Source organism: Takifugu flavidus, chromosome 5 (genome assembly GCF_003711565.1).
Source record: "Takifugu flavidus isolate HTHZ2018 chromosome 5, ASM371156v2, whole genome shotgun sequence".
In the NCBI taxonomy this organism is placed as follows: Eukaryota; Metazoa; Chordata; class Actinopteri; order Tetraodontiformes; family Tetraodontidae; genus Takifugu; species Takifugu flavidus.
Window position 1 is genome coordinate 2,829,345 of NC_079524.1, and position 138,916 is coordinate 2,968,260.

At 45.1% G+C, this 138,916-nt stretch overlaps 11 protein-coding genes across 23 annotated transcripts; 6 read left to right on the forward strand and 5 right to left on the reverse strand.

Annotated features, from left to right (window-relative positions):
• Positions 1-14,673: 14,673 nt before the first annotated feature.
• Positions 14,674-29,149, reverse strand: hic2 (hypermethylated in cancer 2). 2 transcript variants are annotated; one of them, XM_057032928.1, is made up of 3 exons: positions 28,863-29,149; positions 21,801-22,234; positions 14,674-21,692 (listed from the first exon to the last, which is right to left on the reverse strand). In XM_057032928.1, the coding sequence occupies exons 2-3, from the start codon at positions 22,180-22,182 to the stop codon at positions 20,425-20,427; spliced, it is 1,650 nt and encodes a 549-aa protein (XP_056888908.1). In that variant the 5' UTR covers positions 22,183-22,234; positions 28,863-29,149; the 3' UTR covers positions 14,674-20,424. The 2 variants fall into 2 exon arrangements, with proteins under 2 accessions (XP_056888908.1, XP_056888907.1); XM_057032927.1 differs by having other exon boundaries at positions 14,674-22,234.
• Positions 29,150-38,457: 9,308 nt separating this feature from the next.
• Positions 38,458-39,692, forward strand: LOC130526030 (G-protein coupled receptor 15-like). The gene is made up of 2 exons (XM_057033380.1): positions 38,458-39,458; positions 39,554-39,692. The coding sequence occupies exons 1-2, from the start codon at positions 38,593-38,595 to the stop codon at positions 39,588-39,590; spliced, it is 903 nt and encodes a 300-aa protein (XP_056889360.1). The 5' UTR covers positions 38,458-38,592; the 3' UTR covers positions 39,591-39,692.
• A 691-nt stretch (positions 39,693-40,383) lies between these two features.
• Positions 40,384-41,640, forward strand: LOC130526029 (kappa-type opioid receptor-like). Its single transcript, XM_057033378.1, has one exon. The coding sequence runs from the start codon at positions 40,384-40,386 to the stop codon at positions 41,302-41,304; it is 921 nt and encodes a 306-aa protein (XP_056889358.1). The 3' UTR covers positions 41,305-41,640.
• A 2,330-nt stretch (positions 41,641-43,970) lies between these two features.
• il12b2 (interleukin 12B 2) lies at positions 43,971-46,519 on the reverse strand. Its single transcript, XM_057033201.1, has 7 exons — positions 46,081-46,519; positions 45,833-45,914; positions 45,493-45,735; positions 45,188-45,299; positions 44,906-45,096; positions 44,555-44,703; positions 43,971-44,470 (listed from the first exon to the last, which is right to left on the reverse strand). Exons 1-7 carry the CDS (start codon positions 46,081-46,083, stop codon positions 44,348-44,350), a joined length of 903 nt encoding a protein of 300 aa, XP_056889181.1. The 5' UTR covers positions 46,084-46,519; the 3' UTR covers positions 43,971-44,347.
• Positions 46,520-47,882: 1,363 nt separating this feature from the next.
• On the reverse strand, positions 47,883-50,653 carry LOC130526257 (transcription factor BTF3-like). Of its 3 annotated transcripts, none has more exons than XM_057033757.1 (6): positions 50,531-50,653; positions 49,263-49,331; positions 49,063-49,176; positions 48,711-48,912; positions 48,569-48,622; positions 47,883-48,220 (listed from the first exon to the last, which is right to left on the reverse strand). In XM_057033757.1, exons 1-6 carry the CDS (start codon positions 50,636-50,638, stop codon positions 48,174-48,176), a joined length of 594 nt encoding a protein of 197 aa, XP_056889737.1. In that variant the 5' UTR covers positions 50,639-50,653; the 3' UTR covers positions 47,883-48,173. The 3 variants fall into 3 exon arrangements, with proteins under 3 accessions (XP_056889737.1, XP_056889740.1, XP_056889739.1); XM_057033760.1 differs by having other exon boundaries at positions 50,440-50,563; XM_057033759.1 differs by lacking the exon at positions 50,531-50,653 and adding an exon at positions 50,302-50,325.
• A 931-nt stretch (positions 50,654-51,584) lies between these two features.
• On the forward strand, positions 51,585-55,552 carry utp15 (UTP15 small subunit processome component). Its single transcript, XM_057033820.1, has 12 exons — positions 51,585-51,742; positions 52,094-52,208; positions 52,306-52,398; positions 52,486-52,670; positions 53,173-53,351; positions 53,550-53,675; positions 53,791-53,926; positions 54,028-54,112; positions 54,267-54,422; positions 54,569-54,670; positions 54,763-54,896; positions 54,984-55,552. Exons 2-12 carry the CDS (start codon positions 52,119-52,121, stop codon positions 55,240-55,242), a joined length of 1,545 nt encoding a protein of 514 aa, XP_056889800.1. The 5' UTR covers positions 51,585-51,742; positions 52,094-52,118; the 3' UTR covers positions 55,243-55,552.
• A 567-nt stretch (positions 55,553-56,119) lies between these two features.
• LOC130525345 (rho guanine nucleotide exchange factor 28-like) lies at positions 56,120-85,275 on the forward strand. Of its 6 annotated transcripts, XM_057032024.1 has the most exons (41): positions 56,120-56,374; positions 56,704-56,839; positions 57,037-57,078; positions 58,994-59,135; positions 59,688-59,797; positions 60,007-60,193; positions 61,354-61,537; positions 61,605-61,806; positions 62,019-62,094; positions 62,567-62,613; positions 63,188-63,260; positions 69,791-69,912; positions 69,989-70,371; positions 70,844-71,009; positions 71,474-71,585; positions 71,826-71,906; positions 72,582-72,624; positions 73,537-73,626; positions 74,206-74,329; positions 75,089-75,233; positions 75,496-75,551; positions 76,489-76,546; positions 79,180-79,309; positions 79,439-79,569; positions 79,659-79,799; positions 79,904-80,154; positions 80,223-80,348; positions 80,434-80,551; positions 80,772-81,026; positions 81,100-81,176; positions 81,262-81,440; positions 81,564-81,661; positions 81,744-81,935; positions 82,366-82,497; positions 82,601-82,734; positions 82,819-82,866; positions 82,983-83,087; positions 83,204-83,371; positions 83,478-83,729; positions 83,797-84,133; positions 84,238-85,275. In XM_057032024.1, the coding sequence occupies exons 3-41, from the start codon at positions 57,046-57,048 to the stop codon at positions 84,423-84,425; spliced, it is 5,496 nt and encodes a 1,831-aa protein (XP_056888004.1). In that variant the 5' UTR covers positions 56,120-56,374; positions 56,704-56,839; positions 57,037-57,045; the 3' UTR covers positions 84,426-85,275. The 6 variants fall into 6 exon arrangements, with proteins under 6 accessions (XP_056888004.1, XP_056888003.1, XP_056888006.1 ...); XM_057032023.1 differs by lacking the exon at positions 56,704-56,839; XM_057032026.1 differs by lacking the exons at positions 56,704-56,839; positions 73,537-73,626.
• A 30-nt stretch (positions 85,276-85,305) lies between these two features.
• Positions 85,306-89,933, forward strand: osmr (oncostatin M receptor). 4 transcript variants are annotated; one of them, XM_057032029.1, is made up of 17 exons: positions 85,306-85,461; positions 85,542-85,696; positions 85,799-85,946; positions 86,112-86,384; positions 86,479-86,608; positions 86,770-86,918; positions 87,038-87,171; positions 87,253-87,394; positions 87,532-87,617; positions 87,695-87,908; positions 87,998-88,183; positions 88,252-88,353; positions 88,437-88,592; positions 88,675-88,827; positions 88,915-88,996; positions 89,080-89,164; positions 89,419-89,933. In XM_057032029.1, the coding sequence occupies exons 1-17, from the start codon at positions 85,398-85,400 to the stop codon at positions 89,653-89,655; spliced, it is 2,496 nt and encodes an 831-aa protein (XP_056888009.1). In that variant the 5' UTR covers positions 85,306-85,397; the 3' UTR covers positions 89,656-89,933. The 4 variants fall into 4 exon arrangements, with proteins under 4 accessions (XP_056888009.1, XP_056888011.1, XP_056888012.1 ...); XM_057032031.1 differs by having other exon boundaries at positions 88,437-88,589; XM_057032032.1 differs by having other exon boundaries at positions 87,532-87,611.
• Positions 89,934-92,914: 2,981 nt separating this feature from the next.
• On the reverse strand, positions 92,915-97,141 carry ykt6 (YKT6 v-SNARE homolog (S. cerevisiae)). The gene is made up of 8 exons (XM_057032037.1): positions 96,934-97,141; positions 96,110-96,263; positions 95,927-96,009; positions 95,212-95,312; positions 94,970-95,074; positions 94,470-94,535; positions 94,264-94,365; positions 92,915-94,183 (listed from the first exon to the last, which is right to left on the reverse strand). Exons 2-8 carry the CDS (start codon positions 96,211-96,213, stop codon positions 94,148-94,150), a joined length of 597 nt encoding a protein of 198 aa, XP_056888017.1. The 5' UTR covers positions 96,214-96,263; positions 96,934-97,141; the 3' UTR covers positions 92,915-94,147.
• A 1,152-nt stretch (positions 97,142-98,293) lies between these two features.
• On the forward strand, positions 98,294-105,512 carry LOC130525348 (LHFPL tetraspan subfamily member 2a protein-like). 2 transcript variants are annotated; one of them, XM_057032036.1, is made up of 4 exons: positions 98,360-98,509; positions 102,846-102,956; positions 103,170-103,821; positions 104,533-105,512. In XM_057032036.1, the coding sequence occupies exons 3-4, from the start codon at positions 103,410-103,412 to the stop codon at positions 104,787-104,789; spliced, it is 669 nt and encodes a 222-aa protein (XP_056888016.1). In that variant the 5' UTR covers positions 98,360-98,509; positions 102,846-102,956; positions 103,170-103,409; the 3' UTR covers positions 104,790-105,512. The 2 variants fall into 2 exon arrangements, with proteins under 2 accessions (XP_056888015.1, XP_056888016.1); XM_057032035.1 differs by lacking the exon at positions 102,846-102,956 and having other exon boundaries at positions 98,294-98,509.
• A 135-nt stretch (positions 105,513-105,647) lies between these two features.
• Positions 105,648-110,214, reverse strand: scamp1 (secretory carrier membrane protein 1). Its single transcript, XM_057032034.1, has 9 exons — positions 109,971-110,214; positions 109,376-109,456; positions 109,120-109,230; positions 108,643-108,751; positions 108,409-108,537; positions 108,167-108,326; positions 107,991-108,092; positions 107,783-107,900; positions 105,648-107,710 (listed from the first exon to the last, which is right to left on the reverse strand). The coding sequence occupies exons 1-9, from the start codon at positions 110,025-110,027 to the stop codon at positions 107,555-107,557; spliced, it is 1,023 nt and encodes a 340-aa protein (XP_056888014.1). The 5' UTR covers positions 110,028-110,214; the 3' UTR covers positions 105,648-107,554.
• Positions 110,215-138,916: the final 28,702 nt, after the last annotated feature.

The window sequence follows — 138,916 nt, forward strand, 5'->3', positions numbered from 1 at the left end:
TGTTTTCCTCCCTTATGGCCTGTGCATAGTGACAATATCAGGATTCATCAGTCTCAAATTGATAAAGAGTGGTTCAGGGAGCATGAGACGTCATTTTCACCCATGGATTGGCCACCGCACAGTCCAGACTTTAACCCCAACGAGGTTTTTGGGATCAGCACAGGGGTCCAGCTCTTCCGTCATCGGTACGAGATCTTTGAGAGAATTTAATGAAACACTGGACAGAAATAAATCTTGTGACATTGCAGAAGCTTATGACAATGTGAATGTGTCCCGTAATCTAAGGTAAAGGGGGTGCAATGAAATGTTAGGACAGCTCTGCCGGATAAAATACTAAATAAGTGAAGTTTCAGCCACTGACAGGAGTTTTCAGCGAGGGTCAGAGCGCTCGGGCCTTCTCTGACCCTTCGTTATTTTTCAAGAAACAGCAGCTTAGAGCTGGTTTAGGAAATTGACCAAGCAGATTAAGATACCTACTGCATGCTTGCAGGGGATTGGGCACAAGCACCGAGTCCCACTGCACAGCCATAAGACAGATTACGGATCCGCTGTGGCACACGAAGACTTATTAGCCCAGTGCTGGTTGGTAAAACCACTCATGCATCTATAAACACACACTAGATCAGTTATATAACCCCCGCGCACAAAAGAAGGTGCACGTGCGCGCCCGCCGACATGAACATGCACGCATGCGAGCACATGCCAGCACACAGGACCGGATCATCTGACGGTAATCTTTCCATAGAGGGAAGATTAACACCGCTCTTTACATTACAAACATTGTAAAGGCGACCGCATCAAACACGGTTCACGGAAATGTCAACCTCATGCTTGCTCATTTCATTCTTAGATAAAACAGAATAAGGTGAGGTAAACCGGTATAACTGTTGGTAGGACTGGTGGTTGTAGACTGTTGTTGCTATTTTGATGATGTGTGCGTCCATATAGAGCAGGCCTGACTCATTCTGTGTGCGGAGGCTCCCAGAGGGCCGTTGAGGCTCTCAGGGCCCCAGTTGTTGAGAACAGCGAGGTGATCTATATTCATTGGCCAGGTTTGGAGTGGCCTGCTGTCATGGCCTTTCTACCCCCCATGGCAGACCAGACCAGGGAAGTGTGTGTGTGGTGTGTGTGTGTGCATGCTCCTTGTGGCACTAATGCAGTCTGACAGAGATGAATGGAGCTGGATCGCAATGTTTCAGCAGCAACATGGGATCCAGTGAGCGAGTGGAGGCAGCTATCTGCATAGAAAACCCAAGGAGAGACAAGATGGAGACCAGGTAGGTAAGGAAGGAAAAGGGAGCGGAGGGGGAGGCAGGAGCGAGAGGATGGAAGGAGAGAGAGATAATGTGAGGGGAGAGCCAGAGAGGGGAGGAGTGGATGCAGGTGTTGAAATGGGTAGGGAGGAGGGGAGGTATCCCCCAATTTTCATTGCAAATGCATCTGTATGGAGGTGACAGTGGGGGGATTACAAAGACAAGACATTTATAGCACAAAACCTGCAGCCTTTGTTGGGCGCTCGTTTTATTCATAGATGTTTGTTTGTTTGGCCATTTTCTATTTCAACATGTTTGACAGAAACTCTGACATAATAATACTAATAATAAGGGCAAGAGATTGGCTGGTATAACAAGGGCAATAAAATGAGACAGGAAAGAATAAATAAATAGGAAAAGGTGAACAAGGCTCCCATCAATGGTGATCAAAGAGCCCTCACATGAGGGGCCTAAGAGGGGAATTTGTGCCATCTCAAACCTGAACAAGAGCTAAATCCTCCTGAAGAGCGGGTGACGCCCTGTCAGGTCACCTCCGTGCATGAGTGTAAATGGCTGCAGGCACGTAAAATAAAAGGTCAAAGATGAAGCAGCGACCTTTTTGGTGGCCTCACCCTAAACACGAAGAAAAACAAACACAAAATATACATAATGTGCATAAAAACACAATGTGTTCTAATGAATAATATATTAAATAATGAAGCATACATCTGCTTACATCCCTCGCTTTAAAATGGAGGGAGACTAAAACAAGGTCACTTCTGCTGATTATGTATGGAGCTGCAGATTATTTCAGTAAATATCTATATTGCCCAGAACAAATATCTCTGCAGGCAGATCTCAGTCGTGTGCGTACGTGCTACCGGCAACAATAATGGTTGTTTTGCAGGAGATACTCTCTTTGTTCCAGTCTTCTGCAGACAGACAGCATTGATGTGTTTATTTACCTTATACACCATGCTGGTTGCCATAATGGACTTTGAGCCATCGCTCTCCTCCACTCCCCACGATTAACAACACTCTTTCAGGCTAATGAACTTGCCAGAGAGCAGATAAAGAAAGAGCACAAGAGAAAAAAGAGTGTTTATGAAAAGATGCAGCATCAGAGATTGCAAGATGTGCGAGAGGATATTAACAAGGGGAACAAGTGAAGCAGAGGTGACAGAAAGGGACCAGAGCTGAAGTAATCAGCCATCAGATCAATACGATGAGGTATATGAGCAGAGCGCTGAGCTCATCTTGGCCCTGTGGCGGAGAAAACGTGATAAAGTCCATTCCACTCTGGCCTCTCAGGACAGGAGGAAAAGATGTGTCTGTGATTAAATGCTGCTGGATTCTTGGAGCATAATCAACATTTTATCAATAATCGTGCATTATTTTCAGCCTTGTTTTTGCCTTATCCGAGGCAATGAAACACATTTTTGGAGGCAAGATGACCACTGCTGAGTCTTTTAATGGTCGTCAGATGGCGTGAGGCATCACTGTGTGACAGCAGAGAATAAGTCTGTCTTTGCATTATAGGTGTGGACAGACAGTGAGACACACTGACACGGTAGCCTGGGCGTGAAAAGCAGCACAAGTCCTTGAAGCAATAAGTTAATTAGGTGGAAATCAAATAAATGATAATGAAATACATTATTTTAGTACCGGTACATGTTTGTTCAGTCTATGCTTTAGCTGGGATCAGCACGCACTGTTGAGATGATAAAGCCTGCAGATTCAATAGTGTTGCAGACGCCGTGCTCCTGTATTCTCTCCTAAATTAAAAGAACCGTGGTGAGAGTGTAATTATGGCCTCTGTGATCATCCAACCAGTAAACGTCTATTTGTGCAGCAAGCGGGTGGATGTTCAATGTCACATTTGAGCACTTTGAGAATTAATATCCATGAAGGATGATTAGGAATAATTCCATCACCTTATTAATAAATCATTGACTGCAGCTTCCTCCTATCTGGGCTAGATTACTGAGGGAAATTCATAAAGGAGTGGGGGTGATGGAGGTTGCTATGGCAGCGCTAATGACACCCAGCACCCAGCTCCAGTACTAGCAACACCTTTACTGGCCATTTCATTTACACTAGTAGCTCAAATCCTTTTCAAAAAAGATTTGATCCAATGTTCAGGTTATGTGCAGTGATGTTTGGTGACTCAAAAAAAAAATCCAGCGGAGACTTTAATTTCTCCTCAAGGATTTGTATTCTTAGTCTGCAGCCAAACAAATCACAGGACAAGATCTCGCTGTTTTTTTAGTTAAGCTTGAGTAAAAACAATCCAAGTGACTCATTACCACTAAGCCTGTTCTTATTATTTGATTTACTGCAGTCCAACTATAGAAGCAAACAGTGTGTATGACCCTGATGAGATGTGTCAAAAGTTAAATTCCTCCCTCTTATTTCAAGTTGTTGCAAATATAAAGGTAATTTAAAAGGCTTTTCTGCATTGATTATGTTCATTTCTATCACGACACTGGATTTAAAAGCTTTGAACACTGATGATCTGAACCTGAATAACGCTGCCAATTATAGAAAGTAAACAGATATGTCTGATTGTCTACATTACAGACCAATATAAGTTCAAAAATTCTGCTTTTAGGTCACGGTTTTGGTCGCACTGCGCTTGTTTACTCAATGTTTCGGGCGTCTGTCTGGAGTAAATGCATGAGAGCCTATAGAATGTAAATGATGTATGTAAAACAAACACAACTCAGAGAGCTCCAGATGAACAAAGCAACATTTCTGTCTCTTTCCCAGGCAGACTGATGCCTGCGCCTCCCTTACCGGGCTGAGATGAGGAGGAGCGCAGGCCGCTGGTGGGGAGAGAGGCTTACACATATAGGCTGATTACTGATTACCGCAGTACTGCTGAGCATGCTAAAGCACATCGGCTCAAGGTGGGCTGGGTCACTATGATTAAGTGAAAGGGAAGGTGGGTGTTGTGGACGGGAGAGTGAAGGTGAGAGGGCCACTGAGACCCCCAACTGCTGAGGTGGACCCAGGAAAAGCATTCCCCACGAAAACGCCTGCTTCCTCGGCTCAGAGTCGTGCCTGCGTTCCCACATGGAAAACCTCATTAAAGCACTTTTATGTCAGAGGAAGGACTTGCTAATGAGACGTCAGTCAATGATACAGAGTATGAGTTCTTTTGAAGGCTGGGGAGACGACACTTAGACACTTAGGTATGCTGCCGCTGTGTGCGTGTTCAGGGTCACAGAGTCAAGTCTTGAGGGGAAGACGCTCAACAGAATGCAGGAGAAACAATAGCAGAATATGCTTTAGTAGAGGAAACACTGGAAAGATGCTGATCTCACCTGAGGGCTGACATGCGTTTCCATGATGCTGGGATTAATAAAATCCATTTATGTGCATCTGTGTGTGTACTCTTCTTTCCCCTTGAGGTATCTTTTGACTTTATTTCTTGTCGGCTAATTGTCGTGGTGTAGTTGTCCAACTGCTGCAGGATAGACTTTTATTGGGCTGACAACCCATTGCAGGCACAGATCCGTGTGTGTTGTTGTATAAAAGCATGCGGGTCCAGAAGGAAAACTTTGCGAGTGCAAACCATATAAATATGAGCAAATCCTGTTTGTGCTGGTAATGAAACAACAAGCAGCAGGGTTACACTTAAGGCATTTCACTGGTGGAATTAACACTGTCACTTCACAGCAAGAAGGGCCTGGGTTCCAGCCCCCCTGGGGCCAGGGAGTGTGGACTGTGCACATTCTCCCTGTGTCTGCCTGAGCTCTCTCCAGGTCCTCTGGCTTCCTCCCACACTCCATTACTTTTGGTGAATAGGCAATCTGCCCAATGTAAATTGGCCTTAGGTGTGAATGTGAGTGTGAACGGTTTTGTTTCTGTAGGTGCGTTTCCACTGCAGGAGTTCCTGCTGAATATTGGAGGGCAGTATTCTGGGATGTGGTTGTCTCCACTGCGGGGTAGGACCCATCTAGGGTGTTAATAAATATTAAACAGCGTGTGTTGTGTTGCGATGCTTTTAAAATACAAAACCGGACTGACGGTTGCTGAGTTTCTGGTTTGTGTACATGGTGGTGGCTGCTGTAAATGAGAGGAGAAGTGATGGCTGTTAGGCTAATGCTCATGTTCTGCTGGGTTCCAAGTCACATCCTGCTCTTGGTTGAGCCAATCGGTGCCGAGTAAATTTCAAGCCCCACCCAGGAGTTTTTTTGGGTTGATTTAAGTACTTGGGAGTTGGTTAGGTCCCATAAACGTTCCTGTAAATTACCGTTCGGGGGAGGTTCCTGCAGTGGAGACGCACCAATGGCCCCGGCCCCGTAAAAGTTCCAGCAGTGGTAATGCGCCTTACAGGCTATGAGCTGGGCCCAATCCCCAACTTCTCACCCAAAGGCTCCAGCCCTCCCGTATCCTCCCGTATAAAGCAGTAGATGATGGACGGGTGGTGTCATGTGAATTCTCTGCTGACAATTATACACAGGAGGCATCTGATAACAAAAGCAGACAATGTTAATTCTCTTGCAGCAAGGAGACAACTCACACGTGCACACTGGCACAGCCGGTGCTGAGCTTTTTAACTGTACTCTACGCTGGAACTCACCTTTTCCAGGAACTAGCAGATGAGTTTGCACTACTTTATCGCAGTGTTTTATCTCAGCATTCAGGAACATCCCATAGTCATTCAACAAAGGATACATGTATCTCTTCAGCTGTCCTGCAGAGCCTGTTATCTTCCACCAAACAAGCGTTCAACATGAACCACTCCAGTTTTCTGCAGAACACTTTTACACGTGAAAAAGCTTAAGCATTTCATTTTTTCCCAACAGGAGGACAGATGGATAATGTTTTCATCACAAAATATTGTTATTTTGTAGCTCATTTACAACTTTTGGTTTAAGCCTCAGGTGTTTCAACTCAGAGGAGAACATTGACACCGTTTACAGTAGAAATGTGGAATGAAACCCTGTCAGACACCAGCTGTGAACTGTCATACTGAATGTTTCAGAGACAAAAGGGCTCTTTCATGGAGAATTAACCAATGACGTGACGTGATGAAATACCACAGTAGAAGATCTCATGACTGATACCCTCCCTGCCACACCAAATCAATAATCATTAACACGAATAGCTCTGTAACATTTTACACACAACAGTTCAAAGTCTTCCTCTCAAAAAGAAGGGGAACGTTTTGTTTGGTTGGATTACCCCACGGACACCTTTAGGTTGTAATTGCTCAGCTGGATGTGGCTTATCCACACTTTGTTCATCCACATCTGGGTAAAATCGAGATGTCCGCAGAACAAAGAAAAGAAAGCGATAAGATTGTGCTCTGTCACTTGTGTCAAATCTGGAGAACACTTACAGATTGCAAGCCTTAACATATTTACCCTTCCTGCCTGGCTGCAATGCACACACACACACACACACACACACACACACACACACGCACACACACACACACACACACGCCCACACTCAAAGACAGACAGAGATGGAAAGAAAGAGAGAGAGAATCGCTGCCAGGCAGGGAGTTATTACCAAAGATGTGCTTCAACTTGCCCAACGACATTCCCCAGAAACCATGGCAACCCCGGAATAGCAAGAGTGGGTGGTGTGTTATAGTTGCTTTTAAAGATCCCCAGTGCCCATCAGTGCACTGGTCCTCACTGGAGCCACTCCACATCTTTCAGAAGATGAATAGGGTCAAGCCTGCATGGCAACAATCTCGCCTTCCTTTGTGGCTCACTGGGATCCTTAAAAGAAACCAGGAGGGCATAAAACTCATTCACTGGCTCGCACACTCAAACACACATACACACATGCACTCACGTGCAGCGGTGGAACGCGGTGGTCTCATGGGAGAGCGAGGGTAAGTGCAATTCAACCTTAAACTCATCCTTCATTGAGTTAAGGTGCATGAATTCTCACACACACGCACACGTTTCCGCTTGGCTCGAGCTCTGCATTGCGAACAATCACCCGTCTCTATTTATATCTTAACTTGGTGTATCTTGATGCCCTGATGCGCGGTGTTAAACGTGGAGTCTTCAACGAGGCTCCGGGTGAAGAGAGAAGGGTCAGTTTACACATCTCTCTCCCTCTTTCTTTCTCTACTTCTCAATTATTCATACAGTATAACATCTTCCCAGCTCAGCCAATCCCCATAAGCTGTCAATGAGGGCAAGAGACTGGATGGGGGAAAAGGGGGGGGGGGCATTGAGAAACTCAGGAGCGAAGAAAGAAGTGATGAGTCTGTGGGTCACAAGAAGCTGCCACTCATTCAGACACTGTGGGCTCCATTAGCTCCTGCAAGGCAGCCCCGGAAGTATCTGATTCCACAAGGCACTGAGAGCTGATGGTACACACGGGCATGTCCACATGTCCTCATTACATATATGTAACATGCACATGTAACACACACATGCTATGGGAAGTCGCTTCAACTGCTGCGTCAGCATTAGTGTAGCAGTGGCATCTTGAACATTGGGCGAGGCTCTTAAGCTTTTAGAGCCTCTGTAGGTGCCGTCAGCTTCAGGATTATCCACAGTACAACACCCGTAACTGGAATTCATCAGGTAAGCAATTACATGTAGATCAGCACCGCTGTGGTGCTGCAAAGTGGCAATGTTTAATGTAAGCAGAGACAATTTCAGATTTGCGGCTGTGTGAAAAAGGCAACATAAGGGACGCAGACAGGAGCCTGCAGCTCCGCCAGCTTGATTCCCAGTGGTTGAAATGATTGCTTGGTTAACAATGTGACAATGAAAGAAATGTGTTTGTTGGAGAAGCCTCTGCAGCAAGAACACACCATCTCACATAAAAGCAGCATTTGTTCATTGCTATTCTAAAGAGAATTTCCTCCTCGAGGCCAATATTTCAACAAACTGCAGTAACTGCACTGTTGAAGTGATGAACTCGCATTCTTGCTTCCTCTCATGTCCCAAAGACATCATCATAAGCCTTACTGGAGACTCTGAGCTGCCCTTAAGTGTGAGTGTTTACCTGCCTCTTGTCCAATCACAGATGGGGTAGCTTCAGCTGCTGGCACCACCCACCCACCCCGATGAGCAACAACCACATGCTAATAAAGAAGAACAAACAGAACAGGCTTCCTGCCAGTCGAGAACGGCAAATCCTTTTATTTCCAACTACTTGATAATAATAGTGGACAGACAGATAAAGAAGATCAGGAGTGGGACAGATGCATAGTCTGCACAATGATTATCCATTTAAAGGAAAAATTCAAAGAAATGCATGGCTGCATGAGTGTTCCTGCTCTGGAGACAATAGTCTATAATAGCAGGTGGTCCCTGGGGTAAGCCTGTAACTGGTGTGCTTCCCACAATGCATTTTGGTGGCTTCAGGGCAAAGGGTGCAGCTCTCTGCCACGAGGGAGGTTTATCCCCACCACCTAACAGGCCACACCTTTATTTTTGCTCACCACAGGGCCATTGTCTTCCTCTATATATGGACACAACGTAATTGGACCCGAAGTGAACGTCGCAAGAGACAAACAGGGACAATGACTAATAAAGAGATAAGACACTGATCCATTTTAGAGGTTTTCATTCATGTCCATATTGGTGTTGACAGGCTTCCAAAGTGGCTCGATTATAAATTCAGTTGAATTCCCCCAGTCATTTCTCGTTAAACACAACATCAGTTGTCATTTGTGCGGTTCTGCTTAGTCACGCCCGTGTTTACGTCTCGTGTCAAATGGCTGCTTTTCCCTTCTCTGGTGTCTGTGCCTCCTCCTTCCAATGCTCTCAGAATCATTACCTTGAGCTCTTTTTGCCCCTATCGTAGTTTGAGCTGTATGTGGGGTCAGAAACAGTAATTGGAGACACAGAGAGGCATTTTACCATGATGGGGAGTAATCTGTTACTCATCATAGACGTGTTGTGGAGGGACGTATTGACATTTGAGTAATGCGTGTCACGCTGCTGCTAAAGGGACATTCCGCTGCGCGTGCACAGGCCCACACTTTAATCGCCGTATTATCTGTGCAACTGTGTTTGTGAATGTCTGAGATGAAACGCCGCCAATATCGTAATGAGTAACCCTCAAAGTCAGTCGAATGATAAATTACAACAGTTTTACTTCGCCCACCGCCAAAAATGAGTTACAGCTGCAAAGTAAACACACACACACACACACACACACACACACGCACACACACACACACACACACACACAGAGTATGTAAACAAATTAGTCCAAAGCAGAAGAGATGAAACACTGCTTAATCTCTCACATATATCTTTCCTCTCATGATACATTAGCCTGTTTATGATTGGACTATGTTGCGATATTTATCCTGTATAATTCCCAGGTCCGTACATTTATCAGTATATGCTAATGAAGGCATTATGAGGAGAGCGGAAGGCATTATGAGGAGAGCGCTCGGTGGTAGAGCAGGTCCTGCTCTCTGGCTGAGTCTGTGCTTCATCAGCTCTGGGTGGATTAGAGCACGTTGGTCCTTGAAATCTCTCCTCCATCCCTATCTGTAATAAAGTCAAATGTTCCCCTGCTTTCAATCATGAAATCTTGCTGAAAATTCACTACAATAACCGTCTAAACCAAATAACAGCTGATGTTTGGAGTGAAAGAGTAGAAATGACATCGGCCTTGAGCCCAGCAGCTGTCAGAAAAAGGGATGACGATTAATGGAGACAAACGTGTCATGTTTCCATATAAGTAAAGGAGAGTGAGGGAGGGTCCTTTAGACAGTCTCAGGGGATTACCCCTTGATGGAAAAATGGGTCTGAATTTATAGTGAAGAACTTTTGGGCTTGTGAACTGTCCTTGGATCAAGTCATACAGCATGCCAAGTGCTTTACAGATGACAGAAAGGTTTGGATACAGCAACTTTGACTTCACCTTTAAAAAAATAGTTTCAACTGCCATCCTAGCCCAACAAAGAAACCGAAAACAAGAGAAGCATATTGGCCTCTCAAACTCTTTTTGAGCTACCAAATTGGGATAATGATGCTAATGAGCATTATTAGTGGAAATGGATGTGCTGGAGCACAATAATCTAAACTGTCCATCACAAGAGGAATAAAAGAAGCGGTTGCATTTTCTGTGAGGGCCTATGTGTTAGAGCTTACAGTACCACTTTGTAAATGGACGGACATTAGCATGCTCTGAAAGGAGCAGAGCCTTCGCTGAAGGGAGCAGGTGAAAATCGCACTTTGAATCATTTCCCCTCCCGATCCCTGCCATTGTTGCTGTCCTTACACATGGCAGAGGCAGAAAGAAATGATCCTATTATTCCAGCCCAAGCCTGTTCTCCTCGTTTATGGTTTAAAGAGGGGCAAAGAGAGGGGGAATATTCTGATGGAAAGCAGGGCCTCTGTGGCAGCAGAGCAGTTGTGTGCCAGCTGAAAAGGCTCCGTGGCCCGAAGCTGTTGCAGTGCCCACCACCTGCCGAGTTCTTTCTCCCGCTCCCTCGTCTCCCTTTCTCTGCCTTTCACCGTACGCCGCTCTGTGAGTCAGCAGCCCAGGTTCAGTTGAGGCTGAGTCCTCATGAAATAAAGAATACAGAAGAACACAAAAGAGACAGAACAGATGAATTTCTTGAGCGGGAGGGTAAGAAAAGGGCTGAAAGGAGGAGGCACACACAGGTATTGTATCATTTTAAGCCGAAAGAAGAGCCTAAACTGCACCTGGATCTGTTTATTAAGGCAGTTTGCGTTGGTAAAGGGCAAGTTTGTCCAACTCATGAGATCAAGATTGTATATTGAATGGATTTTATGTCCATATGTGTCCATTTTGGCCTTGGAGCCCCCACTCAGAGCTCCATGAGCAAATCCACTGAATTTCAGATCAGATATCGATGGCCAGAGTGCGCTCAGCCACCATCAATATTGATGGGTTATTGATGAAGTGAGTGAATCCTTGTACTGCGCCATCACGAGACCGCTGCTGTCAGGGAAACATCTGTATGTTGGCGTGCCGAAATAATGAATAAAAAAGGGTAAAGCAAGATCTTGTATATACTGCATACTCACAAAAATCAATGAAAGCTTACACAAATGGATGTGTGGATATACATTGCCTGCAGCATTACACCTTTGTGCCAGTGCATCTCTGCCTGGTGGGATGGAATCCTCTGCAGCCCTTCCAAAGGAAGGGGGAGGAGAAGACGCTTTACCACATGGAGAGAGGGAACGGCCCCCACGGGCAGAGGTAGAGGGAGGAAATAATGCAAATAAAAAGAAAGTACAAACTGTTTGAACCAGGGATGGACGGGGTGCTGGCAGAAAGCAGCTGAGAAGCAGCATTTCCTGGCATCTACAAGAGCAGCATCTTCAGGGCTGCACAGGCAGGCTGGGTCTCCGAGGAATGAATTTCGACACATTGTTAATAATTGATGCGCATCAAAACATCGGCGTTATGCGCACACATGATCAGAATACATAAATTCCTCTCATGGATGGTTCATTCTCTGGAGGACAGCCTTCATCTGCTGGTAACTTTGGACCAACTGAATATTAACTTTGTCTTTTTGGTGATTTCTGCTGTTAAACTCAAGCTGATCGCTGTGCAGGTTGGGGGGGGAAGCAGATACAGAAACGCTCCAGGTAATGAAAATGCATATGTCTCAATCCTCTAGTGTCTTCATAAGCAACGCGCTGCCAAGCATCGCTCATACCCACAGGAGATGAATATTTCACTCAATGAGACCTACAATGAAGTGCTGAAACAAGCGCAAACACGTCATGTTCAGGAATACAAATTTTACATGAAAGGTTTGCACAGAAGTGGAGGGGGCAGGTCTATCTTATGCAGTAGCTTAAATACAAATGTAGGTAAAGCTACTAAACCAATAAAACCAACCTGCTGAACCATCTTACGCTTTACGAGCTCATATGCAGGAATTGTTAATATTGCTCAATATATCTGGTTTCATTCAACATGTGCTAATATAAGGAGGGTTATTATCCTACCCTCATTAATGCTTTGATGCCTGTCGTAACCTGCTAAACTTTCAAATTAATTTAGACTTCTGTCAAAGCACACGACATCAGGAAATTGGTGTTTATTTCCATAATCTTAAGATATTGTGTTGTATCATTAAATACTGAAGAAGGGATCTTTTTCCACATGAGAGCTTTGTATTATTCTTATTACCTCTTATACTAATAATAAGATTTTTAAAAGCCTTTGAAGCCACAAAACTGCTGGGGGCCATAAACCTGATTTTATTTTTTACCATTTTGCACTACTGTTACTGGTACTTAACAGTAATGGTTCTGGGTAATTTGGATCTGAAATAAAATAACCCAAAAGTTGGCAAATTGCAGATTGTGTCCTTTTTAATTCCTTTGAGTTGAATGTGGCTACAGCAAAGAGCTAAAAAAAAACACCTTCAATGAGGAATTTAAATTTAAAATGTCACAGAAATGTTACTGTTTTTGCTCCCTGCAGTTACTGAAAATGATTTGATTTTGAGTGCAAATAAAATGGTTTATTGCTAAATGTAATAGTTGTAAAACCTCATAAATTCCAGGGGAAACCGACATTTTGTTTGGTTTTTCTCATAAACAATGAGCAATTGAGTCAAATTAGCACATAACTGGATCATTGTCCAAACACCCCCAGACTCAACCGTGTGGTTGTAAACTTTGAACTACTCAGACTAAAAATAAAATGCGTGGGGTTTCCCCCCAACAGCTTCTAGACTTCTTTTGATAAAGTCATCCAATGCTTTTGCACAGATGGTTTGAACTCATTCATCAAAAAAAGATATCAGAGAAAAAAAACAGTCCCATTTCTCACACACACGTTCAAACAGAGCCAGTAAATGAGACAAGACAAGAGACCCTCTGCTTAACATCACAGAGACAAGAGGGTCATCTGGCAATGGAGATAAAGGGGGGTGTGGGTCCCCTGTGTGTGTGTGTGTGTGTGTACATGCTACTTATAACAGACACTGTCCATCTCTCTTGCCCATCATGGGCAGGCCAGGCTTCCACATTCCTCAGATTATAGAGGGCTATCTCAGACGAGCAGAGGCAAGCCTGGACCCACCTGGGCAGATCTTGGTAAATTCCACTCATGCTCAAAAGCCCACTGGAATAAGAAAGCATGTTTAAATGGAGATTGCTCCTCTCTCTTCAGCTGATAGAGTCAGAAACAACATCTGAATCTGACAGTGTGTCGCTGATCTTGGCTCCAGGATCAACACAAGTGACCCCACGCAGCTCAAGCGGCACTCGCGGCCTTTGCCGTGGGCAATGTCCACCCTGTGCCGACCCACCCACCTACCCACCCCCAACACACCCTCACCATTATGTTTACTTGGCGCTGATGTTAAAAGAAGCAGGGCCTGGAGTGGGGGATGGCAGGGCAGGGCAATCGTCACCAGGGCCATTGTTTCCTAGCGACCTCCCATTCAGGGTCATTTAACTTGTCACACCTCTCAGGGCACAGTGCACCAGTAATGGCACAGGAGAGCAATAAATGTGCCAGCTCGCTCCACTTTGGCCTCAGACACACTGATGAGAAATAACGCAGAGGAGATAAGTGGAATGGACAGGATGACGGGGTTGAAACGCTAAATAGCCGAGAAGGAACTAGGATGGCAGTGACGCAAACGTAGGAGAGGCGGGGAGGGCGATGGAACACATCCACCTGAGGACTTTGTCAACATGGAACATGCAAATATTTTACATAAACACAATTATAGCCGCAGGCGTTTGAACAGGGCATCTAAAGCGATGTGAGGAACTGAAAGTGGGGGGGGGCAGGGCACCGAAAAGGCTGGAAAAGGCCCCGTCTCACAGCTGGGTCTGTGCTCATCGAAGGAGGTAGAGACAACACCGGAAATCCATGCCAATAAGGCAAGGTGCCATTCTTAGCTGCATTTAAATATTAATGCATTTAATGATATGTTTTTGCCCGAATAATCAGTCCAGTAGGTGAAATTTACATCTTTGATCGGGTGATCCGATGGTGACAGGGAAAATGGCTTTATTCAGGTCTTGGGCTGTCACAGTGCTCAGTGATTGTGCCTCCTCTCACTGCTTCATAGTTCCACTTGCCTGAGATATAAAACTACACCCTTTTTATTATAATAGTAATAATAATAATAGCTCCAAGGAGCAAATGGATCTGGAAAACCCAACTTTGGCCAGCAATAGCATTTGTTAATGGGGCTTTTTCATGAGGAATTCTGCAGTCGTGAGAGATTAACCATCATTCTGATGGTTTGCTGGAAGTGTGCATGCTGGATGTGCATGTGTGCATATACCTCGTTAGTCAAAATGTACACAAATTAATGCAAAAGCAAACTGCACAAAGCTGTTATACCAGATCCGTGATGAGAAACGAGACATTAACCATCATTTAGGGAGCAGGATCCGTGACGCCGGGGCACATTTATCTTCCAGGACCAAGACGTGAAGACAGAGTCGGAACACAAAAATTTTCAATCAAGCTTTTAATGAAAAGATCATAAAATAACAGTTTATTTTTCGTCACTGCTGTACATTAAGACTGCAAGGTTGTGAGTGCTGAGGTCAGCCGTATTACACTTTTATGACACTTTGAGTTACACGAGCCCCTTCGCTGTGCACAGCGGCGGCTCTGACCTGAATACAAGTTCTCAGAGGAGTGGAGATAAGAGAGAAAGCCCAGCCTGGGTGCTGCCAAAAGCCACGTAAAAGGGTCGCACCTTCAACACTGGTGCAGGGTAGGTTTTGTTCCAAGACTAGACGGCGGCATTGGTGTTTGCATGAGGGGAGGCGCTCGCACGCGCCTGTCAGCAGAGATGCACCTGGGTGTGTAGCCCTATGCATATGTAGTGTGTTTACCAAAGGGGAAGGGTTGTAACCTTTAATTATTCAACAGTCAAAGACCCTACATGTCTATTCCAGAGCCTCTCCCTCCACAGATCCTGACACATTATTAAGAGGCTCCTTCTCCTCCAAGGAGGAACCTGGGTGCGACCACTCCGTGGGCAGCGCCGCCAAGTACTACTTTTAGCAGCTAATCTTTCCATTCTTGCAAAACACTCCATGCTGACAGTTTGCAATTAAAGGGAGGAGTATTAAATGCATGCATTTATCGTTAAAACAGTTTGGGAAAGCATATGTTGGTTATGGACGGCAAAAAAGTCTAAATGTTGAGAAGTGATGGCAAGATAGCATAAAGCTGTAAACACTGAGTTGAGGTAATTTTGGTGTTTGTGGCGTCAGACCAACATTACTAGGAGAAACAGTAAATACTGATATGAGATGTCAAATGCAGGATGTTCACGTGTGCAATCGAACAAAGGGGCACAGGCCTAAAGCGTGAGGGGGGTCTGGTGTAACTGGGGGTTGGTAATGCTTTAATAGCCCCGGAGGCCATTTTAAAACTGGCTTTGGTTTCAGTCTGCCAAAGCATACTCAAACAGAAAGGAGCATCTTCATAATAACTGGACAGACCAGCCCTTCTGCTGTACAAAAAGTGTCTGGCAATAGCAACAACTGCACAGTGTTTAAGCATAATACCACCAAACTCGAATGCGTGAGAGTTCAATCGGCTGTCTCTCAGTTGCACGATCTGTTTTAAAGCTTTTCTAACACTGCATAATGATATGAATCTTCAACAGAAACACAGAAACAATGATGAGGTAAGAAGAGAAAGAGTAAACCATCAGTCAGGTACTGATATGAGAAGGGGTCTTTAGAAGCTTTGAAAAACATACAAAGTGCACTTAGTAAAGCCATCTTACCCAAAAATCTAAAATCCTTTAAGACCTATCCAACACAGAAGATCACAGGGGAGAAATGTAAGAAGTGGCGAGTGGTTTAAGACAAAGAGAGGAGGAGAGGTGATGATTACGTGCATGTTTCTGATGCTGATGTCCTACATAACAATGGCAGCAGTGTGGCAACACCCAGGATGAGCAAACTTGAGAAGATACAGTAGCCTCCTGTCTGCGCAGGCAGGTCCACAGCGTCCTGCCTGCGTCCACAGACACACACACGGGCGCAGAGTTCAACTTCCCTGGTGTGCAGTCATTCAGCGGAAAAATGAAAATAAAAACAGGAGAAAAGAAAATTCAGTGGAACAAAAACCCTACAGACCATCAGGTGTAACTGAGAAGATATTAAATGCCAGAGGCCTTTTATTGAGTTACAAAACAAATCTGGTTTCCCACAAAAAAAAGACAACTTCACAGATCATGGTTAATGGATATGTTTGTGTCTTTTTGATTCTCAGCTTTAAATCCGCTTTAAAAAAAAAAAAAAAAAAAAAAACAGGGTCCTGCCTCCACCAGTCTCACACATTGAGCATTAATTCTCTGCAGGTGAGGGCGGAACCAGAAATAAATACATTCATCACTGACAACAGACATTTGATTTTAAAAAGAGAGAGAGAGAAAGAGAAAAGAACACTGTTAATAAGTGTTTGCACCAACTTTTGTATGAGACCCGGCCAGGCAGAGGTTTGTGCTGCTTTGACCCACAGAACACAGGCAGCTAAAAAAAAAAAGGTTCTGACCCACTGGAAAAATCAGACGTATGACAATAACATTCACAGTTAAGACTACCAGATATGCCTGTTTTCATGCGGGGGGGTGGGGGGGGGGGGGGGGGGGCTACATTCTTGGGTAGGTTAGACAGTCGCCAGTATTTAGGATGTACCACCATGCAAAACAGGACCGTTCCAGCCCCACCCACACACCCAACCAGCAAAAGCTCGTCCTCAAGTGCATTTTGGGTAAACTGAGACAACATTGAGCTAAGGACCCTCGCTAACAATGGTAATACATCAAGGACACGCTGCCCACCCCCCATTGCTGCTGTCCCATCTGAGCACAGGCCAGAGGGCAGAGGGACTGGGGCGCAGGGTCACCCCAAAGCCAGCTGGCAGAGAGGGGGGTGGCCCCCCAAACCTCGCACCCCACCTCTTTGTTGAATATGTAGAAGTGGCCTCTCTGCCCATGTTGACGTTACGCTTTTGTTTTGGCAGCACCCTCTGTGGAAAAGCTTTTTTTTTTTAAAAAAAAAAGGAAAAACACACGCCACCTCTGACTGGCCGAGCCTTAACTGAGGTCTGTAAAACTGTAAAAGTTCATGTAAACAATGAGATAAATACATATGTTTTTTTTTCTTTAGAGCCACATATGGTTCCATTATCATTCAAATGTGCTTTGGTTTAAAAAATAGTTTGTGAATTTGGGTATGAGCTTTTTTTTTTCTCGTATTTCTTTGTACAACTTTGCAACTATTTCTGAACATATTGTGTTACTAAATAAAATGTAGACTTGTTTTTGAGCTGCCTCGCCTTTGTCAAGACTCTTTGTTAGTTGAAAAAAGTACCCCCCTTTTATCTTAAATATGAAACTAGTGATTTGCTTTTCCCATGATTCAAAATACAGAGAAATTGATACAATACCATGTCTTACAAATGTAGCTGAGAGCCCGCATTCACAGATGCAGAACAATCCCTGAAGTAATTGAATAGTAGTAGTACTAGTAGTAATAAGTAGTAGTATGGTCACAGTTTGGAGTTCGAAGTTTTTTTTTTCTTCTTCTTTCATTATGTCAAACAAGCAAGCATTCAAATGTGGCTGCAAAAGTTATTTGCAGAGATGGCTAAAGGTCTTGCTGTACAAACAAAACACCTCCGACATGACAGACATTACGCTGTACTGCAGTTAAGTGCCGACATGTACAGGAACGTTTGAAGGCAATGCATTGTGGACTCCCTCGTAAGCTTGAAGAGGTCCCAATGGAACAGGCGGGAGACAACATGTCTAGTTTGGGGATGGGGAGAGCGAGGATGTCGTCGATGTACCACGCAACCACTCAGCTGTGACTGCTCAACAGCAAGACGACGACACCCACCAGAACCAAGAAACGCCCCTCGGGGAGTCCAGGACGCAGGTACCTTAAAACGGCGGTGATATTTGTGTAACTGTAGCTGCATCCCTAACACGACAAACAATTCACAGACCGTAACATGAGGAAGAGAGAGGAATAAAAATCAAGAGACAGTTAAACATAATAAAGGAATGCCTATAGCGAAAACTTGTAGTGAAGGTTCATGCACCACAGCGTAACTGAAGATACACTGGACAGGTTTCAGTGAAGCCTCACCAGAGGGGCCGTTGTCAAAAATACGACTACTTGCGATGAGGTAAAACTTGAGGTTTAAAATAACTTAAAATAGTTCTGCCATATAACCCAACACGATCAGGAAAGTAAAGGATGCTGCAGGAGACCAGTGAGAAGTCCAACTGTCCAGTGCATCTCTGCTTCTCCCTTCTTTCTTTTTTTTTTTTTAAACAAGTTTTTCACAAGTCTGGCTCAATAAACTAACAAGCAACTTCACATTAAAAATTCTGATTAGAAATTTCTAGTTTTTTTCCTTTTTCTTTTTTGGTCTTAACAGAACAGGTCAAAGGTCAGCTTGTCCTGTTTGTAAAGTCAGGGGAATATAAAATGGGACTCTGGGTAAAAAGAAATTGACGGGGGGGGGGGGAAATAAAAACACATGTCAGGGGAGAATGTCTTAAAACCTTTAAAACCTATTATACCGGCCCACCAATCAGCACAAGCTTTCCTTGCAAACCACAAGAACCTTCCTCAGTATCAAGAGTCTTTGACCAAAACTCCATCAAAAAGAGTGGATTGCTTTTGGACATAGAATATAAGTCATCTTTTGTTTTATACAGCAAAAAAAGAACTCAAAAATGAAATAATTTAGTATGCTATATATCTTAAGTACATCTTTTTTTTTAAAAGCTTTGGTTATGAACTTGTCTAGCAAAGTTTGTTAGTTAGCTCTGTTCTCAACATTCATAAGATCTTTGGAACACTATACATCTAGACTAACTAACCACTATTTGCTCCGGGCAGGAAGCTACAGTACACTTTGAGGTGGGGCCACACTGTCCAGGGCACCAAAAAAAGCTATATTGGACAAATAAAAACAACAGCTAAAACAAACATTAATATGTAAAATCTTTGAGCATTAAAAACCTGTGTTGAGAGATGGGCAGGTTAAAGCATTAGGTGAAAAGTTACCATAATCTACACACTTTGTACAGTTAATTACATAGGATCTTTCAACTAATCGACAAGAATTCATAAGTTTTCAGAGGTAGCAAGGTTAGGAGCCTATATAAATAGACTTCTAGTTTTTTTCTGAGGGGAGGAAAGCTTTACAGACAAAAAAACGTACCCACTGAACGTGATGTTCAGCCTAAAACACCCTTTTCTTAACCCCTCATCAAAATACACAACTCAAATCCTTCCCCTCAAAAAGACCCCCCCCCATCCCGCCCCAAGACTTCCAGTTTAAACATTCACTGAAGCGTTACAAGTTCTTTAAGGAAAACAAGTACCTCCAGGGGTTCATCTTTCCGACCGGGACTCACTCCCGGCAGCGCCAGCAGGAAAACCCCAAAACAAGGAGAATCCGCTCCAGATTCCTCGGCACAGCTGAAGAGAGGCCTTTGGGAGTTTGTTAACGTAAAACATAATCCATGTCATCTCCGCATGAATCGCCAGGATTTTTGAGTTAAAGCACAATCCCAAACCCAGATCCCCTCCTCTTTACATAGAAATCCCAATCACCAATATTTTTAAAAAAAAAAGAAAATAAAGCTGTCAGGGTAGAATTCATCTTTTTGCTGAATTATTGCCAGTTTTGCTTGCACAGGTTTTTTGGTTATAGTAGCGGTGTGAATACAGAGGGGAGCCTCGGCTTTATCAGGGGCCATCTGAAAAAGTTGAAAGACTCGATGCTGAAAGGTAGAAGAACAAAAGGCTGCTGAGGGGCATCGTGCGAGGGAGCCTGACGTTTCACGAGTACCCACATTCACATTGGACAGATTCGCAGCTCTAACCAGTAGCCACGCCATTCCAGCATGCCTTTGTGACTTTGGAGAGAGACAGGAGTCATTTTCCCCTCAAGAACTCCTGAGAGGGGCCGCATGCATTGCTTGAAAGAAATGATGACGTGATCCTTGCAACGCTCAGACTTCCACAGACACCGAGAGCCCGCTGTGGCCGCTAGCTACATCATTCACTTAGCAAAGGTGTCGTAAACAGGAATCGCATTGAAGTGTGCATGTCTGCGCGATAATGTGTGCGATAGTTTGTCAAAAAGGTATTGGGGGTGGGGTATTGGGGGGTGAATTTTGTTAATTCCCAGAGTTCTTTGGCTTGATGCGTTTCTAAGAGGGTGAGGTGTGCATTCTCAGGTGACTGATGAGGTTGCGCTGCTGGGTAAACTTGCCTCCGCAAAGCTGGCATTCGTAGGGCTTCTCCCCCGAGTGGACGCGCATGTGCTCTGTCAGACGGTACTGGCGGGTGAAGCGCATGCCGCACTCTTCACACGCGAATGGCTTAAGGCCGAGATGGCTGCGCATGTGACGCGTCATGGTTCCCCTCTGGGTGAACATTTTGCCGCAGATGTTGCAGGGGAACGGCCTGGTCAGCCAGTGGCTCTTCTCGTGCTGTCTCAGCGTCGCTGGATCCTTGTAGCTCTTACTGCAGACGGTGCACTTGAACGGACGCGTTTCAGAAGCAAAGTTGGAGGGACCCATCGGGGCGGACAGGTCCTCGGCCTCCTCCTCATCCTCTTCCTTCACAAAAGTCCCCCCCTCTTCTTTGATGTACAGCTCGTCCTCGGTGTGAGTCTCAACGTGAGCGTTGAGCTGCTCGGAACTGGGGAAACCTTTACCACATGGGATGCACACGTAGAGGTTGTCTCCGAATGCTGGTTCAAAACCCTCCTGGCGGTACACATAGTTGGCGCCATGTCCCCCTCCTCTTCCTCCTCCATTGCCATTACCACCACCACCACCACCACCTGCACTCTCTCCATCACTTTGCCCGCTCTCATCAGTGTGCTCCTGTCCGTTCTCTCCTTCCTCTTCATCTTTACATTGATCGGAGGCCAAGTTGCCGCTGCTTCCCCCTTTTACCCCGGAGGAGCGGCCATCTTTGGGGCCCACGATCACTCCGTTAACCAGGGGCCTGTCGTGATCTTCAGACTTTAACCCAGACACCTCTCTCTTCGGCCATTCGTTCTTACGAGCTCCCTGTCGGGATTTTTTCTGGGGTGGAGGGCCATCGTGGTTTTGAGCTTCCTCTGAGGCCTTAGAGGAGTTCAATTCTGTGTTCTCTGAGCCACAAGTGTCGACACCTTGTAGGTTTGCAGAGTCATCCAGTGAGGCACTGTTGGTTGTGGATACTGAGGCAGATTGTGGGGATTCCTGGGAGTTACTATGGGGGCTAAGGGCATCAGTGGCTGCGCCCGCTGATGGGGGGCTCTTCTTGGACAGGTCAAGACCAAGGTCTGGCTCGCCAGCACTTCCCCCACTGCTGAGGTTACCGTTACTGCTTCCATTCCCCCCATTTCTCCCAGAGCTGCCAACAAACATCTCATCATCTGAGAGCTTGTCCCGAAGGCCTTCATCTGGCTGTGGTTGGTCAGCATCTGAAGGAGTAGGAGGATAGTGGTTGTTAGGTCCAGAAGGGGTAGAGGAGGAAAGGCGCTGGTTAGTGAGGCGTAAGCGACTGAGGGGACCCGGGGTGGAGGGTTTACCTGGCAGAGGTTTCCCACCATTGCGCTTGAGCTTTTTCCTGCAAAGTGCAGCAAGGTCATGAAGCTGGAGGTAGCTGGCTGCGGTTAAGAGGGCACTAAAATTCTGTTCGCTGCTCTGGTCTGAGGAGGACAGGAGCTTCCCAGTGTAGATGAAGTCCAGGACTTGTCTGAATATGGAGGGGTTGACCATCTCCGTGTCAAGGTTAATGAGGTTGTCGTGAAGGACCAGCGATTTAAAGTAGATGCTGCTTGCCGCCAGGATGTTCTTGTGGGCGCGGAAGAGAGCATTCTCCACCACGATAATAACGTCACACAGGAAGCCCTTGGCTCTCTGCTGATTGAGTTGCAGCAGCAGTTGTTTGGCATGATTTGGCAGTTCCATTTCCACCTTCCTTCGTTCCGTCTCTCTCTTCCTACACGAGCACCACCTAAAGCTGCATAAGGAAAAAAAAAAAGGAAAGAAAAATCAAAAGGTGGCCAGGTTAACAGTGGCATACATCGGGTATTGATCAGCCAATCAGCCTGTCAGTTATGTGTCATTCTAGCACAAGTGGGAAACTAATAAACCAAAGAGCTCTAACAGACCTAAGCAGAATTTCAAATGAAAAGAAAAACATATATTCACTTTGAAGTTAAATGAGCTAATTAGCACACTGTGGCTCAATCATTTGGAAGCTCTGACACCGAAACTCTTCTTCCCTCTCATCTTCCTTTTGTCTCAAAGACACTGCAACCCTACATGGGTCGCATTGTGATTGTGCACTTTTGTGCCGCAAAAGCCAGAGGGTGGAGGAAAGAGGAGGGTAAAGTAACACGTTTTTAACAGTTTGTCTTCCACGTCTCGGTGCAGTAACTCCAGTTTCAGCGGGTGCCCTCTTTGGAAACCCGGCTCATTCTAGTATCCATTAGGTCATGGTAATGTCAGCCCTGCCCTATTGTCTGGAGATGGGGGTTGATGGCACATCGGGACTGGGGAGGCGGAATTAGGTGACACCTGAGCAGGTAAAACTACACAGAAGCCAGGGCAGGAAAAAAAAGGTGGGAGGAGGGTGCGGTGCAAAGACAAGGACAGCAACACCTGACGGGCCCTCATCTATTGAAGTGGGACAGACGAAGCTCATTTACATTTCAACATATAGTATTGCCCTGTTCAGTCTTTTCAACACGAGTGTCATTGTGGATGTTGAATTTAACCTTCAAATAGTGGAAGGCTAGTGTCGGACGCTTTGCTGCGTACCCCAGACTACTGATCACGTGTGGGGCAGAATGATGATTTCACTGAATCAGCACAAATTCCGGCTCACGTGAACCAGCCACCAGCAGTAGCCGCACCGATCTGAATGACTCGGAAAAAGACCAGATGGCCCATCGTTGTGGGCTGTATACACCTTTTCTCTCACGTCCAGCCCCGGGCTTGCTTCCTCTGCTACGACACTTTCTTTTCCCCTCCCCCATCTTTGCTTTGCTCTTTCCCTTTTGCTCCATTTTCCTGCTCTCACCAGCCTCTCAATGGGCACGCAGACACTTCTCAGAAATAGTACGGCATCGCCGGTGCGAATTATGAGTGTTTTCGAATACACAACCAACGCTGCTTAATCCCGCGACGTGCTGGGGGGAGGGGGGGGGGGGGGTGCCACTCAGGGGGGGTGCCACTCAACCCTGCAGGCAGCCACGGAGAGAGGGGCTGTTAGTGAAAGAAGGGCCTCCGCTGCGATGCCAGTCAGGAAGCCATATATCAGTCAAGCCTCTCTCTTAACGTACACAGACACCTCTGCAGGCTTTATGGGAGGATTCAAGAGGCTTTTCCAGCAGACTGACATAAAAAGGGGGCTGGGTTCACAGTACAGAAGCCAGCAAAAAAAAATAAAAAAAAGACTGCTCCCCCACCCCTCCACTTCTCATCCCTCATTCCGACTCCCTCTCCTCCCCCATCATCCACTCAGCTACCCTCTTCCACTAGCCCCTCCAGTGCTGTGCTGTCCCGGCTGGATTTCAGGGAGCTGCTAATGGATTATGGCTGATCTATATGCAGCCAGGGTGGGACACGTGTAGGCCCGGCTCCCCTTCCAATGGTGCTGCCCAAGAAGGCCAGCCTAATGCCACAGAGCAGACAGATGGGCAACCACCATTATACGATAACTAATGGTAATATTTTCACTTCCTGATCATGCTTGTGTTGTTTTGCAGCATCACAAGAGTCCCAGATCTAGTCAGGAGAGACTCTCTTTTTTAAGAGTGCTGCAGAAGCTGGCAGCGAGGTTAGAAGACGGCAGCTTGATTGATCATGACAGTCATGGGAAACAATACTTGTTCTGACCAAATATGGCACCACATACCTTCCAAAGACAGCTCCAGGCTTGGAGAGCAGACCGCAGTAGATGCCCTTCGAGTACAGGCACAGTATCAGCTTACCTTGCCTGCAGTGTTAACCTTTGGAAAACTGACTGTGGCTTAATGACAGAGAGGGCAAACCTCATTTTAAAAGCACGGCACTCCAGCGCTTAACCTCTAGATCTTTCAAGAACTGAAGATGCACAGACCGGGATGTTTATGCAGATCTGCGAGACACTGACAGATATCCGTGTGTCAAAAATAAGCTAGTTTCAGGGCCCGAGGAGTTAAATTAATGTCAGCCTGCACTCAATTACACTGGTTATGCCAGAGATCTGGACTATCTGGTCTAACTTCATTTACCCTTTCCTGTTAATGCATCCGTTTCCCTCCTCCCAAGGGGATTTGGATTAAACTTTGAGCTAGTAAACCTTTCAGAATCCGTCTTCCTGTAGTGAAGGTGGGAGATTGGTGAGTGGAGGGTAGAGAGCCAGGCAAGAGGGCAGAGGTGAAGCAAAGTCCTGTGGCGCAATAACAAAACACACCCTGCTACTGTTAAAGGTCATTGGCTAAACAACCAATAAAAAGCAAGGCTGTACAAGGCTTTTAAAAAAAACAAAAAACATCCAGCCTTGGAACGTTATTACCAGTGGCTCTCCTCAATATTTTGTATATGGAGCATATGGAGGTGGCAATCAACAGGTCAGAGCAGACTAATGTGTATATAAAGGCTGAAGCAGGCGGTGAAAGAAAACCTGAACTGCACACAAGGGAAAAAGCCTCCCTGTGTGCATGTACATACAGAGACAGTGCACTTAAACATGCACGTAGCACACACTTAAATTCACACACCCAGAGAGTATGCCGGTGGGCAAAGGGAGTGGGGGAAGGGTTAGGGGGATGGTACAAAGCCAGTTCGGAATACACTGAGCAACCACCTCTCAGCCGTTTCAACATGGCTGACGCTGCCTCATGGGTAGGGTTGATGCATGCAGGAAGCAAAATGATCCAAGACTCAAGTCTCGTACGGCGGTTTTTCTGACAGCGCATTATGGTATAAACGCATAGGCAGTTAATACGAAAACTGGAGCGACATGAAAATGGTCTCCACACTGGAGGCTTTCACAAACGCCGCCGTAGTCGTTATTGTATAAAGGCAAAGCGGAGCTTGCATGAGTAGCCATAGACCACACGCAAGCGTACAAGAACATTGGGACGAGAGGAAAGCTGGCACGACTCCTAATCAATGTTTTTTTTGTTTTATAGGAGAAACAACTCTACGTCGTCATCCCTCCAATGGAACACTTCAGTGTTCACCCTTAAAATCGCTGTTTAGAAAAACTTCACTGGTGTGATCACGCACCTCTTTATTTGCGCATACTGGCCCATTACCGCCAACTACTGTCCCGATATGTGTACTGCAGCATTGAAGTGGTCTTTCTGCAGGGTGGTAGTCTTCCCATACATGGTCATCGACATGAGGAACTGTTTTACAACCAATTCTGAAACCTTGTTGTGTAAATGGGGCCTTTATCTACCATCTTGGAAATGCAGACGCAAGTAGAAACCACTTTTTACAAGCCAAGCTGAAACATTTGGTTTCAGCAGCGTGTAGGATTCCCCTACATTTAATGCTGCTTTCAGTTTTCAAAAGTCTAATCGGTATGAACACCGCACAAACAATTCAATTTTTTTTTTAATTTTTTTCAAAAAGGGCAAATGCTAGTGTCTGCAGCTGAAACGTCGGGGGCGTGCCTACTCCACTCGGGGCCGAGCCGTTTCAATTAAGACTCATTTTTATGTCATGTGGCTCAGCCAATGCTGCAGACAAACAAGTCCTGCCGAGGGGGCAGTGGATTGAAAAGAGCCGCGTCCATTTCATCCCAGGAGGGGGGACAATGGTCACCATGTACCTCATATGTGCCAATCAGGGCAGCCAAGGAGGAAAAAGGCAAGACTCTGACCCACACCTCCTGCTGCTGCTGCATACACGCACAAGTCAAACTAATTACCCGCCACACCTCTCTACACTTATTAGACTGACTATACACACTAACACACATGCAGAAGGAAAGAGACTGTAAAACATAAATAGTTTGAACTTTAAAAAGGCACAAACCAAGATGTCACAGTTAATTGCAAAGCTGTGGCTGTTTCAAAGGCTGACACCGCAGCAGCACATCTCGGATCGGGTGTTCGATCGGCACATTTAAAGGAAGTTTGGAAAAAATATATTGATAAAATGAAATGAGTGAGAATGTGTCTATCAGGCCAGCAAATGACACGTGTCAGAAGTAACCGCCATGTCAAGTAATCAGCCAGTTGACCAACAAGTCAACATTGAGACTGATTAGTACAAGAGTGGCCTCTGTCTGAAGAGAACATAGCTTGATGAAATAAACAGCCAGCCACTGAAATAAAAACAGTGGGACCACATGACCAAGAGTTTAAGGCTTAGGCTAAAACCAAAAGATGGCATGTTAAGTTAATAGTGGTGCTACGGACCATGGTTTTACACACCACCACCGCCCGTGCTTCCTCCTCCTCCTTACTTTAAATGCTACATAACCTTCTGGCTATCAGCACCACATTCCACAGTCCGTTTCTTCTTCTTAAAGAACAACAACCCTGCCCTGAGGTGCTTCAGCCACTCCGCAAACCAAGCTGCACTCTGCCGGGCAGCCCGGGACAGATGGGTCCATACAGATACCACCTCCTCGCACAATCTAAGTCCTTGTATAACGTGTCAGCAGATCATATAGCCTAAGTAGCTACCCACACATGCATTGGTAAGCCGTGATCACAAATGTACACACTGTACGTGTGTGTTGAGAATTGAGGAAGGCACCCATTCATAACAGTCGCACGCACACAGGCCTCACATTACACCCCCCAGCACCAATTTTAACGCAAAATAATCAATACAAGTGGTCACACGGAGGGACTCAGCTGACTCAACTTGTTTACTTCTAAATGATTTTGTTCCATACCCGTCATTAGATACACCTACGTGTGACACGCGTGTAAATAGCGTGGCTTGCCAAGACCTGAAAGCTCGAGGGTGGTCTGGCGTCATCACACCATAAAAAGGAGGGGTCGATTAAAAGGAAGCGTGTCGTCCGTACATAGCACAAACTTTAAGAATTGAATTAACCTGGATTGATTACATCGAGTATATTTATATTCTGTATATTCTAATACGATTGTTGTTACAGATGTTGTATTAGCGTCATCACGATCATTTCTAATTCAAATGCTTTCACAGTCTTGTCAGAATACGGATGTATTACACTGAAAAAGGCACAGTTTGGCCCTTAGTTTGTCTGAATAATAGTCTCAGGTAGAAAAACTGCTCATTTGAATGTTGTAGTTGGTGAAAGTAGCCCAAATAGAAGGAAAATCCAATTTTAACACTTAAAAATAGCACACAAAAGTTACTCATGCTAAAGATAAGGCCTTGAAAATGATAGTGGCTGCCACTTAAATGACATAATCTGTGCCTAATCATCGGTGGACCTTTGGTTTATGGGCAGACTGTATAGTTACTGGTCATGTGAGACCCAGTGGCTTCTGATGGAACATTCCGACTTCAGCAACAAAAAATTCAATTCACCATCCAGACAGGTATTTTTCCACACGTGAACGTACAGGCGTACAAACAAAATAAAGGAAACAGGAGTAAACATCGTGGGTTGTTGTGGGATTTGCATGTTAGCAGCAAAAACAGCTGCAGGGCAGAAATTCCTAATCACCTGGACGGCAATGATCCCTCCACACCTGAGCACAATGGTCAGTGGTTTGCACTCTTTCTGACATTAAAGAAGAAAAAATGTAATATGCAGCTACTTCTGGAGCTTCTGTGAAATCAATTTCATGGAACGCTGTCTCAACCCAAACCAGCAGCTTGTGGTCCCATTGTCGTTCCACCCACACGGTGGGCGACCACAAAGATGGTCGATGTACAGCAGGAGCCCACCTATACTGGAGTCCTGAATGCACATACGTTTCCCTTTGAAATACCTTTCGTTTAACAAAAATGGCGTTTGAAACCACACAGCGTGTATATGATTTCCTCCCCCCGCATTGAGGGGAAAATCCAGGTAAGTGTTTTTAACTGCCAACCTAATGGAAATACTCTATACAAACAATGCAGATCACAATATAGGCAAGACCTAAACATCTCGATGATTGTCACGATAGTCGATCGTCATGGCGATCCAAGGAAGACCCCGGTGTGATCATTACGCACGACCATTAATCGAATTAATACGCACATTTTGTCTTTGGATCGATCGAACGTATTTGGATATAGGCGAAGCGGAAAACGGCTGGGAGTGCGTGGAAACGTTCGTGAGAAACGTTGCGGGGAGCGGATCTTTTCTGTGGTTTGGGCAGCCTGGTAGTAATGTGGTATACGCTGAGGGGGCATCTGCTGCAACCCTGCTACGCAAAAAAGGGGTTAAATGCGTAAAAGCGCAATATTTTCAACGTGGATTTGGAGAAATCGTCGCTGTATGCTCGCGCAAAAACACACGATCTGTCGGCTAAGCGTGGTGGTTGCTTGGTAAATCAAGAATAGGCACCAATGGAGCCCCTTTTTTGTTGGCACGCCGTGGAAAAAAACACACAAGCGAAGTCGCGGAAAAAATCGCAGCCGCTGCGAATCGAACCAAACCAGCCTTGATACACCTCCACACCCACCGCAAATCAGAAACAAACTGGTTTAAATACCTTATTACATCGGTAGGATCGTTCTCATGCGTTCTTTACCATCCTCTTGCTCATCTCACAGCCTTCGGGACGCCATGTTGCAAGCTTATGACGTTAGGCTTCCTCACCCCTGACCCACATTTGAATAGAAACCAGCCCAGAGTGCTGCAGAGAAAACATCCCACTGTGGGAGGGTTTGGCCACGTTCTCAGCCCCTGGCAACTTTACCTGCAAAGATGGCAAAGAGAGAGAGAGAGACAGAGAAAGGGAGAGAGAGAGTGGCTCAGGCCTCCCCCAGCAGCTCTATACTGCAGACCTACACTGCACAAAATATAGTAACTAGTTTAAAGAGTATTTTTTTAAAAAATACTTGTGATGTAACAGAGTATATAAATAATCCAATATTATGTAAAATGACTTCTGTAGCCCTCGCGATGTTGCTCGAAAATTTAATATGCAACAGCGAATAAGAAAACAGTAAAGTGGAAAAGTGACGCTCAGTAGCATCTTCTGGAAAAGAATAATAGAAAATAAAAGCCTCGTTGGGCAGATGCAGGTTGGGCATCATCACAAGGAGTATTTTATTGGGAGGCCACGTTTCATTAGAAAAGACGCAACAACTCAGATTGTTTATTCATTGTTTATTAGTTATTTATTTATTTATTCGACTCAAATTGACACCATGCCATTTGTGACCAATCTGACCACGGGGCCCGGACATATAGTGGAGCGTGGAGGGGATCATTTGGTGATGTTGGTGGTGCAGGTACGAGGTAAATAAATGTGCGGAAGTGAAGCGCACCGTTTGCTCCTCCTCAGCACACAGGATCCAGGAGGCCTTCAGCCAGTCGGTGACCTCTCGGCGCGGTGAAACAAAAATATTTATTTCATTGTCCATGTTGTCTACTTTATCAATTACATTGATTGGGAGGCGCAGGTTGATGCTAGGATGGTGTCACTTTAAACTGTCTTTTGCTTGCGGTTTAGACGTCATCAGTTTCGACGCTATGACGCGGTGCCAAAGCGCTCTGCTGCCTCCATGTGGTTATTATGGGAAATGCAGTTTCTACCGAAGCGCTAATCTTGACTAAACATTAATTTAATCAACAGGATTAGATAATTCTGCACCCATTAACTCAATGTTTTCACAAGGTTTCAACACAGAGAATGTTTATTGAAGATTCCCATGGATTTCCCAGCTATACTGTCATTTGAGGACTTAAACCAAATATAGCGGCCCTTGCTGTGTTCTTTAAAAGAAATACACTAGTTAAATTATTTTAGAAGTCTGAAGTTGTCTGCGATGTCTGAGTCAACGTGGTTCCCCAATTGCATAAATCCAAAATTTCCCCTCACATTTCTGATCAAAAGATACCGGTCAACTGTTAAAATTGTTGTTTTATAAAAGATGTAAAAGAAAAAACACAGCAAGAGCCCAAAAAATCTGCGCCCTCTGAAACCTTAAGCGAAGGTGGCATCCTCTCTCACCTCCTCCTCCTCGTCCCTCTCCTGCAGCATCCTCTCCTCACCTGGGTGAGCAGCATCTCTCTGAGCCCTTTGCACCCTCTGATGTACATGGCGGGGGTCAGGGAAGCGTTTACCCGGGGCAAAATGCGAAAAGGGTTAGTGCCTTCGTTTTTAAAGCTGTAACAGACTGTGAAACTACACGACAAAGTGTGACATAATAAAGGAAGCCAGCCTCCCAAGAAGAGCGCCGCCACCACCAGGACGAGATGCACCGAGGAGCGCTTGTTTTCCCTCTCCTCGGACGGCGGCTCCTTCTCCAGCTGGAACTTGGCTATAATGAAGAGTCTGATATTCAACCCAATCATAATAATGACAGCGAATATGTTCCCAATAAAAGACCCATAGCCGGCGATCAGTCTGGCGGTGTTACTTCTCACCATGTTGGTCACAGCCACAATAAAGAAAGCGTACACCCAGTAGGCAGCTATGACCCCCAGGGTTCTGTTTCTGGTCATGCGCTGCGCGTATTTTAAAGGTGACACCACTGCGTGGTACCGGTCTGCCTGTGCAGCGAGGATGGCCATGAAGGACAGTCCCAGGAATGTGGGAACGATGTGAAAGGTTCTAGTGGGAGAGTCGAAGCTGTCCGTCACATCAAAGACGCCCACGTAGAAATAGGAGACCCCGGTGCAGACGTCGCTAAGGCAGGAGCTCAGCATGTACATGAAGCGGTTCTCCCTGCGCAGCGCCCGGTTCAGCAGGATGCACAAGCACACCGAGGTGTTGAGGCAAACGATGGCCATGGCGAGCAGAACGTTCAGCAGCAGAATCAACACATTGCCGAAGCTGTTGGGGGGCACCAGCAGAGACAGAGCCTGGCTGTTGTTACTCATCCGTTCGGTCTGTGCGCCAGTGCAACCGGAGGCGGGTGCGCGTCTGCTCTGGTTTATGTAGGGAGAGGCAGGCCTGCTGACGGGCCCACCTGAGCAACTCTAATTCCCCCAGACAAGCAGTCAACAGACGCTCGGCAAAAACAAGCAGACGTCAACAACAGGAAAATCCCACAATGGACCTGTGGAGGGAACCTGAAACTGGACTGGGACAGACTCTTTCAGCACAGAAAAGATCAAATGGGCCTGGTTGTAGCAGATCAGCTACATTCCTTTTAGTTGAATATTTCATTTAATAATGTGGGTTTGTGAAATTAGGTGACCTTAGTGAGATCTTTCAGGGTCCCACACAAAATCAATGATCTAAACATGTAAGCAGTGTTGTTGTTGGGGGGGCTAAAGTGTGGGGGGGATTATACCAGTCTGTACCATTACACAGCTGCTTATACCTGTTAGCAGAAACTCTTTCACTTCTGTGTTATTGTTTGATAGGATAATATATGATAAGGATGGTGTTGTGTTGCATTTTCCTTTGATCAAATGGTTAAAAATACAATCTGAAAGATTTCGCAGTGGAGTTAAGATGGGAGAGTTCAAGATACAGTTTAATTAGATGAAAAATGTCTTTTCTTGTTACATTTGAACTGAGCATTCTCACAGTTCCAACTCGAAATCCAGTTGACAACCTGATATAAACACAGATAATAACCAAGATTAGCAGAATGTGAATGATCTTTATCATATAAAAGCTTCCCAGCCTGACTGCACACATACAGGGGTCAGATGTCATATAGCTTAACCACTCAGGTTTAATTCACTGCATCATCTTTACATTGTATCATTTAAAAACATTGAGTGGTGGATTTTGTTCAGACAGACAATAGACATTATAGGATCAAGACACATGTCCAATGGTGTTTTGAGGACCTTCTGCATTTCTATTTTGCAGATAATTTCAATCTGGGTTTAGATTTAATAGTTTATTCCTGTTTTCTTACATGTTGTAGAGATTCTGAACTAAAGCGCATTTCAAGCATCAAATACAAATTACAATTGCTCTATTATATACTGGACCTATGTAAAGCTAATTTATAATAGTAATTTGTTATTTAGTTTTAAAAACATGCGGTTATTATGGGAAATGCAGTTTCTACCGAAGCGCTAATCTTGACTAAACATTAATTTAATCAACAGGATTAGATAATCCTGCACCCATTAACTCAATGTTTTCACAAGGTTTCAACACAGAGAATGTTTATTGAAGATTCCCATGGATTTTCCAGCTATACTGTCATTTGAGGACTTAAATCAAATATAGAGGCGATTGCTGTGTTCTTTAAAAGAAATACACTAGTTAAATTATTTTAGACAAAACAAGAAGTCTGAAGTTGTCTGCGATGTCCGACTCAACGTGGTTCCCCAATTGCATAAATCCAATTAGTTAACATGGATTTAAAAGTTTTAGAATTTAAAAGCTGTTCACTTTGAAATGTTTCCAGCTTTAGTGGGATTGGGTGACTGCATCCTCAGCGCCAGGTTTGTCCAGAATGACGCATTAAGGAAGAGAGAATAAGTTATTTCCCCTCACATTTCTGATCAAAAGATACCGGTCAACTGTTTAAAATTGTTGTTTTATAAAAGATGTAAAAGAAAAAACACAGCAAGAGCCCAAAAAATCTGCGCCCTCTGAAATCTTAAGCGAAGGTGGCATCCTCTTCACCTCCTCCTCCTCGTCCCTCTCCTGCAGCATCCTCTCCTCACCTGGGTGAGCAGCATCTCTCTGAGCCCTTTGCACCCTCTGATGTACATGGCGGGGGTCAGGGAAGCGTTTACCCGGGGCAAAATGCGAAAAGGGTTAGTGCCTTCGTTTTTAAAGCTGTAACAGACTGTGAAACTGCACGACAAAATGAGAAATAATAAAGGAAGCCAGCCTCCCAAGAAGAGCGCCGCCACCACCAGGACGAGATGCACCGAGGAGCGCTTGTTTTCCTCTCCTCGGACGGCGGCTCCTTCTCCAGCTGGAACTTGGCTATAATGAAGAGTCTGATATTCAACCCAATCATAATAATGACAGCGAATATGTTCCCAATAAAAGACCCATAGCCAGTGATCAATTTGGCGGTGTTACTTCTCACCACGTTGCTCACAGCCACAATAAAGAAAGCATACACCCAGTAGGCAGCTATGACCCCCAGGGTTCTGTTTCTGGTCATGCGCTGCGCGTATTTTAAAGGTGACACCACTGCGTGGTACCGGTCTGCCTGTGCAGCGAGGATGGCCATGAAGGACAGTCCCAGGAATGTGGGAACGATGTGAAAGGTTCTAGTGGGAGAGTCGAAGCTTTCCGTCACATCAAAGACGCCCACGTAGAAATAGGAGACCCCGGTGCAGACGTCGCTAAGGCAGGAGCTCAGCATGTTGAAGCGGTTCTCCCTGCGCAGCGCCCGGTTCAGCAGGATGCACAAGCACACCGAGGTGTTGAGGCAAACGATGGCCATGGCCAGCAGAACGTTCAGCAGCAGAATCAACACATTGCCGAAGCTGTTGGGGGCACCAGCAGAGACAGAGCCTGGCTGTTGTTACTCATCCGTTCGGTCTGTGCGCCAGTGCAACCGGAGGCGGGTGCGCGTCTGCTCTGCCTTTATGTAGGGAGAGGCAGGCCTGCTGACGGGCCCACCTGAGCAACTCTAATCCCCCAGACAGCAGTCAACAGACGCTCGGCAAAAACAAGCAGACGTCAACAACAAGAAAATCCCACAATGGACCTGTGGAGGGAACCTGAAACTGGACTGGGACAGACTCTTTCAGCACAGAAAAGATCAAATCAAATCAAATCAAATCAAATCAAATCAAATCAAATCAAATCAAATCAAATCAAATCAAATCAAATCAAATCAAATCAAATCAAATCAAATCAAATCAAATCAAATCAAATCAAATCAATCAAATCAAATCAATCTTTATTTATATAGCGTCTTATACAATCAAAATTGTTTCAAGGCGCTTTCCAGAATCTCGGCCTATAACAGCATAACTAAGATGTGACCTAACGATTAGACGACCCCCTAAGTATGATAATTTTTCTATCTATGATAGGAACTGGAACTACAAAATTAACAACAATAAGCTTTTTCAAAGAGGTAGGTTTTAAGTCTGATCTTAAAACTAGCAATGGAGTCAGCCTCCCGTACCTGGACAGGGAGCTGGTTCCACAGCAGGGGGGCCTGGTAGCTAAATGCTCGGCCCCCCATTCTACTCCTGGAAACTCTGGGAACCACAAGTAGACCAGCATTCTGAGAGCGGAGCGGTCTATTGAGCTGGTAAGGCATCACTAGCTCCTCCAGGTAGGATGGAGCTGGGCCTCTGAGGACCTTGTAGGTCAAAAGAAGGGTTTTAAAAATTATTCTAAATTTAACAGGCAGCCAATGAAGAGAGCCAGTACAGGAGTCATGTGATCTCTTTTGTCAATACCTGTCAGAACTCTGGCTGCAGCATTTTGGATCAACTGGAGGCTTCTTAAAGAGTTGTTTGGACACCCTGATAATAAAGAGTTACAATAGTCCAGCCTGGAAGTAACAAATGCATGAATTAAGTTTTCAGCATCAGGCCGCGTCAGTAGCTTCCTGATCTTTGTGATGTTCCTCAGGTGAAAAAAGGCACTTCTAGAGACTAATTTAATGTGTGAGTTGAAGGAGAGATTGTGATCAAAAGTTACTCCTAGATTCCTCACAGAGAGACTAGATGTTAATGAGATACCAGTGATCATTTGATCTAATCTATCCCAGAGAGGTTCAGGACCAAACACTGTGACCTCAGTTTTTCCTGGGTTAAGGAGGAGGAAATCTGAAGACATCCAGGACTTTATGTCTTTAAGACAGGTCTGGAGCTTCACTAACTTCTCTGTCTCCTCGGGTTTCATGGATAAATAAAGCTGAGTGTCATCAGCATAACAATGAAAATTTATCCCATGCTGCCGAATAATGTTCCCTAAGGGAAGCATGTACAAGGTGAAGAGGATTGGTCCGAGTACAGAACCTTGAGGAACCCCATGGCTAACCCTACTGTATGAGGAGGGAACACCATGGACATGAGCAAACTGGTATCTATCAGATAAATATGATCTAAACCAGTCTAGTGCTGTCCCTTTAATCCCAATCACATGTTCCAGTCTCTGTAACAGGATGCTGTGATCAACTGTATCAAAAGCAGCACTGAGGTCCAGCAGAACCAGCATAGAGACCAGTCCATGATCGGAAGCTATGAGAAGATCATTAGTAACTTTAAGAAGTGCTGTTTCTGTGCTGTGGTGAGCTCTAAAGCCTGACTGAAACATCTCAAACAGGCTGTTCCTCTGCAGGTGCTCCAGTAACTGAGTCACCACCACCTTCTCAAGAACTTTAGAGATAAAAGGAAGGTTGGATATCGGCCTATAATTTACTAATACGTCAGGATGGGCCTGGTTGTAGCAGATCAGCTACATTCCTGTGACAAACACCGCAGATCAGAAATTTTTAGTTGAATATTTCATTTAATAATGTGGGTTTGTGAAATTAGGTGACCTTAGTGAGATCTTTCAGGGTCCCACACAAAATCAATGATCCAAACATGTAAGCAGTGTTGTTGGGGGGGGCTAAAGTGTGGGGATTATACCAGTCTGTACCATTACACAGCTGCTTATACCTGTTAGCAGAAACTCTTTCACTTCACCATCTGGTCAAATTTTATGTGATGCATAGATTCTGGCCTTAATGTCACCACATATGCTTTATGTCCATTTTCTAACAGTGTGTATTATTACTGTTCAGGCTCCTGTGTTATTGTTTGATAGGATCACATCACACCAGTTTTAGAATCGCTGCATTGGCTACCCGTGCGTTTCAGGATCGATTTTAAGGTTCTTTTATTAGTTTTTAAATGTCTTAATGGTCTTGGCCCGACTTATTTATCTGACCTGCTTTTATTCTATCATCCCTCGCGGACTCTGAGGTCCTCCGACACCGGCCTTTTAACCATTCCACATGTAAGCACTAAAACGCACGGGGAAGCGGCCTTCAGTTATTATGGTCCCCGACTGTGGAACAGCCTGCCGGAGAACCTCAGGGCCGCAGAGACTGTTGAGATTTTTAAAAAGAGGCTCAAGACACACCTTTTTAATCAAGCCTTTAATTGATTTTCTGATTATTTTAAATTTATGTCTTATCCTTATTTTACTTGACACTTTTACTGTTTTACTCCCTCAGTTCTTAGTCTCTCAGTTTTTATTCTTTACACCTTTCATCTCATTTACTGTTTTAGTCTGTTGTAGTCTTAGTACTGTTTTACTACTCCAATTTTTAGTTCCTCAGCTTTTAGCTTTTATACCTTTTATCCCATTTACTGTTTCAGTCCTTCGGTCTTTAGCTCCAGTGTCTCCTCATGGTGTTTCCTCATGGGGGCCTGCCAGGCTGGGAGATGTTTCCGGTCTACCGCTGGGGGTGCTGTCCCATTGTCGACCCTGGACTGGGTGGTTAGGGGGCTCTGTGCTTTGGTGTGGAGCCTCCGGACTGTCCGGGTTGGGGTGGTCTTTGTGGCGGTACCACCTGTGGTCGCGGACCGTGACCTCCCTCGGCCTGGTGGGCCTCCAAAGGTGGCGTCTCCTTCGCCTCAGGTCTCGGTGCCCAGCCATGTCTCAGCTTGCCTCAGCTTGCTTATGTGTGTGGGTGTGTGTGTGTAAGTGTGTTGTATGCATGTGTGTGTGTCTGTCCTTTTCTTAATTATGTTGTTCTCTTTGCTGTTTTTATCCTTTGTGAGGCACTTTGTGCTACCTAGCGTATGAAAAGTGCCATATAAATAAATAAAGATTGAGATTGAGATTGAGGATAATATATGATAAGGATGGTGTTGTGTTTCCTTTGATCAAATGGTTAAAAATACAATCTGAAAGATTTCGCAGTCGAGTTAAGATGGCAGAGTTCAAGATACAGTTTAATTAGATGAAAAATGTCTTTTCTTGTTACATTTGAACTGAGCATTCTCACAGTACCAACTCGAAATCCAGTTGACAACGTGATATAAACACAGATAATAACCAAGATTAGCAGAATGTGAATGATCTTTATCATATAAAAGCTTCCCAGCCTGACTGCACACATACAGGGGTCAGATGTCATATAGCTTAACCACTCAGGTTTAATTCACTGCATCATCTTTACATTGTATCATTTAAAAACATTGAGTGGTGGATTTTGTTCAAACAGACAATAGACATTATAGGATCAAGACACATGTCCAATGGTGTTTTGAGGACCTTCTGCATTTCTATTTTGCAGATAATTTCAATCTGGGTTTAGATTTAATAGTTTATTCCTGTTTTCTTACATGTTGTAGAGATTCTGAACTAAAGCGCATTTCAAGCATCAAATACAAATTACAATTGCTCTATTATATACTGTTATTTAGTTTTAAAAACATGAAGAAGTGACACAGACTATCAGTAGCTCATATTCACAGCTTTGGTATTAATGAATGTTCATCGACGCTTGTGACCTTATGAACAGGAAGGGTAAACAGCGCCCCTCTTGTTAGTAACGCTGTCGTTCAGTTACTATCATAGACAGACAAATGATCATACTGAGAGGGTCGTCTAATCATTAGGTCACATCTTAGCTATGCTGTTATAGGCCGAGGCTGAGGTGAGTTTTTCCTGCCACTGTTGCTTGTTGGGGGTCAGGCCCTGGGATTCTGGAAACAAACGCCTAGAAACAATTTTGATTGTAACAGCTGCTATATAAATAAAGATTGATTATAGTGGCTGTTCGGGGAAGCAGAATTTAGAACTTTGTTCGATCTAAAAAGACCATTAATGACACGTTAATTCTGTTGAGGACTGGCCTGAGAAGCGGAGGGTTCTCAGTTCAAAGTCTGGCACAGACAAAATATGGAAGGTGTTCTAGTAGGGGAAGTTGCCAGAACACCTTCCAACCAATGCCGAGGTACCCATGAGCAAGGGCTCAAACCCACAATTGCTCACATATATGGCCCTGCGAGCAGCTGGCCACTCACCCAGGGCTGGACCCCGCCTTTGCCCATATGCAATGTTATAGTTAAATACTGTTTTCGTGCATTAAAACTAGGGGATTCATTTGGAGAAGAACTGGTTTGAATGATTTCGATAATTCAAAAGAGCACAAATTCTGTAACTATGATGCTTTCCGTTGTTTTAGATCATTTTAATGTGTATAAAATGAAGACTGAAAGGACACAAATGGTAAAGTTCCTCTTTAACTTCGCCTCCAGACAGTTCAGCGCCGTGTTTGCGCTCTCTGCCCTCCAGAGACCAGTTTGCGTAAATCCTGACAGGAATTGGCCCATAAATATGCCGCAGCCGCCGCTCCTCGTCTTGGCGGCGCGTCACGATGCTCCACAACGCCACCGTCCCCCTGTCAGTAGACTTCGACACTGCGGGAGACTTCTTCATCTTCATCTTTCACATCCTGTTCGCCACGAGCGCCGTGCTGGTGGCCGGCTCGGTGGTCATCGGGATATCCTCGACCCGCTCCCTGCGCCGCCAGAACCGCTTCATATTCATGCTGAACACGAGCATCAGCGACACCTTGACCGGCTTCTCGGTCTACTACCTGGGCCTTTTCGATGTCCAGGAGGGGTATCCCTCTCGGAACGGGACCTATTATATATTGCCTTCATTTCTAGGTGTCAACGTGTTGACCTTCCTCTTCGCTCAGTTTGATCGCTACTTTGCCGTGTGCCATCCTTTCTTCTACAACCGCTACGTTGCGCGCTCCGTGGTCATCGGGATCTGTGCGTTTTGTTGGATTTACACGTACACGATCCTCATAGTGCAGAACATGGTGCCCATCTCAAAGGCGGCCCAAATAAACGCGTTTGGTGTGATGACTTTGCAGATCATAGTCTTTGTGAAAGTGCTGATGACCATCCAGTTGTACATCATCGCCAGGAACCACCTGGGCAGAGAGCCTCCCAGCGCCGAGAGAGACAATAAAAAAGAGTCGCTGCGCATCATTGTGTTCGTGGTGATCTGTTTCTTGGCGCTTTGGTGTCCCTCGTTTGTTAATATAATAGTCAGGCAGTTGACCAGGGGCGGCCTGAGATTCAGGAACGAAGCCACCAACTTGTTCGCCATCATGGCGCGCCTGAACGCGCTGGTCACACCCGCGCTGTACGTGTGGGGCAGCCCGGCGCTGCGGGGAGCCGTGTGGAGCACCGTGTGGCGGCGGATCTGCCCCTGCAGGCGCAGGCCAAGGTGACGCTCGGGCCGGCTGCCGTCGCGCACAATTTCTACGCAAATAATGAATCGAAAACTTAAAAAAAAAAAATGTTTGTGTGTGTGTGTTTCAGGATTGAGTGTTTCTTCGGAGGACCAGCAAATAAATGATCCCCTCCAGCAATAGCTGCATCATAGCTTATCAGACTGGACCGATGATGATGATGATGATGGTGGTGGTGGTGGTAAGAACCCAGTAAATGGACCTTCCAGTGTTGAATTTGTTTAATAACCTTTTTTTTAGGACATAATGTGATTTTATATGAGATCAACTTTTTTTTCTGTCTCGCACGTCATAAATGTGGTTCGAATTGAAAATTATACGTATTTATTTGCTCAATAACAAACTGACAAAAGTACCAAAACTATAAAGACATGTGCTAATACATATTAAATGTTTTGTTTTGAACTCTAAAGTCTATAAATGTGTTTTTAACAGCTTTTTCTGACACTTCTTCCATGTCTTCGTTCGCTATTCTGTCTTTCGCCTCCAGAGGGCGCTGAAGGCGCCGTTGCGCTCGGTGCTCGCGCCATCTGGTGTTCTCTTTGCCTCATTCAGGGAGGCCGAGAAAAGAATCTGCTGCTCCAAGCAGCGGCGATTAAAACCCGCTTCACTCTGTGTGTAACATGTATGTAAAGATTCTGAGTATAGTTTTCTACTCTGTAAATCTTTAAATTAAGCACCACACTGCCAGACTGAGCCTGCAAAATCTGACCAATAAAGCTGCAATTTGTCCAACAAATTCATTCTCAGCTATTCTTTAGGTGTTTTTCCAAGCCTACAGAACACAAATCCAAAATATTTACCGAAACATCAGCCCTCAGCTGTTGACATTAGGCGACGCTGCACGTCAGGACCTTGGGAAAAGGCCGCTCCCATGGAGGTGGCGTCCGCTATAAAGACATGAAATCAAAGCTGTGTGCAGATGCAACAATGCCTCTCTCCAACACCTCCGGCTCCGGAGACACAGGGATCCCGCTCTCTGTCACCTTTGAGAGCCCTGTGGATTATCTCATATTCATTTTCCAGATATTATTTGCTACGACCACTGTCCTTGTAGCCGGGACTGTGGTCGTCACTATCTTGGCTACCAGAGCCTTACATATGCAAAACAGGTTCATTTTTATGTTGAACACCAGCATTTGCGACACACTGGTGGGGCTCTCTGTGTATTATCAGGGTTTGTTCGATGTTCAGGAGGGATTTCCTTCGAGAAATGGAACCTATAACCTTCTGCCTTCTCTTCTAGGGGTGAATATAATGGCCTTTCTGTTTGCACAGTTTGACAGGTATTTTGCCGTCTGCCATCCCTTCATTTACACACGCTTTATAAGCCGCTCAGTGATTATCTGTGTAAACGTCTACTGCTGGCTTCAGGTCTACGTCCAGACAATAGTTTTAATTTTCTTGCCCATTTCCAAATCCATACAGGTGTATGTTTTTGGCATCGTGAGCTTACAAGTCATTGTGTTCACCAACCTGGTGATGACCGTAAAACTGTTTATTATTGTCAGGTACCAGATTGAGAGGGATCCTCCCAGCGTGGACAAAGAAAACAAGAAGGAGTCACTGAGAATTATCATTCTTGTTGTGCTGATCTTTCTTCTGCTGTGGGGCCCCTCTTTTGTTAACCTTTGCCTCAGACTACTGATGAGACGGGGTTTGACGTTTCGGAACGAAGCCACCAACCCCTTCGCTATCTTGGCCCGCTTGAACGCAGTGTCCACATCGCTGGTGTACTTGTGGGGGAGCCAGGGTCTGAGGGAGGCCTCGGTGAGAAGAGTCTGGGCGTGCCTGAAATGGAAGAAAAGGCTAAAAGTGTGAGCGACCTATGCTGCTGTATCAGTGGCCTTTTATTTTTAATGTTATCAGGGTCAATGAAAAGGTGGCGACCAGAGAAAATGATTAGTTTTGTTCCACATGAGTCTTGTTGAACTGTTCTTTTCACCAAAAAGTGTTTGATAATTTATATTGCAACCCCAAAACAGCTTTCTATAGAGAATTCAAGCAGATGACTTCCCCTGAAAACCTTGTTTTGCAACATTTTTATGAGAATGTGACGCATCAGTGTTTCCCCCTGATGTGTCGTAAGTGCAATAGAAACGGAGAAAAGCTGAACGTGCAGATCAGACTGCAAAAATATGAAATCATTTATTCCAATGTAAAATAAATACTTTTGGCTAAATTGTGTTGTTTTGCGTATTTTGTTACTTGAATGCTAAATTGCAACGCACGTGACAACTGCAAAATGGGACAGCACAAAGACGTACTTTGTCTATTATGAATGTATTTATGAGAATAATGTATTTAGCAGTCTTGCAAAATTCTGTTGAGAACAGTCCATCTCTAACCATGTAAATATGGAATCTATACGGTAGAGCCTACAACTTGACATATAATATTAATGATTATTAGCAAAGATAGTAAGAACTGCACTCAGTTATTTAAAAGATACGAGCTTGAAGACGAGCCAGATAACAAAATGCCTCTTTTACAATATTTGGCAGAATTGTAACTTTGTAAAAATAAACTATCTATTGTTAACAGGTGTCGACAGTACTGTTGCAAACCTAACAATGTATATTATGACATTTTTAAACACCAGGCCTCTAATTATGTGTGTTTAAGAAAATGGAAATATGAAAATTTTCACTCAGAAAAAAAATAACTATAGTTTGCTCATTTTTGTACTTTTATTAGAATATATAGAGGTAAACAATTTTTTTATTTGAATGGAAGTTAAATAGTTTAAACCACCACAGTGTCCACTGAAGAGATGCTCTGAGCATCAGAATAAAGAAGAATAAAGGTGCAAGTGACTCTCTGAAGATGAACGATGGTGCCTTGGCATCACATCCCAACAGGAGCAGAACAGGGGTGCGACACAGCTTCCATCCGTGACCTTATCAAGGTCGTCACTAATCAACACCAGTGGGGAGAGGCAGAGAGAAATTACAGGAGCAATTTTCATTTCCACCATTTACATAAAGCTAATGGAAACCTAATGGATGCCACTTTCTGCAGCTCAGCACCTGGACTGCTCGGATCTCGGATCAGGAAACGTTTTCATTTATTCTCATACACATCTGGAAAGACCTGTAATTCTTATGAGACTACTTTAGCAAAAAAGACATCTGAGAACTGTGTCAGCTAAATGTTTTCCCCCAAGACCAACCAAAATACAACCATCAGTTTATGCCAGTACCGAAACTTTGATGTAAACGCAAACCTTTTTGGGAAAAGGCTTGTTGGTTCTGCGCATGCGTGCTCAGGTTATGTCCGCTAGAGGGCGCATTAGCACTCTCACGATGCAGAAGTAAAACTATATTTAGAATGTTTATTTGTGATTATGCAAACGAATATTCTGTAAGAATTTGCATACTTTGCATACAGTGGATATGATGACATCTGGAATTATGATAAACAAATAAATAAAGAAAAGAAGACTCAAAATAGCATCAAAATATCGGATTTATTTAGATGATTTTTGCTTTCAGATGTGAGTGCTTGGATAGCAAATCATTGCTTAATCCTTTTGCTGTTCGGTGTTATTATTTCATCCCAATACTGAAGCACGTTTTACTGAGCAAATGTCCTATTTTTACTTTGTTTCTTGTTTTCTTTCTTTCATTTTCATTTTCCTCTTGCAAGAGTCCACATTCTTGCAGTTTTCCAGTGTTTTTTGCGTTTACATAAGTTGCATTTCCCTCTTCTCACCTGCAATGAGTTAGGGACAGTTTAGAACATGGACTTAGGAATCAACAACTCCAAATAAATAATAAATAATTCTGTAAGAAATAGTTTCTTAAAAAATGTTTTTTGTGAAAGTGTAAAGAAGTTACTCCAATTATAAATAACATTACTATGGCATTTTAACCATCCTTATTCTTTGTGCTTCTTTAGCATTCTGAAGCTCAGGAAAGTCCCTCATAGTGATTCTTGTTTTTTGAGCAATTCAGACTAAATGTTTCAGACTAAGTAAGAGGATTTTATTCACCAGATTTAATTTTTTACAAACGCAGTCTGTTATTTAAAGAAATGGCTCAGTGACTGTGAAAAGCAGTTCCTCTGATTTTTACAGACAAGTGTTACAAATCTAGATCTAGACATTTCTGCCTTTTGATAAGGAAATTCTATCATAGTTTATCATATAGACAACAACAAGTGCCTGGCTACTTCAAAAGAATACTGGGAAGTTAATGGTCAGCAGGAGCGTGGAGCTTGGATCAGGCTGGGAATGTCACCTGTTGGAGGGCTCACTGTTTATGCTGTTGGAATTTTCCCCTTCAGAGAGACACTTTTCTGATCTACACCTGTACTGGAGTTCTGCTGCCGCCATACTGTGCGGTTTAAATTTACTTCCCGATAGTGTTTTGGTCTTTACAATCATATAACAGGTTATATGACTCTGTCAAACTTCTATTGTTTTTCTGCAAACATGTAGGTGCAGGTACTTTGGTAACTGAGAGTAAATCCATTCATTCATGAAATATATGCAGCTTTTTTAATTAATCTCCAAGTAATAAGCAAGAAAATCAAATAGTAACACAACATGTGTATTATCTGAAAGCATACTTTTTTAAAGTAGAGCGCTTATCTTGGTTATAGGTGCTTAAGTCTTAAGTCCCAAAGTTACAGTTGTGACTTTATCTACGAATAAGCGTACAGCGTACAGTTTGGATGTGTGCTGTAAAATAAATATTAAATATATGTCAAAATAAATAGTTCCATTCGAGTCAGAAATTAAATTGGACAGCAAAAGTGTGCAGTTACTCCTTTCATAAACGTGGTGACAGAGATCAGGACAGGAGGTGAGCGTGGACACGTATGAACATTAGGAGCACAGTAGCGCTGGTCTCAATGAAAATCACTGGGTTAGATTTTTCCAGGGACTCCACTGGCTCCAGGTGGACAGTACGAGGGGGTCTCTGGAGCGAACCCTCAGGCTGCTGGCCGTCTTCGGTATCAGAGTGGAAGAAGAAAATCTATCCTGTAGTCACACGGATCACAGAAGAAACCCCGATTTAAAAAAAAAGATCCTTAGGATTATATTTTGGTGTAAAAATGCATCTACCTGGTTGTTGTCGAGCAAACGGTAATGAATTTGATGTTCCAGGGTGAAGAAGCTGTGAGGAGTCGACCAATTGGACGGCGGCTCGATGGTCACCATCAGGTTCTCGCCCACATCTTCACATTTGGCAATCTTGGGACTGTTGGGCTGAACTGTAGAGAAGAAAGAAGCCAGTTTTGGATCCCTGCAAATTCTATATTTTGATGTTTTTGTGTTTGTTTGTAAATGTAACGTTATCCCAGTTTTTTCACATCACCAAATGTATCAAAGATCCAAGTAAAGAAGTGAAGGTTATGTGCTTTTTAACCAAAATCGTCTTGAGAAAAGCATTACCACTCAAATATATTCACTCACTGATCTCTCTAAGAAAGAATTTTTTGGTTTTCCTGTCGAAGATCAAGTCATCGATGGCCTCAACTGTGACCTCCAGCATGGTGTTTTCCTCAGCGTAGGGTGAGAGGGAGTGGGAAAGCTGAAACTGGAATCCCCCACCGTGCACCGGACCGTCGCTAGTGACCCACTGACATGATTTTAGTCTTTTAGCGCTACAGGAGAAAAAACAAAATGAACTCTTACATTGTAAACCATCGTGAGATATGGCCTGATTCTTTAAGAAGGTCTATTCTATTTTCTTACCAGTCTTCACCCAGACCTGCTCGCGCTGCTGAATATGTTTCCTTGTTCCAGTTACAGTTGAAGATACAGTCATACGATCTTGCCCAGCAGTGCAACTCAGAATCTGTGAGGACTACAATGATAAGACAGCAAAATAAATAATAAACCATAATAAATCACTCAAAGTGGCCCATATTAACGAACAATTAAATCCTCAGCCAATATCATTAAAGTAATCATAGAATTTATAAAACTAATAAAACTATCTGAAGACATGTGACATGAACAGTGATGGAAGGAAAGAAAAATGAGGAGGAACGTCTCACCCGGTTCCTCGATTTCGAGGAGATAGACTGATGACAACATACGTCCCTCACTCCAGCAGCTATAGTGTCCGAACATCGTGAAGTCCACCTGGGACAGATTCAGGTCTGGACCATTCTGCGTGGTGTATTGCCTAAACGCCTCGTCCTCCACGGGGTCACCGTTGAATTTCCACGTGATGGCTGTGTCTGGGGTTGAGTTGCAGGTGAGGATGGCTGAACCATTGCGTTCCTTAGCCAGCACAACTATAAACACAGACAGTCATGTCCCACACAGCTATGTACAGCCTGATCAACATTTCTGTTATAAATTAAACTATATGATTATAGCAATGAGGCATACAGTTTTCTGGAATGCTGCTGAGGCCATGCACTTCTGAGCTGCTGATGAACAGGAGGCCAAATATCCACAATGACAAGATGTTCTTTGAGAATAGAAGAGTGCAAACGATTAAACAATATTCTATTGTTGTTGGGTGGTTGTTTTTTTTAATTTCATTTCAAAATGAAAATAAAAAGCATTTAGTCAGTTGTAATTGCAGATTACCAATTTATTCCCCATTCCGTCCCTTTGTTTTGTCTAATTCTTACCATGTTGGTGATGTTACACTGAAAAGCCGTTCAGCTGTAGCAGTAGCAGAGATCCTTTGCTGTGTCTGCCCATTGCTCATTTGTATTTATATCCTCATCAGCAGGGGCAGCATCATCATTATCACCACCATCATCATCATCACCATCATCATCATCATGGCACCTTTGGAGTGAGAGAGGAAAAACTGTTGACAGGGCGCAGCGCATTTCCCCAAAGTTGCTTTGCATCTCAAATTTCACAGATAATGTGTGGAAGTTTCAAGTAAGGGCCACAGAGATGGAGATAAGTAAGTGTGGGTGTGTAGTGGGGTGGGGGGTTGCCCTCAGGAAGTGTGAAATACAGCAACGTCTGAGACATTCGGTGTCTCGGGAGTAAAAAAAGACATATATAAAAATAACTGAGTAGAAAACTAATTTTCTTTCTATCTATGTGTCAATCTATCTGTCTGCTGTGCCCTCCCCTCCCACACACACACACACACACACACATGCACACACGCACACACACACGTACACACACGTACACACGTTTTAGTTATTTACTACTATTAAATAGACTATAGGCTCAGACTGGGGCAGTCACCAATTACTGTTTAAATAAACTGATAAGGGATCATGTGAGGAAGCAGCACTGTGTTCTATTGAAGTAAGTTGTTCTTTCAATGTTTAACTGTTGCATTCAATGTTTGCCAGTTTTTGCTCCAAACTGACTGAGATGAAACAGTTAATCCTCCAAGACCTCTAGAAGGCATTCAAGAGTGGCCAGATACAAGTTCAAAGTTCAACCAACGCAACGCAACACTACCACCATTGTACATTTATTATTTCTCTTTGGTCATTATTAGAAGTACCGATAATAACCCCTGCCATTGGGACCTGTCATAGCAGAACAAAAGGTTAAACAGGTTCATTTATTTGCAGCCATATGAAACGGAATTCTGTGTATCACACTTGCATTTATATTTAAATAACAAATTTGCCCATGGTGGACACCCCAATGACAAGTACGAGTTAAGTGAAATAGAGCCCTCTTTCATCGGTTCTTTCCCACAATGTGGTTAATTTTCCCTATGCGTTGCTTGATTCAGGTACGGGGCAGTCCGATTTAAATCCTTCTAAAGGTCAGTCATATGAAACACAGACATCTCTTTCGATCTCAAACCACACATCACTCATGTGCGTCTGACGCAACGTTGCTGATGTGTTTCCTAGGTAAAGCTGGCCCTTACACTTGAAACACTCCACTTTGTTGTCAAACCAATACTCTGTAGTCACACCAACATGACATTCTTCGAAATTTGTTGGGTCATTTAACTAGAATGGTTTCACTTCCTTAACAGATCAAAAGTAGAAATTTGTGTAACTACTGATGGAACACATCATGTGCTACTGGCTGTGGTGGAGGTCTACAAATAATCGGCCAGAATGAGGTCTGTGTTTCGTTCCCATTATTAGTATTCATTTTCATCCTCCCTGTTATTAGAAGATGCATGAATGTCACTAAAGTTCAAAACAAACCTGTTCCTAATTCAAACATATCCCCATCAGATGAGGCAAAAATACACCCTGGACAGGTCAGAGGTCAGACGCTTGCATCTAGGAGCAATGTGGGTCCAATCAGCCTAATCTAACCTGCAGCACTGACCTACATTTTATTCTCTTTATACTAAATGCGAGTTTCTCTTGACACCAAAAATAGACGCGTTAGCATTTTCACATGCTTTATGTCGAGTTGGTTTTCAAATAACTTTTTCCCTCCCAATGTCACAACCATTTTAATCCCAATATAAAAACCAGAGAAGTTATATGGCAACGTTTATTACAAGTTATTTGCACCAATACATTATGATGAGCATATCACAACAGAGAAGCAGCGTGAGACAGGAAATGAGCATTTCATTTGCCTTGTAGATCACAGCCCGTCCAGAAAAAGGTAGCAGCGAGGTTGGAAAGGCTGCCTTGGCATTGCCTGTGTTTTAGCCCAATCATTCGGGTAACGATTGAACAGTTGAGGGAGTGGGAGCCTCAGCGCAATGACAGATCAATAGCTATAAAACCTGGTTGTGTCCAAGCAGAGTAGTGACTCTACATAGTTAGTTTGCCTCGTTCTTTGAAGCCTCATCAAAGTTTTCCACAAGGTCTGAAAAGAAAATGGTTACATCTATTAGGGTCACATACAGTTAGAGTTGTAGTGATTTGGACAGTGACATTTTATATTCAGTTTCAAAAATAGAGAGCAAAATAAACATTCTATAAACATGGTTGACAATCATTTACACTAAAATAACTGGCTGAAGCCAGGTCCATTTTCTAGACTGTTATTTAAGAAAAGAGAACTTTTAAAGCAGAAAATCCTATTATTTGTAGTTACACACTAAAGAAGGCACTCACTTGTATATTCTGTGGGTTTCACTATCAATAATGTGTCTGTTTTACTATTATTGCACATTTACTCCTGCATTAAGACTTAAATAAACAGGATCCTTACCGGGAACTTCGTCATCTTCCTCTTCGGCAGCAACCAAGGGAACTTTGTCTCCAGCTCCAAGGAAAAAACCCAATAGAAATATGAGAAGGAGGACACAAAATGGCAGAAACAGTTCATGAGGAGCGCCGACTCCCGACTGTACCTGGTTTGGGCATGGCCTCTGCTAATCTTCTGAGGCTAGTGAGACTGTCGGCTCCCAACTGGTTTAAGATTCCTGGGAGCATCTCTGTGAGCTGCTTGGTTTCAGCATGCCCGGTAATTGTAAAGGTGTTGGCAGCCAAGGAGGCCTGAACCTTTGGGTTATTGAAGTGGATCACCGTCCCTTGGTTTGTGAACATATTTACCTACAGTAAAAAAAACAAAGCACAATGAGTTAGGGAGGAAGTAGATTTGCCAGCTATACCAATTCGTAAACAATGCAGTTTTAATCGTCCAACATTTTTTTTGCAACCTTTGCATAGTTTGACATTTTAGCCGGAAAGTTGCTGCTATACCTCCTCAATGCCAGAGATATTGTTGACTCCCAGTTTCTTGAGAGACAATTGGAGTTTCTTGTCATCTCCTGTTGCTGTTCGGTGTACCACCTTCTTCTTTCTGCGGGCTGACCCCTAAAGAGCACACAAATAACTACCATTCAATAACCAACACCTAGGATTGAGATTCATTTTAATTAGCTACATGTACGGCAGCTCACCTTTCCACCAATGCGGACCTGCTCCTGCAGCTTGGCGAGCTTCTCCTGGTTCATTATAAATTCCTTCATCTGAAATGTGAACAATGTTTAATATTTACTCATGTTTAATGAAGATGTTTTTACACTGCACTAACTAGTCTATTAAATAACTATGATTGACCCAAGCATGACAGATAATTATCCACAAATGCAAGCAGATACATAACAAGCAGGTGCCAAAAGTAAGCTAGATCCGTTTCCAATGCTTGTTGGACTCTGGCAGAGCTGCCCTTTCTCACCAGATCTGTTCCTCATTTTTATGAATAGAATTTTTACTCTCTATGAACTTTGGGTAATAACAAAAAGGATGAGATCTTGATACAAGTGAAGCGTTTTTCCTCCGCAGGACGGCTGGGCACTCTTTTAGGGAAGTGTTTCAGACATGTCCCACTGAGACCTGAGAAGACCCAAGATACACTGGAGAGGCTATGTCTCTACTCTGGTCAGGGAGCAGCTCAGAATCCTCCCAGAAGAGCTGGGGCAAGAAAAGTCTGGGCGTCTCTGCTTAGACTGCTGCCTCCGCAACCTGGTCCAGGATAAAGCAGCTGAAGACGAGACAAAGGTAATTTTCCCACATAATGTGATTTACATCCGTGGTTGTGCACAAAAATCCCAGTAGACCAACCTAGATATGCGTCTTCGCCTATTATCAACTCCATTTATGACCTTTATCGTTTGTTTGTTTAGACAGATAAAGGCCTTTTGTCATAGAACTTCCATGTCAGAGGTAAATATTTTGCCCAACTAGTTCTTGCAAAAAATTATATGCCGGCTTATATATGCACTTTCAGTCAAGTGTCACACTAAAACCTTTGAATTCTGTCTTTATTTTGGCACATTGAAAAAGAATGCACAGCTGCCAGAAGCCCAAAAATAGCAGCACAATTCCCCCCTAGACGTTTAGATCACAAAGATGAAGTCAGCACTCAGTAGTAAGAATGAATATTCGCCTTTGCCTACGAAGAGAAGTATGATGTTATCATGTTGACATTTCACGCACCTAAACTTGGGGAGTTTCTTACTTGAGCGTGGCTCGGACAGATCCTGTCAAATGAAGTTCCGGCTAATTAGCAAGATAAGCTAAAAAGCTTTTCCAAACGACACTACCCCTTTAGAACACTTTGTATTTTGCTTGTAACTTAACGCATGATGTGAACTGATCAGTCAGATCACTGCAAAGCCGATATCCAAACCGTGTCGCCTAAAATATTGTGAAAACACAAACTGACCTGGGAGTGTGTACACACGCGGGCCACAGGCGATTGAGGCACGGAGAAAAAGAGAGACCTCCGGAAATGACGTACAAAGCTCAACGATTTCCCGGAAGTTCTCTGCATTTTAACCCAACAATCCTGACAATTTCTCTCAGAACTTATTTTTTTTTGGAGTGCGAAAAAATCATCAAGTTAAAAAAAAACAACATTTGGCTTCGGATAATATATATTTTTTAAAAACCTTGAAATATAAAGTGAAAAAGAAAGAATGATGGTTGGTTGGTTTTCGTTACAGCGGTTTGGCTCAGATTCTTCTGGAGAGTCTGACCGAAATTATCTATTGAATGGTCAAAATAGTAATATGCACATGTGTTCATAAAATAATAGCGACTGGATCGATTTAGACTTGACGGAGTAGCAGTTAATTCAGACTACTGTAGAATAGAACCCAAAAGACTCCAAGTAAACTGCAAAGTATTGGAAGGCTTTAAAGGCCTAAATGTTTATTTTTTAAAGGGAGTTGATAACTAAGCTTGATGCATGGTTTGGTGAGTTTAATCTTTTAAAAAAAAACTTAATCCAACTCCCGAAATTTTCTTCTTTCTTTTTCCTTCTAAGGGAGAAGAAAACATTATCAAATGTAGCTACAACAAGCAGAATGTAACTCAAGGACCTTAATTATATGTCATAAATTCATTGTACCTTTATATTGTGTTTTTGTTCAGGGCTCAGTTTCCTCAACATTTATGTTTCACTTCACAGAACAATATCTTAAGTTTTTATTCAATTAAATTTATGAACTATCTTGACTTTTGTTCTTCCTTTATCATTTATCTCGTTTGATCTTCCAATAATTTTGTGTAATTACCATCACAATAACATCTTCTTTCGTATAATAGAGTTCTCTCTTATTAATTTTGAACCTGTAAAAAAAATAAAAATCTAAACTAAAAATTACAGGTTTTAAAGCAGGTGACGGGGAAATAACTTGATTTGCACTGGCGTTAATACCCTGTTGGGGGCAGCAGTGCGCGAATCTGCGTTGACGCCTCCGAAAAAGAAAGAAGAAGAAGTCAGATTTTAGTCACGTTTATAATCATGGCGTCCTCCGGAGCACCGGGATACAACGTGATAGGTTTTTAAAAACTGTTTTAAAAAAAAACAACTGGGTTGTAAACTTTGTCTATCGGACAAATTGTCGACGCTATAGAATACCTTCTTTCTAAGGTGGGGGATTCTACCATATATGATAAGTTAGAAAGTGTTTCTCCACTTGTGCGCAATGTTGCGAGCGATCTGCAATTTCTGTTCACCACGTTGTCTCAGATATGTTTAAAATGAGTTCTTTTTTATTGTAAATCTAGCATCATCTAGGGTGATTTAAGCCCCCAGACGAGTGGCTGTAAATGTGAAGTCTTTTTTATCGTTTTGGACGATCTTTTTGTCGTATTGCTCTTTGACTTAAAGTGAAGTAATTGAAATGATAAACTGCATTTAGTGGGTTCATAATGTCTTGCGCGGTTATAATTGATTTTAAATGAGCATCAAAATATGACCGTATCTGTTTGTCTTATCAAGTGTCAGAGGTTTTCCCATATTACCCATGGCTTCATATAAACCAACAAAAATCCAAGTATATCCTAAACTTGGAGAAAAAGTCACACAAGACACCCTGTACTGGAAAAACTACAAGGTGAATATTTTCTATTTATGATGTGAACTACAGGGCTACATTTTTGCTTTACAGTTGTTTTACAGTTTTCTTTGGCTCTTTGTTGCATTTTTCACAGGCTCCCATCCAGATCAAAGAATTTGGAGCGATTACGAACATAGATTTCTCGCCAGTGGCCCCACATAACTTTGCAGTCACAGCTTTTACCAGAGTATGTTGATTTCTATTTCTAAACTCTTTTTTTTGTCCTTAATTCATTTTATAGTCAAGTGTTATGAGACTTCTTTTTTTCCTTCAGGTTCACATATATGGGCCATTCTCCCAGGAACCTGTCAAGACATTTACACGATTTAAGGACACGGCGTACAGTGGCAGGTTCAGGTCCGATGGACAGCTGCTTGTAGCCGGTTGTGAGGACTCTGTGGTTCGGCTGTTTGATGTCAGTGGCAGGGTGGCTCTCAGAATGTTCAAAGGACACACAAAGTAGGTATCCAATGTCGAACAATCAAATCCAACTATTTTAAAACAGTTTTGTAAATGCACTTGCCTCTGTGGCCCCTAAATACTGACTTTGTTAGAGGGGTTGATTCCAACAAAGTGATACAGTTAACATCTTCGTGTGTAGGCAGTCATGGCAGAGCTTAAAATGAAAGGCACTGGTCCAGTTTTTAGGCAGGAACTGTTAGAAATCCAGTGTTTACTCCTAAGGAGCAGGGAAATATTGCTTTATGAGAAGATCCAAGTTTTGTACTTTGTTTAAATTAAGATTTGTGTTTAAATAATGTGTAGATAAAATGTAGTTTCTATGAAAAACGCTTAACTGTGAACCAACTGTTGAATGATGATGACTTGAGTGATCCATCGACTGAATTTAATGATGATCTCAAGAATTCTGACAACCATTAGGAACTATCTCAGTTATGACATTGCCATTTTCCATGAATCCTTTTATTTACTAATGGGATTATTTCTTTTCTTTTCTTAGGGCTGTCCACTTCACGGATTTTACTTCAGATCATTACCAGATTATGACGGCATCGGATGATTACACCTGTCGAGTTTGGGACATACCGAATGCAACAGCAGTCACCACGTACAAAGAACATACAGATTACACCCGCTGCGGTGTCACAAGCAAACTTAACAGGGATCTCTTTATCACTGGTGAGATGGTAGTTTTTCTTTTGGCTTCATTGAGCCACATGTAGAATGTATATGACACTTCTTGGAGCCAATAGTATGTGTATTTGTTAAAGCGGAAACTTTGATTTATTGCACTTGAGGTGCTGTTTTGTTGTTAGTGTCACTGAAGCGGAAGGAGGGAAAAGACTTAATTTGTTATATGCTTTGTTTTTCTTTTAGGCTCTTATGACCACAAAATGAAACTGTTTGATGCCAGAATGGATAAGAGTGTGTTGACCATGGACCACGGCCAGCCAGTTGAGAGACTTCTTCTCTATCCTTCTGAGGCGCTCCTCGTCTCTGCAGGTAGGAATGTGTCCGCAGCAGAGTTTACATTGTTACATTTCTGTAAATACCACACCTCTTCGGGCACAAACGTATAGCTCTGCAGGCCAGTAAAGACTCTTGTTGTTATTTTAAGGTGGGCGTTACGTGAAGGTTTGGGATCTGCTAAAGGGGGGTCAGCCTCTGGTGTCTCTGAAAAACCATCATAAGACTGTCACGTGTTTGCATCTTGGCAGTAACGGACAGAGGCTGCTCTCAGCTTCCCTTGACAGGTACAGTCTGACAGCCGCCACCTCTTCCAACCTTGAGATGATGATTCAAGCAATTCCTGTGAGATTGTTCTGTCCACACATTGTAACATTCACTCTTACAGACATGTGAAGGTGTACAATACAAGTAACTATAAGGTGGTTCACAACTTTGACTACGCTGCCTCCATCCTCAGTCTGGCTGTGGCGGTAAGAAATGACACTAAAGCAATTTAGAACCTTTTATGGTTACTTTTTGTCGGTTGGGTATAAAAAGCTGCTTGTCACAAGTAAATAAATCATCATAACTCCTCAGCATTACTAGACAACAAATTAAAGCCTATGACTATTTCTGCCTCCATAGCCAAATGATAAGTCCATTGTTGTGGGTATGACTAATGGAGTTTTGAGTGTCAAACACAAGAAAAGCCCTGAAGAGTCAGGAGAAAGCTCTCGACAAACAAGGCGGCAGCCCTCTTATCGTGTATTTGTGAAGGGAAAGAACTATGTCCCCAAACAGGTAAGTTCATCTAACCCGATGAAGTAGGCTTTTATTAGTGTTGTCATTATTGTTAGTAGTATTAGAATGTGATATAATGTCCCAAAACAGCTGGTAAAATGTTAGTTTTCATTATTCTTCATTATTGTTTTTATTCCATCATGCAGGATGATTTTCTTGTCAGTAAACCAGTGAAACAGCACTTAGCCAAGTATGACAAGCAGCTGAGGAAATTTAATGTGTCACAAGCTTTGGATACAGCACTGGAGGTATGCACAGAAAAATAACATTAGAGACAACAGTTGCAGCGATCTGTGGGGAAAACGTTTAATTATACTGATGTATTGCATTTCCTTTGTAGACATGGTTCAGACATAAAAAGCCAGAGATCCCAGTGGCTGTCATAAAGGAGCTGGATCGAAGAGGAACGTTAAAGAATGCTCTAGCAGGAAGAGATGAACAGGGACTCTCGCGGTTACTCAACTTTCTCATAGGGTATGATGGACCTATACACATGCAGAATATGTCTCATTTAATTAAAACATTTTTTTTTTTAAATCCATAAACCTTTCTTTCTTTCAGAAATTTAACCGACACCAGGTTCACGCCTGTCCTGGTGACAGCAGCTGAGATGATCTTTGAGATCTATCATTCTGTAATTGGCCAGTCGTCAGTGGTGGACCGCCACCTGCAGCGCCTCCAGGACCTGCTCGAGCGGGAGATCGACTATCAGCAGGATCTCGTGGAAGTGCTGGGCATGTTGGACACACTCTTTGCCTCCTCCGTATCCAGGAAGGAGGTGCCGTCCTCTGGGATGAGCAGGACTAATGGGCTGGCTTAGGCGGAAACGTGTCAATGCCACAGATTTTTGGGTGACAGGAGGCCGGACAATCACCTGGATCTAAAGGAACATTACAGTTTTTAAAGCATTTGGATATGTCAAAAATAGACTGACCATCATGGTGCCACTGTTTAAGAGCATACGTTTACAGTATGAAGAGTATCTATGCTTGTTTGTAAGATTTCGAAGCCTTTTGATTTGGCTTTCAGTTGTAAATGTGGAATATGTTTGCAAATGGCAGCCCTCATAAAATGATTGCTGTTTGCCAAAGATTTCATGAACACGAAAATAAATCTTTGTGTTACAGAAATGGCTGCTCGAAGTGGTTCATATTGTTTCTGGACGCCGTCTAAACACACATGTGCGTTAATAGACAAGAATCCAAAGTGCTTTCAATTAATAATGTACATTAGAAAGTGAGCTCACCTACTGTATGTCATCAATCAGCTTGGTATCCATGTAGGAAACTTAGAATCAGAATCAGAAGCAGATTTATTGCCATTGTTCATGTAATACACAGTATTACACAAACTAGGAATTTGTCATGGTGTGACGCTGCGACATTCAACATAAAGAAGACCACGCTAGAATAAGATAAATAAAATAAAATAAGACATATATACAGTATATACATAAATAGTAAGAATAGTAAGATGCTGTGAAATAACATTTTAGAGTCCTAAATGTTATATCACAGCATCTAGGTTTCTCTAATTTAGACACTTCTCTCTGGACATCCACCGTTTCCACATGTGTCCTCTAGGGGGCGTTACAGGTCCAGTCTTATTGCTGAAGCCCGAGGCGACCACGCGTTCAGCAGTTCCCTCTCCGTCCGTTAGGTGTCGCTGTAATCGCGAACACCGGACTTGAGCAGACGGAAGACGGAGCGCATCAACTGCGACGTTCGGGATGCCGAACGTGTCATTTGGCATCGAGGGAAGCTGCGATAAACAGCTGCAGCCACATCTGCAACCAGCTCAGCGCCACTTTTAACTTGAGCCTCGGCGTCGCCCTCACAATTAGCATCAAGCTAAAGAGGAACGAGTTCGGTGTTTTGGGTTTTCTCCCCCCTTTTAAATCTATGTTGACGTTTTGTTTTTGTTTGTTTGACGGAGTTTGAACTCATGTAAAGGTAGGGACAGTTGTTTTGCCTGTTGTCATTTTGATGCGACGTTTTTCTTAACAGCTAGCTAAACATCAACCATGTCACAGTGATGATATGTAGCCTTCATAACTAAATAGGTCAACATGAAAGTGGGATAAATTTACAGCAAAATTTGCTTTTTAAAAAAAAGGTTAATGTGTTTCCTGTTATAAAATAAATGGAAAAGCTTATAAATGTAGCACCTCTACTCTGTATAAATTTATTGAGAGTGCAATTATAATGTACATGCAAATTACTGCGGGGTGACTATGAGAAATGATAATTAAATGAAAGTCTTCCTCTTGTGGCCCATTTAGATGTGCCAACTGATAAAGAACAGATCCGATGCCTGCAGGAACAGAAATCATTGCTTATCCAGCATCCCAATGACTCCTCGCTGCATGTACATGCGAATATATTTGGCATTTTCATGCTAGATCTGCCAGCCGCCAGGTAGAAATCATAATTAAAATCATTATCTGTGAGCCTGTGATCAAAAGATCACAGGCTCACAGGATTTCCTTCTTGGCACAGACCAGGTTTGATAATCTGATCAGAGGAGCTGCCAAAATAACTAAAGAAGTAATCAGGTCACATGGCTGCACTTCAGTTCTGTCTCGTTTGACTCTTTTTAATGTGCATGTTTGCAGTTTGTGCAGATGGAGCTGAGCAGGAGGAAAGTTCCTGTTTATGTGAGTATAATGTTCAGTTCATAGTTTAGGTCTCAGACCACCGTCTCCCCGAAGAGACTAAAATGCAGAAAGAGAAACGATATAACAGTTTTCCCAACGAAAGGTCTTTTGCAGGGTCACTGAGGGCACTCAAATGATTATTACTGGGTGTTCACAGTGGATTATTTGAGCAATGAATCTTAGTTTCTTTGGCAGAAACCACTCATATCTATCGATACGGCGGTTTCAAAAGCAGCCTGTCATTTGTGTGTAGAAATTACGAATGAGTGATTACGAGCCGTTATGTTTGCAGTCTAGATTTTTTTCATGCCTTGCTCTCGGTTTGATTTGTGATCTTGTTTTTGATCTTTGTCAGTTCTCAACTGTGGTTTTATTGTTGGATATTAATATATACAAACACTGGAAATAATGGATGAAAGTGGGAACTGCTTACACTACACCCACACAATTGATTTTTGAAGTACTACACATACAGTACATATTTATACACGTACACATTTCTGTGCAGAAAGCAAAAAACTATGATATAACATCTTTAAAGACATGGACTTGAAGTCTTGCTGTTTCTCTATAAAATGATGATTTTTGAGGAGCAAAAAAAATGAGGAGGTTCACAGTAATCAACCAAGGAAGAAATGAAACGGCTAATTTCAAGGAAGTCCGGAGTCTGCCGGATGCGTATTTTTCCAGTGCTTAGAACCTGCTGGATTCTCTTCAGCTCTTCATATTTCACATTTGTGCACAAAAAAAGCAGATTTATAGGTATGTGCTCAATATGATGATAACGATGACAGGAGAAATATGCAGGTTATTCCTGTGAGTCATAATATGGCCTAAAACTGTCACCTTATGTGATTCTATACCATAATGTCACATATAATACATTTGACAGTCCCTGCTGTTCTAATCAAGTATTTGATCTGGTGTCATTAGCGCTCAGCATCCGCTCAATCACACAGAGGTGAGGAGTCTTAATGAGGTTACTGAGGGAGCTGTGCAGACAATAGTGAAACTGTAGGAAACCTGATGTCCTCGCTGTCACAGAGGGCATGACTGGGAATAGAGAAACGGATCAGCAGGACCCAAGGTGGGATCAGGGAACAACGAGAAGTGGTATTACTCCATGGCTCTGTCCCAGATGGTGAGAGAAGTGGAGAAAATCCCCTCAGTTCAGGCAATGCAGGTTAATAGAACCTTCAGGGTGAAAGAGGGAGCAAAATTCATTGATTTGGGCTTTTGAGAGGTTGAATCTTCAAATGTAATTTGTGAATCACGTAGAACAAGCAAACTGTTATATATAAAACATTATAATATTATATTTTATATATTTGGTTATCCGTTTTCCCTTGCTCCAGGTCCTTCTGTGGAGATATAGTGTACATACAGTATATATCTCAATAATTTGACCTTTGTAAGAGCCTAATTGAATCTTCATTTAAAAGGGAATATCCTCATTAACACACTGTAGGAGCACAGTGATTAGAAGCAGTTCTGGTGTCTCAGGGACTGTAACAGTGTGTTAAAACAACACTGAGTCAGTCCTGTAGGGCGATCGCTGGTCTAGAATATGCACAGGACAGCCTGGTCTTATTAAGTGAGCTGATATTAGCATGTTCACCCAACCTGCATAAAAGAGTTGTGCCTCTTTCTACTTCATTCCAGGAGACTAATGTGTCCTGGTGTGATGGGATAGGGCAGGTTATTTAGCAGACAGAAAGACATTCCTGTTTTTATTGAGGGTGTTTTACTGTACCCCAAAGAGGAATGTTGTCAAGGGATTTGGTGTAATGGAAATGGAGAACACGGCATCTGAATAGGCTCTTCCCCTCAAGTGAGCCAATGTCTTTATGAGTTTTTACACCGTCCATCGTGTTTCTGCTTTATTTTCCTACTCTGACTCTCTTCTGCATCTCAGGGCCAGGCAAAGGTGTTTACGTTGCTGGACGGTCTAGACTCGGTGCCGGAGGGTGCAGAGGTCTTTGTTGTGTTGGAAGGATCCACACTGGCCCATGTTACCAGGGCCCACAATGATGTCATGCTCTACTTCATAGTGCCTGGTACGTGCGTGTCCCTATGAACCCATTTCTGCTTGTGTCTGCATGTTTTGGTGCGCTTTGTGTAACTTTTTATAGAAAAGTTAAAAACCGTAATGGTTTAATCCCAGATTTTATATGACCGTCTGTCATGTAGTACGAGAAGCCCGCACACACACACACACGCACGCACACACAGTGACCGGTTGTCTCCAGTGGCACAGAATCTTATCAGCTTCCTCTCTGGAGGGAAATGGCTCCATAAACAATATGTCAACATTACTGAGCCACTGTGTAGGTTGACACAGACAACAGGCCAGCCTGCAGGCTTCTTCTCTCCCTACAAAAGCTGCATTTATTCAAAAAGAAATAAATACATTTTATGACCATACAGATGGGCAATGCAGATGCTTGATCATTTTGATAGTGAGACTCAAAGACTGTATTTATTATTCACAAAACACAAGATAATAAAGTGTGTAGAGTCACCAGGAAGCTTTGAGTTTGAGGATTGGGTGTTTAAAGAGGGGTAAAGCACAAAGGCAATCTTCAGAGTCTGCCTTTTCCAATTTGCAGGACATAACCTTGCTGAGGTGGTGTCTGTCCACGCATACCTGTGCTCAGAAAGGTCATCCCTCATCTGGGTTGGGGAAGCTTCATTGGAGTATGTCCAAGATGATGCTCAGGTATTAAAGAAATATGTGCTTTTAACCTACACGTAAGTTAGTAGAAGAATACTTTAGAATGATGCATTTAATTCACAGTCCATCTATCCACCTGTCTTCCACCACTTTATCCCTTAAAGGGGTTACAGCAGTCGTCAGTGAAGACTTTATTTCTTTGCCTGTATGCCTGTTTCCATATGTGTAGAACCGCATGTCTGCTTTGTTCTCAGGACCTGGCAGAACACCTAGTAACACACGGACATCGTTTGACTGCTGCAGATCACAAGGAATTAAGCAGCCTTTTCAACCTGGGCCAGGAGAGCCACCGATTTACTGTGGATCATCATGTTGCCTTGGCCATGGCGAACCTTAATATTCCTCAAAATTGGAATGTGCTCGGGAGCCACAGTGGAAACGGTGAGTGTCCTTTCTGAACGGTGCATTCTTATATTATCAGTGATGTTGTTTTTTTAAGTGACCAGATAAACAATCTGCAGTTTGATCTTACTGTTTCAGAAGGTTGCTTTTAAATGCAGGCACTTTTTCATAAATATTAAAAAACATGAGCTCTATCAGCACCTGTCATCACCTCATCTCTCACTGCCTTTGAAACTTGGAGATAATCCAAATACGGGTAAACTCCTTAACGTGCTTATGGCATCATTCCTATTTCCCATGCTCACTGGGCAAAAAATCGGAAGCAAACACGGTCTCATGTGAGCTTTGTCTGAATTCATCACGGCCAATTAGGCAGCATGTAATGTGGTTAATAAACCTTTCCATCTGGAAGTAGCCTTAGGCAGAGCTCAGTAAATCTGTGGGAGGGAGGGTGTGTGTGTGTGTGTGTGTGTGTGTGTGTGTGCTTGTTTCCTTGCTGACCACACCATATTTACTAGATGCCACCATCTGTCTGTGCAATCTGAGTGTTTATGGGCCATCTACATAAATAACAAACTAGATTTAGGGTTAACATAGTTACAGTGGTCTGTTGTATCACTGTGTGTCTCTCTCTAAATATCTGCAGTTAATTTAATCTCGCTCTTTATGACATCATTCTATTGCCAGTTTCGTACATGAGTGAACTGCTCATTCCTTGTATTTCTTTTATCACTTTTGGGCCGGATTGTTTCTTCCATGCACTGAAAATGCTTGACATGTCTGCCTTCAGCATTATTAGCACTATCATTCAGCATTATGCTGACTAAGTAACCCGTCTCCGCCCGTGACTCCGAAAGGGATAAAGCGTTCAAGAAAATGAAATGAAGTAACCTGTCATCTTTATGTTTTCTAATTCTGCCCACATATAAAACCACATAAGCTGCTTGAATTACAGCTGATTGACGCAGGCCTGTTACCTGGAAACAGACCACATTGAGCAGAGGGCACAGAAATAAGGAACTGCTGACGCTTTTTAAAAACCTTTAGTTGCCTAGAAATGGGTCTGTGGAGCAGAGGGAGCTAATGCAGTTGACAAGAAGAAATCTCATTTTTGAGGCTAATTATCATGGGGTGGGGCGGTGGCTTCTGTTATTGTGGTAGTTAGTCTGACCCCATTGCTTTCTACCCTTGTCCTCCAGTGCATGGTAACAGGGAGTCCCCCCTCCACTTGGCTGTACGATGGGGTCTGTATCGGCTGGCTGAGCTGCTGCTGTGCCAGCCCGGCGGTCTGATGGCGATCAATATGCCAAATGAAGAAGACGTCACGCCGCTGCAGCTAGCACAGACTTTAGGCAACACCAAGCTGCTGGAGTTGCTTAAACAGTAAGATCACCGGAAATCTGTGTTACTTTATTGATGCTATTAAGCTTACTCACTTACTCTGATTCAGCCCACCCAACCCTCTAGCTACACCTCCAGCCGGTCTGTCCCAGGTTTGGGCCGACAGGTCCCACCTGCTGAGATTCTGCCATGACACAGGAAACCTGACTCTGACAGTGCGACAAAACCTGAGGTGGGCTTCTGAGGAGAGCCGGCGTTCCGACATTCTCCTGCTCGGGGACCGACTCAGAGATGAAGGTTTCCTTAGAGAGGTAAGTGTAGCTTGAGTAATGGGGTGGATGGATGCGCACAGCAAACTGAAGTTTAACTGAATAATGGCTCTTCCTCGGTGGACTTGACAGTCAGAATTATTCCTGTTTATATTAGTTAATGTATGGATGTGCGTGAATGAATGTAAGGATATTGTCATATTGTCGATCCAAACACAGAGTCATCCTTTCCCAATATTTATTTCCTGCCACAGATAAAAGCACTCAAAAGGGAACATGTGGAAACCATCATAGAAAAAGAGGAAGCAGTGGATGATTCTCTAGAGAATGGTATGACACAATTTTGATCCAACTGTTTTGTGGGATTTGAGTGACCTAGATAGACTAAACCATCCAGTTAGACTCTACTTTATACTAGTCAGTGAGCCCTTTTATTTTTAATGGGCTATAAAGCTTGATAACCAACCTTCAAAGGAATGCTTAGTGCCATATATTTATAGACATTGACTGCTCTCTTGTGGACGGTCGAGGTTATTGCACGTCGGTTAATGTAGAAAAAGGAAAATATGAGGCTGAAAGACACGTTAAAGATTTTTTTTTTAATTACATTGTGTTAGAAAAAAAACAATGGATTTTTAAATTTGGCAGAAGCTGTAAAAGCTTTTTAAAACTCATTTTCTTCTCCTCTGACTCTACCACTATTGTTAATCTTTCTGGCATTAATGTTAAAAATTTAAGCCTATTTTTTTGTGTGTGTATATGGCTGCATTTAGTGTATTGTCTTATCTTCACCTTCTTTCAGTGCTTTTTTCTGATGTCAACGGAGAAACCTCCACTGAAGAAGAAAACGTGAGCATTTGGTGCAGATTACTGATGGACTGCATCACTTATTGCTAACATAAAACATATCCATTCATGTGTACCCTAAACGTTTGCACGACTTTGTGTGCAAATTTTAGCTTCAAATGTGTCTTTTTGAGTCTTTTTTCATATGTTTTGACAACAGGTGTTACTTCTAAAAAAAAAACTAAAAAAAAAACCCCTCACCGTCTCAAAGCTCCATTCATTCTTCCCCTTAAACATCTGCTATAGCCGATGACTAACTGGGATCACAGCAAAAACGGCACCAACAGCCATCAATGCGTCACATTGTTTCACTTTTATTGTTCAAGTGTCAGAGTTGGCACCTTGCACACACCACTGAATGGCTCACTTTGTGTGAAGTCAAGTGTGTATTTCATGCATTCGAAGGTGTGGTGTGTGCACATGACTCTGGTCATCCAATTGGACTCCTTTTATGTGACACACATGGTTACCTAATTGATCATTTACTGATACACGCAGGTACTTTTCACACATTTGCACTGAGTGTTTGCAATACTTTTTTAGCCTGAAGTTTAATGTTCCCTGTTTTTCTCCTCAGGACTATGAGGAGCCGCTGATGTTTTTCTGCCTGAATGAGGAGGATGAAGATGACCCTCTTCAGCCTGTCTGTGGTGAGGATTTTATTAATTTTCTTGAAAACTTAGACACAGATGGGATTATTTTCCACGAACCTGTCTTTATCTGGTTTTTAATTTCGGAGCGCATGCTGCCTAAACTCGAGATCTGGCTGAAATTGATCCGTGTTATTTTAGGTGGCGTTATATTTAAAGGAAGGTATTTGGGTAGCTCCTAATCAAGAATCCAACTGAAGCAGAAATTTCCTTTCGACTTAAGCCTGGAATTGTCTCTACTTTATGTGGCCGGCTGTGACACAGAAAATGAGTCCTAGTAAATGAGCATTAAGAGACCCGCTGTTAAAAATCATTCTGCCAGCAAGAGAAATGAACCCTGGCTGCGTAGCTGGAGGTGGCTTCACTCTGGTGTGTGTCTGCACAGGAAGGGAAGGATCTGAGAGAGGGAATATCCCATGGGTTAATAAATGGCTTCTATATCTTCACAGCAGAATGATGCTTCAGCATAAGATGTGGTTTCAATTTGAGGCTCCAGCCTGTGTAACATTTGACAATGGACATCTGCAGTCTGAACTTCCTGTCCTGGTTTTGTTTTCCAGGCTGTATGGTTCAGTCCTTTTAAACAGTGAGTGCATATTTGTATTTGTGAGGGAATTCTCATGTATGGTTCTTATTCTTTGTGAAATCTTTGAAGAATCTGTGTTTGTGACTAGAACACTAGTCAGTAAGTCATCTCCTTCTCAAGATTTCCCCTAAATCCGTAGTTGTATGAAAACAGCTCAGAGTTTTTACACGATCCCTTCAGGATTGTGACGCTTATTTGAGCCTTGGGGGACATGGTTGAGCCAAGTAATTACAAATGCTTCCCTTCACACTATTACCATTGCTTTTAACCAAACAAAGCACACTGTGGGATCCCACTGTTACTTCAGCCATTGCGTCAAACAGACAGACAAAACTTATGTAGCTGGGGCTTCAGCAAGAGATGCGGAATTTGGAACCTTGCTGTCATATTCCCAACGACTTCTTCATGTTGGTCCTGAACTAAATACTAAAGAATCAGTTAAATACCCTCAAAAAAGCTATGAATATATTTTATATACTAGATTTTACTAACTTTATAGTAACAAAGGGATATAATGGCATTTTTTTTCAACCTTGTTCTTTTGTCTCTCTCATCTCGCCTGTCTAATGCCCTCAAATTTCAAATACCTCACCCAAAATGGAAACTAGCCCCCAAATACCTACACATGCAAGCCAGACTTGGGCACGTTTATCCTTTGGAGCCCTTCCTCCCATTTCAGCGTTACAATGTGAATTTAGTGAACAAACAACTTCATCCTCCGCTGGACAAGGGAAGGAGGCCAGTGTCTCTGTTCAGGAGCACTTGCCCTCTGGAAGGGTGATTACAGTAGGATGCCTGCAGTAGAGGGCAGTAAAAAAAAGGGTGTTTATGGGTGAGAAGGGGCTTTTCCAGAGCTTTGGAGAATGTAATGCTCTCGCAGCTTTTTGAAATCCCAGAGAAAAACAACAAGGAGATATGACGCCAGCAGAAACGGCTTCACTAGTACAGACTCTAAATCTCCCATCACTCTGCCTCTAGACACTCCCAACACCTTCTATCATCTTATTGTACTGTACTACTTTCTCCCTCATTATACAGGCGTAGGCTGCTTGTAAAATCCCCATTAACCCCTTCTCCATCTTTTTAAGCACATTCCTGCTTTTATAAATCCACATTTAGTGCCTTTGTCTGGTATTCTCTCCCATCCTTTTCACTTACTTTTACCACCTCCTGCAAAAACTAATTGTATCGTGCAAATGCATTGCAGTGCCATTGCAAGTTGGCAGGAGGAAGAAGAGGGGGGTAAATGGCACAGAAGAAGAAAACAGCAGCAGCTCTCACTGCTGTCTCCATGGTGAGGCTGCTGACCTGGCAGTCTGCCCCCTCCCACCCCTGTTTCTCACTCATATACGCTCTTCTTACCTCTTTCGCCCCAACTTGGCTTTGACGTGTTAAGTGAAAAGCAGAGAGGGGAGTGAGTGTCTTGGGCACGCAATCGGGCATATTTGGGATGAATGGTTTGCACATTGTCTTTCGGGCAATTATAGACTCACGGGGTTAATGATTTTCTCCGTTTTCTAAACTCACCTCCTCCGCTGAGCTGGCCGTCTGCCTCTGTGTTTGCCTTCGCCATAGGTTCTGAAGTCATTTCTATGTTTGACTTTGTCTCTCCTTCTGTCTCTCCCCCTTCAGTCACTCTTTCCGGCCATCAATACACTCCTCCCCCTGCTCCTGTCAGCATGTGTTGATCTCTTTTCCTTTTGAGTGAGGTGGCAGGCAAAGACTTGATAACCATTGGCTGGCACAGATTTGAGAAGAGCAGACAGTCAAGTAAGTTGGAGATAGACACTAAAAAGGACTAAAGGAGCGAAAACAGAGCCAGCGCAGGGTTCGGATCCGGCTCTGTTAGACAGTTGGTGCGGACTATAGAGGGGGAAGGGGTTGAATGTAGGGGGAGGGGTGGTTGGGGGAGACATAGGGGAACATGCTGGCTACGTCCTGAAGTGTCAGGAGAGTCTACAGCAGGGCTCTGGAGAAAGGAGAAGGAACACTGCAGACTAGTCTGCGATTAGAGTGCCCATTGGAAAATGGATTCAAACTGAAGAACACCTCACTCACTGACTGGACGGACATTTTCAGCCATTCGGATGTCCTCCTTTTTCTCGAAAACAGCAAATTATGGATTCTGATTCCGATTCTCCTTTCAATTATTCTTGGCCCTCATTTCCGAAGATGAGGATGCAGAGAAAGACGGGCAAAAAAGGTAACACTTAGTCATAAATGTATTCATTCTTTTTTTTAAAAACTTTTTACGTGTCTGCCGTCAGTTGTTCCATATATGAGTCCTCTAATTTGACACGGTCGCGTGTTCTGTTTCAAAGTCGGATTCTCTAGTAATCAAGCCTTTCCAACAAAAGCTTTACTGATGTTTGAATTTTTGTAGCGTTGGACAAACATCAGATGATTTGCATTTGCGCTCTTGTTGCTATATCATGTGATAGAAATCAAACCTGCCCACTGCCGGACATGTCTGTCTGCTCGCTGTGGAACAATACAGTTAAAATTAGACAATTCCCATTTACCCATGCTCACTCACAGGCCTCCGCGGCGGCGGAGGGTCATTCTACTTAGATAACTTGGCAGTGATGCAACCTGATATCTGACAGTATGTTGGGGAATGTCAGATGTCCACTCAAGGTTGATTGAATGGTGGTTTGGGGCTTTTGGCATCTCCATGGCCAGACTGTTGTCTGCATGATTGACTGCTGCTCAGTTGCTTTGACCTTATTAGATAGCAGCGGTCAGTGAGGTGCAAAAGTTACTGCCATGGCTGTCGTGGCTTAACTCCAGTGTCCTTATCGCTCACCAGAAATTGCTGCAACCGTATCTTTGTTATTGCCGTCTGATTGTGATTGGCACTGGCAATTTTTCTCTACTTGCTGTCAGAGCCTCAATGCAGAAACCATGGCAACAATAGAAAAAAATACAGAGGCAATTTTAGAAGGGGAGATCTAAAACAAAGCAAGGTTTCTGTAACAGCGGATGTGCGAAGTGAAATGTGTTTTCAGGTGTGCAGGAGGCACAAGTTTATTTCTTTAGTTAGAGGAGTGATCAGCGCTCACTCCAGGTCGACCTCTTCCTGGATCTTTTGGTCAGGTCGAGGCAAATGCAAACACAGTGAGAATGCCCAATATGATGCTTGGACGGGGTTATTTGACCACAGGTGCCATAACTGAAAGTGGGCTGTGGATTTTGGTGGACAGGTTTAATGATTCTTAAATGGCCTTTCATGAACCTGAGGCAGAGTAACTGCACCCTCCCGCTTACGGACTTCTTTGCTTCTTGTTGCAGTTTTGTTCCTTGTAAAAACGCTGATTTCTTCTGCCAAAGTAGAAGTTGCAGTGCTTTAAAAGGACATTAATCGCCATTCATGCATAATTGTTCATAGTAAACAAGCAAGGCAAGAAAATATAATGTCCTGCTGAACTTTATGTTGTTTACCTTATACCCTTTTCAGCAAATCAGCTTCCTCCAAAGAGAGGAAACCTTGAAACGAACCCTTTGACACCCCCTCCTGTTTCCATCCCGCTTTTCTAGGTCTCTGTCCCAGGGGTGTGCATAGGTGGAAGGGTCACCCCCTGTGTTTAACTGCCCTGGTCTGGAAACCTGGCAGTGACTACAGTCTTTGTCTGGGCTTCTGTAACACTCAAGCTCTCTTTTTCTCTCTCTACTCCAGGCAGTGCTACTGTGAAGGGCCGGCTCTCACAGAGGGAATGTAGTGAATATCAGATCACATCCAAATATACTTTCCATGAGCAAAATCCCACATAAATAGCCCCATGCTCTGCTGCACATTCTTCAAAACCTTCTTTGAAGTGGCAACCCGTGAACAGTATTTTCTGTCTTGGCAAAAAAAAAAAACTGGGGGAAAAAAAGTCTTGTAAGAAATGCAGTATATGCTGCATGTCTCTGAGTTCTTCTCTCCAGTCAACTAATCTAAACGCAGATTGCAGCAGCAGACAGTAATGTTCACTCGGGCAGTGTTTATGGGTCAGAGGTGCATTAATGATCATGCCCATGGTAGCAGGCTGAGGCTCTGGACCTGGCACAGAACCTTCATTATTTCTCCTGACTGTCAGGCTCCTGAAGTAGGCTTATGAGAAACAGTATCTACTTTCAAACAGTAGTTTGACCTCCTTCCAAAACATGACCCCTCTGGATTTGCTGTTGAACTAAAACTAATCCTACAGTAGATGTTTTACATGAATTTATATCTTGTGGTGTTTGATGTTTATTTGGTGGATTCATTTGAATGTATGCCTTTACGTGGGGATGGAACAGAGATCATCTGGTAACCTCATTAAAGTTGCTCTGAATTCAAGACCTAGATGAAACCCATCTGATTGTTAACATATTCCCTGTTAGAAATGCCGGTGGTCTGTACTCCATGATGCTGGCAACTATGTATAATCTATAGATTTTTAAAGATTTTAAGTCTCTATCTGCTTAGTGAGTTTAAGAGGAAACATTTTTGTCATTGGCCTTTTTATAAGGCTTATGGTTTGGCTCAGTAATGCAAATCTGAGCCAGGGTTATAGTTTCTGTTGGCACATAATGTTGCCAAAAATGCTGTATGCCAACTTAAAAGATCCTGCAGAGCACTAAGGGGAAGTTACAGTATTAATAAAACATACCAGGGTCCTTAAAAGTAATTTAAGATTCCACATGGCTGTCAGGGTTTAATGACGTTAGACACCATGACTCTTTTCAGACTGTTCAATATTTGTTCAGCAAGTCTTTCATTACAGATGGATGCACTTTTCAGCAGAAATATTCAAATCCAGTTTCATATTTGCCTTCAAAGATTTTTTTTAAAAATGTAATGCTAATGTAACCAACGATAATTAGTAAGATATGTTAGAAAACATTTTATTCTCTATCTGCCTCTATAGAAAGTTAATAAACAGGAATCAGAATCTGGAGGAAAACAAGACTGATACTCTGCAGATACTCTAACTTGAACATTAAAGATATTTTGGATCTAATGCAGATGCATCAGATAATTTTAATTCATTTTACTGAACCTTCAAAGTTAATTCTGTCATTTGTTTTCTTTGTTTAAACCTTGAACTCATTAGTTGCCGTTCAAAGGGATTTTGACTGGCTAACAATGGATGATCCTACAGCTTTGGTTTTGTTTTCTGTCAGTTATAAGCCTATATTAAATTCCATCATTTTACAGGGCGCATGTGGGCCATTGAACAGATTATGCATTCCACATGTGCTTGTCTTACTGAATAGTACACAAATGTGCATATAAAGAAGGTGTGCTAAAACTATACACACTATACCAGCACATTTAAATACTTTAATTCATGTTAATGTTGATTTATTGATGTCTTATGTTCTAATTATGCATCACATCTACATAAGATCAACTGTTTCAGCTCAAAATATAAATACTATCTGTCCTCAAGACTTGTTTTGAGTGTTGCTACAGCTCCAATCTGTTGGTTATTTTCTTCCTTGGGAGACCTTCTGAGAAGTTGTGTTGTGGAGTGGCTTCGGTTTTGTGCAGAGCAACATCCCAGAGGGAACTGTGTGTGTTTTGAGAGTTAGAGGGTTTTTTTTCCTTGTTAAACTTCACATCCTGAATACTGCTCACAGTGACTCTACTGTGTCTGAGGAGGTCCTCTCAATACTACTGTGTGCTCACAGGGAGTTCTTTCCACTCAGCTTCCAGAGCAAAATCAGGGTGGGGAGAAGACTTGCATTAGATGCCCACTCATGACTCCTTGCACACCCATTGGTGTGTTTTTACAGAGAACCAGACAGACCCATACACAGACTCCTGGTCTTGAACAATGACATGCAACTCCTCAGGATGTCTATGTCATTTCCCGTGTTTGTCAGAAGTTATTTGGTGTTGCTGTGGAAACCAAATGTAATATTGAACCCCACCCCCGCCCCTCTCTGTTTCTGCCTGTGGCTTCCCCATTTCCAGAAAAAAAACTGTCAGTGCGGGAGAGTCAGGCCTCATCTCCAACGTTAGCTGCGGCTGCCAGGCTCGCAGCAATGATACATGGGAAAGACAGAATGTACAGCAACAATATGAAAGGGAATCCGGTGAGTTTCTTTCTATCTCCACAGCGGATTTAAATGACACCAGCGTGAGCTACAAATGGATCCTTTTCTGTTTCAGGTGGCTGTATCTGATACGAAATATCACTCTCCAGGTGAAGAGGAGACGAGCCCTCTACCCATTGGTGGCAACTCACGCTGGGATTGTTTCTTCATGTCTTCTCCGGAGTCTAGGACCTGTTCTCAGAAACGGCATCCATCGTCGCCACACAGTGACAAAAAGGGAATCCACAGTCCTAGTCAGGAGAGTCGGCGAGGGCCATTCCCTCGTGTCGGCCCCCCTTCTCCCTTCTCTTCCTCCACGTCTTTTCCTTCCTCCCCACTGGCTTCTCCTTATCGTTTGTTTGAGGGAGCACAGAGGCATCAAACTTCGTCGGGTGTACCAGTTTCCCCTGCTTTGCCTGGCAGAGGATGCAGTTTTACAGAGGCAAGCCGGGGCCTGAGGTAAGGCCCAGTTTTTCAGTTAAGTTCGCGTTAAGTTTTGAGCAGAGAAGAAACATTTTATATTTAAACTAAAGTGTGAACTGTCACACTTAGACATTAGAAGTTTTAATCTGTCTGCCCAAAGCTTCTGAGTTACTGTGTCTTTTGGGTTGCTATGGGAATGAAAACTCAAAACAAAAACTTGTTTTACAACCGTTTTGGAGTTGAAAATTTCTTGTGAGAAAATCTAGAGACAGACCACCAAACACCCCCGCTTTGGGATATCAACAGGAGCACTGCTTTCTTACGCAGGGATTGTAGTCTGAACATGACAGGAAGTACGGACAGATTGGAGCTCCGTGTATTTTTATTTTAAAATGTAGATATTCAGCTTTGCAGTTTCAAAGAAATATCTCTACTATTTATAATTTACCGCATACCACGTTATCCTTTTTACTCCTGTTTCATTGTCTGCCTTTATGTGTGTGTTAAGTCCTAGTCTTGAATGCGACAGTGAAGAAGAGGACATGCTGGGACATACATACCCTTGCTCTTCTTTAAAGCAGAGCTCCGTATTTCAGTCGAGCTCAGGAGAAGAGAGAGACACATCACCAGAATTGAACCGTACACTTTCTGACAGCACACACCAGTCCACTCAGGTACAATCTTAATTATACCCCTTTTATTAACGGTTGACTCTGAATGTGGACCAAATATTGCTATAATTAGTTCTATTATTCTTAGTAGTAGTAGTAGTAGTAGTAGTAGTAGTAGTATTAATAATGGCAATGGTGGTTTTGATCAGAATGCTTATTATTAGTATTCATTTTAATTGCTAATCATTGTAAAATTACTTATTTTGTTACAAACAATACGATGACATTTTTGTATCAGAGGTTAAAAGGAAGTTGACAGAATTAGAATTTTATTATGCCCCAGTGGCACCATCATGATTTTAAAGTGAATGTTGGGTTAAAAATAACAGTTGTGATGGTCAGCTGTATCTGCTCTGTCAGTCAGTCAATCAAATGTATTGTAATGTATGTAATGTATCAGGCGGCCCTATGGACTCCAGCATTCAGCTCTGCTTTATCCGTTCTGTCTGATCCTCCTTCTTATCCAGAAACCAGAGGAGGTCGAGGTGCGCCTGCGTTCTTACTCCTACTCCTCCCCCAAAGCAAAGCCTTCACGGCCACAGCTAAACCGAGATGTGACCATCAGTGATCTGACAGAAGGTGAGTGACCTATGACCTTTTAGCCTTTGTGACCTTTGTGTTCCCAGGAGCCACTGAATGGACACATGCTGTAAACATCTGATAGGAACTCACATACAGGTGTCATAAATCAACCAACCCTCCATTAACGTGTATTTTTGGGTGGAGTGAAAGCACAGTTGTGTTCAGGCCGCCCGACTCGCGTGTACATGTGAAAACCTACAAGTGCGCAGCATTAAGGTCATGCTTTGTCCCATGTAGATGGTGCATTGAGCAGCAGCAGTCATTCTCTTCTCCAAGCTCTTTCTCTCTCTAAATCCCTCTCCCGTCTGAACCAAGTTAGTAAGTACACGAATGGTTGGCAGCCTTTCCAACCTTCCTGCTGAAGTCTGGGATGAATCAGTGCCTGTTGCAATCAAACTTCAAGTCTTGTATTAAACACTTAAAGTGAACATGGATTTGAAATTAAATAGAGAGCAGGACAACTAAATTAATAATGTCTTTTACTAATTAAATCTTCACTAAAACAGGATGTTAATCGCTGTGGTCGCTCTCTTCTTTTCTGGTGTGTGGTATCATTCTGTATAATGTAAAACCAGTGTGTTAAAAGAACTTTTTTTTCTAAATGTTTGGAGAAGTTGACTTTTTCCAGAGCTTTACATCAGTTTTAAAACTGTAATCAAAACATATTTTCTGTCAGTATGGACTGACAAATAATGCTCTATACTGTTTTGGTCTTTGCAAAGCTTTGGAAAAAACTCATCTGCAGTAGGATGTGTTTCTACTCTGAGGGTATATATGCTGGTGCATATTTTGCTTTCTTCTTGGTTCAAGCTCCTTTACTGTCATCTGGTTTTTAAGCCAAAACAGTTGCGCTTTTATATATTTCTGTGGGGCTCTACTGGATTGTTTCAATTTTGATTGGTGATGGTGGTTTTCAAAAGCTTTAAAGATCGATTCAGTTTTGCCAACTCGTGTTTCATGTTTATTCATTTGCATTTATGCTCTCTGTTTTAGAGCAGAGAGCTTTCAGCCTGAATGAGACTCCAAGAGAGAAGAGGTAATTTCATTTGAACTCAATACTCTCTGCTGTGTGCTCATTGTTTTCGTCTTCCTCCCTTTTAGGTAACCTTTTCCCAGTAGTTGCAGATTGGCTGAATGGGTGTATTCCAACATTTGTGTATCTGTGTCCTACGTAAACGTGTGGTTGTGATGGGAGTGTGCAGGATATGACATACTTCCTGATGCAGGACCAGGGCCAGAATTATGCCCTTATTTCACCCTCAGAAAAACCTCATGTAAACAACAAAATACCAAGATGTTATTGGACTAAAGAACTTCTCCAAAATTACACTTTACAGTGGATACTAGTAAAGTGTATACTCTCTTTGGATGTACTCTCTCTGCGTATTTCAGCTCATACAAAATTAACATTAATTTCTGAATTGTACAATGTCACAAAATCTTCTTATTCTGATATTCTTTCATAGCTGTCATAACATATATTAATTTTATAGCCAGCTCATCTCACTCATTTCATAAAAATATCACCCGCTTATGCATTTTATTGCCGTAACCATGCATTGCCAACAGTCAAAACATTCTAGAACCTTATCTTTTAGAACAGAAATTGTTATATGAGATAATCAGTAATATTGGGAAAAACGTGATCAGATTGATCATTCTTTGCTACTATCTGTGACCTCACTGTTACTCTAGTGTCAACGATCTGTGGATGTTGCCTTCATCTTGAATATTAACAAATCATTATTTTGTTTGAAGAAAAGGTCTGTGTGACATACATTTACATGTAAACTCCATATATCTGTTTTTTTTTTTAACCATGCATTCCTTAGTCCAAACAAATTCTTCCAACCTGAATCTGTGATGATCTTACATGTGGTTACTGTTTAGATTCAGATGATGATCTGAAACGCAACATCCTCGTCTGAGTTGTGTTATATCCATGCAGGCTTTTGGGTTTCCGTAAACGGGCCCAGTCAGCAGAGGAGGAGAACACCACCTCACTCCAACATATCACCCTCACAGAGTTCCTCAAAGAGTATGTTTTCACCAAAGTGGTTTCACAGCCATGCATGTGTGGCTTAACCCATTCTAACCCTGTCTTCATTCTCCAGCTTATTCATTAACCACGTGGATTCCATGCAGCTGTGTTTGGGCATGTGTCAGTGCTCAGAAGTAGATTGTATTAACACTTTTTCTATCAGGTCACAGTAAAATGACACTGCATGTCTCTCTTCTTTTAGTTAGACACCCTTGTTGTCTCTCACCCAGAATATATAATGTTGCATATGTAGCTGTCAAGACTTTTTATTAATTGCATCTTGCCAAGGTCATTCTATAAATAGAATCCTCTCAAGTTCATAGTGACTTCCAAGCATGCCAAGCATGTTGGTAAGAGTAATGGTCTGTAGAGTGGGGGTCTTGGAAGACTGTCTGGACATTCTTTCTTTCCAGCATCAACAACACAAGCATTATAAGTATAAAAAGAACAATAAACTGTTTTGTTGTCAGTTTATTGTGTTCATTTTTAGCTATAATGCTGCAGTCTTCCACAGGCCAGAAACAGTGCAAGTTATTGAAGTGATGTTGCTGAACTAAAATGTTCATATTGAAACAGGATCGAGGATGAGGAGTGGGACAAATACATCATTCCATCTAAGGTTGAGTCAGAAAAGTACAAAGTCAGCCGGACCTTCAGCTTCCTCAAAAGCAGGATGTCCAGCACTCGCAACAAAACCAAGGTGAGTCCAAACAATGGAGGGGCAGTGGAAAACATGATTCAGGCTGCTGAAGAATTTACTGAAATGGTTGAATACTTATAGAACTATAACAGGCCAGAGCTGAAAATGCCTGCAAAAGTGGTGTAGTAAAATGTTTACCACCTTTGAAAGGAGCCATGTCAGGATCTCTGTGCTGGGGAGCCATTGTCTCTTCACAGTGCCTTTATTTGGTAATGGAGAAAATTCCCTCTCCTCAGGTCTTAGCAACAGGACACAGTGAAAATATCCTCTTACATAATGTATAGACCCGACTTCACACAGCATGAGGAACCAAAACACATTCCATAGTATACGCTCCATCTAATAAAACGTGTGCATGCGTCCAACAACGTGTTTTCATGCACTAACCCATCGTGTGCGTGAACATTCAGAAAACACGTACTCAGAGACTTCATTGTAAAGAAAGCTTAATAAGATAATAAACATTACTCTAATGCACATGTGGAGGGTTCCCCTTAATACTCCCCCCCATGGATGAAGCACCACAGCAGCAGGCGGTCTACATGCATTTTTAACAGAGTAAACAGAAAAGATCAGAGACCCCCCTTTATCTCAACTAGCTCCACTTTAACAGGTGTGCTTTAGCAAGAGAATGACGGCTCTGTTCCTCTGCTTGCTTTGCTGCTGCGGGTTGTGTTATTCGTCGGTGGTTTATGTGGCATTCTAGTTTTAACTGTGTAAAATGAGAGAGTGAATTTAAAATATTTACAATTCTTGCAGGTAAAGACAAAAGAGATAAAGGAAGGAAAAGAGAGGTCGAGCAACACTAATGGACACCAGTTTGTTCCTGTCTCTCCATCTGGTCCCACACTCTGTGTGGCCTGTGATAAGTCTGTTTCTGGGAAGGAACTGTTGCAGTGCTCCAGTAAGTGCTGCACTGTCAGTGCTGTTGTTTTATGTCTGTGGTTGCTGAACTGTTTAGGGGTTCTTTTGTGCATGCTTCTCTATGTTTTATTTGGTAAAGAACATGCAATCAGTTTTCTCCCTCTTTTAAAGTTAACATCTGTCATGAGGTGGCAGGGCAACTTTATAGCCATTTTGACACATTATGACCCATTTTGGTTATTTTGTTTATTCTCAGTTAACTAATCAAATGAACTGGGGTTTCCATCTGTCTTTGCCTGTAGTCTGTTCTCTGCACGCCCATAAAAGCTGTCGTGAGTCTGTCGGAGCCTGCGGAAAGGTAAGCACCCCCACACACCCCAGTAAAATCAGATAATCAAGATCAGTTTATCAAAAATATTATTAAGTCTGTCTATAGGTGGATCTTTTTAAAATGCTAGACTACAGAATTAGTGAGAGACACCACCAATGCAACTCTGACTACTCTTGAAGGAGTAAAACCCTTCAACAGCTGACTTGGGGGAGACTCTGCATGGGACAACTGTTGTTGGGTGCCTCAATGAAAGCGTGACAGTAGATGAGAAAAAGAAAGGAAACGTCTGCAGGAGTTAACCCAAATACATGTGTGGGACTCCAATGTCACTACAGGCCTTTGTCTGATTAGACCAAAATGGAACACACTACACACTCTTTCTCTGTAGCAGGTGCTGGAATGTCATGAAGGCAGGGCGTGAGTGAATTGAAATTACATATGCAGCTGATTCAGTCTGCTACAAACTTTGGCAAAACAAGAAAACACAAAGAAAGCTATTCAGGTTTAAGACAAATGGGTGAATGCGCCGCTGCATCTGAGTAAACGCAGATAACAAATAGGAAAAATACGTTTTACCTTTTTTTATGCTAACGTCTCTTAACACGCTACAGTTGTTATGTTAAAGCCTTTTGATTTTTAATTAAAGGATTCTTCTAAGTTTACAGTCTGCGTCAGGTCTAAATTTGCATGTGGTTTGCTGCTCCGCTCCCCTCTGCTTTGGCTTCTTGTGACATTCCTCCATGTTAACAAAAAAGGCATAATATCAAAGCAAGAAGTAAATGAGTTCCTGAGACCAAGGAAGTGGACACAACAGGAAGAGTAAATTCCAACCTTTTGTTGGAACAGTGCCTAATAGGTGTCCTACACGAGTTCTTTTCACGTAATGTAAATTTTGTTGGCTGAATTTGCTACAACTGCATTGGCTCCACGATTTACTGCTGGTTATGTCTGTTTTTTTCCTCAGAAGCCGCTGGAGAGGAATGCCTTGCTGATGAAAAGCAAGACCTTGTCTCTCCCACAGAGTGAGTCCCCCCTTCACTCACTACTCCCTTGTTCTGAGATCAAGTTATTACCTGTCCTCCCTTGTTTTTGCTATAGTAAATGAGGACAGCCATTTGTCAACATCCCTTGACCCCCCCTTACAAGGTTTTTTTTTTTTTCTTGGTTAAAAAAAGTTAAAACTTAATCCATCTCAGTGGGGGATCTTGTTGGGGTAATGTTTATGAGCATGTTTGTGCATGAGGACAGAGGTTGAATGTGTTGAGTGTGTGCAGAGATGAGGTCTTCACTGGGTGTTCGGCCTCTGACGCTGAGCGTAAAAAACAATCAAATTAAATACTATTCTTTCAAATAGTGTCACACCCATTTAAACGTTGAATTTAGAAATCATCCCATCCATCCTCTACCGCTTATCCGGGGTCGGGTCGCGGGGGCAGCAGCCTAAGAAGAAAAGCCCAGACTTCCCTCTCCCCAGCTACCTCTTCCAGCTCATCCGGAGGGATCCCCAGGCGTTCCCAGGCCAGTCGAGAGACACAGTCTCTCCAACGTGTCCTGGGTCTTCCCGGGGGCCTCCTACCGGAGGGACATGCCCTGAACACCTCACCAGGGAGGCGTCCAGGGGGCATCCTAACTAGGTGCCCAAGCCACCTCATCTGGCTCCTCTCAACGCGGAGGAGCAGCGACTCTACTCCAAGCTCCTCCCAGATGGCAGAGCTTCTCACCCTATCTCTAAGGGAGAGCCCAGCCACCCTACGGAGGAAGCTCATTTCAGCCGCTTGTACCCATGATCTTGATCTTTCGGTCATGACTCAAAGCTCATGACCATAGGTGAGGGTAGGAATGAAGATCGACCGGTAAATCAAGAGCTTCGCATTTTGGCTCAGCTCTCTCTTCACCACTACGGACCGGTGCAGAGCCCGCATTACTGCGGACTCCTCTCCATGGCCTCACCGAACTCTTCCCATGACCAGGTCTTTGCCTCGGCAACAGCCGTAGCTGCACTCCGCTTGGCCTGCAGGTACATATCTGCTGCCTCAGGAGTCCCACAGGCCAGTAAGGCCCGATACGACTCCTTCTTCAGCCTGACGGCATCCCAGGTTCGGGCATTGCCGCCACGACAGGCACCAACCACCTTGCGGCCACAGCACCGGTCAGCCGCCTCAACAATGGAGGCACAGAACACAGTCCACTCGGATTCAATGTCCCCCGCCTCCCCCGGGACATGGTCAAAGCTCTCCCGGAGATGTGAGTGGAAGCTCCTTCTGACGGGAGACTCTGCCAGGCGTTCCCAGCAGACCCTCACAACACGTTTGGGTCTGCCGGGTCTGTCCGGCATCTTTCCCCACCATCGGAGCCAACTCACCACCAGGTGGTGATCAGTTGACAGCTCCGCCCCTCTCTTCACCCGAGTGTCCAGAACATGCGGCCGCAAATCCGATGACACAACCACAAAGTCAATCATTGATCTGCGGCCTAAGACATCCTGGTGCCAAGTGCACATGTGGACGCCTTTATGCCTGAACAAATTGTTTGTTATGGACAATCTGAGACGAGCACAGAAGTCCAATGACAAAACACCACACGGGTTCAGATCAGGGGGGCCGTTCTTCCCAATCACACCTCTCTACGGTCACACTGTCATTGCCAACGTGAGCATTGAAGTCACCCAGGAGGACGAGGGAGCCCCCAGAAGGAGCACTCTCCAGCACTCCCTCTAAGGACTCCAAAAAGGGTGGATACGCTGAACTGCTGTTTGGACCATAGGCACAAACAACAGTCAGGATCCGTCCCCCCACCCGAAGGCGAAGGGAGGCTACCCTCTCATCCACCGGGGTAAACTCCAATATACAGGCACTGAGCTGGGGAGCAACAAGAATTGCCACCCCTGCCCGTCGCCTCTCACCATCGGCAACTCCAGAGTGGTAGAGAGTCCAACCCCTCTCAAGAAGACTGGTTCCAGAGCCCTTGCTGTGCGTCGAGGTGAGGCCGACTATGTCTAGGCGGAACTTCTCAACCTCGCGCACCAGCTCAGGCTCCTTTCCCACCAGAGAGGTGACATTCCATGTCCCTAGAGCCAGTTTATGCAGCCGGGGATCAGACCGCCAAGGTCCCTGCCTTCAGCCGCTAACCAACACACAATGCACCCGACCCCCTTGGCCCCTCCTGCATGTGGTGAGCCCACGGGAAGAGGGTCCCATGTTGCCTCTTCGGGCTGTGCCCGGCCGGACTCCATGGGCAGAGGTCCGGCCACCAGGTGCTCGCCAACGTGCCCCACCCCCAGGCTCCAGGAGGAGGCCCCAGTGACCCGCATCCGGGCAAGGGAAACTTGGCACCAATGTTGTTTATCATCATTAGGGGGTCATGGGTCGCTTTGTCTGATCCCTCACCTAGGACCTGTTTGCCATGGGTGGCCCTACCAGGGGCATAAAGCCCCAGACAACTCGGATCATTGGGACACGCAAACCCCTCCACCACGATAAGGTGGTAGCCCAGGAGAAATCATCCCACCAAGCTTTATTGAACACTTACTACTCCAGACATCAGCTACAAGGATATAAATAGAAGAACTCAAAACAGACGTTTCAAGCATTTAAATTTATGGTCACCAAAGTGAAAATACTAATTTTCCTGCTCACTGCTTTGCTCCCTTCTGTAGCCTATAAAGAAAGCTCTACGGCCTCCATTTTCTCCCCGTGCTCTTCCTCTTCACTTCCTCCAATGACCAGAGATAAAAAAGAAACAGCCCTCCCTCTCTCCAAAAGCCTCTCCATATCTACAGACAGCAGGTAGTAACACACAGCATATCGGAATTCAATCTGGATCTGAACTTGATTGAAATTAACTAGGTGTCTTTAGGCCTCCTTGTTTTAAAAACTCTCCACTGAAGCAAAACGGATTAATCCTGTTTGATTAAGGCGATTAAGTGATGCTGGGGCGGTGGACAGTGAGTGCAGCGGCGCAGTTTGCACAAACATCTCGCCATCTGATGAGGGAACGCCGGCCGCAGCCACGCCTGCTTCCACTGAGCAGCCAATGACTGCACAGGGTGAGAACCACACGCTCCTCTGAAACGTGTCACACCAACTCTTATAGTTGACACTTTAAATCATCTGTGCCGGGATTTGGGTTGTACAGATGCTGTTGATGCCTCTCTGCTGAGTGACCTCTCTGCTGACCTGCTGGGACTTGAGGTGGAGTCGTGGAGTCTGGCCGTCAGTCCAGAGTTTTGCAAGCAACATGACAGACGCACTGTGAAAAGACAGGATGTCATTTATGGTATGCCTACTAAATGCAATATTAAATATTTAATATATTTGTTCAGGGATTCATTAAGGTCCTGATGACTTCAGCCAGTATCTTTTCATCATTGTCCCGTGTAGAGCTGATCCAGACAGAGTTGCATCACATCCAGACTCTGACAGTCATGTCAGAAGTGTTCAGGAGAGGTATGGTGGAGGAGCTACAGCTTGACTGGGACTGTGTGGCCCGGATTTTCCCTTGTTTGGATTCCTTGCTGCTCTTTCACAGAAACCTTTTTGGGGCATTACAAGAAAGGCGACAGGCTGGAACCCAACCGGACAGTCCTCAAAATTATTTTATCAATCAGATTGGAGATGTGCTGCTTCAACAGGTTGGTGGAAGATACGTTTTTACCCGTAAACAAACTAAAAAATCAATCACTTAAGGCCTTTTTCTCAGTTTTCAGATGAAAATGCAGAGAAAATGAAGGAGGTGTATGGAGAGTTCTGCAGCCACCACACAGAGGCTGTGAACGTCTTCAAAGAACTACTGCAGCAAAACAAAAAGCTTCAAAACTTTGTCAAAGTAAGCTGCTCCACCAAAACTCGTTTTATTTTTGCATTTTATTTCCGCTCCCAAATATATAACTGATTGATCCCTCTGCCCACAGCAACAGAGCAATAACTCTCTGGTCAGACGAAGAGGGGTGCCAGAATTCATCCTGCTGATCACCCAGAGAATTACCAAGTATCCGGTGCTGTTAGAGAGGATGTTACAGTACACTCAGGGTGTGTTGCCTCTAGTTTGCCATGAACAAATCTCTAAATCTTAATGTTTAATTTTAGAACATTTGGAGCGTCTGTAGAGAAAAAATCTAGAGGGTACTTCATGGATTCATTGATTTTCCTGTGTCCAACTGATATACTGTATATATTTGTTAATACAGTAATTAAAATAAACCAAAAATTATTGATTTTAATTGTTATATTTTCTTTGGGGCTCCCACAGAAGGAAGCCAGGAACACTTTAACCTGTCCTGCGCCCTGGCTCAGATTCGTGACATCATCACTGCAGTGGACCTGACTGTAAATAAATATGAAAAGTGCCAGGAACTGCAGGAAGTGCTGGCTCGGCTGGAGAACAAAAGCACAGCTAAGCTAAAGAATGGCAAGGTGTTCCGCAAACAAGACCTAGACAGCAAGCACAGGGACCTGCAACATAAAGGGTTGGTCTACTGGAAAACTGCCACGGGTCGTCTCAAAGGTACAAATGAATGTGACATCATTTGTTGTACTGAAGTCTATATCTTTAATCTCTAATCTAATTTTAATTGCAGATACTCTGGCTCTTCTGCTCACTGATGTTCTTGTCTTTCTGCAAGAGAAAGACCAACGTTTTATATTTGCTGCCGTGGTAAGAGTCTTCTGATGAACACAGCTCGTTTTATCTGCCACTATCTGTTCACGTGTCTTTATTGTGGTTTTATCTCCTGTTTCAGGACCAAAAGCCTCCTGTAATACCGCTGCAGAAGCTCATAGTTAGAGAAGTGGCTAATGAGGAGAGAGGCATGTTTCTTATCTCTGCCTCCTCAGTAGGACCAGAGATGTATGAAGTTCACACATCCAGCAAAGATGAGCGGAATGGATGGATGAGACACATACGACAAGCTGTAGAGAGGTGTGTGTGTGTGTGTGTGTGTGTGTGTGTGTGTGTTGTGTGTGGGTGGGTGTGTGTGTGTGTGTGTGTGTGTGTGTGTGTGTGTGTGTTATGCGTTATCAAACCTGTCGGTCTATCTGATAGTTGTCCTGAGGAAGAAGAGGAGGAGGAACGATGTGCTGAGACGGAGGAGGCCAGAAGATTGGCAGAAGCCCGAGTGCAGAAGATCACTAAGTTCCAAGGTAAGTGGGGGGGGGGGGACATGAAATCATTTCTTTCTGTTATCATCGTCTCATAAACAGCAAATTTTGATCTTTGGTGTAGAAACGTTGTTGGGGCATGACCAGCAAATTTGCAACACTCTGGAAGAGAAGTTACAGCTGTACGCTGAGCTGACAGAATTGACCCTCAACTCACCCGAAGCTGTGGCGCAGCGCCACCTGCTGGTGCCGCCGGACGCCGACAGCGAAATTCCTCCACAGGCTACCTCACTGCTCACTGCTGCTCTCAGAGAAGGTAACCTCTCGTGTTGTGTTGTGTTGTTTAGGGGTAGGGATTGTGAGAGGTAATTTACATTTTGAGTTTTATTTGAGTATCAGGGTTTACAGAAACTGTGAGAGCTACGACGGGAGAAAAAGTGTGGCTTCTAAAAAGTTAAAGAACACGTGTACTGAAGTAAAAAACTCACTGCTGGAATTTAAATGAGCAGTCATTAAAACGATTTAGCTATTTTAAAGCGGACATGTCTCGTATTTCTATCTTATCTGCATTCAATTTTTTAACATCACGTCACTTCAGTTAAATGGGTTATCTCAACATCCTGTGGGGTTAGCAGATTCTGATACCTGGCACACTATAGCTCAGCCAATAGGGAGTCTGAAGAAGCCTAACTGAGAAACAGCTTTACAAAATAGCACTGAGATATCAAATCCCTCTCCCTCTGCAGCGGAGAATCTGATGAACATTCTGCAGGCTCGGGACAGCCTCTCTGGTCAAAGTCAGAGCTCTCCTGTAGGGGGACCAGTGGGCTGCAGCTACAACAGCCACGGCAGCAGCATACAGGAATCTCCTTCTGAACGTGAGCCCCAGAAACACCAACATTCCGGATTTTTGGTTCTCTTGAAATCAGCATGGTCGTTGTGACATTAACTTGAGCCTGTCTGGTTTTCTTGCTGCTACAGCGGATTACCTGAGCACGCTCAGTATGAGCTCAACCTCTCTCGGCTCAGACAGCGAGCTGACGGGGATGGACAGCACGCTGTGGAGCTCTGCCATCGAGCTGAGGAGAGTAGACGGCAAAGGGACGCTCTTCAAGGTTCATCTACTGTTGTTCCTGAACAGTTGTAAATAAAGTAAAACCTGAAGCCAAGCTCCCCTTCAATGACATGCTTGTGTGCAGGTGGCAGAGAGCGTCCAGAGTCTGACTCAGCTCCTCTACAGTCTGCAGGTAGGATTCTATTTTAGTACACGTCATTGTTTTGGTTATTATTTCACATGGATCAGATGATTGTGGATTTGAAGGAATTCAGTAGACAGTTTCACCAACTGTCCCGGTGTTGGCAGGCCACTATAACTCTGCAGGACAGCTGCCATGAAGTGCAGAAATTCCTCCTCCAGGAGGGAGAAAGACCTCAGCTCCGAAGCATCGCCTCCCTCCAAATGAGTCAGGTAACTGTCACGTCCCCTTTCTGTTGGAATCCATGGTTACATTTTGGCCAAGTGTTGTACCAGTCGCTTTTTTTTAAAATAGTGATTTTCACAAGACGTGTCAAACTGTTGTGCAGGAGCAGGAGAAGCCGCGAATTGCAGATAAGAAGAAAGAGGAAGTAGATAAGAAGAGCTTAGAGAGGAAGAAAGAAGAAATGGACGATGAGGTGCAGAAAATGCACGTGAAGCTGAAACAAGAGCAGCAGCGCTGGGACAGAGAGTGTGTGGCCAGAGAAAAACAGCAGGTAAATATTCTGCTCTTTGGCCGCAACACCATAGAATAATTGTATTTTATGCCTTTTGGAATGTGTGTGTGTTATTGTGATTCATTCATTCAACACGTGTTTCCAGAGCGAGCACGAGAGCCTGTTGGAGGAGCGCGAGCATCGGTGCCTGCTGGAGGCTGCGCGGCTGCGCTGCGAGAGGGAGCAGCTGGAGGCCCAGCTGCTGGAGTACCAGCAAAACGTGGACAGGCTGAGGGAAGGGCAGAGGAGCGTGGAGATGGAGAAGGAGAGGGTGGAAGCCCAGCAGAGGGTACTGCAGAGCTGGAGACACAACCGCCAGAGCAGCCTGCCTGTTACAATCCCGCTGGATGAATACAAGGTGAGGGACGAGGCAGGTGATGCGCGCTAGGGAGCTGCTCTCTTACTTAGCTGTCTCTATTCTCCAGGTTCCCACTCACAGTCGCACAGGGAGTCTGGATGGCCGATGCTCATTGTACGCCAACGAAACTGTGCTGGCCGCCCTGAATCAGAACCAGCTCCACCAGCCAGCGAACAACAACCAGCAGCAGTTTTTGCCAAAGAAGAACCGTGATGGCGCTCTGACTAGCTACACCGCTAACGTCGGCCTCAGTGCCAGCCTGTACAACAGCCTCAACACCTTGCTGAGTCAGGCGCACAACAAACAGCCTCCAGAGGGTCTCACCTACCCGAACCACAGTAAGAGCCATGGCTGCTCCTGGCCTCTCCATGACTCCACTGCTCAGACACAGCGACCAACCACGAGTAAGTCACATTTAAGCGAAAGTCGATGTGAGATCAACACAAAATGTCGCCTCTGGCTTCGAGCATTTCATTTCTTCTAAAACATTTTTCCCCATCTCCTGCAGATTTCAGCCCACCATTGGATAGGCGATCTCTTGACCCCTGGGTGTCAGAGGTCACGGGTCATGGACTTTACGATGACGACTATCCATCGTCTCCCTCTCTCGCCCCCCTGCTGCCCCCACAGGCCTACCTTTCACTTGAAGGGCAGAATGGGGAAGAGGCAGGAGAGGAGAACATTGTTTATCTCTGAGAATCATTAGAGAAGGTCGATTAAGCTGCCCCGATATCAAACTGGACCTAAAATAATATATCTGTAGCTTCGTTTGTGTTTGCGTGCCTTTTTATCCATCTTATCGATGGATATAAGTCTAATGAAAAAGAAAAACTGAAAAGGGAATAGAGGCAGGAAGGAAGCATGCACAGTTACAGTCCAACAATATTGGTGCCTTTGCCAGTGAGCAGTGGTGGATGTTAATCATACTCTTCCTGTGTGGTAACATCAGCATTTTTGCAGACATTTTTATAACACTTCCTGTGTTTTTACTTCTACCATAATTCCTTTTAGTATCTGTTGCACTTTTTTGATGATAACGGTACTTTAGTGCCCCATCAACTGGGACCTAATGTACCAAAAATTGGACATAAGTACTGCTGTTTTTCCCCACGAGCACTTAAAAGGAAATGGAAATATTTGTGCTGAAAATGAAGAACTTCCCCAGATGTATGTACAGAGAGATATTGTGAGAACTGACTAATATGTATAGAGGGTTTATCTGAAAGGCTAAAATAGTGACACTATTGTAGAATAATAAATACTGTATGTGTATACTTGGATGGAAAAGGCTGCCTATGCACACTTTGTTCAAAGAAAAATGCATCCCCCCCCCCCCCCCCCCCCCCACAAGTGCCAAAAATCTTATCTGATGCTATAATTAATTCTTGTAAAGATTGTCTCTTTCCTTTTCCGCCTTGTCTAATAATTTATTGTGTGCACATTTTGCTTCATGCACTGTGAATATGATGTTTGATATGCATTGGTGTAATCTCTGTACTGTGATGTGCCTTAATGATGTGTTGTACATAAAAATCATCACAACAAACATTTGTGTTTTTTGTGCACGTTTGTGGCGCGCTCTTGTGCGAATCAGGTTGCCTTTAAGTGAGTGCGTGCGGAACCCGACGAGCGCTTCCTTCCTCAGTCGGGGGGAAGAGAAGCTTCAGAATGTCTTTGAGAAACCTGCTGGCGTCGTATCTATTATTTTGGCCTGTTCTCTGCCTGGTCCCTGGTGAGTTGAATTACTTTCACTTCTTCATTGACATTTTCACGCTGGGTTCCATCCCCGCGGTGCGTTTGGTTGTGTTGCAGTCGGGCAGCTCCCAAAGCCCCGCATCACTCGCCTGGATGCAACCGGTGCGAAACGAGCGCTGCTGGTGAGCTGGCTGGTTAACCACAGCAGCGTGATGGGCGACACTTATGAGCTCCAGATCAGCCGTGCTAACAACCACACCATCGTTTATGATGTGAGTCTGGAAAGAATTACTCTTCAGATCTTTTAGGGTTCCCAGTACTCGCACCTCAACACGATGAAAGCTCAAATGTTGTGTGACTCTTTGTTGAACCAGAGAAATATTAGCGTTTTGAATTTGGGTCGACACTCGTGGACGTGGACCTCTGATCTGCCTCTGGAGTGTGCCGACCACTCAGTCAGGATACGACGCCTCTATAATCGCAGCGTCCCGAGTCCCTGGAGTAACTGGGAAACCAACTCTGGTGAGCTGATGCTACTGAGACTAACAGGAAAATGAAATCATCTACTAAAAAAAGAAGGAACTATTTTTTTGTTGCTTGCTCATTATTGATCTTTCGCCTCATATGTCATATGTTGCTGTGCGCTTTGCACGCACACCTTAGTGAAAGCTGCTCTGTGACCTGTAGGAGCTGAGCCTACAGACAAGACGATGATGTTTCCTGTCCAGTTGATATTGAGAGAAGGCGACAGCCCCGTGTTCTGCTGTGTTCCACCTCGAGGAGCCCGTATCGCAGCCATGACCTTGAATGGCAAAATACACCCTTTGCTCGATGCCGGAGCCGCGGTCACGGCCATTTCTGTAAAAAACCTGACCATCCCCACAACATTAATCAAATCTATTAAACTCGGCTGCATCAAAGAGAACGGCCAGAACTGGGAGGTCTGGAAATTTATCAGTTGTAGGTTTGAATTCTTTCTTCCATTTCTTTAATATAAAACATACAGACGTGGATTTATAGATTTAGAAACACTTGTGTTGCATGCGTGCTGCAGTTCCTTCGCAGAAACCCAGAAATCTCAGCTGCGTGACCACAGACTTGACAACTGTCACCTGCAGCTGGGCCTCGGGCAGAAAACGGGACCCGCGGGACCGCAACAAGCAGACAAACACACTCCACATCCAGTGAGCCCACAGATAGACACAAATGTGTGATGTATATGCTAAAACAGGCTTTCAGTGATCTAATTTCGGTTTCTCTTCCCCTCCCCTTTACTCACAGAAGTGTTACAAGCGTAAGTGACATTAAGCTCTCGCCTTCGTTGCTTCTTCTTCTTCATTCACAGGAATTCGGGCCTGAGTCCCGTCGCCTGCCAGCAGTCCTCGTGCACCTTCCAGGCGCTTCCGCGCTTGGAAGAATACAATATCAGCGTGGTGGTGAAAGATCAGCTGGGCGAGGAAACGGCAAACTACTGCTTCAACATTAGAGACAGAGGTCAGAGGTCATTCAATGTCAGACTGCAGATGTGTTGCGCAACATGTTTTTGTGTGTTTTGGAAGGCTGTGCGCTGCGACACGCACGATCAAATGCACTTTTATCTGGTTTGTTGTCAGTGGTTCCTGTTGCGAAGTGGTGCAAGGTCGTTCTTGGAGTGACAACAACCAACCTGTCCTTGATCATCCAGGGGAACCTGACCCTGGACACCCTCCTCTGCCAGGTCACCACAGATCCAGGCAGCAGCTCTGAGGTCAGCTCAGCCACGTCTGGTCCTGCTGAAGTTCTGAAAGTGGAAACTGTTCTTCACCCTCTGTCTTTGTGTCTCCAACAGCTGAGCTGTGATCGCTTCAGTCGGATCTGCGAAGTCAAGCTGAAACATCTGAGTCCCGGCAGCCAGTACGCCGTCAGGGGACGCTGCTCTATCACGGGGAGGCTGTGGGGACCTTGGACAAAGTCCGAGTCCTTCAAAACTTGTGAGTCTACCTGCACAATACTGGTGGAATTGTGCTGAAATAAGCGTTTTAATGATTCACACGGACATCTCCTCAGTCATTTGACCTCTGTGCAGTGGTTTAAAGTTCAGACATCGGTCTTCATGTGCTTCCCTCAGACCCACTGGTGACTCTGGACGTGTGGAGGAGAATAAAGCAGCTCTCTGACCCGCACAGCCGGCAGATCACACTGCTCTGGGTGCCAGTAAACAAACCTGTTCTCCGTAAAAGCTTGTGCTGTCGTGCCCTCGCCGTATCAGCTAATGACTCCCTTGTTTCCAGCACGTTTCCAGCTCTGCTCCCGACTCGCCCATCCGAGGTTATTGGGTCGAGTGGTCACAGGACGGCAAACATTGGAGCAGGTGGAGGACCGATAAAGAGACCCGGGCAGAGTTCTCCATCGGCCCAGGACGGTGTGACATCACTGCTGCTGCTGTTCTCCACATGGGCTCCAACATCTCCGCTCACATTACCATCCCGCCCGATGGAGGCGGAGGTGAGCACCAGACGTCGGCCGGACTGATCTGATGGATTTCTAAGCTTTCGGATGATTATCGTAGAGCTCATACTCCTGCCTCTGCACAGAATCCCCCCCAGCTTTGAAGCGACTGCACAGTACCGCCTCTGCAGCCTTTCACCTGTCCTGGGAAAACCAGGAAACTGCCACTTGTGGTTACACTGTGGAGTGGTGCAGTCGGGAGCCCAGAGGCCCTTGTGCCCTGCAGTGGGTGAAGGTGCCAGCGGGAAGCAACACGCTGTCCCTCCCGGCTGGTACGTGTTCCCGAGGATCCAGTCACAGTAAAGTTACGCTTCCTGGCTTATGAGGTTCTGCTTTACAGAAAACTTCAAATCTGGCTGCAGATTTACGTTTAATATTTACGGATGCTCAGCAAATGGACACGAGTTACTGGAGATACAGACTGGCTACACGAAAGAGCTTCGTGAGTGTTGAAGCAGATGGTTCACGCTTCTCGATGCTTCTGCTCTGGAAAATCTGTCTGTTTTCCCCAAAACTCCGACTCAGAATCTGTAGCGGCTCCAAGCCTGGTCAACTTTACAAGTGAGTCCTCATCGGTGACCCTGGAGTGGCGTTACGACGAGGACGACCGGGACCATCCGGCATTCATCACCGGTTACTTAGTTACGGTGCAGGAAGCGCAGCAGGACACGCTGGCAGGTGGTGCGAGTGCAAAGGTCGCAGTTTGGTCACTGGGCGCTCCGACACCGGCGTCGTGTTAGAATAAAGCTCTGCCCTTCACCAGACCTGCTCAGCGTGTCAGTGTCGGACCCCCGGAGGAAGGCCATCACCATCGACGGCCTGCAGCACAACCGAGAGTACGTGTTCTCGCTGAGTGCTCTCACCAGGCAGGGGCCCGGACAGGCGACCAGCATCAGCATCAGGACCAAACCCGACTGTGAGCTCCACGACCGTCACGGGCGCAGTCGCAGTCGCGGTGTCGGAGCAGGCGGCCTGAACACTCTCCTCCTCTCCTCTCTGACAGACTCCGCCCACTTGGTCCAGATCCTCGCGCCCATCTTGCTGCTGCTGGTCTGCGCCGCTCTGCTGTGGCCCCAGAGGAAAGTGTGAGTCCTTACTGACCCCAATCCCCCCCCAGAACCACCACCAGGTGAGCCTCACTCGTGCTTGTGTTTCGTCTCGCCACCAGAGTGAAGACTGCCCTAGTCAGCATATTCGTGTATCCTGCTGGTATGGACATCAGAGCCCCGGACGTGGACAGCTTCCCCCAGGAGGTACGGACGCTTTGCTGCATCCTGTCTGATCACCCTGAAGGAATTAGGTTCATTTCTCACTTCATTCCTGTTCCGAAGTGGCATTTTGTGTAGATTATAAATTAACCTTTATTAGCGGCAGACAATGAGAGGTTACATTTGTCTTCCTGCTTTCATTTGTGGGTGGTTTTTTTTATTGAGCTGTTTTATTACACGGCCTTTTTTGCAGTAAATCACAGGACGCGTTTGTCTTTTCTGTCGGCTCGTTTGACCAGATGGCGAAGAAGCTGCAGTCTCGGGTGGTGGAGGAGTGCAAAGAGAGTTACATCGAGATCCTGAGCACCAGACCTCGTCCCGATGACGCCGCTGAGACCGACGCGCTGACCTCTCTCGCTTTCCGGGCCTCTCCCTCCGAGGCGTCCCTCGCCCATATTCCCATCCAGGTAGACTACCGTCCGCAGCTGCCCTTCCGGCCAGTGACGGCCGCCAGCAGTGGCTATGTTTCCCAATAGAAAGATTTGTCTGGGGTCAGGGAAGCGAAACCCGATGCTGCAAGTCCAGTAACAGCCCAAGAAGCCTCGTTCTGACGTGGCGTGACTATACAACAGACGTGCACGACTGAATAGAAAAAGACAAAAAACCTTTTAAATTACTTCTGTTTTCCAACTCTAAAAACACAAGAGGCGGTTCCTGTAACCACCTACATATGCTTCCAAAGCCATTAAAGGTTCATACGTATCGATATGTGAAATATAGATTTTAAATTTAAATAAACTGACGTGTGACTTGGCGCATTTTCTCAAATTCCTTTTAAAAGCGGCGTTGCTCAGAAACCTGAATAAGCATCGCTTCCTTGAGACTATCAGGGACCTTTGGAATCCGTAAACTGCTCAGCACGGAGGACGTTTCAGTCTGGGCACCAACGAGATGACGACAGCCGAACATTTCAGCATCACCTTGTTGTGCTGCTCGTTTCTGGTCTTTGCTGATACCAATCAGGGAAAACGCCCACATTCTCATGGCGACGTGATGCTCAACCATCAAATGTTGAAGCAACAGAAAGTTCCCCCCCTGCTGGGATGTGTCATCAGGCCTGATGAGGGGAACAGAATCAACACGGGACCAACCAGACGTCTTATAAAAGCTTTTATTATCTACAGTAACAGATCAAACAGTAGAGACGACACCCCGGCTGAGGTAAACCCAAGTGATCCCAAATCATTCATCTTTAAGTCAACTTAAATCGGACGTTAAAGAACATTTAACAGCACAACTGTTCAGCAGCAGCGATGAGCCTTTAAAGAACCTGCAACACAGATGTGCCGAGTAAAATCACAGCTCGACGGTCACTGGCAAGGCCTCATCGCCATGGCGCAGGCCAACAGCATCCAAACAACAAGCAGCCTCTTCTGACCCACCATTGACCCTTTTTCACATTGTGGACACTTGAGTCCTTCGGGCGAGACGGGGAAAATAAATAAATCAGGCAAAGCGGATCCATTAGAGGGATCTTTGTCTGTGCAAAAACGTGCGCGTTTGAACCATCGCAAAGCGCAGGAGCCGGTCTTCACACAGAAGCCCGCTGATGTCCTCTCCCTCGCGTCTTCCTCTTCTTTCTGAAGGAAAAACAATTCAGATCGGAATGCCGAACTCTCAAGACTGCTATAATTCACCATTTCATCTGCCAAGAGACAGGAAAAAGAAGAAGTCCCAGCTGGCAGGAAGACTGCAGCAACAAAATCCAGCCGAGTCGGGTGACAAACAAGTGGCGCCTGTTTACCGTTTGGGTGGCGACACCATGCACTTCCAGAGGACAGCGTAGAGAGCAAGCAAAAAGATGATGAACACTGTTGCAGCGATTGCACCTAAACACACACACACACACACACACACAGAGTTTAGCACCTTTAAACATCCCATGTCCATCCTGCATTACTGGGGCGTTGGAGGTCTAACACACCCGTCAAAAAGGGTTGACCCCCCCCCCCCCCCAACAGATTAACAGACCATTACACGCCACGTGCGCTTTAGGGTTGAACCCAGAGGCAACTGTGCACCATCAGTTCCACATGATACATCAATATTTACAGAATGTCTGGAAGCTGCAGCACATGAAGAGGAGCAGATATTACAGCAGCACTGCAGCAAAACCTAATGCAGCCAAGGAATGTGACCACAAGCAATGCGCTCCATATGATAAGAAGCCTAAAAAGGTGAAACAGGCGGTCCAAGGTCAGATTTACCAGGAACGATCCCACTGCTGGGTCCAGAGTCATCTGTCCACGAAGGCTGTGTGGCAGCTGCACCTGAATCTAAACAGGGGGGTAAAACACAAGTTCAACACCCTGCCTGGGTGTGTGTCCGCATTCTTCCATGTCTATTTATTTGAAGGCAACCACATTTTCCTGCGTGTGTACTTTATTGGATGGTGCTGCAGGTTTGGCTGCAGGTTATTTTAACAGGACACATCATACGGAATGGAATTAAGGTGGATCCACTAGTTTCAGTTCAAGTAAAAATAGCTGGAACACCTGTACGTTCTCTGTTTAAAGTAATCACGTGTGCAAAGGTGTGCCGAGAAAATGCTAAACTCACCATTTCGTGGTGGGAGCGTGTGTAAAACCTGCAGCGTGAACACATCTGGGTCAACCATCTGAAAGTGCAGCAAAACATTGCTTGTTTGTCCTGAATCTGAAAAGTAGAGCACTGGGCACTGACAGCGGGTCTGGTCAGCGTGTGCCGACTTGTTATCTGCGGGTTAATATTTGTCATTTCGGACGGGAAAGGGAAAACTGGAGAAACCAAGGAAAAAGTACAGAAGAGATGAGGAAATAGGGGGTGCTGGCGTGTTCAAGTCATGCAGGGGGGGGGGGGGGAAACCAGTCAGGAGGTCCAGAAATGTGGTGGGAAAGGGGGATCGCGTACAGAAATGAACAAAGACAGAAAAATCACAATAAAAGACAACACATGGAAGCCCAGACACTTGTGGCTTCCGGTCTGTTGGAACTTAAGAGGATGGTAACTTACGGCTGCTGGTACACAGGCAAACCACGCAGTTGGAAACTCTCGGACGAGCCAGCTAAAAGTGCAGTTTTGGTGTCGCCTCCCCTGGTGCTGGTCTTGGAGTCGTTTGCGTTATTTAGCGCAGACTGCGACGCTCTTGTTGTTCACCTCTGTCCACATTTTCAGCCACTTCAGCTCTTCCCATATCAACAGCGCGTGGAACCAGGCGCGCCTCCCGTGCTGCCTTCACGAGATTCTGTTCACCTCGGTCCGAAGTGAAAACACTCGATTTCTTCTTCCTTGGCAGCTCTCAAAAATGACACATACATACACAAATACACGATATGCTTCCTTTAATCTGAACACAGACTGACTGCGGTCTGATTGACTGTTTTATTAAAAGCTTTTCTGATAAATAAAAGCGCTACTACGCGATATTTCTTCTGAAGGGGGGAGCTTAAACGCATCAGCAACCAGCTGGTCAGGTGACCATTTGGTGCGTTAAGTGTCGAGAGGATATTTCCCCAATTAATTCACATTACGCTTCAACAAAATGTTTTTTTTTTAAAAAAAGAAAAAAAAGAAACTCCTTTAAGATAAATAACCCAGGGTTCTGCTGTGTCTCGATGATGACCATCCTTAACATTGGAGGCATAAAATCCATCCAAACGGAGAAAAACGTGTAAAAGTCCGACTCGCTGTGGATGGAAGCGAAGATCCTTAAAAGCAGAAACGATCGGACACATTTGGGTAATAAACTCAACAATCTGTGGGCAGATGTCATTTTAATGTCATTTACGAGAAACGGTTCGATTTATTCTCTGTAGTGGAGAGATACACCAAAAAGTCTGTAGAGTTATTGCACAAAGATTTACACTGTAAAAGCATCAAGAGCGAGTCAGAACGCGCACGCACGCCAACAGTATTCACATATAAGCACTCAACATCATTGTGGCCTGCAGATGTCGTGTGTCGGTCGCGCACACATGCACAGACAAGAGTGAGCACACTTTTAAAACACACGAAGGCATCTTTTTGTTAAACTAATCAGCAGTTCCAGAAAAGTGACCCAATCATGCTCAATGCAAAGAATTGGGTAGAAGCGGAGTGTCTCAAAACAAAGAGTTGCGTAATTCACCTGAATCTATTGTTTCCATTTCAAGCGCTACACACATTTCAAGGTTAGCTTGATTATGGTGGTGATAAGAAATCACGTCAGTCACAAAAATAGGGGAGGGCACAAGCCCTGGGCTGCAGAGAACTTGATTTTTTTTAAATTCTGAAAGTGAAAACAGTGGCTACGAGTCGAGCGGAAAACGAACCCGCCAGAACAAAACGTGAAACAAGAACTTAGAGGGAATGTTGGTGTTTAAAAATAAGAAGCATTAAAGTCCTTCAACTCGGTCCAGTTCAGGGAATATCTTTGAAAACCACATTGACATTATTTTAATCGCCTGCTAGATGGCTTGAATCGAAGTTTAGGTACCTCAACGGTGACCCTGTAACAATAAAGCGGATATACGGCGCCATCTAGTGGACAGAGAGGGTTAAAACCAGAGGGGGGTAAATAAACTCTGTATATTCACTTAGATTTTGAAACCGTCAATTTCCTTGGAGCAGAATCACTATTGTTAATACTCTTTGACAACAAAAGAACATTTGAATTAATCAGAAAACACATTAAATAATCTTGTTGCTTCAACAGGACGTCACCAATATACAATGTCAAATTTGTCTTCAGCTGGTATTCAAACACCGCACAGATGTTTACACTTGTAAAGCATAAAAAGAATACAAATATCACTTCTACCCCTGAACAACCCCATCACTCTTTTAGCCCCCCCCCCCATCAACCACACTCTGCCGAGGCCACACATCGATGCCCTGCCTCTTCCAGGAAACACCTTCTGTCCACTGGGTCAACCACTGGAGGCATGATGGGAGTTGTAGGCAAAGCAGAAAGGCATAGAGAGGCGTGTCCACGAGGACCAGGCAGTGGCATCACATGATTTCGCAGCAGGAGTTCTGTTTCCGTGCCTGCGGGTTTACACACAGGCATTCAGCCAGACGGTTCAGCGAGCTCGGGCCCAGTGTTGACATTTCTGCCGCCTACTCACGGTCTTGTAGAAGGCCTTGGACTGGTTCCCCAGATGTTCTGACTTTGCCACGAGGTCGTCCAGTTTTTCTCCCCTCTCTAAAAGACTTTCCATGGTGTTGTGCTACGGAAACAGAAAGATGTGTGCCGTGTTCACACGGACCTTCCTTTCAATGTGCAAACACTGGTTGTTAATATGACCGGGAGCGATTTGTGAAAACATTCTACCAAAATAATCTTGGTCTCATCCAGCTCGGCCTGCACTTTGGTCATTGCATCTGCTTCTCTGGGGTTCTGGAGGAAAACACACAAACAACATGCTATTAGCAAAGCTGTTGGTCGGAAAACAGAAAAAGATCAACCAGATTCCACATTCATCCTTTGGTTTATATCGTTACGCCGTTACTACGGGTTACGCAGAAAAACAAGTCTAAGATGCCAAAACTATGTCTGGTGTCTAACTTTTGTAGTCTTTGTCACTTTTGAGGTTTTTATACACAGGCTCACATGTACCAAAGGTGTTTACCATTACTTATAGGCCTCTCGTAAGATGTCAACCTGCTCAGAAAAAAACACAACTAACTACAATTTATGCTTCTTTTATATCGTGTCTTACAGCTAATGTGCAGCAGTTGCTTTTTCTTTTTGTGAAACAAACCTAAATGACCTTTCCAGACAGGTGGATCTTTAATGTGAAAACCAGAGCTCCGTGCACGGTGAAATCTTACCTGGTATTTAGCGAGGTGAACGTCCAAGGCTTTGTAATTGATGCTTTCAGGATTACCAGAGGGCCAGTTTATACTGTCCACCTGCCTGGAGAATTCCTCTAACACCTACGACACATACAGAGGGATGAGGACCCTAATGTAAAGGGTGATGTGTATAAACGGACTTGCTGGGTGGGTGCATTGCTGCTCAGATGGAACAAGAGAATAAATCTCCTCTGGAAACTGATGTGTGTGAATCGCACCTTCTCTAGTAAAGAGAAACACACTCTCTGTGGGTACTCGGTGTCTGCAATGACCACAGCACTGAGGTTGTCGTTCCTGACATACACGTGACACAGGTACTCTGGAAAATGCAAAATTACAGTATATAGACATTTATAGAGCCTTCAGTTGGAAACATTTTGTATTAGATTTATGTTATTAAAAAGGACACATTACGCAAAACTTACTTTTCCGTGCTTCAGTACATAGATGTGTGTATCCAGAGTTACCCCCCCCCCACCCCGTAAGTGTCAGGTTCTAAAACTTAATCAATGTTTAGTAAGCTGCTGGCGTAAGAACGCCCTCGCACCGATCATCTCCTCCCTTACAACCACGGTTACCTGTGCAACTTAAGGAGCCGCCATTTTCTCATCCTCGCCTCACCCCCCCGGACCGCCGCACGCACAACCCGAAAACCGTGGTCACACAAAGCCGTCCTCACCTCGCCCCCCCCAGAAGAGGGGGGCGGTGCTCACAGTAGCTCATTAGCATTAGAGGGAAAGGCGGTAAAACCAGCCGTTCAGAGCAGGGCCACGAAACTGGTGCGTTAATGGTCCCACTGTCATTAATTCTTTGTTTTTCCCACCAAAGCGCTTTACTATTATTTCACTTCAGCACCATGTTAATGTACAGCAAAGGAGAATAATATGTCCCCTTCAACAGTTGAGATCAGAACCATCACCGTTGGATATTTACCTTGTTCTTTGACGGAGGCACGGCTTCCCTGTGTTGACCGTTCAACAATCAAGGCACTGGTGAAGGTCATGAACTCTTGAACACTAACACAAAACACAAATGTTACTTTTGGCAGGTGATAGAGCCAAGTTAAATATTGCCATACTTTTCGCTGTCCAAACATGGAAAAACCTATAGACACACCTGGAGCGCTGGAAAAAACTGAAGGAGGAAAGGTCATAGGCCGCTTTGAGGAGGTTGGCTTTGGTGGCTCCTTTATAGATGACACAGAGGCTGTAGAGCTTCATGATGCTGCTGGATCAGTTACACTTCAGACTCAAGGAAAGGGAAATTTGACCTGCAGCAGACGTACACAACCGACACATTTACAAGTAGAAAAAGAAATATTTCAACAAGAACTCGCCATCTTTATATCTACCATCTATCTCAGTGAGAAGGAGACGGTATCAACTACTGCTCAACTGCAACAAAACGTGGAAAATGGCAGTGCAACATTTAAAAAGGCCACTCTAATGTAAATAAAAACAGCACGATCGAGATCCTAAATTAAGCTCGCCGATAGCAAAGGAGACTAAAGAAGTGACTGTGATTGTTGTGTTTTAGCTGCTCAGTTCTGCTGTTAGTCCACAAATACGATTACTCAGCTCCGATGATCCAATTTAAAAGTGTGCATAAGCACAATCACATGAGCGCATTAAGACTGTCCTGTAGCCAGTTCAGCCAGCTAGCTAACGTCCTGGAACGGCGGAGAAAAAGTTGGTTTTTATAAACAGGTTAGCTAAAGTAGCCGCCTATTAGCCGCAGCATATGGATATCTATTCAAGGTACAAATGTGATTACAGCTGTCTTTACACACAGGATCAAAGTTATTAGCTGACAATGAGAAGGAAAATGCACTCAAATGTAGGCCGGAGAAACTTGCATAACTACATTTCTAAAATCAAGCCAGGCATAAAACTAGCTACAGATGCTATTTAGAAGCATCAGGCCGCTGTTAGCTTACTTACCCAAAAAATCAGGGGTTAATGTTGGGTCGCAGGCAAATACAGGGATAAAGGCGCTATTCTATATAAACAAACACTGTTTAAAATGTATAGTCGACTCCCCCTGATCCTGTTACGGTGTAGAAAATGCTAGTCATGCCGTAATTTTCAACTACACTTGATAGTTCAGCAGCCAATCACCACGTCACAATCCACAAACGGTCCGACGTGATAATAGCTCCGGTGGAAACAAACCACTCGTTTCGTAGATCCGGATGATCCCTTCATTTACGTTGCGCTCTGCTGTTTTCGTAAAATATTTCTAAAAACGTATTTCACATCAGTCATTATTCTTAATCAGTCATCTATTCATCTAAGCTCAAACCATGGGGAATATAGAAAAATGATTCCAGCCCCCTCAGAGGCAACTATACACACTATTTCCTTCCATCAAGTCCACCCGACTGTCTCCCGAGTCCTGTATTTCCCAGGAAACAGCCTGACAGCTACTGTAAAAGTATGTCTTCCTGTCTCCAACACTGGAGTCCCATCTTGACCACACTCATCTATTTACAGACTTGTCTCCCACCCACAGTCTTCTCACCAGGAAGCCACACACAGGCAGATGTGGTGTGTTAAGAGGAAAGACCGACATCATGACCGAAGGGTGAGATGTCCTGCTCCCAAGGGCTTTTAAACTGTGAAGAATAAGCAGTACAGCATTTAATAAACTCCCAGTTGCAATCCCAGAGAATACATGAGAACCAGTGTTAAAGGACTCAGCTTTATTTATTTATTTTTAAATGGTGCAAATAACGAAGACCTGTGAAAGCACACATTCGTAAAGACTTAAAAGTTTTAGGGAAACGTTTTTAAAAAAAGAAGTCTGAAACATTTTTGCAAATCAACATTCTTAATATTTAGAATATTTGTCAGATTAATAATAATCTTTAATCTAAATAATAAATGTGTAATAAATATGCATGATCAGTTATGATATAGCTACACACGCAAGCACGCACATACGCACTCAAAATCATTTATTTAGAGTTGGATGCATATTCTCCACCAGATCAGTCAGTCAGTCAGTCAGTCAGTCTGTCTGTCTGTCTGTCTGTCTGTCTGTCTGTCTGTCTGTATTATACTGTCTTCTATGATTACTGACTGAACCAGTTTAAATACATTCACTTGAAAAGGAAATTTAACAATATTTAACTTGTGTCTTGTCTTTAAGAAGAACTTTACAAACCAAAAATCCACCAAGAAAATCAGAGATCCCAGGGGCCAAATTAATTCTGGGGTTTTGGACTTTCTGGAAGACACGTTGTTGCATCCAGAGGCCCGTCTTTACCTTCCCCGTCCACCCTCCCTCCAACTTTTCTTTTTTCCCTTTGACAAATGTGGTGGGGGAAGGGAAAGCGGGGAGGAAGGGTGGGTGAACAGAGGCGGAGGGGCGACGTCAGACCGCAGTGGGAAGGCTCAAAGCTCCGGTGAGGGAGAAGGAACAGACACCGGGAATGAGCGGCAGAAGCCGGACTGTGAAGACGCAACAGAGAGCAGCTCTGCACGTCTGGCTGGAGGATCCACGCTGTGACCTGCTGTAAGTAGAAAACAAGCTAACAATGAACTGGAGGTGTCACAGATGCTTCTGAACTCCTGCTCTGTGTTGCTGTCTGACTTCTGCTCTTCCACTAATGAAACTACTGATCTGTTTAGGGGGGTTTGGTGTTTGCGTTGGCATCAGAGTGTTGATTTAGCTGTTGTCTACATGGACGTGTTGATACCAACGCTGACACGCAGATGAAATGTTCTAACATTGTGCAAGTATGTGTTTGACGTGCACTCACTGGTGGCATTTTGACAGAGGAATCAACTGTACTGGAACCAACTATCTGAAATGATTTGTTCCTCGCGTGGTCGTGCGGCTCTCCCACCACAAAGCTCTGTGTCCTTCAGATGGAGGGAGGAGAAGGATTTAGCGAGAGCCACCCACTGAGATGCCCTCAGCCCGAGCGGGGAACTGATACCTCACCGTAGAGTAAACACACAACCAGGAAAATGTTCCCTGTTTGTTCTAGCTGAAGGACAAACTCAAGTGAGATGATGGGAAGAGGGAATGCCCCTCCCGACATTCTGAAAGTGACCTTTTGAAAGGCGGCTGGAGGCGTGATGACAGTGAAGAACATTGTGCGCATGACTCTGCTTTTGGAGACCGGAGCGTCCGCGGATGAACGAGGAGTTTGTTCCTGGTGACAAACATTTGACGCGTCTGAGGGGAGATATGAGGTAAAACGTGCTGAGCCGCCTCCGCCACAGGAAACAAGAGAAAAGTCTGAGCGTCTTCAGCCTCTTCAGACACAAACGAGGCAGTTGGAGATGGGAGGAGCGGGAGGCCGTGTCGTTCCTGCCTTTGTGCAAGTGAAATGTGGGGGTCAAGCTTGGGGGGGGGGGCATCAAACGCTTTGGTGTCACTCCAGAGTCAGCTCAAAGACCGAGGTCCTGAGCGACGCACAGACTCAATAGGTTAGCCGCTCTCCTCCAGAATGACAGAGTGCAGTCGGGGCCAACATTGGCATGTCTTTGAGAGCCAAATGAGTGGGTGGGGATGAAGGGGGGGGGGGGCGTCTTTGTCTTTGTGTGGCCTTTATTCAGCTGAGCCCCGCCAGATAAAGAAGGCCAACTCTTATTCAGACTTCTTGGAACATTCGCACACGGCCGCACACACTCTGGCCTGATACCTTTCTCCAGGGAAGTGACGCAATTCTAGGCTGGCACCTTTCACTCTCTGGGGGGGGGGGGGGGGGGGGGTCTGTGTGTCGGCACGGTGGGGGGAGATTTCTGCCGGTGAGGTCTCTCTTCAGTGTTGTCCACATTGTTTGGGTATGAGCGGAAACGCAGAGCCCCAGTGTGTGTTTGAAAGCGAGACGCCGGCTCGTCGTCACTCCCAACACGCAGGCTCAGCGCCACATTTAATATTGTTTAGCTCGATCCGCTTTGTGGGATCTCTCCAAACAAATCCGAGAGTAATTGTGGAGCCTTAAACATGTGTTGGTCTGCAGATCCCACTCGCTGGTAGAATTTACGAGGCAATTTTGCAAGGCTTTGTTTATGGATGTCTGCGAAAACACTGGCGCACATGTTTATTGTTACTTGACGAGAACAGTTTGGTTTGTTTTATAATATCTGGAAAGGCCGAAGACACGTCCCAGAAACCAGCAGAGGTTCAGACCTGCGCTCGCTCTCTGGGTTGCGTCGTGCGTGACTCATTCTTTGGCTATCTGTGCTCTGTTTGCACCGAGAACATGCCGAGAGGACAGCACACCTTCTGACGTGTGGTTTCCCGACTCCAGTGGAACGAGAGACCTCGGTGTTGATTTGTTCAAAATGAGCGATGATAAAAAAAAGGGAGCGTCGTCCCTGCAGGGGACGTTTGTTTCTATCTGGGACGCTGTTGTGGCATGAACTCGATTAAAACACCGAGAACGAAGGGCTGTAAAAGCAGCAGGACGGTGATGGAGGGGAGGGACGAAGGTGTGATGTTAACGCGGAGTTGACGTGTGTGTGTTCACTCGTTGACTCTTACTTCACTTCCTTCATTCTTTCATTTCAGTGGGATATGTTTGGTCCTGCCTTTTCTCTGACAGCTTTCATGTTGCTTCATAACTCTTCAGGGGTTTCACGAACGCTGATTGGACCCACGCAAGCGGTTGGTGTCCACATTGTGTTTCAGGTGGTTGCGCAGCCCAGAAAAAGCCTCCTTTGCGGTTCCTCCGGAGCGGTTTGAGGTTTCTGTTTCATGATCTGCAAATTAAGAGGAATGAGCGAGTGAAGTTGGTCATCACGTCCACACGGGTAAATCATCCGGAGATCGGTTCAAAGGCTCTGGTGCCTGGGCTAATCTCCCATTCACAGACCCCATCTGGGTCACCTTTGGCCTTTAATTGCTCAGCCACCCACTTTTTAGGTTTCATTTTGCGCAGCCTTCAACGGCCAGCGCTCGTTACCTCAGCATCCTGGCACGCTCCCAGAGCCTTTGCTCACATTTCAGACCAATTACTGCTCAGCAGTAAATAACGGCCATCTGACTGACCCACATTCAGCATGTGGCGCAGCTACAGCACTGATCTGAGCCCTGGAACTGTTGCTGGGATCCCTCAGTAGAAGGTCAACAGGTGCTGTTCTACCTTTGAAGAGACCAAAATTCAGCAGCGTTCAGGAACAATGTGACATGTTTGTTGGTGATGATGTCAGCGAGAGTAGGTTTACAGTCCTGACAGCCTTTTTTACGTGTGTAAATGTTGCTAAAGCTCTTAGCTTGTTATACTACATCAGCAGCCTGCAACCATCTGGAGAGAACTGGTGGGGATCAGGATGTAGGAACAGTTCATATTTATTTATATGGCATCTGTTACAATCCAAACTGTCTGTAGCTTTACAGAAACACAGAGTGTGAGCCCCAAACAAACAACATGGGCAAAGAAAATCTCCATTTTAGCAGGACCAGGCTCATGGGACTGGGTAAAAAAGGGGAAGCCAGGGCGATGGGGCAACATCCACTTCCCCAAGGACAGAAAAACCATAAATACCACAATACGTCATAAATATATGAAGACGCAGCACAAAAACTGAGTGGGTCAGAGGTCAGCAGGTCAGCAGGTCTATAAAGGTGTGTTCAGATTATAATAGTATTGATGTACAGGGTCCAGTGTTTATGAGTTGTACAACAGGTCACCGTCACAAAATTAATATAGAATACATAGATATGCTATTTATAGTGGAGAATGACCTTTTGTAAGTTTAGGATAATGATATTTATATTAATATCAACAAAGTGCAACTATTGAAATTGAAATATTAATAAAAGAATAGCAACCCCCCCCCAATAATTACTGTTACTATTATTGTTATTATTATATACACAGGTCATTTTTCCCATGCACGCCTGTGACTCACATGCACTATGACGTTTCCTGTTTGCTTCCTGTTTATTTCTGCCATTTCCTTCTTGGTGATAATGATTGGTCACGATTTTGGGCCTTTATCCTTCTGCTCTCCCTGGGTCCAACCCTGAAGGGGATAATTACATGTCGACCTCGTTCTTCAGCTCAGAGTTCATGTAACCCCTCATTTAAAGCAACATCTTAGGGAGAGAATCAAACTTTTGTCTGGACGCGTTCCTGAGGAGCGTTACAACTGAGTGGGGCTGGAATAAACACGCCGCCGATAGGCATCGCCGCCGAGCCTGGCCACAACAATGCAGCGTGGAGACTGGAAACGCCATTCACGTGCAGACACAACTGGCAACGGCTGAACTGAACCGAACCCACGAGGGAAGTGTTTCAAATGGCCCTGGCGCTCAGATGCCGTCACGCCTGCAACTTTTGTTATTGCGACCCGGCTCAGCTGGAGTCAGCGATGACTTCGGATGAATCAGCCGGTGAGATAACTCTGTGTCTGAAGTGTTCTGCCTGGAGCTGACTCAGATGCTATCGGGCAGCGCCTCAGCGGCACATTGCCCCGGAGATTTGCTGGGACAGTTAAGCATCATAAATGGAGGCTGCAGCAGAGGTTATGTGTAATCTAACCCCACACTTCCAGCTCCTCCAGGGCATCAGAGGCCCTTTTCTCCGGATGAATAGATCTTTCTGGTACAACAGGACACCCAAACAGGGCATTTTTTTTGTGGCACAGTCCTGCTGGTGGTGTTGAGTCCTCTTTAAGTCCACCAAACTCTCCTGGAACCGGTTCCCACATAGTTTCTTGTTTGCATCACGATGCAAGATCATGACATCAGGCCATTTCCGAGGAACTCCGGGGCTCCCGTGAGACAGTGAAGCGGTAACCACATCCTAACATGGAATGGCGCCGCAATTGTCTAATCTGTGTTAGAATGAGATTTTATTAACGAGACCGCTTTGATCCGCCCCGCTCCGCAGTAACAGCTGATCTGTGGGGAGACCCCCAAGGCTTCGCCAGGCCACCGAGGAAATCAGACCAAACGCAACGGCTGCTTATTCAGAGGTTTAACGACGCCAGCAGAAACGCTGGTACGTGTGTGATTTATGGCGGCCGCCTCGTGCAGCATCTGGAAGCGTTATTCATGGTTCACTGAGGCCCAAGATGGTCTCTGTGACGTGCTGAAAGCTGCGCAGCCAGACCGGATGATTTGTAGGAGAGGAAAATGGTCTTTGTTACTACTCTGTCCTGTTTTTCTTTCCACCCCCCCTCATTTAGTTTCTGTGTCTCTCCCTTGTGTGTAGGTGTGTGTTTCAACCCCGAACCATGGCTTAGAGGAGCTCTTTGGAGTGGCCCAAACCAGAGTCAGAGAGGATAACATCAGCACCACATCTGGAGCTGTCAGGGAACCGACGGCACCTTTGTCTTTGTAAGGAAAGGAATCTGAACCCCCCCCCTCAATCCACTTCGCTCTCAGCCGGAGCCACTTTGGGTTGTTACTTTAGTTTTCAATCACCATTCGTTGCCCCGTCAACCATCTCAACATGTGTCGTGTTATTGTAACATGTCGCTCCATGCTCTGGACTCTGCTCAGCATCGTAGTGGCTTTTGCTGAGCTCATCGCGTTTATGAGCCCTGATTGGTTGATGGGGTTCCCTCGCTCAGACTCCAACGCGGGCGGAGCTGGTGTGGACTCCAGAGAATACAGGCCGTCTCTCGGCCTGTACAGCCGCTGCCTTCGCATAGGCTCCCGGGGAGTCGGGGTGAGCTGCGGGCCCTACGCTGGCGCCTTTGGAGAGGTGGCCAGTGGCTTCTGGCAGGCGGCCATGTTGTTCCTGGCTGCAGGGACATTCGTGCTGGGAGGAGTGGCCTTCATCTCCATCTTTAGCCTCTGCTTCCAAAGCATCCTAAAGAAGAGCTTATTCAATATCTGTGGACTGCTGCAGGCGATCGCAGGTAAGACAACTGACAGAGGTTTGTGTGTGTGTGTGTGTGGTGTGTGTGTGTGTGGGGATGATTGTTGATTGTTCAGCATTTTTTGGGATCCCATCTGACACCATGGCCAGTTATTGTTTCTGGAGTCATCTAATAAATCATTTTTCTTTTAAATAGTTGGATAACAAAGACAAAATGACATCATCCCGCGATCAGTCCTTGAGTTGATTAGTTCGGTTGGCAAGTAGAAGTTTCCCAAACCAATTTTCAAATGAACAGAACCTTGAGAAGAAAGTCTGAATCAGCAGTGTGCTAGAAACCAGCATCAAACAGATACTTTGTTTTCTAGCAGCCAAATCTTTAAAAAAAAACCATGATGATTATAATAGAACCTTAATCACAAAACCTTAATTACATCTTCCGTTTGATCCTTTTTGTTGCTGTATCTGAGACGTATGTGTAAACGTAGTGTGATGTGCTATCGGAACTATGCTGCGTTTAACCTCAGGCTCTCTGGGGCGAACAAATAAACATGTTTCTTTTAATTGGTGGCACGAAAGAGCAGATCAGACGGGGCCGTTCCTCTCCACACAAATCAAACGCTTGTCAAATAGATGTGTTTTCCACCGGCGTTGCGTCACCGCGTTCCAGCTGCACTGTTTGTTCTCTCGCTCCAGATGTTTACACGTCCGTGACTAAACCTCTGGGCTCATCCTCTCCTCCTCCCTCCAGGGCTGCTGCTGATGGTGGGCCTCATGTTGTACCCGGCCGGCTGGGGTTCGGAGAAGGTGCGCAGTTACTGCGGGCCCGAGGCGTCGCCCTTCAAGCCCGCCCTGTGCTCTCTGGGCTGGGCCTTCTACGCAGCCATCGGAGGAACACTGGCGAGCTTCCTGTGTGCTGTCCTGTCCGCGCAGGCTGAGATCGCCACCTCCAGCGATAAGGTTCAGGAGGAAATCGAGGAGGGGAAGAGTCTGATCTGTGTGCTCTGAAACACTGATATCCATGCACTTCAGTGGACAGATGTGGATGTTGGTCTGTTTCCCTGGAACCTAAAGAACTATACCTTTATTCTCGTTCACTTATGACCAAGATGTTCATAGTTTTATATCAACTCTTGTTTTTGAACCACCGTTCAAAGTGGAAATGGTTAGAAAACTTGTTATAATGCAGAATTACAATGTTTTTACTGTCATTTTAGACAACTAAACCACTCTCAAATGTTTGTGGGGCTCTGATGCTTTTCACGATTAAGAGGGATAATGTGTTGCTGTAAACTTTAAATGTCCAGATGTTGCAAACCACAGCAGTTCCTCCTCTATAATGGTTCATTTCTCCTTTTTGGAGAATTTTGACGGATGTTTTCTTTGTCTGGTACATTTGGAGCACTCCAGATCAAGATCCCCTAATAGTCTCTTTTGCACTTGGTCTTTAAGTCTGTTCATGTTTATGCATATCTTGCCCCCCCCCCCCCCGCCCCAACAATGCTATATTAAGTGGCTGTAAACATGACATTTGTTTCTATGGAATGTGCAATAATTCAACTATAGTTTGTTGTGTGTAAATTGACTTGTTGGCTGCATCGGTACGTGTTTTGCATAGCGGCCTTTTTTCCAGCAGAAACACTGACACCTAGAGGAAGATGTCAGACATTGCAGAACAGAGGACGTTTTATTTTACCAATAAAGGTTTTGGCGTTTTTGAGGTCGAATTAACCTTTGAATTAATGTATTTTCCCTTGGTTTAGGTATTTCTTAACTTGCTTTAGTCTAGAGCACGAATCAAAAGATTTGAATCCAAAGAAAACTGTAGAGTAAAGGAAATGTGCTTGATAGACTTATGAAAATACACACTTTTTTTCAAACTTTATTTCATGTTAATACCATAAATATACAAAACTCAAAACTATTTCACATGCAACGAAGGCCGGACTGGAGTGCATTACGATTTCTTTTTACATGGAATTGATAATGGGGATCAAATTTCCAACTTTACATAATGTACAAGTGTCCCTTTGAGATGAGCGTCTCTCTTTTCTGATTGGATGAAACGTGGTCACAGGTCAACGACAGCCTCGTGTACGGACGCGTTAGGTAATGCAGATCAGCTCGCCACATACATAAAGAGACGCACGGCTTCATCTCGTCACTTCTTTTAAATTAGACGCAGAATTCCACCAAAAATGTGCAGCAGATTTTAGACATGAACAAGGGAGCAGCTCACAAATTCAAGGTTGTTGTTCAAATGTGATTCCATATGGACTTTTGGTAGAGTTCTCACAGCTTTACAGGACGTAAAATAACACTCGCACTAAAGCACTCCTGGCCGCAGACATCACGGAAACGCTTCGGCGGACGCACAGACGCGCCGTTACGAAACACGACCCAGCCGAGCCGCCATGAGACCGACCACTTAAATTACACCATAAATAGTTAAAAAAAACCAAACCAGATAACGAAAAGTGCAATCGATCCGAAACAAAACCAAAGAAACAAAAAATCCAAAGTGGACACGTCGACCTTGGAGCTCGTCGTCTCGTGCACGACAGCCGATACGAGGTGCTAAAACACACAAATGTAACCTGCTTAACCTCCCGGATCCACGGGCAGCAGCCTGCAGGCTGTGCTGATAACACTGGTGGTTCTGGAGAGAAACCTTAGTCTTATTAACATCCAGCCCAACTGGTTCCATTCTAATTGTTCTAATGCGGACTGGGCAACATCAAAGGCCAGTAATCACACACTGGAGAACAAAGCTCACTGGACGCTCCCGTGTAGAAACGGCGTTAGTCTACCTGGTGCACACATACACAGGATCGGCTGTTCCATGGAGCTGGCGGAGCTTTTTGGAGAGGGGGCAGAGCTTTAAACAGTCAGTCACTTCTTCCACTTCTCCCAGCAATAATTTCCTTTAAAAACAAATCCACTGGCTCTGACTCTTAGCAGCGTTACTTTTAGTGTAAAGGTCAGAAATGGGTTGAATACATACACGCCTACATACAGGAACCATAAACAATGCACACTTCTCATCTCCATCGGGTCATAAAATACTGGCTAAACCGCCTGAGGTAAAAACTGCTGACTCAGCGGTGCAACTTTACCAAAAGATCCAAACTGAAGGAATCTGCCAAACCGGAACATGCAGTAACTTTCGCTTCCCCGACGGGGGCAGAAGCACTCGAACGCCTCGTCCATGCGCGTCGCAGTCATGGGCAACTCAGCCGCCGCCGCCTTCACTTACCCTGGGTCAGCGGGACGCTTCGCTTTATGGACCTCGGACTAGAAGCATCGGACACACGTAGGATTGGGCCGAACTGACCTTTTACAGCGCCGCGACCCGGAGATCAGCACGTTCAGACGGGGGCGCCACCGTGTGAATGTAGAGCCCGATTTCTCGGATGGATGGAGAACGACACTAAAAAACCACCTAATCAGCGTCTGCTCTCGCGTCTCATGATGGTGTCCTGATTAGCCAGGTTGTGTTTGTCTTAGTCTGTTATCACCGTGACGACCGAAGATGGGCAATAAGACCTGATCTGTGGGGGGGTGGGGGGGGGGGGGGATGGGTCCCAGCATGCCTCTGGGGGTGCGATCGGGGAATTCGTCTGACTGAAAAAGCAAACCGGAGCAACATAAAAACGGTTCGGTTCAAGCGAAGGTGGACAACTCTGGGCCGGACAGAGGAGAACCACCAGGCCAGAGTCGCCCACCTTCCACTTTTGAGGACGCCCGTGCAGCATGTGTGCACGTGTGCCTCTCTAAGGTCTGAAGGTCCCACGGGCGGCGTTGGAGGCGGCGTTGGCGGCGGCGTTGGCGGCGGCGGTCTGAACGGTCTTGTTGGACATGACGCCGGTGGCGAACTCCTGCTGGGCCTTCTCGAAACTGGCGCCGGTGGTGCGATACAGCGCGTGCACCTGGGGGGAACAGAGGGAGAACCGGTCGTGCTTCTGGACCCACAGCGGTCGGTCGCCACGGCGACGCCTTACCTTTTTGAACATGATGAGCGAGCAGACGGAGAGAGCGGTGAAGAGCGCGGCGATCAGCAACATGATGATGCCCACGGGGACGCTGGTGTTCAGCCCGGTCAGCGCCGCGATCCAGCCACTGGCGACAGACGGAGACAGAGTGAGTCGGGCGGAGGGACGCGGCGCGCTGGCGCACGTGCACGGGTCGTAAGAGCATAAAAACAGTCACCACGTTCCCCAGCCGCTGATGCCGATGGTCTGCAGGACGTGAACGCCGAACTGACAGATGTAAACAAAGAAGAAGACGAAGAAGCGGAACGAGCTGTCGCTCCTGTAACGGCGGGAGGAGGCAGTGAGACCAACGCAGGAGAGAAAATAGTTCCGCAGGCGGCGGCCGCAGCTGACCTGAAAGCCCCGTACAGCGGTCTGTACCAGCAGACAAACGAGCAGGGGGTGAAGAGCAGGAACCAGAGCATGGCCAGGCCAAAGTCCACCCCGTGAGACGAGTCCACGCAGAACCAGGCCAGGCAGCCGAACATGTTCACGAAGAGCGTGCCGGCGTGAACTGAGGAGGGCAGAAGCCAGAGCTTTGGTGTCACACGACAACAACGACCCGTTCTCCCCACCTTCCCGTGGGTCCCGCTTACACATCCAGAGGTTGTACATGATCTTCACGGTCTTCTGGAACTCCACGGAAATGTCCACGGAGATGTCGTGGTAGAAGCACGGGCCAAACGGGAACTTCTCCGGCAGCGGAGGCCAGTTGTTCTTACGTCCTGCGTGAAGAAGAGAGGGAGTGATCGGCGAGGTCGAGGAGACACACGGCGACGGACGGAGGGACGGAGGGACGGAGGGACGAAGGGACGGGGGGACGGACCGACCTGCTGCTCCGTGGGACTGTAACTCTCTCTCCCGACGATCCAGCTCTGCTGCCTTTTTCTCCAACTCCTCCTGCCTCCTCAACAGCTCAGCCTGAGCGCGTACTTGGTCCTGGCACACACACACACACACACACACACACACACACACACACACACACACACACACACACACACACACACACACACACACACACGTGAAACCCCACAGCTGAAGGACGTGAGGATAGCGGGTAAATTGAGGAAGGAGCGCACGACTCGCTGGGTTATTGACACCTGAAAAAGTGGCTGTTTGTGCTTTCTTTCATTTGTCTTCTTAAAACTACGACATCGACCTCGAGGACCTGCGACAGAGCCGTGGAAATAAAAGACATCACGTAAAAGACGGCACCTGATTCCGCTGCCGTCGGACCATCAGAGGAAGACGGAGACGTGAGTGTAGGAAAGGCGGGAGGAAGGGGGGAACCCTCGGAAAAATACCTGCGTCTGTAGCTGCGAGTACGCTGGTGGCTCCTCTGTAGGCTTCATGATGGCGGGTTGCGTGTTCTGGGAGGGGACGGGAGTAGAGTCGGGGGCATTTCCATGGGCCGCCTGTCACACACAAGCAAATTCTGTCAGTATTCTAAGACAACATTGGCCCAAATGTGTGATGAATGCCAGGTATGTTCTGTGGAACTGAGATGGTGGATGAGAGAATGAGGCGACAAACGGCCAACATGGTGGTCGTTCAACGGACCGTTCTGGCATCTGTGAAGGGGTTATATTCCTCCAGACCTCCAGGAGGGGCAGACCGGGTCACCTGTGTCACTGAAGGATCCTAAAGGAGAAGAAAATAACAGCAGCATAAACAGCTAATCAGCCAATAACTGGGATTTTATACTGACAGTGACATTCGATAAAAACACACGTTGTAATAAAATATCCTTAAATAGGATTATGCATTTGCCTCGTAAAATGTCGGAGTTTTGGACCAAAAACTATTCAATAATGTTGAGACCCCGACGCTTGCTTCGTGTTGATCTATTAATAGTTAGTTATTCCTTATGTCTGCAGGTGCCTGCAAGTGTTTACTGCTTTGCTTTAGCCCGCTAATACTTGTCTTTGTTTCGCTGGCTGTTATTACACCATTAAAACCCATAGGCAACAAGTTTCTACGTGCGTTTTCTTTGGACACGCCTTACAACACGACTAAAAACGCAAAATCGTGAGGATCATTAGCTGGCTTCCAAAGAAACCCTCTAGCTAGCTGTCACCGTTAGCAGGGAGCTAGAATCTGCCTGGCCTCATTCAGATGGGCAGCGGACGCTAGCTCACAATGCTAAGCTAGCTACCTGAAAGGGATTGCTGAAGTCCGGATCTGCAAACGGGTTGCTGTCAAAATCCGACATCCTTCGGACGTTCTAGTAACAGGTTTTCTACTTGAAAGGGATCTGTTTTATTCCCCGAGGAAGGACCTGGTATCCTTAAACGACCGCCTCTCTGTGTGTCTGCTGTCTTATCTGCTCCCCTCTGATGGAGAACCCCTTGTTAGCCGGTTAGCCACTAGCACAAAAATGGCAGCAGAGGATGCGCGATGGGCAGCGGCGAGCTGACGTCACCGTTTCAGCACCGCGGACAGCACGAGCCCTGCAGGTAGCAACATCTGTCCACATCTGCAGATGTCCTCCAGGAGCTGCCACCAAAGCTGGAAGCGAGGAGTGTCCCCGGTAAATGAGGCTCCTGCAAACGTTGCTGGATATAAAGTGGGACCTTTTGAACCACAGAAGCTCTATTTTCTCTCTGAAATGCACAGAAACGGTCAACATTGAGGTAGTTGTTAATTAAAGCTGTTAAAAAGAGTTTTACATCTCAGAGACTTGCCTATTTTTGCTTCTTTTACCACCACCTATTTTTATATGATAGTGGTTGAGGACACATTGAATTCTTAATCATTAGAATAATCGATACGTTTCTTAACTGGAGCATTAACTGGTGTGGATTTGTGACCCGAAGCACCATTTCCCCCCTTTTACACACAGTTGGAGTAAGTTCCATGTTAGCGTTGAGTTTATTTTAGTATCCAGCTATAAAGGGGGAAAAACAACACAAATGATTTAATATTTAAAGCATATGTTTTAATGATATCAGCAGATGCATCTCAGTGAAAGGTCAGGGTTATTGTTTGTGCTTGTAAAGTGTTTTAACCACAAGGAATTTAGATTAAATTTATCTGATTTTAAAGGTGAAATCCTGCTTATCGGTGCAGTGAGTGAAATATAAAGTTATTCGTACAAGATGTCCGGGAAAATCACCCCCACACACCCAAAAAAAGAAAATCTTTTACCTTTCGGTATTGATCTCTTACAGGTAAGATTAAATTAGCACTCAGCAATTCTTGATGATTATTATCTAGATGATGATAATGAGGTTCATGATTATGATGATGATTTATTGAACAAAACCTGTTGTCTCTCGTTCATGTGACCTGAGGGAGCCGCTCCAGGATGGACTGTTGCTCTCCTGCCATCCCATAAATCTGACTCGGTTGGAGATGGGGGGGTTGGAGATGGGGTGTCCCCACCTTGACGTCGTCTCCCGGTCTGAGCTGCTTTCCCCAGAGTGACCACCGGGGGGCGCTACAATCCAACCGCTGTCCCTCATCCGTGTTGCAGGATTTCTCATTTGCCGTCAATTTATTTTCATTCAAACAAAGGGTGACCATGTGAGGAACATCACATCAGTTGACAGCCTGTAAATGTGATTTAAACATTTAAGCACCATTTACCCAGATTAAGTTTCAATTGAAGAACAAATGCTATTAGGTGGAAACCTCGTGGTTGGTGGGGAAGGACTGAAGTTCAAACGTTTCCTCTCACTTCAGCTTCTTGCTCCGCGTTTTTAAACAAACGCACCGTTTTACTTTGTTTTTCCCTCACGTGAAGGTTTCACGTGAAGGGGGGGTTCTTTAAGGCCTTCTGGCACTTTGGTGGCGTTGACGGACACTTTAAAGACAAACTGTGGATTCATTGCAATTCAGCACACACACACACACCACACACACACACACACACACACACACACACACACACACACACACACACAGAATGAGCATCGGTTCCTTTCCTAATCTTCTATTAATGGACCCAATCGCAGACTCTATGAATAATCAATGACCAGCGGTCTGCAACCACAGGGCTGAGACCTTGAGTGAAACTGAATTTTCCTAATAAGACACAAACCAACCCCCCCCCCCCCCCCCCCCCCCCCACACACACACACACTGCAGGCACACACAACACCTTGAGGCCCTAACAAGCATTAATGCTCTGTGGGCTGAGGATGCGTCACATGGTTTGTTTGCTGCAGGATGTGAAAGGTAAACAGGCTTTGCCAGGCTCGCCTGTGTGTGTCCGTACTGTATGTCCGCGTAGATTCAACGAGGACACGCCGGAAGTCCGTCTGTCCTTGTGCGTTCCCTCTCGCCTACCCTTCAAAGATGGCTCCACGTGGAAGCGACCTCTTCAGATAATAGCTGCTACATTAGTCTCTTAACCAGCTGGTCATGGTCATTTAGAAATGTTCATTAGGTTGCGGACCAGAGCGGATAGGTGTGAAAGATGCCCCCCCCCCCTCCCCCCACGAGACAGGGAGACAGGAGGAGAGACAGACAGGAGGACGAGACAGAAACGGGGAGAAAAGCAATTTGCTGGCCAACGTGAGGAGCGAGCGGTAAAAGCCGCGCATGCAATTATCATCATATTGTGCTGAATAAGAACCTTGTGCATAATTACAGGTCATTAAGGTATATGAGTGTTATTTTAGGGCTGTGAAAAGGTTGGATAAGCAGGACTTGATATTATGGGTTGCTAATGCTGCAACATCTGGTGTCGTTTTGGCAGCCATCTGAGTGAAAATGAAGGCCTGGACTGCTGTTAGCACACTGCATTAGTGAGCGATCGTGTGTATATACCTTTGTAAATATGGGCTATATATATGTATAGGGTGTGTGCATATGTGCATGGAAATCTGTGCTGTTGACCAGTCAGAGCACATTACGCACCGCAGGAGAAAACTGCTCTCTGTCGCCAGAAAGAGTGATTGATTCTCCATTTCCATATTAATGCGCCGATTTGTTAAGAGCCTGCAGGAGAGGCGGGAAATAACAGGGTCTTCATAGGGCACGACATTTATAAATAAAGCTGATGCAGAGAAAAATGGAAATTAAACCTTTTAGCTTAATAAATTTGAGGCGTCCGCTGCAAAGCGAGCGATTTGCATTTCCATTTGTGGCCAAATAATGAGAGTGCAGGCCCATGATGAGCCTGCCGGAGCGGCTTTTGGGTCTCAAACAGTCAGACAATCACTCCAGCGTGCAGCTCTGCACATCAATGTCATTAGCTCGGGCCTGTTAACTCGGCCGCTCCGCTTTCGAAGACTATCTGGCGAGCTGCAGGTTGTCAGGGAGGAGAGATGGGACTGAGCGTTGCCTTCCCAGCGCCCTAAAGATGCAGCTCTGTCCGTTCAGGGGAATATTCAGCAATACTCAACTCGCAGCAGTCAAGGGATCTTTTGTGGTTCTAAAACAACCTTGTCAGAAAGAGTCTCTGTCTTACGCTTTGCCTTTCCTATAAACACAAGCACGCACACGCACGAGGCGTCACTGATTGAATTTATTGGGGAATGGATGTTGACTAGACCACTCCGAGCTGGCTAGATTGTTGTTGTTGCCAGATTGACAGACAGACCCGCAGCGGCTGATTGAAAGTGCCTTTTAGCTTGCTCTCACTGTATATTTGATTTGGCAAAATGGAAGGGGGAGTCCGGTCTTTTCCCAGGATGCAAACACGGGCCCCTGCGTTTGTGTGGGAGCAGGCGCGCGCCGTGCTCGCACCGGCGGGCGCAGGCTCCGGCAAATGCTGCATAAAATGTACCCCCTTTCAGGTATTAATTGAATAATGCAAGCACTCCTCTTGTCAGCCGTCAAGTGGGCTTCTTGGCGGCCGGCGCCGCGCTCTCCGCCCGCGGATTGACTAGATTTATCTGTGTTGTTTTAGCCAATGGATGCAATTTGTTTCAAATGTTTGACATAAACATGCAAAGAGCAGAGGCGTGCGCTCATAAAATAAGCTTCTAGGCGGCTGTTTTACAGCCCAAAGGGACCCATGCGGGGCGGGGGCTCGCGCTTGCTGAGCCAACAGCGTGTTAAAGTTCTCTCCCAGCCGCTGATGTGGCCAAGAGGAACAGCGGCCGCCATGAACAAAGAAGCGGCGAGGGCACGGGAAAATAGGTAGAGACGGCGGGATGTAGCGTCATGCCACATATGCATACTTATTTTCCATGCCTTTAATGGGTCACAGCTCATTGGCTGCTTTATGTCTGCTTCCAGGATATGAGAGATATGAATTTTATACCTGCAGGTAATTCACCATAATAAACTGGTCTGTGGAGTCTTTAGCCAATCAACACGAGCGGCAGGGGCGGCCATTGCTGCCTTCCCCAGAGGTTAGGTTTGAATTTAGCACAAAAGCAGTAGGATAATTCGTATCCAGGGTGCCCAGATGAAGAGCCGCCGCGGAGCGCCGTACATCCGGTGCACGTGGGCGCTGCCACTTGCTTTTGCTGATTTGGCGGGTCGCTGATTTGCCGCGGTGAAAGACACGGTCGGCCATCTGTTTTTATTATCTGGGTGAATGTATTTGTCTGAGCGTATCAATAATCATAAACAAAGCCATGAGTCTTGCATCTCTGCCCGTCTCCCACTCAGCCGGGCCTCCGGTGAACCCCCGATAATTGATGGAAACAAAGACAATCGACCGCGGTTTCGGTCAAACTGTGGCACGCACGCACGCACGTGCACTCCTCCTGGGTGTTTTTCCCACGTCTCTCTTGCCCTGACTGAGTGTGCTGGTTCCTATTACAGACAATAATTACCGTCAGTCACCCTGTGTGTCCATAACAAGCCAGCATAATGCCCTAATCAGGCCTGGATTAATCCCCCCCCCCCCCCCCCCCCCAATCATTGTAAAAGTGATTTATAATGTTTTTCCTGTTTGGAACAAATGAAATCTGTAGCCCAAATTAATACTGGCTTTTCATAACTGGAAAGTTAAAAAGCTAGTTACGGCACCTTGCTGTCATTGGGGGCCACGGCTATGAGGAGGAGATATATGATGCATAGCGTGATGTTTAATTACCTTGGAATAATCACGTTGGTCTTCTGTTGAGAAGAGCTCTGAGACCAAAATGTGGTCACCACAATGAGTCAGGTCCTTTCGCATTTATTGCAGACGACGTTTGAAGAACCCGCAGGAGGAAATCGGTGGCTGAAAACTCAACGTTATCAGCAGGGCGACGCCCACGTTCAGCCATATTAGCGCAGATGTATTTACAGCAGTGTAACGCTCATTAATTCACTTCATCCATCCACCAATTACTCCTGTACCAATGCTGGATATGATTCAGGACAGGACGTTTGTCAATTGCATCGACATTTTTCAATTTCTTGCCACCAAGTTTCATTTGTGGAAGCAGGCCTTCTATTTCGGTCCAGGGCCTCCCGCTCTGTTTCATTTCCATCGTTAAATGAATCACTTCCAACTGTGACTTACTTCCCCTTGTTTTTCATTACGCCGAATGGAGGCCGGACGCGAATCTTGGCCGAACCCTGAAATTTCCCGCTCGCGACACAGTTTGTGCCCAGAATACAAACGCACTCACAATCGCGCACATTTAACAGATGCAAATTCTGAACCAATCCGGCCGAGCTCCCCGGGCTGCCGCTTCCATATTCATTTCCGCCACCCTGCTGTTCGCGAACTCCAAAAAACTATCCGGGGGGGTTAACCTGAAAGTGAGAGGAAATGGAGGTTCTGACAGTGTCCACTCGCTCTCCCGCTCTCATTTCCTCTCCATCTCTTCCTTCCAGGCTCTCCCACCTTTGCTCCTCTCTCCTCCTCCGCTCTCCCCCACTTCTCCCCTCAGTCCCCTTTCCCCTGTTCTCTTCATGCTCTGTAATTCTCATCTTACACACTCTGTTGCTCTGGACGATGAATAATGCATGGTGTGTGAGAAATCCTCAATGTCATGCTTGGCTCCCAGCGAGCATTACAGGGCTTGCATCTCTATTACGGAGATGAATAGGATAGAGGGGGGAATATCACATAGGACACGCTCTAACATTGTTTGTTTTTCGGCATTAAAGCACCAATCCAGGCCTTCTTTAAGTGTATATGAATTATGGATACAGACAGAGGGGCATATTGATGGATATAATACCTGCGAAACTTTTAGAATCTGCCGTATCGCAGATTCATTCTTCTCTGCTCTCAGAATACAAATGAATCGGAAAAACGGGAACAAATTTGGTTTCAGAGGAGATTTTGAAACATTTGGTGCTTGCGCGTTGCCGGCCCTTGAAAAAGGAAAAGAGTTTCACTTTCAGACTTTAATCAGCGGGAGCGCTGCTTTAAAATTCGATTACATAAAAAGGCAGAACCATCATTCTCTTTTTTTCTTTTCCACGTTTCAGTCCCGACTCACCTTCCGTCTGATTTGATTGAAGGGAAATGATAAGATGCCAACCGCAGGGACAATGCATTTCCAAACGCAGCGGTGGGCCGCCTGAGTGCGTGCGTGCGTCGACCTCTGCCCGTGTTTGTGCTCAGCGTCTGCACGTGCGCTCGCGGCCGAGATGCTGCAAAATGCAAATAACAGCAATCAGGCTGCCGCTCTGAGAAACGGTGACACCGGACTCAGTTACCTCCAGCCTCCCCAACAATCGATGTCCGGAGCCAAACGCGGTTCTTGGCGTGAACTTGTTGGCTGAGCCGTCGACCACGATGCAAACTTTAAAAGGCGCCCACGTGTTCTGAGCTGTTTTCGGTCTGCGGTCAACCTCCGTGGAGATAAGGACCTTAATGCGGCGTACTGGTGAGCCATGTGACACACACCCACGTTTTATGGGGTATGTACATGTGATAAAAGCACTGGAGAGTTAAAGTGCTTTTCTACCATGCTCAAAGCCATGTGTCAGCACTAGATCACTAAATCCACACAATCCCCCCCCCCCCCCAACAGTTTCCCCTCCTGTGATAGTCTATCATTCCTCTGTTTCAGGTGATTGGCCACTGCAGCTGACGGGGCCAAGTCCTTGAGGAGATCATGTGTCTGTGGAAAGTACAGGACCAGTCCTGATCTTTGAGCTTTAAATTCAACGTCTGTGTTGTTTCCCCGTCTCCTGTCGCCCCCCCCCCACGTCTCGATGACATCGTGGCTCAATGCCATCGCTTTATACTAAAATACTGCCTTTGTACGCCGACAGGACCAAGTAGAAAGGCCAGTTTGTACCTCCCTTTTTTTCCATGCGCAGAATTTGGAATTTCCTTGATTTTACGGCATCGTAATCTTTCATTTTCAGACATAATTTTTTAATGTTAAGCAGATATTGGACACATTAGGGACAACACTCCTCACTATCGTATGCTCGTGGAATGTTGCAGAAGGACGAAGCTTACACTTTCCTCCCTTTTTCTTGGCCATTTTAGGACAGATGAATCACTCTAACGACCTGGACGCCGCGCTGCTCCGTCCTGAAATTAATATCTACAGAATGGAGACACGGGGCAAATAGATGAGAATAGGAACCTGATATTCACTCTTGGGTACTACGTGCTGAGATATGTTCACGCACACTGAAAGGTGTGTGCGCACCCACATGCACGCGAGCGCACACGTTCACATGCGCGCACACACACATACACGCATACTGAACAGGGCACCCAGAGCCTGACAGGCAGGCTATTATCCCTCAGCCCAGGCTGCCGTAATTGGCTATCGCTTTTTACAAATGTGGCTCCATCTGAGTCGCATAACAGCTCCCATCTCATCAACCCTGTAGGGGTCACCACGTCCATGCGTGTGCACGTGTGTGCCCATATATATGCTTTATACATCTAGAGATGCATATTGATAGTCTGTATGTCTTTAATTGTCATCGTGTAATGTGTTAGTTGTCTCAGGTCGTTCACATTTAGTCCAATATGTGGCTTCACCTGTGAGTCTACAGAGGTGGATAGCTTGGAAAAGCGCCTGTGCACCAATATGTTTGGGTTGCTCTTTAAGCAGACTGCCTGAAGTTGCAGCATAATTACTTTCTCTCTGGGTGGGGCTCTTACATCGCATATAATGGGGTTGATTTAAACCTATATTGAAGAAGGCAACTGCTTGCCGATCATACTCTTGCACTCTGTTAATCCCTAACCAACGAATTAACCCTCATTACTACTGCTGGAATATAAATGAGCGCTCTCGCTCCCGCTCTTGCTCCGAAGCGTCTCCCCTCTGTGCCGTCCCTTCCCTCCATATAGCTTCAGTGATGAGGGATGTCTGGGGTCATTGAAGCTGCCTGTGTCGCACCAACTGGAGTCCCCCTAACATTCAGATTATTCTGACCTCAGTTCGGCCCAATCAGATGACCACCAAAGCTCTTTAACGCCAGGCCTCTTCGGTGGACAGCTGCTCCTGCAGAGGTTGTTTCTTGAATTGTCGGTTTGGCCGTATCTGTCGGGCAGCAGGAACAATGCTGCTAAAGGAGAAACAGGAAAAGGAAATGATGATCTGAGATGCTTCGATTTAAAATGTCACATTGGAAACAGAGCAGTGATGTGATATGAGCTTTAACCTCAGGTGTCATTTAAAGCTCCAGTCTGGAAAAGACACGCCTTCACTTCACTTCACACACTAGGGTCAAGTGCTCTCAGCCAAGATGGGAGGAGGAATGCGTCTATGTCTACATATGCGTTTTACCCAATAACACCCCAACATATCTGCTGTCGGGCATTTTCCAAAAGCATGAGAATCAGAGCGCTTGATAGAATTTGCTCCCTGCACAGAAGCGAGAGACTGATTTGCCATCCCATATCGGATGGACGGCTCTCAGTCACCTTCCACTGCAACCACAAGAAGCCATCGGAAGCATGTGGCCACCCCTCCTCTCACAAAATGACCAAAGAGAAATTTGACATAAGGTGTAATTGCTGAGTCTGCGGGCAGGTTTTTGAATCCCCCGGCTTGGTCCTCTCGTGCGCGTCTCCTCCGAGAGGCAGCGCAACCTCTGATGTGCTTTAGGATGAACGTTTGGCCTTAGTGTCCCTCTTGCTGTTTGCTGTCTCCGATAACATTTTGACATTCCAGTCTCCTCTCTCAGACGCTGCGATAGCTCTGACCGAAGGCGAGTGGGGGGCCCAATGATAAGGCTTCACTCACAATTAGCAGGCAGGAGCAGGGAGGCGAGCGGGGGAAATTGAACTGTCAGAGAGAGAAGAGAGGAGAGGAGGAGTGCAGGAGAGGAGGGTGGTGTGGAGAGGGGTGTGGGGGGGGGACTGTGACCCCATCCTGCAAAATGGAGCCCGTCATAATTTGTTCATTTGGTGCCCATCAGACTCTCCCTTCCCTCCCTCACGCTGCTCCGCTGACCTTCCTCCCTCTCTGGCACCCTTTGCCATTCGTCTGTCTCCCATCCGTCTTACTTTCACTCGTCACAACATTGCCTCTTTTTTTAAAGACTGTATTGTCCATCCGAGGTAATGCTCCTCCGATTCCTGCACGATACTACTGGCATTACTCTCATTATCCGCATCAAGTCATTTAAGGAAAGCTGAGAGTCAAGCGAAAAGGAGCTAACGGGCCCTGTGCCTGGCCTGCTCCCCTGCAGGATGTGATGGATGGTAATGTTAATATCTAATAAGCAAAGAGGCTTTTAGTAGCTCTGTATTTAAATGTCAAATGCTGATGGGTCCTAATGAGGTAATACTGTAGAGCGCAATTAGGCTGTTAGAAGCGGAGGGACTGCTCCCATCAACGCCAGTAGATTCACACACATACAACAAATGTCCAAATACAATTATACATGATTAGAAATACCTTTAATATATGCTCGATGATTTAATGGCAGTGTTTTTACAATCCTGATGCTGTTTGTTGTGTTGAACCAGTAAAATGAAAAGCATTAAAAGTGATTTAAAAGAGCAAATTTTTTAAAGGCAACTGCAATCAAAGGCAACTTCAAGATTACGTGAAATTTAAATGAATAATAATTACTTGTGTGTAAATAATGATGAGCAACACCAACTCCTCCATCCACCATAGGTCCAACATACCTGAAGAAACGCCCTACACCTGGGTGGTAACCGTGGTAACCACCACATCTTTGCACGTCCATATTGTTTATTGTGAGGCCAAATATCTGCCCCCCCCTTCCCCACATGTATTATTATAGGTGGTCTTCAACTTGTAACTTAGACCCCCGATGCTCTTCTGCCCCCTTTGTTTCTCCAATGTTCCTCTACAGTTCGGCAACAGACACGTACGCAATATCGATAATGGACAGTATCGATTTTCCTTGTTTTGTCTGTCTGTCTGTCTGTCTGTCTGTCTGTCTGTCTGTCTGTCTGTCTGTCTGTCTGTCTGTCTGCGTCCGACTACAGTGTACGCTGTGTAAAAATTGTTAGATGTCAGCAAAAGTGTGCTGGGTGTGGGTGATAGAGAGGATACAGGTATTGCTAGGAAGCTCTGAAGGTGACTGCTAGTCTCATCCATCAAAGCGGCTTTCTCCAGCCTGATCTCTAATGGATCTCCTCAATCAGAGCCCCTCACTGTCAGTAGCAGCGCAACAAAATGAGAAATCAGGCAACTGGTTGCACAGCCAAGGTTGAGACTCATATAAAGGGGACAAAGTGATAAAGACCAGCTCGTGTCCAGCCTGTTGATTGGTATTGAGTGATCCCAGCCTTCCAGACAGTCAGGACAGGAATTGGACATCGTTCCAGACAAACCTTCATCAACACTTGGAATTCAGTTGCCTTTTCCCCAAACAGTGTTCAGAAGTCTTCATCTCCAGACCGAGCGGAGGCCAGCCTGTGGCTTTAAAAGCACTTAAGTGAGTCAAGTGAACTAATGCTAATAAATCCGTTCCATTGCTCATTCGGCTCTACAGACTTAGTGTGTCAGAGATTTTGATTTCATTATTTGCCATTTTCAACATTAATGAAAATGGAACTGGGCTAAGACCTCGTAACTAGTCGATGGTAGAAACCAAAATATAAATAGCCCCAGATTAATGTAGTTATCAATGTTAAGACCCAGTCCATTAAAATCTATGAAAAGAGTAGCTTTGACTTTATTCATCTCTGTCCAGGGCTGCTTATGTTAAATGCTGCTTCTGTCTTCACTCCACACTGATTTGATTTGAGAGGCTAATATACTGAAGCCTCTTCTGGCTGCTTGTCTCCTGCACTCATTCTCTCACTTTTAAAAGCCCTTAGCCTTTATTATTTAAAGCCTCCTATTTGGGTTTAGGGTCCAACAAAAGCTTGTAATGCATTTTCTCTGCCAAACTGAAAGGCTGCTGACGGTGCCCAAAACAGGTTGATTAGTAAATATGTAGAAAGGAATGCATCAGACATGATGGTGGGTAAAGTGATTAAAGGGTCCATGTGTCTTTATGTTCTGGGACAAACTAATGTGGGTGCACTAGAAGACAAAAGTGGCCCCGACATTGGAGACAGAGACGAAGGGGAGCTGGGTCAGACAACACGTCATCCGTGTGAACCCACAACAAGAATCTCATAAGAGAAAACATGGAAGGTTTAAAAGTGACCGACAAAAATATTGGTGAATTCGAAGGCTCAAATACTCGTGGAAGCAGAAAGAAATGCATCAGGACGGGATGAGGACTAAAACACACTGAGCAGGTTGTCGTAGGGTTCCATTTTATTTATTTATTTATCTCTGTTCTGCTGTAGGTATCGTGAAAATGATGACGCAACACTGTAAAACCTGAAAACGATCACATTGGTGTGTCTCAGTCAGTATAAGTGTAATAAATGTTGGAAGATTAGTAATAGTGTTGATAGAGTGTCTGTGCTTGGGTGTAGGGGCTACAGTCGGACTCAGTTCCATCCTTTTCTCTTCTGTTGTCCTTGTTTGTGGCAGCTGCCGGCCTGCTGATGTATGTGCTGGTATTAATATTGTTGGTGATATTGATTTGGGGGCCTGCACACAGTCATACATACAGCTGTCCTGCGGGGGGCTTACCAATCACCATAAGTCAGCGTCTGTCCGGGAGCACCAGGGGTGGTGCGAGCACCCACCAGGAAGGAGTAGTGTAATGTCTGCACGTGCATCACTGTGCTTCCTGGGGTGTAGATGTGCTCCGGAGCCTTTAACATTCCCCTAAATGTCCTCTATGATCAATGCAGCATTGATTCCGGAGCAAAGACGACAAAGCTGAATGTTTCTCCACCTGTTCTGGTGCCGTTTGAAGCCTTATCGCCCACTTTGTCTCCCCCCCCCACCCCCGGCTCACCCTCCATGTTGCCCTAATGAAGGTTCCTTGGTTACAGTCCATGATTATCATACAAATAGGATCATATCCCATTGATTTTATGCAGATGATCACCTTTCTGTGTACGCTGACCTGATGGTGGTAGTAATTTACAGAAGAAAATCAATTACCCTCCTGGTCTGCAGGAGTAATTGTTTATTATTTTCCTATTAGACAAACTGTGTTGATCAATGTTATGGAAAGATTAGGCATGAATACCATCAACATAAATAGATTTGCCTTGGACAAAAGCCCTAGTTTCTTTTTAATGATCTGCGCAATGTCAAACCAATGCCACAGGCTCAGATTTAAGCACCGAGAATGTGCGATTGACCTGTCGACGCACATGCACGTGTGTTGGTCGTCTTCTGCAGCTTCTGACGGCTCGTCTCAACGCCGGCCCACCCGCAGGCCGTCCTCAGACCTCTGCAGATCCGCCTTCGACGGAGCTCAGATAAAACAATTAGTTTGGAGAAGCCGCAACAACACTCGTATTGTTTCACAAATTCGCCGTTGATGTGAGTAGTCAGCGGTTCCCCCGGCCCCTGTCCACAGCCTCTCTGCCCGTATCAGTCCCAATTGATCTAGACATGAACTAATCACTATTACTCACTCAAGTAATTGAGCCCGGCCCAGATCACAGAGTACCAACCGATCGACTCTCCCGCGGATCGATAGTCTGATCAGAAGTGGTGGCGGCAGGAAGTATGGATGCAGAGGAGGAGGAGGGATGCGTAATGTAGCAGATAAATCTGGCTCGGCGGCCGTTCCGGGGTGGGTTCCACGCAGCTCGGCTATCACGTTCACCCCGATGCCCCGTTTACCTCTGCTGAGCTGTCACAGATACGGCTTCTCAATCACGTCAAGGATTTGCTCCAGATTTCGTTTCTTTGCTATGATCACTGTGAAAACCCAGGTTAAAACATCTGGGAGCGGTTCTAAAGTACGAGCTGCTCACCGCTGGAATCCGGCTCACCCTTCATTGGAAATGGAAATCACTCTTTTGTAAACTCCACATTCAAATATGTGTCATTTCCTTAATCGCAGGGTTTTCAATAACGTAAAGGCTCTATGTATGAATATAGTCTGACATATAATGTTTTGTCATTCTAGTCACCGTTTTCCTTCAGTAACACTGAGACAGTCCATAAATCTTTGAACTTTTGTATTCAGACATAAAGGTCACCAGCAAAAATCTGTCCCTAACACAGTAGGAAAACCAATTTCCATATTTAAACCTCAAACAAACAATGAACCTCTGGAGAAACAAACATTCTGTTCCTCACCAGCCACTGTAGAGTCTTGAGGACAAAATAAGGGACTATTGAAACGACAGAAGGTTGATTTCCAAATGCTATGAATAAAAAAAATCATTGTCAACACAACTAATCGTATTATTATATTATATTATTATATTATTTATTATTATTATTATTATTATTATTATTATTAGTAGTAGTAGTAGTAGTAGTAGTAGTATTAGTATTATTATCATTATTAGTATTAGTATTATTTATTATCTTCTGATCATATTGGACTAGGCTAGGACTTACATACATTTAAAGACAAGGATCTGTTGCCCTGGTTTATAGGTTTGGTCTGATGATTTGCATTTTCCTGTTCAGACGTTATGAAAAGAGCAGGTGGTGCTAGCATTGCCTGCGTATTTGACCCCCTCCCTCTCGCCCTTCGTCTGCCTCTCGTCCCACCAGAGCCCCATCCTCTTTCATTCGTGCAGGTTTTGTTCCTCCTGCTCAATCAGACACAACGCTAAGCACAGTTTTGGCGCGCCGGTCCCCCTCTCAACATTCTCATCTCGCCGGCTCCCCCGACGCTGATCACATCTTGCTTCCCTCTCCCCTCCATCTCCCTCCGGTGCCCTCTCCTTCTTCTTTTGCCTTTTCCACTTTCTTCTCCTTCTCCCTTCCCTCTCTCTCCAGTTGTTGATTGGGTGTCTGAGTGCTTGTGGCAGCTGTGTGTTGTGTGTAATAGAGCAGAGAGGCTAGTCTGAATACAGCGATGGGAGAATTTGTTTATGTGAGAGATGCATAGATGGAGACAGGTCTCCAGGCGCTGCGGCCTCTTTCTTGCTGTCATCCCGCATTCAGGCCCTGACAGGAGAGCTAAGATGGCCAAATATGCCAGACGCTTGAACCAAATCCCCAAGCTGCGAGCCACAATCCAATCCATGTGTGTTGGTGTTTATGCACATTTGACAGAATCATTCTGTGTGTGTGTGTGCGTGCATGTGTGCATGCATTTGATGCATCACCAGGGTAGCTTGATCAGACTCCCTGGCCGCGGTCTATGTCCAGGGTCCATTACCGCTGAGCAAAGGAAGAGGAGAAAAATTCTGCTTGCTCTTCTTTTATCACATCCCAGCGCTCTCTTTCCCTGATAGGCTGGGGTTGTTCACTGGGGCAAAAATCCAAGATTCCCTGAATCTCCCTGATGTGTGTCCGGACCAAACAGCTCATTTAGCATCTTCAATACGCTCCCCTTGATGCACCGCTAGCCGCGTTTGTATCTGGTTTACGGTGCTTTTTCCAAGTTAGCCTTGTCACTTCAACCTTGCGTCTTTAAAGGCTCTTTGCTTTGCTCTTGTGTCACAGTGATGTGCGGCGATGTGTTATTCTATTCAAGCCTTTCGGTTGAATGAAGACTCCTCTCCTCTTCTCTTCCAAACGATCATTACAAAACTGTTCAAGATGCTATTGTTCCCTAAACACAAACAAACTAATGTATTGGAATCGCATACTGTAGCTTTACAGTAAAGCCAGCAGAACGCATGTGTCATCCAGCAAGCTAGCAAAGGCTGCATTCTCAGGCTAACTCGCATGTTGTGGCCCTTTAACTGCCCTCGGCAAACACGTCTGATGCTCTTTAATTACCCAACACTTTCCCTTCTGCTTTGCTGCCTTCTTCGTCCCACTCAGCCAGAGGGATGGTGAGTTTGCTTACATCTCTGCCTTGCCTAAGTGTTCGCCTCCATGTAAATTAATCTTGATTCCCTTTACCCTGCCCTGCTGAGTGCTACAAATTACCCTATAGCAAGGAAACAGCGCAAGTGAAAAAAAGCCAAATTGCTGCACTTGATATGCTGTTGCTTCTGCTTTATGTCATTACATTGGGGCTTCCTAATGAATGTGACTCTTGTGAAAAGTGGCGTGTTGCGGGTTTTTAATTCATTCTGAATAGGTAATGTTTGCGCGTCCCCCCCTGACGTGTCTGTTTGCGACGCAGCTTTAATGAACAAGGCCTCGCAGAGTAACCATGGAGCGCGCATTCACTCACGGACCCCCTCCAAAAAAAACAGTCAGCATCCATCACTCCATTTACTGCAGCTTGACAAAATTAGCCGCCTTTGTTCCGCCGTCGCTCTAATTGGCCGCGGAGGGGAAAAACAGGCTTTTGACACAAACACGGGCAGCGCATTCACTTACCTCGCCGCTTGTCTTTCTGCGGATGTTAATGCGAAAGAGGTTTAGGTTTTAATTCAGCACAACTGAATTGGCTCTGCTTTGAGTGCTTCGCTTTCTCCGCCGACTGCTCCTTACAAATTTCCCTGCTGTCCTTTATTGCTTTTAAACCACAGTTTTATCTTCTTTCTGCCGTGATGGATGGTCACCCTGTACTTACTTGCGTGCCTGCTGAGAGTACATCCCTTAAGAAGTCAGTATTTATTTTGTCATCAGGAGTAGAACTTTTCTTGCCCGGTCTGGCGCCGAAACCATCATATTAGTCAAATCTTCAACTGCATATGAAATAACCTTGACTATTGACCGAGGAAGGACACACTGTGTGTGTCTCCTTGTGTTTGTGTGTGTAAATCAATGACAGTGAATGGGAGGAACCCCTCCACAAACCCTCATCTTTCATCTTGAATAACCGATATCATAAACAGACGCGACTCATCAATCTCACCTGTGTTCCCAATACAAAGATGGGGGGCAGGCCTATTTCCCTCTCTTTCTGCAGACCTGATGACATTTACTAAATTGCTTTACATCTGTGTATAGGCAATATGCACACGCACGGCAATTTGTTTGTGAATGCACGTGCGTTTCCGCGCAAACTCTAAGCTCAAACTTTAGAGTCCAGTAATAATGAAGATGGGTTTGTTTTGAATGGACTGTTTGTTGTTTCTCAGGGGGTCTTGACTCTTCCGGTGTGCTGGCAGCCGTGCAGATCCACAACCGTCCACCGAGTGGCAGCGCAGCAGCTGAGGAGTCGCTGCGGGCCGGGAGAGAAAATGAAATAAAAGGGTGGATAAATCAGAAAAACCAGCACACATGAAGAAGAGGTAACGATTGAATTATGTTTAATGATGTCATTTGGAGAGGCGCGTGCTATATTATAACAAATGATAAAAGTGTGTTTTAATGAGTAGTCATAAAGACTCAGTAGACAATCTTATTCAATAGGCCTCAGAATGGGCTTGCGTGGGTCCTGAGGGTGAAAAGGAGCAAAGTGACTTTGGGACAATTATTGCAGGCCTGTTTATTATCACTCACCGGTTCTATGCCAAATTGACTGCGCTAGAAATGTGTGTGTACACGGACCTTTATGTGAGAGCGTGTGTGGGGCCCAAGGTCACGGTAAACATTGTACATCAAACCCTCAGGCAACAGTGATAATTCATGGATAAATAATAGATACCGTATATAAATCTATTAGCTCCAACAAGCCCGATAAAGACATTTGCCCCTCTGAAGGGGGGATTACCAAAACAAAGGCAACCTCCTGTGTGCGTGTGTGTGTGTGTGTGTGTGTGTGTGTGTGTGTGTGTGTGTGTGTGTGTGTGTGTGTGTGTGTGTGTGTGTGTGTGTGCGCTCTGCCTGCATTCATGTCATCTATCAGAAGGTAAATCACTTTCATGAACTCAAAACATGTTTTTCAACAGTGTAAACTCAGCGTTGCCACTTAATCTCCTCTGTGTTGAAGGACTTGGTGAAGCTTTGGAATCCATAAAATACTTTTTCTAAAAGAGTCTCAGCTATATTTAATAAAACGGAATAAACCCAGGATACGCTGGTCTAACTTGGAACACGGCAGGCTTTGGTTAAACGGGTTCTGTTGGTAACCATCGTGTTGCACCGCTGGAAAGAAAAGTAATTCTTAAATGTCTTCCTGGAAAGTTTTGATTCTTAAATCAATGTGTGCAAGGTGCCGTGTCACCGTTTCAAACCAGCTTTTTGAATTTAAACTAAACAAAGTTTCCAGAAACTGTCAACAACGCGCGCCACAACAATCAATAACAACAATCAAATATCATTATGCTGCAATTAATGGGCCCAGAATTCATTAAATAATAATTCCGTATGAAAATTGAGGAGCACAGAATTTCATCAGTGCGCTGCATTAATTAGCATTTGATTGACAGACGGCTGATATGTTTTCTATAGGTCCACGTGGGGCGTGTCCATGTGTGTGAGGCAAAGCGGACCAGGGTAAATTAAATGTAAATATATATCATCACCCTAATGTAAAGATACAGTGGCCTCTGTCTGTTGGTGGTAATTGTCTCTCCTCCCTGTGGGGATGCTGGCATGGTCAGGGTGGAGGAAGCGGGTGGAGGGGATGATCTCTGCTAATTGTTGGACATGAGAGCCTGTTTGTGCATTCTGATAAGTGCTGCAGGGCCCCAGCATGTGTGCATGTGTGCATGTGCGCGTCTATGCGTTTGTGTTCAAGAGGTGTGAAACTGAATGGAGCCATATGACGACAGGTCACACCCAGAGTGTCGTTGCTAGGATACGGCATCTGAAGCATCATAGAGGGGTGGTGCCGGGGTGCTCCATCTTCCAGCCCCGCCACCACCACTCTGATCTTGCTTCCCCCTAACTCTGACACTTCCCCCTGGGGTTTGGCTGAATGGGCCGCTCTGACAGGGGCTGAATGCTTCGGGGTGACAGGGGGGTGGTGTCCTATTTGTCCCTAAATGCTTCTCTATAGACCTCTGATAATAGACTGGCTGCCTGTTCCCCGTCCTCACCCACCACAGCAGACCTGCTGCCTCCTCCACCACCCTCACCTACTCTGTCTCTGTCTCCTTGTCTCATTGTCCCCACCCTTATCTCCTCTGTCTCGCTTTCCTCCCTATCATGTCTCCTTCTCTTTCTATCTCTTTCTCTGTCTCTCTTCTTCTGTTCTCCTGCACTTCTTCGGACATCGCAGGCTCGTGTTTGGCCCTGACGATAAACCTTCTCTGCTGCTTGTTAAATCGCCTGTGTTCGATTGTGCATGCTAAATCAGAAGGCCGGAGCTTATTACGCACCTCGCCAGCTCCTCGGCTTTGTCCGGCATCTCGGCCGTGTTAATAGGAGCCGCTTTTGATGTTGGTTTTTCATGCTTTGTTTGGTAACATAGCTGCAGATACCTTTGAAGAGCACGAGCCTAATGGTAAGATTCTGTGACATACAAGAGGCACCAGGGAGACTTTTTTAATGGCAGGTCTAAGATCAAATAAAAAAATAACAAAGGAGTGAAACCAATCAAAGCAAAATCCATGATAGGAATATGGAGCCTGGTTCTGTATTCACCACAAAGCTAAAAGCACACACGAAAAGGTCAACGGGCTGCGCCCGGATCGCCGTCTGCTTCTCTGACTCCCTCCCTCTGATTCTCATGTGTGTTTTTGCGGCGTAAGAAGAAGAAAAAAAAAAGCCCTGTTTACCAACTTGAACGTGCATGACTGCATGCCTGATTTCACGTGTCTGTGTGAGCATCCGCGCCTGTGTTAGGGGTCAGAAGTGAAGATGTTACCCAGTGGTCATTCATCACACGCGTGACACGCGCTCCCCTGCACTGCTGTACGCAGAGGCAATGTTTTATAAAAGAATAACACGTCAGCGGGCACCCGGCGGCCATCCATTACCACCCCGCGCCCCCTCCAAACACATACACTGGACTTCCACTGCATTCATTACACACCTTTACTTATTTGGCACCAGGGGAACAGGACAAGGTTTCTTTGCCAGGGAGGATTTTAACCCTTTAAAAATCCGGCTAACGTCTGCAGGGGGCTGGAGATTTGTTGTCATGTCAGCTGGAGGATGAAACACAGAAAACACTCACATGCTCACAGTTTCTCACACATTTCCACGCACGTTTGAGCATTTTGGGCTTGTAGGTAGACAAACATCGTGTATTAAAATAGTTAAAAATAGTTTACTTTTGTAATTTCACAAATTTGAGTGACGCGCAACTGTTTATTATTTATGGGTTTTCCATTGTTTTATTGGCCATTAAGCCCCAATTTGCTTCCCTTAAATTAAACTAGACAATATAAAAACCAAACTGTGCTGTTGAGGATGAGACTTCATGTTTTTTTTAGCTTTTGTTTACAGTTTGTTTTGCTGTTTTGTGCCTTTGGACTTGGCCTGTGCAGACTAAGTTATGGAGCTCTTGGACCAGTTTTATGGGGCCTATTATCCCCCAGTTAGTCCCAGCTTTATGTGCATCTTCCAAGGGCTGGTCTGAAACCATCAATTTAATGCTTTCATAAAGCAAGGTTAGATCACTCTGAACCAGCCAGAGGACCGACTCCTCTGCACTTACTACGCTGGAATGGACGATGACAAGCAGAGGCAGGGAATGATGGAGAGGCGCCTTTCTCAAGGCAAGTTGTGTTTCCAGCAGCTGTAACAATGTAGCCACGCAGTAAAAGCCACACAGGCATCTCCTGCCACCACTTGACTGCCTGTTGCGGACTTTTTATTCCCCGATGCGACTTTCTGGAACAGACTTCTGTTATTTTTATAGCAGACAGTATCTTTCACAGTGTTGCACCTGTCTGTGAGGGGAAATGTCCGGCAGAAGGTAGCGGAAGATGTGGAAGAGCGTAGTTGGAAAGACCCCCAAGTTGATACTCAGTATGTGGTGGTATTGTAGTTTGGAACAGTTGCGTCTTTGTGTGAAGTTTATTTACTCCAGCGTCGCTCCACAGTCCAAAAATATGCACATTCTGTTTATTGGAGAAGTGTGATTGTGTGAGTAAATGGTGTATGTGTGTGTGTGTGTGTGTGTGTGTGTGTGTGTGTGTGTGTGTATGTGTGTGTATGTGTAATCCATCAGGCTACTGTGCTGCACCTTCGTTTTAATGCTGCTGGAGACTCAAGCAAACTCACATTTCCGCAGCTTCCTGTAGTTCCAACCACCATTTTCCATCTTTGTACCATGTTTTCCTTTTCATTCTCCGGTCTTTATATTATCCTTTGTATTATCCCCCCATTTCTTCCCTTTAAAAGAACTTTAGACTTTTCCATTTTGCAATAACCCATCACAATTAACGAAAATCAAATGTTCCTCATCACCTTTCTTCTCTTTTCTGTGGCTGCCACACTCATGACAGTCTCCCACGCCTGCACCACTAAAGGGATGATACACAATTATTGGTTTTATCGGTTTTATCTACAAATACTGAAGTTTAAGGCTGTGATGGACCACTTCACAATCGCCTACCCCAGTGCAGCTATGGTCCATGAGCCATAACGGTTAAAAGCATCATGGACACACATCACTGGGTTCCTTTCTATGTTTTATTCCATAGTTACACATATGACTCAGAGATGATCACAATTGTCAACACAACTGGTCTTCTTTTTCCATCCAAATAAAGTGTGTTTATTTAATTTTTTTTTAAATGTTGGCAAAGTTTTGTTTATAAATCTTATAATAAAATACGAGCATATATAAAATATAAATCTATAAAAAAAACATTGTTACAAATTCACAAACAAATCTGGGGGAAAAAAAACTACCTTATTTCAAAGCCTCTTAATGCTTTTTTCCTGTTGTATCTTTGAGGCATTCACAACAAGATTCTAAAAAAATAAATAAAAATTGTAATTAGTGTGTGACATAAATGGGGCGCCCCAGTCCGGCGCGTCTGGACACGCCCCTGTTTATTGTGGCAGCTGAAGACCCCAAACCTGCACATCACAGCACTGATTCAGTTTGTGCAAAGAAGTACTCAAGTGTAGATGAGAACAAAGAGCAAAAAAAAGAAAGAAAGAAAGAAAAAAAGAAAGAAAACGCACTAGTGGGGAGCAGCCTTAATTGTAACTCTGATTTGAATGAGAAAGCACTTTAATAAAAGAGCCATCAGAGGCAGAGAGGTAAAAGGTTTTACCTTTAACAAGCACTGCGCTAAAACAACTTTGAACCAGGAGAGGCATGCTCTGAAAGCCATATTTATAAAGGGCCGGCTCATGAGCGTGTGTATGGTTTATCGCTCATACGTGTGTTTTTATGTGTGCGTCTCACACATACGCACCCATGAACATACACACACGAGGCTGATTTATTCCGAGCACAGGGCAAGTAAATTGAAACAGGTCTTTCAGGTTGGTTTTCAGCTCCAGGTCTAATGAGAGCACCGTTTCCCGTCTCTCCAAACAATGTGCTCCTGTCTCTTAAGAGCCCTTCCATCTGCCTGCAGCCTAGCCACTCTACATTAGATCTGTGGCCTGCTGCAAGCCGCTGCAGTGAAAGGCCTCAGGCTCAGAAATGGCTGTTTGATTCTCTCCCTGTTTTGCCTCTAAATGAATGATTTATTGGCTGTCAATGAGGAGGCCAAACCTAATGGACAAAAGCAGCACTGCAGAGCCCCAGTCAAGGGGGTGTTGTTGTGGATGTTCTCTTTGAGGAGCTCCCTGCCTCGCTCCCAAATCGTAATGAAAAGTAAACAACCTTTCTAGCGCCAGGCCAAAGCGGGGGTGCATTCACAAACACGCGACTTCAAATGGGCGTGCGCGCCTCGTACATTTAAACCGTAGATCAGACATTTGTTACCGCGGAATTGTTACGTTTGGAGAAATTGTTTGGAGAAATGACCGTTATTGCCAGAATATTGACGCTGTTTTGGGGTTTTTTTTTGTTTGTTGCCGTAAGCTTTTTAAAAAGAACTGGAGGTCTGAGCCACAGATGCAGACCAATAGAAGCTATCAGACACACCAATTCCTGGCGGTAACCCACGACTTCAATCAATTAACAAGGCTGAAAAACCCAGCACACACACACACACACACACACACACCACACACACACACACACACACACGCACACACACGCACATACACGCGTACACACACACAAACTGTGACTGGAGTGGTCACAGTCGGCATCGGAGAACTGTTATTTAAACTCCCCACTGCTTTTGTTAATGTAAAAGGGGGACATTAACACCCGCTCGTCCTTTGGCCTCCGCTTGTCATCCAAACGGATAATTTCTGCAGATCCCTCTAATCCCCCAGGGGAGACAGCAGGCCCGGGGCCAGCAGGGATGGGGTCCTCAGAGGCCGTCCGCTAGACTGCAGAGTGGACGGGTGCCTTTAAAATTGACGTTCTAAAACGTTCCTTTGTTTGCATGGTGCTCCCCGGCGTCCCGCCTTTCACCAGCTCTAATGATAAGTGACAGGCCATTAATTGTAGCTCTTTAGGAAACCATCATCAGACACACGCCTGATCCCTCTCCTCCGAGACCAGCGAGGCAGCGCTGCAGCGTAGTAGATGGGAAAATTGTTGGGTTGGGTTTCTTCAACTTGGATTTTATTGGTGACTTGAGGGATCATGATAATAGGATAAAATGTATTCATCATCTTTTGATCCAAGAAAAGGTTGCGCTAATCACTGCAAGCTCAGTATTAATGATATTTCACCGACTTGCATTTTAAATATAAAGTATTTTTCAAGAGTATTTTAGGCTCATTGTTGCCCTAAAGTATTTGATAATTCCCTTTAGAAATAGATAACGGATGAACTGGGGAAATAATGGAGACACTATAATTAGGATTTTTCTTTTTTTGTCTGCATTGCCTAAAGAAATAAACGGTATCATACAACTGCTCCTGCACAGATGATAAAAACCATTGTAGGGGATTACTGGGCGCTTCTCAGCAACTAACTAAAGGAATATTTATAGGAAAATGAATAATTCCTATGAACCGATATAGGATCAGGATCAGCAAACCTAACTGTGCACTTAGAAAATAAGCTACATTTAATTTCCAACACTTTTGGAAGGTTGCAAGTGCTGAAATGATGTTCAGAATTTCATTTGCTCACTCTCCGTTATTGGTTTGATGTTATTTCTGCTTTCTTAAAAATTAAAACATTCATGTAAAACATTAGATTTCACTTTCGATGACCTTGAACCAGTCACCTCACAAGGTCACGACCGTCACAGCAGATAACCCAAACCGAAACGTTCATCGCATTTCGGCTACTTTCCCCGAGCACACTCGTTCAGCTCAGTTCATCCCCTTCTAAACTATTTACCATCTGTGCATCTCTCTATTTTCTTCCTTTAAAAAAAAGGAAGGAAACAGTTGTGGCTGTTTGGGTTTTATGGGCTAAATGATGTTGCTAATCACCTGCTTTTAGTGGGGCTGATTTATGGACGGGACATGAATTGTTATGGGCTGATTTGTGTGTCTGCATGTGTGTTTGGGTAGGTGTCAGAGAGGCAGCCTGCCGGATAGGCTGAATAGTCCTATTATTTATCGTCTCCGAGCGGCCTCTCTGAACGGAAGAGCGGCTCTCCAAATTGAAATATAGCTGAGTTTACCCTTCTGATTACCCCAGTAGTTTACTCTCAGAGCCCAAGGAGATCATTAAACATTGGCCGCCGCGAGCAACTCAGCACCCCATTATGGCCCAGGATAAATGCTGCGACTGAGACATAGCGGGCCCTTCTGACGTGCAATAAGTGTCCCTCGTAGGCATTATTGCCCCGGCCAGCAGCCCCCCAAAACTAGAGAGCGTCCGTTCCCCCAGCTGGGCCGGAATCAAAGCAGCAACTGGTACGGATGTTCCTTTATTTTGGATTTGTTCTTTTTTGGGGGCCTCTTAAAATCACCCACATCTAACAGATAAAGTGATGCTGACCAAGACGGCTCGTTCACAAGGTCACGGCGTTAAAGTTCACAAGGTCACGGCGTTAAAGTTCACAAGGTCACGGCGTTAAAGAGAGAAGACGTGAAGAGGTGAAGAGATGCTGAACACAGGTCAACACAGTGGGAGCAGAAACCTGAAGCTGCTCCTGAAGCCCTAAAGATGGATGCATCCAGCATCCATCATCCATCCATCCATCCATCCAGCCATCCATCCATCCAGCCATCATCCAGCCATCCAGCCAGCCATCCAGCCAGCCAGCCAGCCAGGCAGCCAGCCAGCCAGCAGCCAGCAGCAGCCAGCCAGCCAGCCAGCAGGCAGCCAGCCAGCCAGCAGCCAGCAGCAGCCAGCCAGCCAGCAGCCAGCAGCCAGCCAGCCAGCCAGGCAGCCAGCCAGCCAGCCAGCAAGCAGCCAGCCAGCCAGCCATCCAGCCAGCCAGCAGCCAGCCAGGCAGCCAGGCAGCCAGCCAGCCAGCAGCCAGCCAGCCAGCAGCCAGCAGGCAGCCAGCCAGCCAGCCAGCCAGCAGCCAGCCAGCCAGCAGCAGCCAGCCAGCAGCCAGCAGGCAGCCAGCCAGCCAGCAGCCATCCAGCCAGCCAGCCAGCCATCCATCCAGCATCCAGCCAGCAGCCAGCAGCCAGCCAGGCAGCCAGGCAGCCAGCCAGCCAGCCATCCAGCATCCATCCAGCCAGCCAGCAGCCATCCAGCCAGCCAGCAGCCATCCAGCCAGCAGCCAGCAGCAGCCAGCCAGCCATCCAGCCATCCAGCCAGCCATCCATCCATCCAGCCATCCAGCCATCCATCCATCCATCCATCCATCCATCCATCCACATCCATCCATCCATCAATCATCCATCCATCCATCCATCCATCCATCCATCCATCCATCCATCCATCCATCCATCCATCCATCCATCCATCCATTTTGATTTGTTGCCAGGGAGATGTGCGGCTTCCTGGTGATGGTGGAAATGCTGCGAGGGAAACCGCTACGTCACAGTGGAACCGTGTTTCATGCTGCTCCTGCCATCGCCGTCACCGAGCATTTCCACAGTGACCTTTGCAGGCGCGACGCCGGTCAGAGCGGCGGCGGGCTGGAGTCCTTCACACGCTGCTGCCCTGATTATGGCAACATCTGTAACACAAACAGAGGAGCAGAGCATCGGCACAGCAGACACAACAGCCGTGACAATGAAGCGACACTGTCAGCTCCAGACACGGCGGCACTGATGTTTCTCTCGCAGCTTCTTGATTATGTGTCTCGGGCCGTTCCAACGGGGAACCATTCCCCCGGCTTGTACATCACGGCACCTTTTTAGGTCACGGATTTCAACATCGCTCTGTGATTACCTCTCGTGATTAATGCGAGCTGCTTAAAAACATCTCTGATCGGACTGTGCCACAACACGGTCGCCCCAGAGATGTCTGGGGCTTTATTGGAAATTAGTATGTATGTCAGTACACAAGTAGGCCAGGAGCAGCTGGAGAATCATCACCAGTAATGATCAACCTTATTCGATAATAGGAAGATAAGAGATAAATAGGCTTCCATGCTGCTGAAGTTGGCGCTAATATCATGAGTTTCTTTAGAAAAGTCTTTTTTCGAACCACCTAATAAAAAGTCTCAGTCTTTAAAACGAACTGCTCATCAAGCCAGTCGCTTCATTTGCATACAAAAGGTGAAAGCCTTTGCTGTTTACATGCAGAGGCGCCGCGGGGATAGAGGGAGCTGGTTTCGGCTGAGCAAAAGGGTCTGCGTTTCGCCCATGTAACGGGCTGTTTTTCCGTGGCTGTTGTTGCTGTCTGTCCTAACACATTTACCTTAAGCCATCAGCGCTCATTAAATGCCTGCTGGTGCAGGGAAACAAAAGGCTGCCTGGCGAGCCAATATGCGCCTCTGACACATCAGCCAATCCCCAGACGGTCTGCAGAGCCTGGCTGCACCACAGAATTCTCAAACATATTTTTCTAATTTATGGACGGATAATAAATCAACATTAAGGCCTGGACAACGAGTTATACATCAGAGGGAGATGGCTGCAAACTGGGCCACAATGCAGCAGAGGAGCCCGGGCGCACATCTGCACTAAATTCACACCGTGCACGTGGGCGCCCACGTGTAAATATGCTTATGTCTTCACTGCCAAACTCAATTTGATTCCAGCCTCAAAGTTGGTGGACATGCAAACATTTTTAATGTCACCGCTCAGAGGTGGTGAACAGGAATATTATGAAGAGGAAATAAGACGATTAGGATTTACTACGGGAGGGATGGCGCTCGGTATGCTTCATAAAATTTTACTCTTTGAAATATGCCCGCGTTTGCATTTTAATGCCTATGAATTAGCCTTTCACTGATGTGGTAGGTCACTAGTTTGCCGCTGGCTCTCTGGGCCTGGAACAGGATTCTGAGCCAGGTTCTGGCAAAGAAGCCAACTATTCTGATGAACTGTTGCCCAATCGCTGCGTGCACAGCAGCAAATCACGAGTGTGTTCAAGCAAATGAAGTTGATTTTTTTACATAAAAATAGGCTTGTTATAACATGCGTTTCTCTGTGTGCGCCTTATTGTCCCATTATTATTTTCATGATTGTTTTCCACAGTTTGAAATTGCGTTTCGCTTATTTTGTCTTTATTTCTGATATTGGATGTTATTTTTGAAATATTATGGCGCCGAACACTAATGATTAGAAATTGAAGTTTGATTTGGCATAAAGCTGGACAAAAACAGCTTGTTCCTTCTTGTGAGGAAGAATTTCTCCAAGAATTTTTCCTAAATTTTTCTCATCTAAATGTGGTAATCTGAATTTGATCGTTATTATTTTGTAACGTTTACAGTATTGTCTGTTTTTTGCTTCTTGCTGATGATTCCACTCTGTTAATTCTTGGATGGGATGTGTGGCTAAGCCATTGCTTTAAGATTATTAGGTTTAATCATTCATTAACCTCCATTAGACTGATAGGAGGGTAAACGTAAATGGCTGGTTAAATTCACAGTGTGTGCGCGAGTGTGTGTGTGTGTGTTCATTTTACAAGTTTTGTGTGCCTAAATGTCAATGTTGCTTAATGTGGATGTATGTAAAGGTGTGAGAAATACACCTTAGCTTTCCCCACATACTGCAAGTTTGCATCTGTGTGTGTGTGTGTGTGTGTGTGTGTGTGTGTGTGTGTGTGTGTGTGTGATGGTTTGTCGTTCATTAAAGTGGAGCACAATCAGAGCTAAACTAGCCATGGCGGCCTGACTCATTATAAGCTGAAGGTTTATTTAAAACCTCACACTGCTTCATTCCCAATCCACTCGCCACCATATGCATACAGTAATTACACAAGTGAGGAGGAGGAGAAGGTTAGAGAACTCCCTCGCTCTCGCTCCCTCTCTTTGCTCGTGTGTGTGCGTGCGTGTGTGTGTGTTTGTGCGTGTGTGTGTGTGTGCGTGTGTGTGCGTGCGTGTTTGAACTGTCTGAGTAAAAAGAGTAAGAATGCAAACCAGTGTGTATGATTATTTTTCATTCAATGTTTCGCCCGAGTTCTACCCCTATAACTGAGGATCTAATCAATCTGCTGGCTATTAAGTTTGTTAATTGATAATGCATACTAATTAGGTCTGGCTCTGTTACCACAGCAACGGCGAGAAAGTAATTGTAGGCAAGAGTCCAAATGGACTTAAAGCAGACTGAAGTGGAGGGGAAGCAATCTCTCTCTCTCTCTCTCTCTCTCTCACACACACACACACACACACACACACACACACACACACACACACACACAAACACACATCAATTATGCTATAAATACTATGATACCTTTTCTTATATTTATTTTCCAATTATTGTCTTGGGTCACAAATTGTTACAGCAGTTTTTCTTAAATACTCCTTTGACAGCTATTTAAATAACATGCAATATTGCATTAAGATTATTAGTTCCAGTTGCATTAAAAAGAAGTTAAGCTATTATAAAGCACAGTGTCTGATAACACCTGGAGTTACAATTTAATATCAATGCAAAAATTCAAATGCAATTAATCAATTAATGGCAATTCATTCAGAAGGTCTGTGTGGTTTCCCCCTCATATGTTGTTGCTCTTAAATATTAGATAGAGTCTCCCCCCCTTCTCTCTCTTTCTCTCACACTCACGCACACACACACACACACACACGCAGACCATTTATCACTGGCCCCAGACCCAGAATTATTATCTCCGTGTTTCAAGGTCAAGAAGATCCAGCAGGTAAATTAAAGCGAGAGAGGTCAGCCCAGTTTGATCACTTTGTTTCTGTGTGAGAGATAAAGTGAGATGTTTTCTTTTATGGTGACTTTCCCTGTGACCCATGTCACTTCCTGCTGTCCAACAGGAAGTAGTCCTCCTGACTAACCCCTGCGCCTGCTGTCGCAGAGAAGGAAACCTGACCACGTGCACGTCTGACGGGCTCCCGGCGTGTGAATGTGTGGCGTGAACTGGTCTGTTTGTCTATTTGAAGCCTGCTTGTGTGCTACTGCGCAGATATTACCCTCATTACCCCGTGATGAAGAGCTCAGGAGATGGTCATATCACTGATTTATCATGCCTGCTTTGTCTGTGTGACTGATGGTGTTGTACACACGAGCTAATCCCTCACCGACCGCTCCGACTTTGACAGCTCGGAATTTAGAAATGAACCCCAAAATTTTTCGGGACGATATAATCGCCTTCAGTAAACGGTCTGATTGAGTCATTGCTCTGTTTTGATTCCTTCCCTCTTTAATGTCGCACCTCTCCTGCTGGATGTAAATTTCCCGGGACACGTCGACGCAGCGCAACAGTCCGCCTTCATCCTCATCATCCTTGAACATCGTCACTTCTTCCCGTCACCCTCGCTGCCCAAATGTGCCTGTGTTGCATGTTTTCATGTGTTTGTATGTGGCCGTTTGCAGGCGTGTGTTTGTTTCTCTCTATGAGGTGTTGTTGGATAGTGCCTGTGCATGCTCAGCCGTGTGTGTGTGTGTGTGTGTGCATGCACGAGTGTGTGTGTGTGTAGGGTGTGGG

What these genes read in the sequence shown, in the direction of transcription:
- hic2 (XM_057032927.1), bottom strand. Translation starts at nt 22,182, where the DNA reads ATGGAACTGCCAAATCATGCCAAACAACTGCTGCTGCAACTCAATCAG.
- LOC130526029 (XM_057033378.1), top strand. Translation starts at nt 40,384, where the DNA reads ATGAAATCAAAGCTGTGTGCAGATGCAACAATGCCTCTCTCCAACACC.
- LOC130526257 (XM_057033757.1), bottom strand. Translation starts at nt 50,638, where the DNA reads ATGCAGAGAACTTCCGGGAAATCGTTGAGCTTTGTACGTCATTTCCGG. An exon ending in GCGTGTGTACACACTCCCAG is followed by an intron (nt 49,332 to 50,530) that starts GTCAGTTTGTGT and finishes TTCACATTTCAG; the next exon opens with ATGAAGGAATTTATAATGAA. An exon ending in AGAGGCCATGCCCAAACCAG is followed by an intron (nt 48,623 to 48,710) that starts GTACAGTCGGGA and finishes TTTTCCTTGGAG; the next exon opens with CTGGAGACAAAGTTCCCTTG.
- osmr (XM_057032029.1), top strand. Translation starts at nt 85,398, where the DNA reads ATGTCTTTGAGAAACCTGCTGGCGTCGTATCTATTATTTTGGCCTGTT. An exon ending in ATCCAGGCAGCAGCTCTGAG is followed by an intron (nt 87,172 to 87,252) that starts GTCAGCTCAGCC and finishes TGTCTCCAACAG; the next exon opens with CTGAGCTGTGATCGCTTCAG. An exon ending in CCCGCCCGATGGAGGCGGAG is followed by an intron (nt 87,909 to 87,997) that starts GTGAGCACCAGA and finishes GCCTCTGCACAG; the next exon opens with AATCCCCCCCAGCTTTGAAG.
- LOC130525345 (XM_057032024.1), top strand. Translation starts at nt 57,046, where the DNA reads ATGGAGCTGAGCAGGAGGAAAGTTCCTGTTTAT. An exon ending in CGGGAGCCACAGTGGAAACG is followed by an intron (nt 60,194 to 61,353) that starts GTGAGTGTCCTT and finishes CTTGTCCTCCAG; the next exon opens with TGCATGGTAACAGGGAGTCC. An exon ending in GGATGATTCTCTAGAGAATG is followed by an intron (nt 62,095 to 62,566) that starts GTATGACACAAT and finishes ACCTTCTTTCAG; the next exon opens with TGCTTTTTTCTGATGTCAAC.
- LOC130526030 (XM_057033380.1), top strand. Translation starts at nt 38,593, where the DNA reads ATGCTCCACAACGCCACCGTCCCCCTGTCAGTAGACTTCGACACTGCG. An exon ending in CCCTGCAGGCGCAGGCCAAG is followed by an intron (nt 39,459 to 39,553) that starts GTGACGCTCGGG and finishes TGTGTGTTTCAG; the next exon opens with GATTGAGTGTTTCTTCGGAG.
- utp15 (XM_057033820.1), top strand. Translation starts at nt 52,119, where the DNA reads ATGGCTTCATATAAACCAACAAAAATCCAAGTATATCCTAAACTTGGA. An exon ending in TGTACTGGAAAAACTACAAG is followed by an intron (nt 52,209 to 52,305) that starts GTGAATATTTTC and finishes CATTTTTCACAG; the next exon opens with GCTCCCATCCAGATCAAAGA. An exon ending in TTACTCAACTTTCTCATAGG is followed by an intron (nt 54,897 to 54,983) that starts GTATGATGGACC and finishes TCTTTCTTTCAG; the next exon opens with AAATTTAACCGACACCAGGT.
- ykt6 (XM_057032037.1), bottom strand. Translation starts at nt 96,213, where the DNA reads ATGAAGCTCTACAGCCTCTGTGTCATCTATAAAGGAGCCACCAAAGCC. An exon ending in GTTTCTCTTTACTAGAGAAG is followed by an intron (nt 95,075 to 95,211) that starts GTGCGATTCACA and finishes TATGTGTCGTAG; the next exon opens with GTGTTAGAGGAATTCTCCAG. An exon ending in CCAAGGCCTTCTACAAGACC is followed by an intron (nt 94,184 to 94,263) that starts GTGAGTAGGCGG and finishes GTAAACCCGCAG; the next exon opens with GCACGGAAACAGAACTCCTG.
- scamp1 (XM_057032034.1), bottom strand. Translation starts at nt 110,027, where the DNA reads ATGTCGGATTTTGACAGCAACCCGTTTGCAGATCCGGACTTCAGCAAT. An exon ending in CATGTACAACCTCTGGATGT is followed by an intron (nt 108,327 to 108,408) that starts GTAAGCGGGACC and finishes TGCCCTCCTCAG; the next exon opens with TTCACGCCGGCACGCTCTTC. An exon ending in ATCAGCGGCTGGGGAACGTG is followed by an intron (nt 107,901 to 107,990) that starts GTGACTGTTTTT and finishes GTCTGTCGCCAG; the next exon opens with TGGCTGGATCGCGGCGCTGA.
- LOC130525348 (XM_057032035.1), top strand. Translation starts at nt 103,410, where the DNA reads ATGTGTCGTGTTATTGTAACATGTCGCTCCATGCTCTGGACTCTGCTC. An exon ending in ACTGCTGCAGGCGATCGCAG is followed by an intron (nt 103,822 to 104,532) that starts GTAAGACAACTG and finishes TCCTCCCTCCAG; the next exon opens with GGCTGCTGCTGATGGTGGGC.
- il12b2 (XM_057033201.1), bottom strand. An exon ending in CAGCAGCATTCCAGAAAACT is followed by an intron (nt 45,736 to 45,832) that starts GTATGCCTCATT and finishes CTGTGTTTATAG; the next exon opens with TTGTGCTGGCTAAGGAACGC. An exon ending in CCTCGAAATCGAGGAACCGG is followed by an intron (nt 45,300 to 45,492) that starts GTGAGACGTTCC and finishes TTATCATTGTAG; the next exon opens with TCCTCACAGATTCTGAGTTG.